General features: G+C 37.9%; 1 protein-coding gene across 1 annotated transcript; it reads right to left on the bottom strand.

Annotated features, from left to right (window-relative positions):
• Positions 1 to 25,690: 25,690 nt before the first annotated feature.
• On the bottom strand, positions 25,691 to 110,414 carry ADAMTS20 (ADAM metallopeptidase with thrombospondin type 1 motif 20; the record flags this gene model as incomplete). The annotated part of the gene is made up of 39 exons (XM_082279728.1): positions 25,691 to 25,780; positions 26,408 to 26,512; positions 29,334 to 29,425; positions 30,180 to 30,313; positions 30,721 to 30,815; positions 30,914 to 31,008; positions 31,163 to 31,292; positions 31,427 to 31,627; positions 32,309 to 32,479; positions 34,846 to 35,019; positions 36,253 to 36,420; positions 51,032 to 51,208; positions 52,667 to 52,828; positions 53,142 to 53,432; positions 53,644 to 53,808; positions 54,938 to 55,045; positions 55,935 to 56,057; positions 57,693 to 57,857; positions 58,586 to 58,750; positions 59,222 to 59,432; positions 60,122 to 60,248; positions 60,793 to 60,922; positions 61,032 to 61,198; positions 62,454 to 62,549; positions 66,138 to 66,255; positions 67,370 to 67,506; positions 67,603 to 67,784; positions 69,139 to 69,284; positions 77,006 to 77,110; positions 78,409 to 78,550; positions 79,205 to 79,351; positions 80,447 to 80,552; positions 80,874 to 80,914; positions 81,719 to 81,843; positions 82,557 to 82,640; positions 94,280 to 94,539; positions 97,668 to 97,830; positions 109,664 to 110,010; positions 110,324 to 110,414. The coding sequence occupies 39 exons, from the start codon at positions 110,412 to 110,414 to the stop codon at positions 25,691 to 25,693; spliced, it is 5,736 nt and encodes a 1,911-aa protein (XP_082135854.1).
• Between the last annotated feature and the right edge of the window lie 33,765 nt (positions 110,415 to 144,179).

The following is a 144,179-nucleotide window of genomic DNA, read 5'->3' as shown; positions in this document are numbered from 1 at the left end:
TCACTATGAAGTCTTAAAACTTCTGGTTTGGTCATGACCTTGTTCTCCCATAAAGTCTTCTGAAGCATTCTGCCCAAACCTTAAGAAGATGGTTTTTAATCTAGTAGGCTCCTGGATTGAGTGAATTTTCCCTGAATCCAGGAGCAAGTTCACTGTTAGAATGCTTGAAAAATTCATTCACAAATGCATTTCAAATGCTGGTTTTTTTGTAATAAATGATATTTCTGCTACTATTTACTCTGGTTTCAAGGCAATGGGAGTTTACAGCAATAAAAACAAAATTAGTACCCAACTGTTTGATAAAATGGCCGGAGAAATAGACTAATTGTTAATTAGGTGATGTGATAGAGCCTGTACGCTTCAACCCAGTTGTCTTCTACTGTAAAAATGCTGTATATTGCATAACACTTCTACCAGTTTATTGGGGGAAAAGGGTGAATTAAGGATAGAACAGTTTTCTTCTTAGCTTACTGCAAAGGCTATGCACCACCATCACAAGACTCTTGTTTTAAACACTGTTTATGGTTTCCTAAGTGATTCATGTGTTTAGTAACATCTTCGTTTTATGCAGGGTATGTAATCAGTCTCACACAGCAAATGTGTTATATGGAGAATACACATTGTATCTAGAACAGGAATAGGATCATGGGGCTTGAGATTCTTTATCCTTTTGGGCCACATTTGGGGTTTCTAATTCTCAGTAATATAATTTCAGCCTGAATTTTGTCCCCAAACAGGAGTCTACTTCTTTTTTTTAAAATGAATGCCCTAAGTGTCTCAGTGTTACTACAATGCTTTCATTTTCTCATTGGATTGCTCTCCCACTTTCACACTCCTGTGGAGTTTCCCCTAATAGTCACAGAAATTTGTAATAATCAATTTAGGAATGTATTTCTGAATCCATCCTGTTAAAATATTAAAATTACTAAGTCAAATTTACTAAATCAAGTCTGATATTTTTCCCCTTTCAAAAGGGAAAATGTGACCCTTGAGGATGTTAACACATTCATAGCACGGAAGATCTAGGGAAAAATCTGCAGTAGGACTTTATTTTCAGCATTAAAGGAATTTGATGAAAAATTCATTCACATATGACCAGTAGTTTAAAAAATTCAGAGCTATAATGCTATCACGTCTATTCCGTACAATATTTCCTTATCTAACCCGATTTCACCCTCAGTCAGCGATTTGATGCAGGTGTCTAAAGTGACCAGTGAAACTCACTTCCTTAGAAAATCCAAGTCTTGATTTTAAAGGGCAGTCTACAAAGTTGTAGCAGGGAACGGATGAGTTTCAGAAGTCACTTACAGTTCAGGTTTCCTTGTGAAGCAGGTACACAGGTATGCTTCAGAAACTGGTGTCCACAAGCACATACCTACCCCAGCCAATTACCTTATTTTGATTTCACCTACTTAGTTGTAGCATTAGAAGTTCTTCATTTTTACAGCAGAGTAAAAGTCTTGAAGAGCCTGGTGCAATGATCAGATCAATGGAAGAAGCCTACAAGATGTGAAAGAGACACAAGCATGGCTCATTTTACTGGTTCAAAATGAAGAGGTTGAAGAAAGCCTAATGGTGAGTGAAGGGCAGAGAAGGGGAGTTCACTGAGCAAGGCAGAGCTTTTGATTGACTGAAATTTCACTTAACTGACCAAATGAATGTAGTCTTTAATAAAAGAATTAGTTATGTTTGTGATAATACCACTTTCTGGTAATTTAGTTAAACTCTGTTAGTTAGAAGTTACTTCATATTTACTTGATTCCACTGTTTGCAGCAGGGATATGGTTCAGCTCCAGTCAGGTGCTGATGAAGTGATATGGGCAGCAAAAGGCACTGGCAGGGGCACAGCAAACACTGTGAGGTTTGTCCTTGCTGTGGTAACACACCTTCTGCTCCGTACAGCCTTTGGCAGCCAAGGTTGTTAGACTATATTTATAATGCATGGTAAACTTTATTTGTCTGTGTAGGTAGCTTTGGATTTTCTGCTGCTAAAAACAAAGGGGGACCATAGTTGCAGGACTAAGTTACTAACTGGATATTTATTCTCCCTCCATCTTGTTGTACTTTGCTATCAAAATATATTTTGTTTCTGCTAATCTAGAAAATTAAGATGTAGTAATCTAAGGCCATTTACCCTGAATGAAACCATTCACATGCAGCTTGAATATGCTATAACTTACATAAATTGACTTCGCACCTTTAGCTGATTGATTTATTTAACTTTTCCAAGTGACCCTGTGTAGGCAATCCAAAATGTTTAATTAGTAAAATGAGGACTGCCCTACAAGTTGTATCTCTTACAACTTCTCTCAGTCCCTATCCTGCACTTTTTCATTACTGTGGAAATGTAAATTCTTGTAAGGGGCCTGAGGCCAGCTTTAGCTCACTGCTTGGACTACACTTTGGACTCAGCCTTTTCCTCACTGCCATAGGATCTTCTCTTCCAGCCCTGTTCCTGGAGCACTCCATCCTCCCACCCAAGAAGATTTACAGGGTCAGGGCTCCTGGTGAGATGCACCAGGGTGTCCTCCTACGTTACCCACCCACCCCCAGTTTTCTTCTTTCCCTTTTTGACAAATTTTTCTGCTTCTTTATGGTGTTATGTTAATTTGGTATTTTTCCTGGAACCTTTTCCAACAAGGACTCTCTCAGATACCTTTCCTACCAACATAGCATAAAGGAAAGCCCTGATGTAGGAAATCTATGAGTGCCCCCTCTCGTCTGCTTTCCAGTAAAACAGCTCTGACATCTTTTCCACAGAGGAAGAGGAGAATACAGTAATTTGGCTTAATCAGTCCATTTGCATTTCTTTACAGACTGAAATGGAATGAAATAGAGATGTTCACCACATGATAAATGTAGATGTCTGCGCATACTTGCAGATTGAAAGGTTGAGCTGTCCTTTTTTGGTGGGAAGAGGATTCAAAAGTACAGGCACATGTAGTATTAGTTTTTCTGCCTACTCCACATTCCTCAGTTTTTTCTCTGCAGATGGAGAAATGCTTTTGGTATTGCTTTGATCAGAGAGATCATAGATGATAAAATATTCCCTTTTTTGTCAGCCCTTGGGATTCACTTTTCCTTGGAACAGAATCTTCAAAATGGTTACACCACGATATGAAGAAGTCTGATTTCCTAGCTAGTCAGACCCATAAATATTAACATTCTCACAGCCCCACTAGAATATTATAGGAAAAAAAAGTCTATCCTTTTGAAATATCCTAGGTGATGAGAGTGGAAGTGGCAAATGGAGGCCACACAAAGCGGGTGCTTGGATCCCCTGTGGTTACTATAGCTGGGCTGTCATCTCCAGAGCCAAGTCTGCAGAGCAGGGCTCTGTCAGGGCACTGTGCTGTGGGACGCTCTGGACAGAGAAGGCTGTGGGGTAGGATCCATTGGGAGGTGGATTCATGCAGTCTGTATGCTCGAGAACAGCCTCTGGCTGGGAAATCATCAGTTCCTTGCAGTTAGATGAATATGGAGGGCTTGAACACAAAAATCCTAATCTGTGGGTTTAAATATTTCCCCCCAAGCCCCCTGAAATGTTTTTATATCATAAATTGAAAGTCTGCAACACAGCCTGATTTTTGTTCTCTCTTTGCCTTGTTTTCATTCTCCTGCACAGCTTTTGGTTTGCTGGCTGGAAAGTGACCCCTGGAGACAAAGTTAATCTTACTTCAGGAACTGTGCCCACAAAACAGGGAGATGGCTGTTGAGCTCTGAATAATATTAAATTTTTAAAAAACTGCAATGCAGCACTGAAGTCTGTGTGAAGGCAGTGCTTGGGAGCAGGGCCATGCTGACAGTGACAGGGAATAGAGGCTCAGATTTACCCCGGTAACACGTAAGTCCAATGCTCTGTTTTCCTGCTAACACATCTAGATGTCAGGACTTTGTCTTTACCATCTGATCAATGTGGTGCTGTGCCTGGCCTAATTAGCTCCAGTTCTTTCATTAGGCCAGCCAGGATGCTCTGCTGATGTGGCCAGGCTGCTTTGGGACTTTCAGCAAGTGTCTCTGCATGTGTTTGCACTGCACAGACCTGTCAGCTTGACAGGATTGGAGAGGCCAGCCTGCACTGTGCGGGATGGGGACAGTGCACTCGTGGTGTTTGTTCGGTGCTCAGCCCTTGCTGAACCCCCAGTCTTGGTCTGACTGAGCAGCTTGTGTGCTTTGTTCGTGCAGGAGTTCTCTCCAGGGGAAGTCAATGATTCTGTAGCAATTGGCGGGACCGAAACATATTTCAGGGCATTGCCTTCGTAATCTCCAAATAATTGGCTTCTCAGTCACAGTTTCTGTCTCCTGGGTGGATTCTACTGAGGAGAGAGTTCATGTCTCACTCTTATTATAATTGAGTTAAAAATCAGTCATCTATGAAAGGCGAGTACACCAGAAATGGGGTTTGATGAGTTCCAGAGGCTTGAGAAAGGATGCCTCTCCCAGGCCCACAGGATGGGCTGACACCAGCCTCCTCCTCCTGCTTTCCCGGGTCACCCAGTGAGGTGATTTCACTTATCTCTGATCTAGTCCAGCTTTTTTCAAGTCCTTCAATGCTAAGTTATTATTTTTATTTTCTTTACAGCTTTGTGATATTTACCCTTTCCTAGGATACTCTTCCCAGATGAGACTGCACTGTATTGCCTCAGATCTCTGCCAAAAAGAATTACAGAGGTTTCAAAGGAAATGTGCAGAAACCATGTGGCTGAAACAGAATAAATTATGCTTAAAATCAAGGAAATGTCCTAATAAGTGAGAAATGCACCAGTTTCTCTGAGAGCATTATTCCCTGCCTCTACCACCTGTATTTATTTTGGGGTTTTTTTTAGTTTACTGTGTGGTACAGCAGATGGTTCTTTCACATGAAAAAGTCTGCAGTAAGGCCAAGGTTGAAGAGGATTTTTAGAATTTCTGAAATTTCCTAACTTCAGAGTACTTTACTAAAATTTGCAGATGTCTTTCTTTCTCTGTACACACAAAAAACATGGTTCTCAAGCAGCTGTTAGAATTACAAGCCCTCCCTGACAACTTGACTCAGTCATCAAGCAGAGCCCCAAGTGTTGGCAGAAGCATTCCCACCTTGAATCAGTGGAGGGAAATGAGTTCCTGAACTCACCTGGATGACACATCTCATTTTTTGTCTGCAACAGGTTGTGAGAGACTGAAACATTAAGGGTTAATGACTCAAATAATCGACCTCGAAAAACCAGGGGAGCTTTGCTGTCGATGTACAAGGTAACAGCCCCAGTGCAGAGGGTGTGAGCACCCACCATCTGAGGCTGCAAGCTGGAGTTTGAGCCTGATAAGGAAAGAAGCAGATCCTGCCTGGTGGGATAGTGCTTTGGTCATGCCAGTGTCCTCCCTTGCACCGCTGGCTCAGATGTGAAAACTCCCCTCTGGGGAAGTATCAGGACATTCCCATGTAGGCCTAGTCCCTTCTGATGGGGCATAACTGGCTCAACTGCCCTGATGTGAGAGGCAGCTGTCATGTCATGTCTCAAAGACCCCTGAGGTTCCCCGAGACCAATTTCTGAGGCCTTCCACCAGAGGACTGCACAGTGTTGCATCAGACAAAAACCTCTCACCCCTACCCATGGGAGGTACCTGGGCATTCCATAAATATGAACTTATATAAACCCATTGAATCCCTGTGTTTCGTGGGCTTCCCCCACTTCTGAAGGATCAAGACTGCGACCATCACTTCAACCAAGAGACTTTGAAATTGCAGCAATCTCATTGCTGTGTCCACAGGTGGTGATATCTTTGTACTCTTATCTCTTTTTTCTCTTCCTTTCTTTTCCTTATACATTTTATTGTTATTTGTTTATGCTTTTATATTGTTCTATTTCTACAGATAATAAGCAAAATGGCTAAATACCTCCTTTCCATTGCAACCAAATAATTCTGAAATAAACCTGCTGATGATCATTTAGTGTCATTTCTCTCTAATCTACCCCAAGGGATCTATTATTAACAAGAACCTCAGTTACCCCTGCTTCAGGGAGGGTTGTAGCACACGCTGTGTTCAGAGAGGAGCATTACTCATTTTTGGTCTCCCTGTAGCTGTATGCCAGGAGAAATTGCAAACTTGAGTGATGTCTCTTGTCTCCTTGCTTTCCAATGAGCTTTTCCTTTACGTAGCAATACCCATTGCCTGCACATATATGTACTCCAACAATGTAAAATACTTCTGGTCAGCTAATTTTAGACTTTTCCTTTTTTAACTCTACTTGAAAAGCCTAGCAAAAAGTCTCAGAAAACCTGGTTCAGCAGAACATGCCAGATTTTTATACCTTCCTTGCCAGACTACAGCTACTAATCAAATATCTGATGGGATCATCATGTACTCACCTGTTTTAACACATGTTCATTCCCTTCAAGTCATTCTGGAGAAAAGGCAATTCCACCCATTTCAGTCAGGAAAATACTTCTTAGATTAAAGTTTATCTGAAGAGGAGGAAGGTATTTTTCTACACATTTGTACTCTTTGCTGGATTTTCCTCTTCTGTGATTTCTTTAATTTATCGTATTCTCATACTATTGAAGCATGCCTGAAGCTCAGGTTCCATGAAGAGCCGTGAGAGTCACAGTAATAACATTCATGAGATGAGGTCATCTGTCCTGTTATGGAAGAAAGCTGTAATTCCACTGGAATTTCATTGTAATTTAGCATGCATTTGTGTCTGCTTACTTGAAAGTTTTTCTGGGTAATGAATTGTTTCCCTTAGGCATTCCATAATAGTTCTTATTTTAGTAATACTATATCTGCCGTGCATTTCTAATACCAAAAGAGTCCACGTCAAGCAAAATGATCAAAACTGAATGTAGTTTCCTCAGTGCAATTTAGCCCAAATTTGAATTCCTTTCTAGCTATGTATTTTAATTATGCAAACTAGGGACTCAAAGTCATTTTGCCATATTAACAGAAAGGACAACTGATTTTCCCAATGTCAAAAAATGCAAATCTCCTCAGCCTTTGCTTGATTCCCAGACTTACTATATTTTGATGCATCTTAGAACTCTGTTGTACCACATGCATAGAGTCACCTCTCAGGTTCTCACTGTCCTGAGTTTGGGTTGTAAATATGTCCTTTGTTTTCATCGTTCATGAGTAAGCTATAGGTTGCACATAGGTTTTTTGGTAACATGTGATCCCTGATTCCCCAGTCTGCGTTTGGGAAGAAGTTGAGCTTTTTCTCACAGCAGTGTTTGAAACCACTGAGTGGAAATTAATCCTGGGCCTGTTCCCCATGCTCCCCATCCACCCTGTAACACTAAACATTGTGCCCGGTTAGGGTTTTTATGCTGCTGGGATCTGCACATGCTATCCCATGTCACTTCACACACTGCAGCTATTGTCTGCCCATGTTCCCCTCAGCAGCCACAATCATGCCTTCCCTGGCTCTGCTATCACAGCCACATGGATTGTTTCCCTTCAGACTCCAATAATAAGTCAATTAGGGCAGGATTAGCCTCTGGGAAGTGAAACCAGTTACTCTCTCTCTCCTGGAATGAGGACCTTAAATGATCTTCTTGAACATTTTCATTCCCTTCCTTTTGCTTGTTTTCTGCAATCCATCGAATCCCTTCTCGTCTAATTAGCTTGCCAGTAGCCATCTATCAAGCATTTCTCTCATTAACTTACAGACAAAAGAGTCCTTTGCAGCATGTTGTCAGGTTACGGCCAAGTTTGGTGTCTGGTAGAGCTGGAAAACAAACAAAAACTCATCCCACCTCCAGAAATGCTCTGCCTGACTCTCTGCCAAGTTTTCACACAGGAACAAGCTCATTTTCATCCCTGACTGACACTCTCATTTCACTCCTCTAGCAGTTGGGAAGAATCATGGTGGAGTTCTTTTTATAAACGCGAGCATGCCAGTGTTTAGAGAAGGGGACTAACTTCTGGTCATGGTTTTCATTTCCTGGATTAAGACAGGCAGAAAAAATATGGTTAGCCAATATAAATGAGTTTTGGCCTTTTTCTGTGTTAAAAGGTAAGCAAATTCAAAGTATCAGCCAGTTTGCTGTGTCTAGAATTTAAAGGATCAGCACTGGCTCCTTGACATCTCATCCAAGCCTTGCTGTTAGGAAAATCCAATCCTCCTCCTGTTTGCCAGGCTGATTGTGAGGGCAGTTGTTCCAATGGATTGTCATTTGCTCTGGAAGACCCTTAGGGTTAAGAGTTTGCCCACTGCAGTTTCCCAGAGCCACTGCTTCCTCAGGAACAGCAGTTGAGACTGGGAGTGGCAACTACAAGAAAGGCATGGAAAGAGCCAGGGAGGCACTCCAGCTGTGAGTACAGCTGCGTGAGGTCTCACTGCATCCCCTGCTACTGCCCCAAGCCATGCAGGGGCTTCTCCATGGTGTTTGGAATTTTTGCACTCATGTTCCATACGACATGCAAGATGCAGGTTTTGCTGCAGGGCCTCAACCATCAGTAAGCAAGAAGAGGAGGCAGAGCATGACACCAAATCTGCTGGAAAATGACTTGTGAGGCACTACTAAGAAAAAAACCTGCAAAGGCCCTGAGGCCTGGCTGTGGACCCCTTTGAGATAATTTCTCTGAGCCATGGAAGATACGCATCTTGTTTCAAAACAAACCACTGTAACTGTAATCTACCTATAACATGGGCCTTGATTTATCAAAGAGCATGTCAGAAAAGTTTAAGTGAATGACAGCATGGATTTTTTCAAGCAAACCTTTTGAGAAAAGCTGGTTGTTTTCAAATCTATAAATGCAGCTTCTGCTTTCAACTCTTCTACCTGCTGGCTGCAAGGAGCCTGCAGATGTAGCTGGATGCTCTGGGTGCTGTGCTTGGGACTGTGTTCTGAATTGCACACTCATGAATCTTCATCTTCTGAACTGCAAAATGCAGCCTATATTTTAAAGGTAATAAAGGAAATGTCCGTTGACAAAGAATGAGAGGTTAATGCCAGGTGGAGCCAGTAAGAGAGACAAATGTAGAGGTGTGCATGCAGAACACACCCAGGAAGTCACCAAGCACCACTTAATCGATTCTGCTGATAGCTTTGCACAGATTTCAGCAGCACCAGTGCCTGCTGCAGCTCTCCGTGCCAAAGAGCTCCCAGGCATCCAGGCTGGACTGCCCATGCAACAGGCTCTTCTCAGCATCCTCCTCCTGGCACTGGAGCTGTGATTAACAGCCTAGCCAGGCTAGGCCAGGGGCCTCTTGATATATTTGGTATTTTAGAACAAAGCCATCATTCTCCAGAGCAGTTGAATGTGCCATAAAGAACTGAAATAAGGCAGAATGTAAAGACTGGGAGATACAGGCACTCTGCTGGAAAGCAGTCATTAAAAATAATGAGCAGTCTTTCACTTCCTTCTTTTTATTAACTTTCTGCAGAGGACAACCTGGCACTTTATTTTTAACACAGTCTCCACTTTACTAATATCTGTCAGACAGATGGCTAAATTTTTTTTCCACAACATGCTGCACAATATTCAGAAAAACCATGTAAAAAAAAAAAAAAGAAAGAAAAACTGAGCTCTCCCCTCCTGATTTCTTCTTCTCTGTATACCTCAGATGGCTTCTCTTTCAATAACCTCTCTGAATTCAGTGACTCCTGCTACACTTTGTGGTGATCATGTGAAAAGTGACGTTAAAAGATGCCATGCCCTGCAGAATTTGAAGCATGTGTATATTAACCATCAGTAACAATTAGTGAAAATTTGAATGAATAAAGTTTTGCAGCCTCTTCCTTGGGACAGAGGCATGTCCATAGCCACAGACAGAGCTTCCTGACTGGGGCTTGGTAAATCAGTTCTGCTCTGCAGAGCAGAGCTGAAACAGGTGACAGGATCCACCAAGCATTGTGTGTCTTGGGTTACTTTAGAGGTGGCTGCTCAGGCACAGCTCCACAGCCTTTAGAAAGGTCTGATCATTGGAAACCAGGCTGTTAATTGCTCTAGCAGCTTTCTCTTCTCCTATAACCGCAGAAACCTTCAGCCCTAGCTCAGAACCATAAGGTCAGATCCTGACCCCATTCCCTGGACCAACATCCGTGGGCTCCTCTGCCCATGCCAGCTTCCCAGGCTTGTAACGCAGAGATTTTTAGCCCTTTGTAGATACTGAAGTACCAAGTACAATGAAGGTTAAGCTTAGCTACAACAAGGGTAAAACATTCCATTGCTCTAATCAGACATGTGGCTCAAATAATTGCCCCTGATGTAAAGAGATGTTGAGTAGGATTTAGACTTCCAATTTACACTTGTAACTTGTCTTTGTTGCTGCTTTAAACTGGGGAGGGCGGGGCAGGTTGTTAATTTATCACTGCAATTCTGCCATCCCAGCCAAGGCCTCCCAGACTCTTAAAAACCAAAGGCTCTCCCCAGGCCCTCTTGGGTGAGATTTGTCCCTGCTGTCCCCTTAGACGGGTTCTTAATTTCTACACCCATGCACTTCTGGGCTTGGATCACAAGCAGCGAGGCCAGAAATGGATATTTCAGAAGGGTGTAAGATAACCTGAATGAAACATCAAAATGAATAAGCAACATATTTGCGTCAGGCTTGAGAAGGGGGTGGGTGGGAAGGGAGAGGGAGCTTGCTGGAGATAGACAGCAATGTCACACAGCCCTGAACTACCTGCTGGCTATGGCCTGAAGTGTTGGGAAAGCCTCAGAGGGAGAGAAAAAGGTGCCATGAGCAGCACTTTAGTGCTCTCCTGGTCTGCTCAAGCATGTACAACCTTATGTATAGCCTCCAACTGAATTTAGTTTCAGAAGATGATACCTTGCAGCCACAGAGACCCAAATCATCCCTTACAAACACCTTCACAAGCTGCTGAGTGGTGATTTGGAGTCTGTGGCATAAAGGTCTAACAAGTTTGTATAGGCATTTTCCTACATGACTGTAGCAAAGCTCTCTGTAGTTCACGTCAGCCACGTTAGTCAGGATTTACAGGGCTGTCATGATGACCTAGTGCTGATCCCCTGATAAGAGAACAAATATTTAAGTCTGGGTTGGTTGCAAATATTTGTGCTGGAGTTGTGCTTCCCAGCTGTAACTGATAAAATGAATGCTGCCGTTTCTGTCGAGGAAGGTCGGGTGACATTTCCACGATACCTTCCAGAGGGATATCTCTCTGAGTTTGCAATCCATACTCTGGCTAGTTTTACAGCCATTTCCAACAGCAGCAGAATGGACAAGCCCATGCACCAGCAGCAGGTCTGCATTTCATATTGGATGTTGAATTTTCCAAGTTAAATATTTTTAGAATTTCCTATTTGTGTCTGCATTTATACATACAGCTATGTGTAAAGATATGTCTGTCCTGGTTGGGACTGAGTCAAATTTCTAAAAATCTTAAACTTTTCATGAGCAGCATGAAACAGAAGAGCCTTTGTTTCAGTTAGTTCTCTACTGAAGGCCAGAGGAAATTCAGTTAAGGGAAAAATATTCCTTGTGCTTATGTATCATCATGTATTAGTTGTCTTCCTCCTGTTCCACAAACTGCTGTGGGCTATACTGGTATACAAGGTATACACCAGCTGAGGATTTGTTTTTGAAATCCCTTTTGGGTTTGCACTCCAGCAGGGCCTGTGCCAGAGACTATCTCTGACAGCTCAGAAGAGATATGAACTGTAATTGATTGTGCCCCTGAGAGCTTTTCCTCCTATTTGTCTGTGTGTGTGTGCATGAGACAGAGGGGGAGAGACTGCCTTTTATCTTTTGCCAAAAGGGGTTTTAATCCAGCACTGAGCTTTTCTTCTTCACTCATGTTCTGAAACATTATGCTCAACATTATGTGTTTTCAGGGTGGGATCAGAAAAAGGCAGCTTTCAGAGAACATCTTGCTCCAGAAATTTCAGAAAGAAGCCCTTTTTCTTTAGTTGAGAGGCAAGGGAGGTAGCAACAGTGATGACAGAGCTCAGTTTTGAAGACATGGAGGGAATGGCATTGCCACACCATGCCAGCTCCTCTGCCACGCTGAAGGACTCTGTCAGCAGAGCACTGCCAGATCCTGCCAGGGCAGCTAGAGGGGTCACAGCTTGTCCCCTCTCTGCCCCCTTACATCCCCCTCCCCTTCCCAAGTCCCCATCCTGGTACATGGGATGCTGTGGCATGGAGAGCTGTTTCACATCCAGCCTGCAGCCAGTGAGGAGGAGGCTGGTCTTTTCACCAGGCTCTGACAGAAAGTGGAAGGACGTGAACCACTTTCCCTGCTGCTGTGTCTCCCCATCTTAATGCCTGCAAATTAGAATCATAGATTCATAGGACATCCCAGGTTGGAAGGAACCTCAAAAGATCATTTGGTTCAATATTTTGTGGGAAAGGGAGATTATAGATGGTATTATATAGCACCCTGACTCATCACATAATGAAGTTCTCCAGTGGGGGGGGATTCTACCACATCCTGGAGAAGTTATTCCAGTAAATGATTGCTCTCACTAAAATAATTTCTTCCATATACCAAGCTGAAACATCTCCTAGTGCAACTTGTATCTGGTGTACCTTGTTTTCCCTATGTGGCTCCTTGTGAAGAGAGACCCTCCGTCCTCTTCGTAGCTGCCTTTTAAATATTGGAAGGTTATGGAGCTGTTCCTTCTGGAAGCCATTTCAAAGAACATAAAAGATGGGAAATATTTGGGAACAGCCTGAGTGGAGTGACTGATGAACAGCCTGGTAGTCCTGTGTACTGAGGTGACTGGGAATCAGACAGGGAGAGAGCAGGACATGCTGTGTTCTTTGACTATAGCAAGGCTTTCTGCAGTACCCTTGGAGCCAAACTGGAGAGACATGGGCAAGGCACTCCAAGTACAGGATACGTGGAAACTGATTAATTGGATGGTGACCAGCAAAGCTAAGCAGGGTTTGTTTGGTCCAGAGAAGGCATGTCCTTGGAGGGACCTTATTCCTGTCTGCAAAAATTTAATGGAGACATAGAGAAGAAGAAACCATACTCTGTTTGGAAGTGTGTAAGGCAGCAGATACAAATTGCAACACAGCAAATTCCAATTAGATAGCAAGATAGAATTTTTTTCCCCAATATGAGGGTAGTCAAACACTGCAGGAGGGTTCCCAAAGACGGTGGAATGTCCATTGTTGGAGATATTCAAAACTCAAATATCCAGTGAGATCCGGAGCAACCTGATCTACTTGGCCTTCTAGTTGGAAAGCCAACTAGGAACAGAGGGGTGGGGCTTTGCATTTTATGTGGTATTTTTCATTCACATCTTAATTGTTTTCCCCCCTCATTCTTGTATAGGGCCCAGAACCAGTCCCTGTGGGGCCCGATTAAAAAACCAGTCATCTGTGGATGTTTTCTCTTCTACAGTTACATTTTTGTTGCTTCTGCTAATGAAATATCCCACGATGATTGTGTTAAATTCCCTACAGAAGCCTAAATAAATTTATAATCTTAAAACCTTAATCAACCAACCTTATTTTGCTAAACCTTCTGTGTTAAAAAAGCTTGAAAAATGATTCTCAGTGAGTCTGATGAACTGTTTTTCATAAAGCCATATCAAGTGGCATGGCTGATAGCGCTGAGTTGCAAAGAGAACTCTTCATCAGTAACTCTGATATTTTGCCCAGGATTGATGGCAAGCCCAGAAGCCTGCTTTCAGATCTCTGTATTTATGCGTTTGAAATAATGGCACAAGTTAAGGGCTTTCTTACAGGCGTCTGGAAACATAAGCCAAAACTTTCCCAGTTGGATGCCAAAGACGGCACATTTAAATAATGTTTGCAAAGGTCATGAGAATGGCAGATGCTTAAAAAAGAGGGCATGTTTATTTATGTGTTGAACATGGGTTTAGGCATCTAGCTTCTTATATGAAAATTATACAAGTGTGAATAGCCCACTTCCAGACAAGTGTGGTTATGCTTGTGATCATCCACTTTGCTTATATGCAAAAACATGGTAAAAGTGGGTGTAGACAGCAGGAACTCACACAGCATGGCTGTGCCAGCAGGGGAGGGCAGGATTTCCTCCACCGTCAGGTTTCAAATGCAGCATCAAACAACAGCAGAGGTGTGGAACATACAACAAGAAGAGGCACCTGAGAGGGAATTTGCCATGGAGCAGGTATGGGACAGAGATTCGGTGGCATTTGAAGAAAGAGATACAGAGATGCAGGGAGAGGGGGAGAGAGAGAACAACTCTTAAAATTAGATTAAAAGTGGGAAAACGATAAGTCCTGCCAAGTCCTACTAAGCTGCTGAGGACAGGGCTGTCCCCAAGTTCAAACCATTGCACTTACTGTCACTTACACTGCCATCAAAGTGTGCTTTTCCAACTGGCTGCATTCCATCTCCCAGTCTAGGAGTTACATATTGCTACAAAATTCCAACTGAAACTCATATGTAGTGTTAAAAATCATAAGCATATCACAATCAGCCTGTGTTGGTTGTGGCCAAAATCCATAGGAAAGAAATTCACAGCAAATGTCTTTGCAGTGCAGAGGGTGGGAGGTGAGATTTTGGAGGCGATCTAAGTACATGCCTCAGCAGGGCTGATTTTCCTGCACGGGGTCACGTGGGTGCATCATGTCTGATAGTCAAACAAGCTTGTTTGGAACAAGCTGAGCGTCTCTGCACACCCCTGTTTTATCACAAAAGCTTTTGCTCCTGAATGCATAAATAATTTTTAAGTGGTACTTCTGGCCAGAAATGGAATATATTTAGAGACCAAGTTCATATTTAAATCACTGGGAATTAGATGACTGAATACCTTTGAAAATCTGGTCATGTGGCTTTCAAGTCACTGAAATGCATCTGTAAGTCTCAGCCAAAGGATTAATCTGATCTTGTCACCTATTGATAGAAACTCACAGGTAGAGCTGGGAATGTATTTTCTTCACAATCTTTTTCAGGTACCAGAAAGGCCAGAGCCATTTAGTCTATGAAAAATCAGCTCCCGCCTTGACCAAAATGAAGAGCTTGTATTCACAGGATATTCATTGTCCCTTGAGAATGTAATTTTTATTGTTTCTAAAACAATAGGACCCTGGGAAACAGCTGTTTCTAATACTGGACAATGCATATACTCTTCAAAGACCAGCACTTTATGATGTGGAATACTTTTTCCATCTCTAGTACCCAGTTTGAGGGCACAACTTGCAAGAGGCAAATTCTGTAGTTCAGGCCCCATTCAGGTTTCTCTGCTTGGTTGCCCCAAGAAGCAACTATCCCAAACTGATCATAGTTAAATATAAAAAGAAAGTCTAATAAACTATTTGGGGACTAAGGGTAAGGGAGGATGTTTCCAGCCCTCCCTAGAACATCACTTCTTCCCCACCATATTTGTTCCTGGTCTTCCCTCTGGAGAGGACTGCTCTGCAGTGGCTAACTTTCTTACGCCTAATGTACCATGCCACTTTTTCATGCTTAATTCAGAAAGGAAGAAATTTATGGGCCATAAGACCTCACCAAAAAAAAAAAAAAAAAAAAAAAAAATCACAGAGGAAAGGAGGTAGAAAAGGAGGGAGAGAGGGAGGGAGGGAGGGAGGGATGGAGGGAGGAGGGATGGAGGGAGGAATGGAGGGAGGGAGGCAGAGAAAGGAAGCAGTCTGACAAAGGGATGGATCAGAAGCAATAAAAGTGCTTTTCCTTCTCCGGCATCTAGGGAACTTGTGATTCCTAATGTGGGAGGACTGAAACTTGCTATGTAGTCCTGAAGTTAATTTAGAATACAATCAACAAAGTGCTTGAAAAGAATGAACGTCTGCCAAATGAGTAAGCCATTAAAATATGCCCCAAATATATTATATAAGCAAACTTTAATGCAACTGCATGGTAAGAAAATATTTGGACTAAGTCTGTACATAGCACAAATCAAAGTGTTGTGTTATTAGAATTATTTTGTCACCATCTTGTGGGACATTAGGGTAACATCTGGCTTGCTCCTGATTTCAGCTTGTGGGTACAATATGTGCTGAATAAAATGGTGAGAAAGTGACTGTTCTAATATTACACTGGTGTAATATTTGCACACCATACTGCCAAATTTCTGATCACTTCAAGTGCGTTTTAGGGCTCCTGCAGCTTTACTGTGCTGCTGAGCAAGCTCTCCAATTTTCAGGTCAAATATTTCTCTCAAAGGGTGTATGCAGATTCTTATAGAAGCTGGCAAAATAAAGAGGGAAGAGAAATTAAATTGCTAACATAAACAGCTATGCCTTCCCAGAGAATGTCTGTGTTTCAGCCATCTGATTTCAAATGGTTTTCTTAAGGCCTAATTTATTACTTCAAGTTCAGAAACCATGTCTAGTCTGAAGATACTTAAGAAATATGCTCCCTCTCTCCATTGGTCCAAGCAGTTGGTGTCTCATGCAAACTTTTCTGGGTAAATGTGAACCAGATGTTTCCCAATCCTAATTTGCAAACTTCTGTCCCAGGTTTCTATGCTGAGGCAGTGCAAGAGAGCCGCGCAGCAGCAAAGGGCTGTCTGGGTAAGTGAACTGCTCCAGACACCCTTCAATGTTGCAGCACTTTTCTTCTTGTGCTTGACCAGCAAAATACAAATCTCCCTTTTTCTAGGGCCACTGAACAGTACCCAGCACAGCAAAATATATTTGTTGTGAGCAAACTCACCGTACTGTGTGTTTCTAAGAGAGATGCCAAGCCTGTGCGGGCTCATGATGGCAACACGTGTGTGCCAGCTCTGCCCATGGACACCAACTCACAGCCAGCCTCCTGCTGCTGCTGTGATAGCCAAGGACATTGTATGTGAGAGGTCTGTGACAGAGAAATCTGGAGTCAGATTGTATTTCCCAATTATTAATAAAACTTGAAATAAAAGTAGAGGAGCTGGCTCCACTTTGTGTCATTCAAAACCAGAAATTCCCCCCCCCCAGCAATCTTCCAGAACTACAGACTCTTGTGCAACTTCTGAAAAATTCGAGATGTTTTTGTCAAGTGAGCACCCCCCCCTCCATTCCCCCCCCTCACCCTTCAAAATGAACCAGGGAAGTTCAGTGTTCCAATTTAGCATTGCTGTTTATGAGAAGAGGGAAGGGTGATACTGACCCAGCACAACACCATGCATCGGGAGTATATTAGCAAGAGTTTCATCACGGCATTTCCCACACCTTTTGCAGCAAAGGTCTCTAAGAATGATGCTCTGTGGCCAAGGTGAAGAGTGTAAGCTGTCTGTGAGATGTGAGGTGTGAGAGGAACAAGGAGAATCTTTGCTGTCAGCGTCAGGGCTGCTTCTGGACCAGCAAATGAAGCAGAGCTGGGACATGGGGTGACCTTTGCCTTGCTGGCTCTGGCATTAAATTATTGCCACATTTCTTGGTGCTATTATGGCCTCTATTGCTCTCCAGACAGTGTGTGGGCATATTTTGGAGCAGCATGTACCAGAAGCTCCCTGCAGCAAGCAGGGACCCTGTCTTGGAGTGGGGGTTTACACCTATAGACATATGGAGATGAGCTACGTTGGGTTGTGTTGTGCTACTACTCAGTAGGCCAGATGTGGCCATCCATGAAGGCAAGAGTTTAACTGATGCCTGGCAAGACCTGTTCAATATTTCTTGTCTGTATTGAGTCTCATTTTCTTGTTAAGAAGTACCTTTGGCACTAATGCAGGTAAGCAGAGAGCTGGATCATCAGATCATTTCCCACATTTTAACAGCATGTTATTTTATGTCTTTTATTGCTCAGTGTTTTACAGTCCCCCTGTCCTAAGGCCTCTGGTTATATGAAATAGATCACTGATGTCAGATGGAGCATCTTGTTATTATAGTAGTGAACTGGTGAAGTTTGTTACACATAATAAATATTACAAGCAATCAAGGATCCCAAACCACCCAAGAAGGAATCTTTCATGTTTGATGTGTCTTTCTCTTTCCAATGAGCTGAAAGACAGCTGACTCCTGACCTTCAGCAGGGCAAAAGGAGATCTGTCCTGGGCAGGACACAGCAAACACCCCAGAGCTGAGCCTTGGAGCTGCACACAGGACACCAGGGCTCCTTGACAGCACCTGCAGGAAGAACTATGAGATTGAGAGGTGGCCAGTGATTCTGGGGAACCACCTACCACACTGCCCCTTGGTGGTGTGGAGGCATGAGCTCTACGCTGACGGCTGAAGCCCAGGCTGAAGGAAGCAGCTCCTTCCCTCCCACCTCACAGCCAAGCCCTCATGATGACAAAGAATCAGCATATCACTGGAGAAAGGACAGGGTCAATGAGGTGAGTGAGTATCACTTCCCAGATGAACAAACAGGGATTTTATATATGCAGGACATACTCTGTAATTCAGCAAATGGGATCATGCTTTTTTTAGGAAGAAGATCTAGGTTTGAGACTATCATCTGCTAGTTGAAGCTATATAGGGATGACAGCCTGTCTCCTGCATGCCAAGAGATCATTTTATTGTCCTAATATTTATTATTCTGATATTTTTAGCACATACTTGGCATGGCACTGATGACATAATTTAGCTTTGGCTCATGTGATAAAGGCAGCATGAATTAGCAGCACAGTATACAGTTAGAACTTTTAAGCAGAATATGCCCTCAGATTTGCATGAAATTTCTGCTTTCAAAGCAAGTGATTCTTGTTTAGCCATGGGGAATTTAACTGGCAACCTTTCAAATAAGACAGAAGTTTAAAAAGCAACTCCTGATGAAAAAAATACCACAAGAGTAACTATGTTTCTGTGTATTTCTATCAGCAATAGCAAATTTTCAAAAACAACAATTTTGAAAAATAACCACATGCTTTGTCCTGAACAACATGCTAGAGGAAGGCACATGGCCAGGAATAAACATCAAAAAAACCCCTCCAAAGCCTGAGCTCTCAAGCATGGGGAACTGGATCCTCATACAAGATCTGTGCACCAGTGCAGAATTACATGGATATTATCAGGATTCACTGAAGGGCTAGAAATATGGTGAGTTGTGGAATCACAGCCAGAAGTCTTTTCTTATACTGAAGAGTGGTCACAGCAATTCACAGAATTTTTTTGTAATGTAGCACGTTACATAGAAACCCAAACAACTTTGCCAAGTTGGTTCTCATGCTTGTTCTGGCTTCTGCCTTTTGATATGGAAAATGCCACTGGCTTGATCAAGAATGTAAATGTGGGGGTGGGTAAAAATATTTAAATACTAAAATACCTGGTTGCTTGAATGTGTGTTTCTAGGGCAGTATCATTAAAATAAGAGACCTCACTTTTTTCAGTGACTAAATCAGAAAGAAAAAATTTTTAAGAACTAATGTCTCCAGAAGAATTATTTTTTGGTTAGAAGAGTCAAGCACACTCAAGAAGTATGACAAAATGTCTGCAGTGTACAGAACAAAACAGAGAAAAAGGTGCTGAGCAGTGCAAAATTGCCTGTAGATATATTTTTTTAATTAAAATTTGATTGTTCTTACAGCTTATATGTAATTTAATATGGCAGTAAAAACACAACACTGGTAACAATGGTGAGGGGGTTGCTTGTATATGGGCTAAGTAAGATTTTCAGGTAGCCAGAAGCACATTTCCTTATTAAAGAAGTCCTCTCTCTCCCTCTGCTTAAGCAGGGTGCAAGTTACAGCTGGAAACAGTGCTCCACAGTTCACTTCCTTTGCTGGTTGGGAAATACCCTGAACACTGAATTTCATATGAAGCAATGCTGTCGACAGCTGGTCAGACAAACTCATTGCAGCAGGCTGAGTTTCAGTCCAAAGAATATCTCCCTTTTTTATGCCTGCCTATCTGCATTCTCTAGAGACCCGTGTCAAAATAATCCCTCTCAGTAAATATTTGGCAGCATGACACCAAAAGTTCACTTGTTAACAAAAGAAAAAGCAGCAATGACTCTCTAATCCTGCCATGGAAGAGAGGCTTCTAGAAGCAAAATTATGTCATTCTTCACTGTGCTCTCTCTGGTCCTGCTTTTATGTCAGTACACAGGTTGTGTGGTTTCCCTTTGAGGTAGCAACTATGAATTTACTTCTTTTTCCTTCTTTCTCAGAAGTTAGAAGTGAAAATTTAGTTAAGGAACTGGAGACACTTACTTTTCTGGCAAAGGTAGTAATAAACCCAAGACAGAAAACAACAATTGAAGGGCAAAAGAATTCTAAGTTAAATACCTTGTAAACCCTGATGAAAGGGTGGCAGCCTTCTTAGCCCTGTCTGATTTGCAGAGCTTCCAGGAATACAAACACTAGCAGGGCTGCTGTTTTCTTTACTGAGGTGTTAAATAAATGTTTTTACAACAAGCTTTTCTGCAAGATGTTTTAAATACAAAACACTAAAAAGAAACTTTCTGCTCTCTGATTTTATAAGCACAAATTTCAATTTGTGTTCTGGGCAACCACATTTTTAATTATTCTATCTTACAAATGTAAATCAAAAAACTCATGGAGAATGATGAACTGACCATGAATGTCACTACCACGATCAATAAATGACTTCCAGAGACAGCTGAAGTGCAAAAAAGAATTTCATCCTACAAGGCTGCTGCTGCTATGAATCACTCTAGTCTTCTGCAAATAGAAAATTTGTGAGCTCTCCTTGAATGTTTCTTGCTTCTGTAAACCAGACTGCAAAATAAGACCATACAGTTATTTCAAAAAAAGTCTTTCAGTATTCATAAATGAGGGGTTTTGCTTTCCAAAACAAAACAGTAATGAAGAGCAAGACAGAAATAGCTTGTTTTATTTCAGCTCTTCAGAGAGAGTCATTCGCTACCATTTACAGCTCAGATTCTCCATGTTGCATGCTTTGTTTAATTATGCAAATAAGATTTGAAAAACATATGTGGACAAGAAAGTTTTGTTGTAGGAACAGAGATAAAACACACACACAGATTAAAGAGGGAAACATTTGTTTATTAAAAGGAAAAGGTTCTGGATGGCAGCACAGAGTCAAACATGAGACAGATGAATGCATGCACAGCTGTTCATGTTTAAGGGCAGAATATAGACATAAATACAGTTAGATCTTTGCTCTGCTCTGCTGCTACAGTATTTTTATACAGTCAGCTCAAAGGAATATCTATCATAACTGAACACAAGGAGAAATTTATCAGAAACAGAGCACAGATTGCTTCTTTAAAGCCAGGATAAACAAAGCCCAGAAAAGTCTCTCAAGCTATAGTATTGCAAAATAAACCTAATTGTACAAATGCAAACCACCTTTTGTGGATGGGAATATTAAATGTCAAATCCAACTCCAAGTCAGATAACCTGTACTTCTGTTTGAACAAAACGCAGGTAGTTAACCCCTACTATCATCACAACTCTTCTCTGCCTGAAGGAAAGCCAGTACTGTGAAGCAGTACCCTTTTAAGTACCCTTCAAAAGCAGTACCTTTTTTATCTACGATCTATATAGCCTATTTTCAGAGCACACCAGAGAGAGAGGGGAAGGCTGATGTTTTAATGATTAGGTACAGTGAAAAATCCCTGAAAAAATCCTGAAAAATCATGAATGCTCAGGAAATGATGGTGAAACACTACAGGAGAGCAAAACTGGCCATACAAGAGAGACCGTAAGGAGGTCCATAGGATACAAATACTTCCCCAGAGCTGCAACTTTTTAGTCTTTAGAGGACCTTCTCTCACATTGGTTCTGCCATGGTGACCTCCAGTCATACTTTACCTGTATCAAGTAAGATACCATGTAACTGCTCATGGCATTGAAGTGCAGCCTTCAGTATTTCATGGTTCAATTTCTACAAAAGTAGAAATATGGAAGTCTATCATATCATGAGAATTAATTCTTGAAAATTGCTTTGACAGGCTTCTTTGGTGTGCAGTAGGAAATTGTTTCAATTTATAAATAAGGCCAACATGGATTAACTGCCAACATGGATTAACTGCCAACATGGATTACTTTGAAATCTCGGCTGTGATGTTTATGTATGTATGATGCTCATTTTAATGTTCCTTGTTTAAATATTCCATTATCTTGCTTCAAAGCTATTTTTGTCAATAGTTTTCCTTTATATTTTTAAAGTTAAAATATTACAGCATATTTCTGATCCACTTATAATTCAAGTTCAGTTTTGATAGCCACAGAACATCAACTTTCATATATCTATTTGTTTCTTTATGGAACCTATAATAATCAATCCCACATATTCCTTCCTAATCTTATTTAAAGTCTTGAAAGATGTAGAAAGAACTTGCAAGACAGTAATATTTTATTCAGATTCTGAATTTCCCAGGAATCTCATATTTTACTGCAATAAAACTGCAAAGACACAAACCCCCTTCCCTGCTACATGTAACTTTATTTTCAAATTGCCAACAAAACAGAGAAGTTATGCTGAACATATTCCAGGTTACAGAAGTGGAAGAAAACCCCAAACCTTTCCTTCATCTTGTCAAGTATGTCTTGGATATTACAGCCTTTCAGTTAGAACAGAAAAATACTTGACCATCCATCAGAAACCTCCACAGACACGTACAAGTGCTGAAATCACACAGTCACAACTCTGCCCATGAACGTAGGATTGACTGATTGTACAACGCACAGGTTCCAGATCCAACACCTGGGCACATCCTGCTTCTCTGTAGAGGGACAGTGGCACAACAGACCATACCTGGATGAACTCTGCTAGAACAGAGACCTGTTAGTGTACCCAGAGCCAGAGTTTCCTCTGCTACCTCCCACATACAACCTTTGGGGAAATTAAGTAGAAGACATCTAGATGATGAATTCATCAAGAGAAGTCCCAGGTACTGTCACATGACACATCAAGTAACATTTTATTAGATAAATGTAAAAAACAATTTTTCACATCTAGTCCCTTTTTGGCACTTAATATACAGATAAGCATTAAATGTGTGTGTTCACACACACAGGCAAGTTAAGTGCAGTTGTGTCACCTAATATTTAATGCTGCCATTGATGGGATTGAAAAGATCCTAGAAGCCATCTAACGAAGCATTGTTACAATCCTCTTTAGCTATTACCATTTTTGTTTTCCTCTCTATGGAATAGTGAGGGGGCAGTTAAGCATTTCATTTCCTAAGCATGAACCCAAGCTGTAGAGCTGTGTGACTGTGACCAGCCATGGCCAGCTCAGCACGTGCAGACCCAGGAGGTAGAGCTCACAGCACTGTCATGGAACACCCTGCCACTCTGGCAGGCATCTCAGCTGGCCAGTGGAATGGAAATTCAAAGCAATTTCAATTAAAGGATATGGAAACATCTTACTTCAAGTACAACCCATGATTCTCTTTTTTTTTTTCTCTGCATGGGCTCCTAACATGTCAGCATCATCAAATCTCCAATTTCTTCAGAGCTGATCATCAGGCTTATGTTTTTCTTAAACTGCCCTCAGGATAAAAAGTTAGAAAGTTGAAATTGGGATGATTGATTAAGGCCTTTTTCCTCAACAAAATAAAAATTCTAACACAGGGAAGTCACAGAATGCCAGAACATATGATTACTTTTTCCCTACAGTACGGCTGAAACTCTAACTGAAGGGTATAAGAAAGAAAAGATGCAAAAAACTGTGATACAATACAGTGCTGTTCTATACAGAAGCTGGACCACATGATATGCTGTAAGTATAGAAAATACACTTTTACTCAAAAAAAATTTTTATTATCCAAGAAAAACGTCATATATTGAATATTGCATTAAAAATCACTTTGGTTGGTAGTAGATTTTCTGAGTGACTTTTTGGCAGCAGAGCTGAACACTTTGTAGCCTTTACATGACCAGAAAATAAAAAGGCCTCTTGCGGATAGAGGCGAACAGCAGTTCCCCTTCTGCCAAAGCAGCAGTCAAGGGACCATGCTATAAAGGAATTGGTTTGAGTTAGCAGAAAGAGAGGAAAATTATTTCAGATTTCTACATTATTTCAGTTAACAATTTACAGGGCAATCCCCAAGAAAGATGTAGCTAAATGTGAGAGGATGACTGGAAAGAGCAGAGCAGACAGACATGGAGTTCTTCCCTCTGAAGCAGGATTTGCTTCCATAGAAATTATTCCTATGACTGTAACCTCTTGTGTGGCAGTTATTCCAGTATAAGACAACATATACCCCTGTAAAGAAGTATTAAGAATGTAATTATTCTGTGCATAAAGATGTTGAAATGTTTTTGCAACATTTTATACTTAGAGTACAGTACCAAAAAGAACCCAAACAAAAGTACCCTGGTACCATTTACACAAGCATATTTATTATATAAATATTTTATAAATTACATTTTATAGTCTTATTAATGTTTACAACTGTTATAAGGCACATAGTGCAAAAATACATTTCTGATGCAGAGATCACAAAATAATTACCTACATGTGTTATCTTAAAAGAAGCTGCATACACTTCTGTGGTACAGTACTGTTTTTAATTAATACATATTGCTAATTCATGGCTAACTCTTTGTGGGTAAAAATATGATATAGCTGCCACTTGATCTACCAATAGTACTGGCATGCAAAATAAATATTTGGTTTACAGAATATGTATTGTCAGACAAAGCATGTATAGTTATCTGGTACATAATATACATTATTATGCAGGTAGAAAATTTTATTCTGAATACCTGAGAGTTGGCCCTAAAATGCGTTGTCTGTATATCCATATATTTCTACCATTCTGGACTGTAAAGTAACACAAACCAATAAATCAAAGAGCTATATAATTTTTAAAACTTTGTAACTCTTTCATACACTTACTTTTCTCAAAGAAGTAATTTTAAATGGCAGATGTTAGAAATGTATTTACAAACACTGAAAAATCAAACTGAGTCAAAGATGGACACCAAAACCACCTTGGGGCTTGATGCTGCCTCTGTCCAGATTTTTCACTAAGGTTATTGAAAATTATGCTGAATTGGACCATGAAGGATGCACTCTACAGCCTTTACTAAGTGCCTTTGGCCAGGCTAAAGGAGTAAGGTGGATGTGGAAAGTGTTTAAGCAAATACATATTTGTGCAATTACACACAAGATCCTATGGTAAACAGAATACACTGCTTTCACAGTATACTTGGACGAGAGGCAGGAATTTAAAATCAGTTTTCGAAGCAATTTGTTTCCTTATTTTCTTTTCCTGTAACCACAGCAAACCTAAGACCTGATGTTTAACATGTGCTACAGAGACTACAAAGGTTAAACCACACTTCTCAGTATTACTGCTAGGATTTGAGCACCACAGAGAATATAATGAAAGGGATGGGGAAAAATGCTTTCACTGACAGAGAAACACACAGATCTACAAAACTATCTCAAACATTTTGGTTATGTACTTTTCTGCTGTAAGTTATTGATAGATAATCCCTACAGGTTTGCACAACATTGGAAGTATTTGAAATTACTACCTGTCTTCTTTATATAACAATAAAGCTTTCCTTTCTATATTTTAGCACAATTGATCAAAAAGACCAATAGAGTATAAATTTTACTGAATACTATGTAAAGAATTACACTGATTAGTTGCAGGTAAAGAATTACATTTGTGGTAAAATTTAGAATGTTACCAATGGTAGTAATCTCAGTGCAATTTACTTGTTAATATATACTGTACTTCGAATAAATGCCTCTCCTTTAAAACCGGAAGGTTTCTGATTGTGATTTATGCACTTGCTAGCCCACAAACAAATAATACAACCTTGAGTGAATCCTGAAGAAAACAGGAGTTCTTATTAGTGAGCGTTACAGTAATGAGCACTACAGACATGAAAAAATTAAAAAATATATATACAGAGCACCTACAATTTGAACCTAAATGGCAAATATCCCTGCTTCAATGCTCTTAGTACATCAGAGCTCTCACTGTATTTGAAGCTGGAGACCAATAATTGTGTTAGGAACACATTTTCCACAAAATCCTCCACATCTTCCATATATTTTAATACCATCCTGGGAATTAGACAAAGAGAAGAGTCAATCAAGAAAAGCAATTGAAATCACAGTCACACAAAAGGCTTCTCGAGGTTTGCATACAACAGACCTTTTGACAAATTATACCTAGAAACACTAAATCAAGAGACAGCAGCATTAGCAAAAGAGGAACAGAGATCCTTTATCACTACCGCTCTACACCTTGTTCCCAGGCTTACCACCCAGTGTTGTTTTAAACTGTGAACACTTACTGCTCTTGTTTAACTGGTCTGTTGGTTTTCCACACTAATAAAGTTGGAGGTAAGAAATAAAAAGGATCATATGTAGTAGGACGATCTTGAACAAAATGTGGTGAGTTGGGTGTTGTGTTTATGTTTTTTTAAAAGCATCTTCAAAATTCCTAATGAACCTGATTAATATAACGATAGCCTCTTAAAATCAGTTAAGAGAAGGGTAGGCAGGCAGTTCTGGTTTGAATTAGATACTGGACAGTGTGATAAACATAGCTGAATAAGACTTAAATGGGTCAGAGACCTTGAATGCTATTTCTGATTCACAAAAATCACTGTAGCTTTCACTACAGTCAACGCTTGTGCTTCTTGTCCAAGCTGTAAGAGCAGGTAAAGGAAAACAGCATTGACTCACGTGGGATTTGTGTATGTCAGCAGTCGCATAGTTGCCCTGAGCAATCCATTTCACTGTACTGGATAATCTCAGACCTGTACCAGCCAAGTTAATGCTGAACTGTCCCTAGGGGAAAAAAAAAAGGAAAAATCCCCAAAAAATCCCCAAACAAAACCAAACCAAACCAACCAAACAAACAAAAAAAAAAACAAACAAAAAAAGAAACAGGGAAAAGGAAAAGAAGAAAAGGAAAATACGAGCTGATAAATGGAGTTTGAAACACTAAAAGACACTGGCATATTTGAACATATCGCTTAGGATATGTCTAAACATTAAGTACTCAAAGGTGTGTAAAAAATACGGGCTGGCTATTCTGCATTATGCCCTTCCTATGGACATTCACAACACAAACCCAAGTTATCCTGCAATAAGCACCACCTGTGCATCAGCTGATCCTGAGCATCTGAGCATCTGATTATGAAGACAAAACTAACATCACACAATTGAAATTATTTTTGCCCTTCTACATATGAAATTTTAATTTACAAAAAGTACGTTCTTGCTAAAGGCAAGAATGAAGCTGGTTTTCTAGAAAAACTTATTTTTTTTAAAGCTTCTGAATTTTTTGGAAATAATGAAAATATAGTGCTGTCTGTAAAGATAAATCACTTCTTAGACATCTAATTTTCAAATTTTTGCACACTGTCTAACCATCATGATCTTACCATCTTCCACTGCTTTTTCAGTATAACAAATATCATATTTGAACAAGAACATAAGTGGATGTTAAAATAAATAACTTTATTTTAAAGTGGAATGTTTTGCAATGCAAACTGTTCACAACAGATATAGAAGCCATAGATTCTAAAACATTTGTCTGCGCAAATACAGACTCTGAAAACTAGCTTCAGCCAGTTCCTATGAGAATAGGAAATATATTGAAAGTAACAAATTGCACTACCTGGGTAAACAAACTGGGATACAGAAAATTATTAAATTGCATTCACAGAGAAGTGCAATATGTTATGAAGAAGTACTGCCTCCACAAAGAACCTAATGATTAGTTGAGGCAGCACTACAATCAGAAAACTGCACACCTCTGCATTATTCACTGAAAGCCTGAATCTCTGTATTCAGACCTAGTAATTTTTTACTGCAAATGTTAGCTTCTATGTTTTATTGCTTAATAATGTCATACACTTATAAATATATATATAGCTTTTATTATGATGATTCACTTAAACTCCTTTGTAAGAATTCAGTTATATTGCATAGTATGGCAGATTTATTTTGAGAGCACTTCTATGTAAAGTTGCTGTACTTACAGCACTCATGTAACTCAGGATGAGCTAACAAACATTCATATGGATAGGGTAGGTTGTTCTTCAAGTATCCATAGAGTAGAAGACTTCCATTTAATGAAGGAGGAAATTCATAGAAATGGTGTGTAATGTTTTCTACAATTGACAGGCCCAGAGTAACTTCTTTCACAGTGATATCATTTTGCAAAAATAAATGAGAAGTGCTATTACAATTACAATGGCAGATCAAGAGCTGTCTGACATACCATGCAGCATGTGCAAGGCCAGGAACAGATTTCAAGGACTGAAAGTACAGGAATGGAAGCCTTTCGACTGTGTCAAAAGTGTTCGCTTCAGTCAGAACTTTTAGATGGAAATGTGTCAGTACCAAGCCATGTAAGCAGAATGACCTCCCAACAGAATCTACACATGGCAAACAGATTTGTATTGTACTGCACCCAAAGGGTTTGCAGGTTGAAGGCATCCAGTACTGTAATGAACTTCAACTGTTTTCTTGTCAGGGCTTTAAGTCTGCCAAACCTAGGCACTTCATTTGTACATAAATTGCACATAAATGGTCTCTAACTGCCCTTGGCTGTGTCCACCCACGTAGCTGGTCTTAAGTTTAGGCAACCAGAAGGGATGGACAACAGGGATTCACTTCCAAGCAAGCGTGAGCCAGTGGGTCTTAACTCCTTTATAATCAGTGAAAAGAAATTCACTTCCAGAGGACAGTTGACCTCATCCTAAATTGTCTAATACAGTAAGATAAGCTGAAGTGTTTTCTAAGGAATCCTATTTCTGCCAATGGGCTCCAAAGATTGACTAGTTCAGACTAGAGCTATGTCTGTATCATCAAGAAGGACACTGCAGTATAAGCAGACCTGTAGAATGAAAACTGGGTCAGAGAGCCCAATGTCTGTAGACAGTGCACAAATCAGGGATTTATTTTGGACTAACTCTCCCCTAGTCCCATGGACTGAATCCTCACTAGCATTAGAGTGTATTAAGATCCTCTGAAGCTCATTGTTGGATTTATCTTCATCCAGAAGGCATCCAGTTCGTATCTTTCAAAACTACCCTATGATGTGAACCAACAAACAGCGAACTGGGACAATATAGAGATGAATCTAAAAAGCACCACCCAATACAACTAAAACACTAATGTAGACACAAAAATGCATGTATAAATTTTAAAGCATACTGCTAAACAAGATTGATTTCCTCTGGTAGTCTTCAAAGACATGAAGCATCAGGAGAGAAACAGAGAAAAGATAAGGAAAATTATGAAGGATTATAGAAAAGTCACTAGAGGAGAACAAAGAATGTGAAGGCGTTAAGGGAAACAAAGGATACATCACATCCAGAGGGAGGCAGAGCAATACATGAAACACATAGATATGCACCAGATATGCATACATGGAGCCTACAGGGAAAGGGTGTAGCAGACAATTTGAGGGAAAAACTAAGAGGGGAGGACGATGGAACAGGAGAGAAGAGAGTAGGAAAAAATTACTTATAAATGTTGTACTCTCACCTCACAGAATAGGATATTGGTTTAGAACCTTAAAGATCTAAACAAGTCACATATTTTTTTTTCCCCCCGCTTACGTAAACATTTCAGGGAGGTAAGAAACCATAAATACCTGTGGACATCTGGCTGCACTGTAGCAATCTCCAGCTGTAGCAAATGGTACTGCTCTCCCAAAAATAGTCTGAGCAAAAAGAAAATCTGTGGCTAGAAAATAGAAAATTACTCAACACAAACTGTGGCATTTGAAGTTCAGGGGAAAACAGTGTGAAAAGTGTGAACATGGATGTTTTATTGCTTGCTTTGGATGGGGTTTTTTTGTTTGTTGCTTGTTTGGAAGGGGAGGTTGTTTGTTTTGATTTGAGAAACTATGGTTTGAATTTTGGTTATTGCACCACTACTCCAACCTACAAGCACAGATTTCTCTCTGAGACATGAGTGGGCTAGAAGGAAGATGGATGTGCACTTTGACACTGTGTCAAGTGAGCTGGTTGTAGGCCAACTTCCCAGCTTCAGGCAGGGGCCTGAAAGCACTGCAAGATTCCCTGTCCATTTATTTATTGTCTGCCAAGGTCTGAGAAGGGACTAAGCAGAGCATAGAAAGGAAGATTTCCACAAGAAAAGTAAGCCATGGACTAAAATAAAATTAAATATTGGGAACAAAACCTTGGAAAATGAAAGTAGTTCACATTTAAAATAAGAATCTGTGAGATTCGTGCCACTTGGCCACTTGGGACAAATTAACGAGGTAAGCAATGGTGGTATTTTTGGGGGGTTTTTTGTTTTGTTTTGTTTTTTTTTTTTTAATTACCACTGAATCCTTGAATTAAATAAGCAGGAATTTTTGCCCCAAGATGGCACAGCTGGATCTGTAAGTGGGTCAAAGTAGTAATTTGGTAATTGTGACCACACACAATTTCAATAGAATGCTCAAATTGGCTAAAGCAGACAAAATGCTTACTTTTGATTTGCATGGAAGATACATCAAATCTTATTTTGCTAAAAACTGTGAAGCCAGCTGCAAGGTAATCATTTCGACAGGCACAGTCTTGCCTTCTGCTTCCATTGAAAGGACATTCATATGGATTCTGCAATCTAAAGAATAGCAAAGATTTAGTTTTCCTTTTGAGATTTTCCTTAACATAATATCATAGTTAAAAATAAGCGTATTGCAATATGCCATATAAAAAATATTAAACAACTTTTACTGAACAAGAAGCACAGCTATTAATCTTCACTCAACTGAAACACTAATGTGGATCAAAGCCATTTCTACCAAAGTCAAGACAGAAAAAAAATTATAAACATTTAGAGCAACTAACATAATTTCAGCCTGGAAGTATCCACATTTCTGTATGTGTGCTCACATGCCTGGATAATTAAAACAGAAAATCAAGGGAAAAAAGCCCTACTCATCTTTCTCACAAAAAGTAAGTATTATTTTATTCTTTTATTTTGGAAGGAATAAATGCACTTCATAAAATTTAAATGCACTTCTGTACCTGAATCCATATACTTCAGAAAAGTTGTCGGCTTCACCTTTTACCAATGTCAGATATTCCTTGGGATTCTCTAAGTGCATGCCTGAGCAATAAATCTGGAAGAAAAAATGCAACCCTTTAGCAAAATCTTTATTAGAAAAGTGTTATTTCATAAAAATATGTACTCATAAAAACTCATAAATATTAACAGTACCTTTATCATCCTTCCCTTAATGTTCAGCAGGTATTCACCATCCTTTCTAATTCCTTTTTTAATCTGCATATCTTTGCAGGTGGTAAGAATTTCACCTTCAAAATGAATGATTAAATCATATTAATATTTCAGGAACAGAGCTTAGTTTTAAGACTCAATTTTGCATAATTGTGCTCCAAATATATTTATAGCTTTAATATAAGTAACCTGGGAAAACATTAACTGCGTAAAATCACAGCTGTCACTTACATTCTTTCTCGTGGCAGATCTTTCTGGCATCTGGTTTTAAATGTGGCAGGCACAAGTCACTGGGTAAGCCATTCTCAGTCATACACTCTACTGTTCTCTCCTTCATTCCCACTCCACAAGATGCTGAGCACTACACATAGACAGCCATTAAGAGTTAGTTTAGAAAGAAGCAAATAATTACCATTGTTATGTCAGCAAATTATCCTTGGCATTTTTTTATGTTAGAGGCAGCTATAAAAAATGAGCTTGCACATCTGTACTCACTTTGGTCCACTTCCCTACTGTCCATGTGGCTGCTTGTGAACATCCTTTGACATTACATTTATAAATGTACAAGGATGGCTCTACTGGGCATTCTCGGTACGCTACAGTCCGAAGGCCGTGGATGTGCCGACTTTGAACAGAATGGATTCCAACACAGTACGTGATGCTCTGCTGGTAACCAAATCCACAGCTTGCTGAGCACTAAAATAAAATCCCCAAGCATAGACATTATTTCTGTGAAAATTTCTGTGAAATTTCTACAGAATTGCATTACAGGTAAGTCAGCTCTGATCCTTGCACTGGCAAAAGCCTGTCATTGGAGGCGTGCCACCTTGGGCTGGAACATCAGTGCATGGAAGTGAAGGTCTGCAATAGTTACGCGTGCAAAGAGCCACAAAGCCCTTCCATGGTTCCCTTTCCTCAGAGGTTCCAGAGTCGTTCCCTTTCCTCAGAGGTTCCAGAGTCATTCCCTCTCAGCTGTGATACATGCATAGATATGCACACACAGGTAGTGCAGATGTGCAAGGGAAACAAAGCACTGATCAATCACTTCACTGAAATCAAGGAAAAGCTATTTGATTACTTCAGCTAGGTCAGCTCACAAGAGAGTTTCCTGGGAACCAGCAAAGGAATCCTGTGGAAGGGTCAGCTCCCCTCTAGCTGGTGATCATAGGTCTTGGGGGGTTAACAGAGGACTGATAACAGCCTCTACAATAAATCATGGCTGACTTGGAGGGTCAATGCTGAGAAAGTTTAGACAGCCATGTTCAAAAGCAAATACATTTTTTTTTTCTCCACATACATAAAGTACATTTTACAGCAATATAACATTCTTAAATGTAAAATCATATAAAAGATGGCTGAGCAGTATAATTAGTGTACCTGTGACAGCTCTCCTGTGAGCACAACATATTTAGAGGGAGATAGCCTGCAGGTTTTGGATGATGGAGGCTTTGTGGCAGGATCACAGAAGCTTTCATCCACTTGGAGCTGGTTTTCATTCACACATTTAACTTTCCGGTATATTTCCTTTCTTCTAGATGATGCTGAGCACTAAAAGTGAGAAAATAATCCCAGTTTAACTAGCCATTTACAGAACAAAGTTACCTACTGATTGCCACACACCAGTAAAACCCAGACAGCAATACCTTTTGACATCTGCTATCAATGTCAGACTAAATTATTCATTGAATCAGAGTCCTTTACTTTGTTTTCAAAGTTCAGGTACCTCTAATCAGCTGAAAAAAATAACGGCATATAATAACATGACAATGTAACTCTTGGGTGACACAGAGGAGAAAATGAAAGTGTCAAGCCAAGATGATAGGTTGAGTGGAAAAGCCCTTCTATACAAAAAGGGAAGAGATAGAAAAGGATTTCAGTGAAATATGAAAGGAATAAGTTGGTCTTGAAAACAAAACAAAACAAGAGGGAGGGAGAGAGAGAGGAAGAGGGGGAGGGAAAGGGAGAGGGAAAGGTGGGAGAGGGAGAGAAAACTGCCTATTAATAAAGCCAGTGCCAGTGCCAGCTTTGAGCAGCCACAGCTGTTGAGCCCGTGCCTTTGCCCTGAGGGCTCTCAGACCTCTCCCCAGGGCAAGCTGGTGGAATGGCGAGCCATCACAGCTCTGCCAGGATAAAATAAGAACCTTGCTGCCACCAGAATCCAGAAAAGTGGTGGTACAGGCTTAGTAATATACATCAACAGCACGTCTCCAGCTGTGGGTACCTGAACTAAGCTAACTTTCTGCGGCATGGAGCAGCTCAGAATATTAGGCATATAAAGAATAATCCAGTCACAAGGTAATGGGGACAGGCAGAAGAATTTTTTCAGGATGCTTTATACCTTAGCCTTGTAGGCATTCTTCTCCCTAGGATAAAAAATTATTCACCCCGTCTACTGGCTGCAGATCGGTGAAATGTTAGATCTGGACATATTTCTGCTGTGTTGTGACTGGTGAGGTGAGGAAATCACACAGTCACCCAGAGATAAGACAGACTGGCAAAACATTATGAGTTTGGTGGAGGACATCCTGCACTGGGAGTGGAATGCAGATGGATAAGCACTTGAACTATTAATACTACATGTACAGTGCTGTGTATGAATGTGGTGAGAGAAGGGAACAGAACACAGGAATTTCAAGAAAACATCAATATACATGCAGAAGTTATGAAATAGCTGGAGAATGTAATGAAACACAATGCGTTTGTAGTGGAGAGCTCCAAATACCCAGCTGGAATACACAAATGTTTGCTGGCAAAGGAAAATTCACCCTCATTCTTTGGAAGTGTATATTTGTGCTAAAAGCACATTCTGAGCCAATTCCACTAATTCCTGATTTTGGCAGCTACATGCGAGAACACTTGAAAGCAACATATATTTGTCAGCAGAGGAATATGTATATCTGAACTGCATTAATATAATCCGGGTTCTGCAGAGCACCAGCCAACGTTTTACATATTAACAGCTGCCACTTCTGTAGCACTGAGTCCCTGAGACTTTAGAGTCTTCATAGTCAAGGGGGGTTGCTCTAGGAAATTTAGCATGGCCGATTATTAATATGACACAAATGCACAAAATGGGTTTTTGTTTAGAGACAGGCTCTTGTGCACACCATTTTGGGTATTATACATAAGTTTTGGGTTTTTCTCTCTTCCTCATCTTTATATGTTTGCATGTTTGCACAAATAACAAAAGTTATTAAATTTTTAGCATGTAGAAAATAGTAATCACACCTTTAGAAATGACAGCTCTCTGCTGAAGGTATTTGCACATTTTCTTAAATATGAAAAAGCATATTTGGTAAGAGAATGCTGAGTTTTATTTTCTTATCTTGCTTCCTGTTTGGTAGAAGAATAATGAGATTTATTTTGCTTCTTATCTTTTCTTTAACAAGAAAAGAAGCATCAATTTTTTAAGATACTTTAAATCTTCCATACAGAACTTCTTATAAACACTGTTGTCCAAAGATTTTACCTCGAAGATATTTACTTCCACATGAAGTTTCTTTTGCATTTCTGTTCTTAAAAAGCTGCTTTTAAAAATGATATTTCAAAATCAGTATTTATTAAACATCTTATGCATTATGTAGAGAAGTATGTAGAGACAGTCCTATCAGTAGGTACCTGCTCAGAGCTCCACCAGGCCTACAATAGACAAGCAAATCCCGTAGAGATTATAAATAAAGAGTATAAATAAAGTCTTCGACATTTTTTGTCACTTTTTAAGTTTTGCAAGCTTGACCTTCAAATTTTCCAGCATGGTCACTTTTTATTTTGCAGCGCAACAGCTACTAGAAATGCATTCAGATGGGGGGAGGGCAGGGGGGGGTGGGACGGGGAATGAAAATAAAAAAAGAACAGAAAACCCCAAATTTATTATGCATCTCAATTAAGTGATAGAAGTTGAAAACCTTACTTACATTTTCCCACTCACGTGCCAGCCACTGGTACGGGAGGCAGGCGGGCAGCTGGCAGTGCTGTGTGCTAGTGGGGCGCAGGTGACGGCTGCACATCATGTCACTCACTCGCCCCAGGCCTGCCACCTGACAGGAGATGTCCCTTTGCTGAATCCCCACTCCACAGGATACAGAACACTAAAATTGATCAAAATTAGTTGTGTCGGTGTGAAAGGAGACAGTCCCCAGAAGGAGTACAGCTGTCATTAGAAGATCTTAGGATATTATTTAAAATACACTTCACAGCCCTTGTAATACGAGTACAATACCTGAAGAAATTTATGTTGAAAATGCAAAACTATTAAAACATTTTAAAAATACAGAAAATGACTGCATCTGAGGTACCTAACTGAGCTCTCTGCTTACCTTAATTCACAGTAGGGACAATCACTATAGGCATATGCAAAGAAAAGTTTACATTTTTGCAAGATCAACAGTTACAGCTCTGAGTTTGCATCTTGTCTTTATTAGAGACTGTCTTTATTATAGAGTCTTGTTTGTTGTTTTAAAATGCAGATACTACAATCAAGGAGAAAAAAATCTCAGTGTTTCAGGTTAGAAAATCTTGCAAAAGGTGTAACATTCTGAGGACACTATCTTTTGCAGGTAGTACTAAGGATTTTGAACCCTGAAGAGCTTAAATGCTAAATGCCTCTTTTCCTTCTTCCTGGTCAAAGGAATTTCACTATACCACTAATGCTTGTCTGAGATAAACAGCCCCCTTTTACACTAGGCAGAAGCACGATTATGTCCCAAAGCCTACCTAAAAGCCCAAACTCAATCATAAAGTTCATATTATTCTATCAAGTGTGGCCAAAATGTGGAGAGTGGTACCGTCTCTTTACCAGCATGGGGAATGGTATATTGAAAGAGCGAGTGAAATGCAAAATATTGCAATGTGCTCAGTTACACACAATTTTACAACAAGGTGAGAGATGTTTTAGAAGACCAAACCTGGGAAAAGGCCAGTATTTGTGCCCACAAGCCCTTTTTCCTGTCCTTTTCCCACAAACCTGGCTTCATTCTACTATTTAGACTAAGATAGCAAATACAGTGATACTACTGAAATCACTGCAGAAGGTAAGAAGTAAACTTTAAAAATTTACTGTTAATTTACAAGGTAAGATGAGGAAAGTCCTAAGTACCTATTCAGTACAAAATTCAGATTAGCAAATGCTTTTAGTTTTCATAGACATTTATTATTCATTACTCTTAAAACAAAGAAAAAGAAAACGCAATGAAGTACCTGCTAATTTGTAGATTTCATTGCGATGTGTGTACTGACAATTATTTCCACTGAAGCAGTGTGTCATGAATGTGATCTTGTCTTGTATTCTCATGGAGAACATTATTATGGCAGCTTTTACATACCTCTTTCCATCTGCTGGCCTTCCAAGAAGGACATCTTCCAGCTCTACATATTTTGTATGTTCGTGGTTTTTTCAAATGTTTGCAGTTAACTTCTTCTATTTTTGCTTGGAAGCTGTTAATACAATGCACATCACGAAACTTCAAACCTTTTCCACAGGAAACAGAACACTGAAAAGAGAAGTGTTATTTCACTACTGTGCTAAAAATCTCAGAGTAATAAGAAAACCAGAAGCTGTGGCCTCACCCAAAATGGACTTGATAATTGTAGGAGTTTCTGTCTTATGACAATATCTGCTGTACATCTCTGAAATTTCTCTGTAAGCTCTCTTGTACTGAGCATTACTGATGAGGTGCCAAATATCTCTCATATATTGTTCATTCACTGATGTCATCATTGAGAAATACCTGAGCTCAGCCATCCATATCCAGGCAGAAGACAGGCTGATACTCTGCTCTCACAAGAACATGCTCTAGCAGCTGCCTGTTTCCAGCATACACTGCTACTTTCATGTAAGCATGATGCTTATCACAAGCACCAAAAAAGGAAAATGCAAAATCATGGCTATGTGTGCTTCTAGCTATTAGGCTACAAAGTCACATTTGCTTGGAAACTCCCCTCCATGAGCTTTGGGTATCTTGTGGTATGTGGCAAAGAGGCAAGAGAAGAGGTATGAATTAGACACCACCAGTTAAGGTGCAGTCCTTGGAGGCATTGACTTACCCTGCCACCCTAGTATCCCATTTTCTCCAGAAATCTGCTACAATATACACAACTGGCTCTAGGACCTGCCTTCTTTCCTCCAATGTAAAGCTGATGGGGCTGCAGGTTTGTTCTGTGAAACCCACCCTGGCAGTGTACCCTAGCCGAGACTACAGCGTGCCTGATGGATCAGGCTCTTCTGGAGAAACAGCCAATCCTCTGCTAAACTGCTGGACTGCTGTCAGACTTCAGTGAGGTTTGATTTTAATTCTTCACATCAGGGCTGTCCTATACACCTAGAGTAGGGCTACAGGACCTACGGAGCTTTCAGTCAAACAAGGAAGTCAAACATCCGAACTACTTCCAAATTAGGTGGCTACTCAGCTGATTTCTCTTGAACCATGAACAATGTGAATATAAGTAGTTTAGTATTTTCTTTTTAAATCTTGTAATGAATCCTATTTTACATTATCCTATTAAAAAAGTTTAGATCAATGGAGACAATTTTTTCTGTCTGGAAAGAAAGCATACTTAATTTGTTCTAGGATTTACATGCTTTATTTTACACTTGAAAAAACATTTCCTACAGGAAGATAATTAATTCAGGTAGAAAAATAACAGTCCAGTAAAAATTGAATTTTTTAGTGGATACGAAAAAAAATATTTAGATATAGACTCCTTAAAAGCAATGAAGATATTTCTCTTCCCTTTCTGTTACATCATCATCATCTACATCATTAGCATCACATGCTGACTTAACAAAGCGTTTTTGAATACCTATGTCTTCTATTTTCAGGAAATTAAGTTCAGGTCATTCAGCTTTCAATACTCAAAAAGTTCTAACAGTCTAATTCTACCTGCATGCACAATCTTTTTAACAGATTGGCCGGCTCAGTGTTTTGCATACCCATAAGGACAATTAACATCCTGAAAACAGATTCTCCTCTATTTCAATAACAAATTTAAGAAAGCAATTGCTCTAAGTGTACACTGAGTGCACAGCAGGTGAGTGAAGCACATGGCAAAACACAGTGATAGATGATATTTAGCACAACTGAAGAAAAAGAAATGTTCCTAATTTTATTTTTTTAGCACATAAAAAAGCTAATACACTCGCTATGAATGTAGAAGATCCAGGATCATCAGTGGAAAGTTCAAGAGGGTATATTACTCTGTATGTACAGTATCCTCCTGAAGTTTGGTAGTTTCTGGCTTCACTCCTTAGATAATATATAAAAAAAGTTCTTAAAACGATTGCTTCCTCCCAAAGTGCTTTGGCATCAGATGCAGGCAGGCTCAGCTGCGTTCTTTACTGCATAGTGACCCACCTTCAGCAAGAGGAGACTATTTCAGTCCACTACACTTCTCATGGGAGACTCCTGACAAGTAGCAAAGTGTTGCCTGTCCTCCATTACAGAGAGTAAACAGCAAACACAGAACATCATATCACTCCAATGCTGAATAGAAACCTTTCATCAATATGAAATGGGGAATGACTTTACATTTCTGTAAGGACAGAGTATAGCTCCTGCTCTGTTCCTTTAACGAAAATACAGATTCCATAGAAGATCTGAGTGGGATTTCAAAGTGCCTAAAGGCTTCTACATGCAGCTTACAGGGAGATGTAAGCTCCTGTCCTCTTAGTGCATTGAGTCCACAGCGCATTTCTTACAAGGCTGAACTTTGCCCTCCATGAGCCTGTGCTCCTTCTTGAAACTCCTAACATGTTATTACATGCTCTCTGTGGAATACAGTGCTCTCACTGCTTGGTGCCCATCCTGCTGTGGTGGTGATCTTCCCAAGGCTTAACCCTCCTGGCTGGGGAAAGTACAACTGCAGTAATTCTGGCTGCTTGACCTCCCTCCACTCAAACTTGAGCATGGTCCTTGACTACTTGAGCATGGTCCCCACTGCTCAATTTGTCTATAACGTGGTTTCATTTGTATGACATTCCACACAATTGGAGGTATATGGAGAGAGAGCACAATTTTCCATATATTTTCTGCAGATTAACCATGCAGGAAGAAAAAATCTATTAGAATGTTAAATCTTACAAGAAATATGAACATTCCTCCAAAAAAAGCAAATTGAAAAACCCCATCCTGTAACCATTTTACATAGAAATTCTAGCACTTCTCTCAACATTGGATAAAGTAATAATTCCCATATGTCATGTTCTTTTAAAAACATAAATCTGCAGTAAAAAGCTGGATTTCATTGCTATTGTTCAAAGTCATTCCATAACACTGGTAACTAGGATTCATCTGTTTATGGTTTTTTTATAGCAATAAAGTTCTGTAGGGATCAGTCTGACAAAACTCCTGGTGCTTTCTGTGGCACAGATGGACTCTCAGACAGGCATGCCATCATCAATTCCTACCAAATGAGAGCTCTTTCTGCAGCAGACATGCAACTTCACTAAAAGCTTTTTGATTCTTTTGCTATTATCATTTCATTGAGAAGTTGAAGACCTAGTATTATTTGGTGGATTCTGTACCAAATTTCCTTAACCTTTTCTTTAAAAGAAGTGTTTTGTGTAGTTTAGCTGGTAGCCTAGTGGGCTTCTGGATACTGCAAAACAGACCAGTAAATGGAAAGCATGTAATAGTGACTTTTTGTATTCATATTAGATATACAGAGACTTAAAATAGAAATGACTGACTAGAAGAGGGTAGAAGTAATTTTCTTCATAGTATCTAGTGCAAGATTTTGGATTTGTGACCAAAATAGTGTGGAAAACACATGGATACTTTAGTTATTGCTGAACAGTGTCACACAGCATCGAGGCCAGTGAGGAGGCTGGAGGTGCAAAAGTGGTGTTGAGGGGACACAGTCCAGACCAAGTGATGTAGTGGTCAGCAGTAAAAGCTGTGGGGAAGAAGGAGGAAGGAGAAGCATGTGAAGTGATGGCATTTTTCTTCCCAAGAATTGATCACGCATAATGTAGCCCGGCTTTTCTGGGGATAGCTGAACACCTGCCTGTCCATGGGAAGTGGTGAATGAATTCCTTGTTTTGCTCTGCTTGTTGGCACAGCTTTTGCTTTACCTATGAAAATTAATTTTCTTAACCCATAAGTTTCCCCACTTCTATCCTTGCAATTTTCTCCTCCATCCCGCTATGGGGGAGGGAGGGAGTGGCTGTGTGGGGTTCAATGCCTACTGGGGTTAAGCCGCAACACCAGCACTGAAAAAGGTTAAAACATATTACAAATCTTAAAGGGTATTTTCTTCCTTTTTCTGCCCTTTTTTTGGTCAGGAACTTCTGTGACTGGTCAGAAAGTTCAGTTTACAACGGGATTAAACATGGTAGTTGCTTGAGTTGTCTGGCAAACAGCATTTTGATCTCTAGCTGGCCCAAAAGCCTGTTTGGACTCTTTTAATATTCTAGAAGTAGACTGGGATCACAACTGCACAAGACTTTAATAAAACAATACTTTGAGCATTGCTTAGTTGAGCAACTTTCAACTTCTCATTTGTCATATTAGAACTGGATCTTCTTGTGTCTGCCTTCTCTGCTTGCTGCATCTCCCCACGGCTTTTTGTGATGCTTGAGCACAATGTGCATTTGTCAGCTAAAAGCATTCAAAGAGTTGTTCATTCCTTTAAGTATGTTGACAACTGTTAAGAAGCAACACAGACTCTATAATTAGGTCCTACTGAATTCTTTGATTCAGAGTCAGTAATTCTTCACTAAAACAAGTACAAACACTTGTGCCATTAGCTCATGCATACAGAAAGGACCAAGGATTAAACATTCCATTACTCCTAAGAAAGACTGGATTGAACTCCAAGAAGTGTGTGTATGATTTACCATTACATCTAAGTTATACCTATGTCAACTACAAAAGTTACACTGAAGATATTTTTAAGGTATCTCTTTGAGTACGGCTTGATTTCAAAAGTTCAGTGTTATATCACATTCCTCTGATGTTCAGAAAATATCTTGATTTGATTAAATCCTCCTTCCATTTGCAGTCTGTTAAGTCTGCTTTGCCACTTTTCTGAATGTGCTTTTGCAGCTATAGAAACGGAAGGGAAGAAGGCTAGGCTAAGAAGGACTTACAGACATCTTCCAATCCATGATGCTGCTCAGTTTGAATCAGCTATACACGGACCATTCCTGACATCAGTTTGTCAGTCTTGTTTTCAATGACAGGGATGCTACAGCCTCACTTGCATGAGGTTCATCTTTTGTTCTTTCCCAGGCTTCAAGCAGAGAGAGGTCAAAAATGTGGATATTCTTCTGGTTCAAGCTCTACTTGACTTGTACTGTAAGACTTCACAGTACAAGTGACCAGTTCCTGATAGTCCTTTCTGAATCCTTGCTAAACCTGGATTATTGCTAAATCCTTGCTAAATCTTGCCTCACCTAAATTATTAAGAAAAATTTTTACAGACTCCGAAATTCAGTTTTAACCCTGGATCCTTATCCATCCAATATAAGCAACATATTGCTGTGAGCTGTCAGGATATTTTTACTAGGAAACATGCAAGGCTTAAGAATCCCAGAACCACTTTATTCTAACATATGAAGAAAGGCATCCTCCTTCCTCTGTGACCTGAGTTATTTATAACTATATTCTGAGATTACAATCATGTCTTTCTAGTTAATGTTGGGCTAAACTCCATCCAGAAAGTATCATTTGATATTATTTTTGCATCAGAATTGCAGTACTTACGACAACACCTCTTCCGTATTCAGGTAACTTTGAAGTAAGAGTACTGCTCTGAGTTAAAACTTATAGTGTTACTCCAAAATCTTACGTTTGAAGATCACTTTTTCCTCCCCAACAATTTCACCTCAGTTGCTTGTAATTAATTTAAAAACTCACAAGTGTGGTGTAGAATACCTGATTTTTGTAATGAAAAGTACTGTTTTTATGAGGGAAATTTTAAAGTTTACTTTTCAGAAGCTATTCTCTTCAGCACAGCAGCTCAGGAAGGACAGCCCCCATGCAAAAGACCTGCCATTACCTACTGCCCTCAGTGGAATGGACCAGAGGACAATCTGCAACAAGTATCACCATCTAATATTGGAATTTTTTAACTCAGAAACAAAAGAAGGCAGTAATCCTTTTCTCTAGTCAGCCCAACAGGGACTGTTACTTTTTTCCCACCCTTTCAGTCTAGCTACATATTCTGGCTGTGTAACAAGCTGAGAAGCAGGCACACTCCAAGTTTCTACCATCCACATTATTTTCCAGGGCTTCCAGATGCATACTGTGGATGTTAACACCAGCGCTCTCCAGACAATCCCAGTGTGTGTAGGAGACTCTGAAGTGCCCTGCAGTACAACCTAACAGCTACTCTGCAGGTGGCAGCTGAGCACACAGACTGCCATGACTCTGAGGTCATCTAACCTGGCCACTGTCCCCAGCCATACCTTTTCTGTCAGGACTGAGCACTGTATGCTTGTAGTGGTTTGGTTCGAAATATCCATTACTTACTTATTTTCCTTCTGTGAGATAAGGAGAAATAATAAGCAAAGCAAGTATTAAGTCATAAAGTTAAGCAGAATGATAGTGGGAAATTTATACTGTAATTGTAGTGAAATGTCTAGGGGTGGAATTTGGTGTAGGGAATTTTCTGCTTCGTTTAGTAGTTTTATTGTTCTAAGTAGAGGTTGTATGGTGAATGTAATTTTGATAATAATTCTTAAATGTGTATTCACTGAGGCGAGGGGTAGAGAATGTCATGGTTTAGTATGGTTTGGGTTTTTAGTTAAAGAGGGCTCCCTCAGCCATGGAAGTGATTCTCTTGAAAAGAGGTGCAGAAAAAAGCAGCTTCTGTTAGACTCCTTTCAAGATAATTTTGTTCTGAAGGGTAACGAAAACCTCCTGAATAACCATTTTCCAAGCATGCTGAAGCATATCTATTTAACAGATGGACATAAATGAGAAGCTACATACATCTACATACAAACTCAGAAAAAGTAGGAATGATGGAGGAATAAAGAGGATTAAAGACAGATGTTAGGACTGATGTGGATAACAGGAAGGAAAAACTGCTATGAGAGGATATATCTGGCATCTACTAGGAATGTGCTATTCCTCTTAAAGACACCCTGATTAAAACAAAGTCAGAACCATCAGCACATACATTGAAGGTAAAAGGATTTCACATCTGAAGAAGCCACACTCTGGTGATGATGCTGAGAAACTTTAGATGATATTTTTTTAAGTTGACACCACATGGTCTGAATTCTTTTGTCCAGTGCAGCTGGCAGTATCCTTAATGCCAGAAAATGGCAACCTGCCTGGATGTCAGATGAACAACCATACTCTTTGCAGCTGTTGGAAAAATCAAAACCAGAACCCTTGAGATTCCACTTAATGATCATCTACAAAATGTCTTTTATTCATTCCAGTTAGATTTGTGAGTAAGTCTTAATTTGGCCTACCTTTGTGACATCTCAAATACTATCCATTTCCTCAAGTTCAGAACAAACAAAACAGATGACCGGGTCCTTCTTTGAAAGCCCTTGGGATGAACACCACTATTCTGCCCATCAGTGCCTAAAGCCTGACATCCTTCTTGATGCCAACTACAGAGCATTTGAAAACCAGACCATGCTCGTGGGCAGACCAACGCCCCCTGAGTTACCATGCTCAGCTCCCCACCTACTGTGATATTCAGAAAGGCTTCATTCACTGTGCCATGTATTCCTACTCTCTACATGTATCTCATAAATGAGACTGAGCTTTTTCAGTCAGCTACCTTCTCTTTGTTTTACCTACATGCCTCATGTAACACAATTAGAGTTTCAAACAAGCTTTTAGCTTTTACAGTAACAAAAGAACAATGGATTATGAAGATGTTAGTGTGGGTGTAAATTTAAAAATAATAATCATATTTTAATGAGTTCTCATTCAACAGTGATGACATATCGTATTTGCTATCATTTACTTCTTCCTTCATATCTTCCAATTCATCTCTCAATTACAGTAAAAACTGAATTGTATGGTTATTCTTCCTGCCTTACATGCTCTTGATTTTAGTCCACTTTGTCCGGTTACCACCTGAGAATCAGGAAACCAAGAGGTATTTCTGGCCCCTTTCAGCAGCCATTTGGCAGGCTCAGCTATCTCATGTGCAGTCTTAAGTTTTTCACTGAAGGTTCTGCATGTATCTCTGCTAGGAACTTCACCAGCAGCCCTCATTCAAGCAACATTAATGCTTTCATTCATGCCAGTATATATTAAAACAATGAAAAGTATGATCAGCTTACTAAGTGCTGGGAGTAAGAGAACAGATAAACTACAGTCTTCAGCCAGCATTCTTACAGCAACTTATCTGGTATGTGTATCTAACTTTTATCACCTTTCAGTTGAATGATATATACAACAGAGAGATGGCTGAGAGAAATCATAACTAAAAATACAGAAACATCAGTAAGTTAAAAAACAAAACCAAAAAACCAACATCCCAAACAAACAGTTCTGCCTTACCTTTCCTTCTGAAATCAGTGGCAATCAGGAACAGAGATAGACTCTAGCTAGGTCTTTTTGAAAATCTAATCTACAAGTAGAAATTTGTGTCAAATTTACAAAATTGCAGTCCTGCTCTCTGCCTTTGATATTGTCTGCAAGAGCTTCATATGGGCACTTTCACCATTTACAGCATCGCAGACGTCAAACTGCTGACTTCAGCAATCTCATCTTTCTCTACCCCACAGTCGTGTAGCACTACTAACATTTTTAAGCAGCACTGGAATGAAGGCAGCAGCACTGGAAACAGTGAGTAAGGTGCAAGCATCAAAAAAGAAGGGTGGCAGAAATGGGGACAGGAGACCTTAAGGAAACCCACCGTGAAAAAAGAAATGCAGGGATTTTCTCTCTGTTTCAAATAAATGGATAAAATTCCTGACACATTTTCCAAATAGAGAACAACAGATGTGTATCTGTGTCCATCCAGCAGCTGTGTTCACAAACCTCCGTGAAAACCAAAGAGCAACACAAAATGAATCCATTTATTGCTTCCAAAAACTAGACACAGTTTAACAGACTGTATCACAGGTAGGTTAGCCCCAAGCCTCCTGTGAAGCTGGGGAAAACTGAACAAATGCACAGGAATGACATAATCTGCACTCTCACTGAAAAATAACTTTGTCCCCTTGAGAGGGACATTTTGTTCACAGGTCCTCACAACGAAAGCTGGAACACATTTTTAATATGATAGAGGATCTCTGTTACGGAAGCTATATCTGCACAAAGGGGTTGCACAGTTAAAAAGCATTTCCTTGTAATATTTTAACTATTTAAAACTTCATTTTATTATCTTAAGAGACAGGGTCTTTTCAATTAACCAATTACAAAAGTAAATAGACATAAGACAGTCTTACAACATTAGGTTAATTAGTTTCAGCTGAGTTTGCAAAAATCTAAATACGAGCAAAAGAACATCTTGATCCCAGCAAGTGCAAGCTCTGATTTATCATTTTTAGTTATGTTAGCAACAGCAAAACAGTAGCTCAGATATTAAAGGAATGACAAATACATGAGCTCTGTGTGCCTTTCTGCCCTGTAAAAAGTATTACTTCACATCATGTCAATTTTTTCATTTGATTAAAATCTAAGATTTTGTATTTGAACTTCAAAAAATTGGAAATACAAAGCAATATATGCTGGAACAATACAGTATGGTCAGAAATTTTTTTAACTTTTCAGAAGCATACAAAATATCACTTTTTCTATGGCACTTAACTAAATATCACCTAAACAATTACTCCCCCTCCCAATTTATATTAAATATTAATTTAGCATGAAAATATGAGTATATTTTAGATGGTAAATGCAAAATTTTACCTACCTTCACATGTTGAAATCCAGTTTCCTTTAAACCTAAGCCACTTTTCTGTATATTTTCAATTTACTTACAATCAATATTTCCAAAATTACATTTCCTGTATGTAAATATGAACAGGCATGGAAGCTTCTGAAGGACTGATTCAGCAGGAAATCTAAGTGTTTAATCCTGCTGTCACTGAAGTGAAAGGGCCATAGATAGATGGCTGCTAGAACATAATCTGATCAATAGAGCAGCCTGTCTTAGGGGAGTAACCAGTCTCCCAAAATTACTGGTTTTCAAAGACAGGATTAGGAACTCCTGCAATACAGAGCTACAGAACATACTGTTTGTTTCCTAACCCATGCCAGGTAATAAAAATATTCATGTATTGAACCTCACAAATGTTTGGAAATGCTAATACTTTAATATATGTTTAATAACTTGTAAATCTGGGTCCCAAAACCACTTTGAACCAACACTTACAAGTTCTGACTGGGGTTTTCAAAGCTGCCACATACATACAGAGCAGCTCAGAACGATTTTCACAAGGATCTGACCACCTATAACCCTTCAGCTTTTCTGAAAGTTCTAATAAATACACCAGTATCTTCACATTCCTTTCATTCTCATTAAATGGCTGTATGTATTTAGACATGGTATTAAGCATCACCTGCTTCTTTTCCCCTTTCATTATATTCTGGTTGTTAGGGTTTTGTGTTTGGGTTGGGTTTTTTGTGTGTGTGATTTTATTATTATTATTTATTGTTTTTATTTTGGCTATTTCCCACTCTTACTTGTCCTCTTTCTAAATGGAGGGTCTGAAAGCTCTGCAAACCTCTTTCTGCAAAAGTGTTTTAGGAATGTAAAAATCCATGTTATGTCTTTGAGATTAGGAGTTAAGCATTATGTTACGATCCTCATTCTTCTCTGTGTTTTATCTAAGTGTTTATCTGTGTTTTGACTAAGTGGGAGCAGGACTGGGCCATAAAATTACAGCTCCAGCAAAAGATTCAGGAGATAGGATCTTTTAGCTTTACCATCAAAGACCATGGGCCAACTATCTGTGTCAGTCCAGTTGATCAATGGCATCAACTGCTGCTTTCATCAGTAACAATATTTTTTTTTCTGTTCAATATAAGAGCTTTCCCCATGAAAACAATGTCACTAAAATATCATATGAAGTTAATTTCAACACAAAGGTTAAAGAAAACCCTCACTTTCAGCAAAAGTGGTTAGTACCTGTCCCACCCTTTATTTTTTAAGGACTTTAAACATTGACATTCCTTAATAAAGAGCACAATAAATATAAACACAAAGCCACACAACATGCATGAAAAAGAAGCGTTAAAATGCAACTGTATTTCACAGACATGAGTCACAGTCATTAAATTAAATTATTATGCATACATTATAACTTATTTATTATTTCAAGCTATACAGGCAACATAGCACCAAACAGGAGAAATTTCCTCTAAACTCGATGAACATTACACAAATATTTTGGTTTTGAAATTTGGAAACGAGTGTTTTCTTTCATTTTTATCAGAACGACCCTAAATGAAATTCACTATCCCAACTCTGTTTTATGACATTATTTGGGCAGTGACATCTGTTATCAGTTATCTCTGATAAGGCCCCCCTCCCATTTCCAAAGTTTAAAAAAATGAATAGCAGATGCTAACATCAAGATTTCAGGCAGTGGGATATAATTTAATGTGTTGTATTGGCAATGAGGTATTTTGAAGTTCAACATTAGGCCTCAGGAGAAGGAGAGGTAAAATCTGAAGGTGGTTTTGAAAACCATGTTCACTGATTCTGAATTCCCTTTTAATATAAAAGATTACTTTTAAAGATATAAATACTTTTTACACATTAGAAAAAGTGAATGAAGGCACTTATCATACACAGCAAGAATTTTTGCATTAAAACGAAAACAAATAAATATTTTACTTATGCAAGTTTGGCCTGCTTCTGTTCCTGGAGAGGTCAATGGGATGCCTGGCAATAACAACACTGGAAGGGAACCGGGACTGTTTTTTAAAAATAGATTCATATTCATTAAAAGTAATAGCAGATTTCTTCCACTACTGCAAAGACAGAATTACATCTAAATTATTCTGGAGCAAGTAAGTAGAAAACTGAAGCACTGGAAAGACAGCCACTTTAAAGAATATTACATTATGTGTCTGAAGGGGAGTAAGTAACAGCAGTAACACATTTCTAAGACTTCAGGGCAACCTTGAAAATAATCCATTATTTTTATGCCTATTTCCTCTGAAAACACAAGTAATACTTATGAATTACATACAAATCCTAACAGTGAGGAAAAGAAAGAGAAGTAAAATCTTTATTTTATAAACATTTCAGACAAACAAAATATAATTATCTTCTGTAAGGAGCTATGTATTCTTTCTAAAGAAACAAGAAAGGATGAGAACCAAACACATTTCAAGTTAAGACATATCTGGTTAAAATTTTCAGGATAAAATTTAGGTAGCTACCCACACTTATACAAGAATGAATGCCCAAATAAAATATAAAGTTTCCAAGGCAACATCAACTGCTACCACCAACTGCCTAAGCAGAAACCTTGCTGCTTGGTGCCTGGAGGTTCAAGGGTTTTTGCAGTCACTGAAAAAGTACAGGGGGCCAAAAATAAGGTCAAACTCCTAAATGTATCAAAATTCTTGTTGTCCAAAAATGTGAACAAACTTTCATCACTATGCAAAGCCTGAAGGTATTGTCTTCCCACATACGAACAGCTTATTCTATTCCTCCAGTGTAATTCCTGCACAAGCTTCCTAAAATCTTCAGAAAAGTTATAAAAATTAAATTTACAAAACTTTAGAACTTGAAATTTACTTGTCTCACATCCATTTGGACAACTGCAGAAACCAGGAACAGAGGAGTACACAGCCTTTAAGCTTTGTGAGGGTCAGCTACAGTAGCCACTGACAGACACAATAAAGTGTAACAGCCAACAGCTGCTAAACTGCAGAAAGCATCAACCAAAATTCTGGCTTCAAATCATGAACAGAGCCTTCCTTGCAAGGGCCCTTTTGTGCATTTACAAGATACAATTTATTTTAATTATGTTGTGCAAAATTAATAACTGAAAGAAATGTACTTAGAAGGCATAGTTCTAAAAGTCTTCCGCTCTCAAATATATAGTGAATCGCTTGTGGAAGAAGTTAGAATCACAGAATCATTAAAGTTGGAAAAGACTTCTAAGACCATCTAGTCTCACAACTCAGTTTTTGCTTAGGTTCTAACACTAGAATCTCACTAGTAGACACAAAAGCTCGATGCATTGCTGTCCTGGCATAGAAATATTACTCAATAATTTTATGAAAAAAATAAAAAGTTATTTGTCTGGTTCTTGTGATCTTCTGGAGGTAAGTGTTGATGTCACAGGCTCGAGGACTTCAGCAGCCAGACAGCATTCAGCCAGACAGTTCCCTATATTAGAGCGTATTTTATGCCAGAAATGTGTAAGATAGGCAGGACATGATCTATTGCCAAACTAGCAAATTACTAGTCAACCAGGGCTAAACAAAGCTGTTTGTGCTAGGCTACAACAGCGCTCCTGTGACTAAAGCTTCTACTGCTCCTTCCTAATAGTCATCCTTACTGAATAAATTTTGCTCTGCTTAAACAGCAAAAAAACCCAACTAAGTCTCTGTGTTAGCAGCATCCACACTAGCTAAACTATTAAAATGTGACAGCATATTTAATATGTGAGCCTGCTTTTATTTCCTGAATCTGCTACGTTTGTTTTTGCAGCATGAGATAGTGCGATGAAATTAAATCTCTTATGGCTTAACCACAGAGCTTGCCATCATATATCAAAGAGGCCTCTCTCTCTGATAAATAGAATCCATTCTAAAAAATGGCTTTTTATGTCACTTGAGATATAAACCAACATGAAAATCTTTATAAAACTAAGCCATGTGAAACATTCACATGAACACTAGAACTTATAGGTAATCTATTAATGTAGGGCAAACAGCATTACCCAGGGAACGTACAGGTTGTGAATAATTCTTGATCTAAAAGGATAACAAACATTGAGTTCAAAGGCAACTGTGTGCTGAACCCTGCTTGTCTTCTCAGCACCTGAAGTATAATAGGTAGCGAGTCACTGCCAATTATTTGGCTAATGGCTAAATAAGATAATCTGGTGTCTGCTAAACACAAACTCAAATTCTGCTTTGCACAGTGGAAGAAAGAGATAACTGTGGTAAATCATTAATTCAAACTTACATTTTACAGTCTCTTTGCAATAAATTAGAATAGATTATATAAACATTATCAGTTGTTATAGTTGAAATTGGATAATATTTTTTAAATGCTGCCATATTAATTCAAAGAGACAAATTACATATTTATTAATAAAAAAACCCTAAACAACTGTTGTCCCAGACCATCTCCCAGGGATGTCAATAACAGGATTTTTGCTGATTTTGATGGAACCAGAACTGGATCCAACCTCCTTTGATTGCCTTTATTCTCCTTAGAATTTAGCATAATAATGAATATTGTTGTCAAATTCACAGCTTGAGAAATATAATGTGCTCCATACTGCAGAGCTTGCTATGATTACTTCAGTATGTTCATAATCTGCTAGTGGCAATTGTAAAGATTAATGCTGATTACAGTAGGCATTTTTACACATTAATAGACAGTGACATGCAGACAATAACATAGTTACATACATAATTATACATAGATAACTTTAATTAGTCCCTGTTTTAAAACCACTAATATAAACTTTTATACACAAATGTACAGGTAATATGGAGTAAAATGTTTGATGACAGAGTATAATATACATGGGTGTGAGTTATTTTATACTTAAATATACTACAGGAAAAAAGTTATGCACTAAAACGTTTGGGGTGTTTTTGCAAATATAAATATGTAGATAATACTACAGCATAACTTACAGCATAAACTTTAAATTTAAATACATATCAAATTGTAACCCTTCAAAATGGAACACCTATTAAGTACTGTTATCAGCTGTGATGATCTCTGGTAATTTTCAAAATATTCCCTATGATGTTTTACAGAGCATGACACTGTTCCCACTTGAAAGACATGGCTGCTTCTCATTTAATGCTATGACTGTAGGAACAATTTCTTTATAAAACTACATAGACTATATTCTACATGCATTATTATTTCACTGTTATGAAATAAAATAATGATATGAAATCTTTTAAAAGACAAGGGGAAATAGAGTGACAGAAAGAACAAGAAAGCAAAAAATATTAGTGAATGCTATCGTACCGATTTCCACGGTCCCCGATGCCAAGAAACATCACCAGGGCAAGAGTGCACATTACATTGTGCCGTGTTAGGTGGCTTGTCTAGAATTTCACAGCTTTGATCACCCAACATTTGGCCAGTGGGAAGCTGACAAATCACCAGTCTTGTCTTTATTCCATCTCCACAAGTCTGAGTGCACTGAAACACAGAATTTTATACGCAATAATTTTAATAACAGAGTCATCACATACCATGAAACCAAAAGATATAGCAATAATCAGAACATCATACTATTTACTGTGTCTACTTCCATATTCCCTGGACACTAGTCAAGAATGAGGACTTAAATCTAATCTCATGTAATTCTCTCACCAAAACATTTACCAAACCACATTTTTATGGTTTATCAAGTGATTTTCTGCAGAAGGTCTCAGTTACAGACACTCTGTTAAGGACAAGTAATTGTGAGAATAAATGTGCATGTGTCTCTTTCTTTAGTAAGAGGAAAAGATGGAAATTTGCCTTAAAACTAGTTTTCCGTGCCAGACAGTGGGCAGAAAAACTCAGAAAACTCAGACTGGGAACATTTTTACACAGTCTAGTTTATACAGACTAAGTGAAAAATACTTACAGGATGTGTTTTCTGGGTTTCAGTTTGCCTGTAATTCTTCAATACCAGTTCTCATTCCTAATGAGCTCTTAAAACCAATCTACAATAGTTCAAAGCTTTTTACTGTATTCTCAAGGATTCTAAATTAGAAAAAAACTGCAGCCATCTGTATGAACTGTATTCCAAGTCTATGGCTATGGACAGAAAAAATATGACATTTAGACTGACCTTGAGAACTGAATGGCTAAATCTGGCCAAAACAAGGGGAAAAAAAGGTAAAATAAAAAAGTCACTCAACCCATTTTTCTTATTTTTTCAATTCCAGTCATTGATTTTCAAGAATAAGAAAAGTGGGCAAGAATCACAAGAGGTTAGATTAGAACAAATGCAAAAATAATCAGCTTTAATTCTTTTTATAGTGTTTGAGCAAGAATATGTGGTCAAGATATGACATCACACAGCATGAAGAAACTGTTCTTTGTCCAATAAAATGTTTCATCAAAATGTTCTAACCCAGGCACAACTTTTAGATGCATGATCCTATCTCCATACTTCTAGTTTCTAACTACCACCCAGCAACTACTACTGCTTGCAGCTACTACTGTTAGGACCTATGACAGGACATGGAATAAAGTTTCTCTACAGCTTCTTATACCCATTTTTTTTTCTTAGACTAGCTATTACACTGCAGTTTATCTGCATACAATCCAGCTTTTTGTAATAGATTATAATTTGTTATGTCTCAAGATACATGTTTTACAACAACTACATGATTTGCTGATGTTGTATATCCTTAGCCCCACACAATACTTACTTCTTCTGGATTTACATCACTCATATTTACACTACAGTTCTGGATTTGATCAAAGAATAAAGTTTAGCTAAACAGCTTGAAATTAATTCTTTTTAAATTTTTAAATTTTAAACTCTATTAAGTAAGTAAAAACAAGGTGTTCAGTTCCACTCACAGTCACGTAATAATTAAGATCCTACTTCTAAACTTATATGGTAAACAATGTTCCCCTTTGTAAGTGAAATGCTCTTACTTCTCCCCAGTTCCCGAAGTTCCACCGTGGGCAGGGTCCAGAATCACAGTGTCTCGACTCTGAAGGTTTTGTTGCCTCATCACAATTACTGGCACTTCTTCCTTCCTCATCTTGACATACTACAACTCGGCGGTGAAATCCACCTGCACAAGTACTAGAACACTACCAAAACAGGTAAACATATATTTTGCCATTGCATGATCAGAAAAATGTAAAATATGTTGGTAAAAGAGGTTGGTTTTAAACCTTAACATTCAAAATTGAAATTTTCAAATAAAAATGACTACTATGTAGAAGTACTTTAAATTTGAAATCACAGAAAAATTACACTTAGAATTTAATATATTCTGAACAACAATAATTTTTTAAATTAATGTGCTTCTCTTTTGATCAAATCTGTACTGCAATAATATTCCTAGAAATGTTAACACAGATGTAACAGAAAAAATTAATATATTCTAAAGAAATTTCTTACTGCTCCCCAGGGTCCAGTTCTCCACTGATATCCTCCCACAGAAGGACGGTTCCACTGGTTTAAATTGTCTTGTGGAGGGTGCACGGGGAGGTAACCTATTTCTGGAAAATGGCTTGGATGGTCATGTATTTTTGGAACATGATGATAAACCGGTGGACATGGTGGCATGTTACATTCTTGCTCCTTAGGAGGTCGGCCTTCAGGATCACAGTAATTCTCATTGATTTGCTGATGATAGTTGACACAGATGACTTCTCTTGTCACTATTCCACTATCACATGTAACTGTGCACTGACCAAAAGATTAACATAGTGTTCGTCACAGAACATTGATAACTAATAAACAAATACATTTATATTTACTTTTGACAAGAACAAACATATACTTTGTTCTTTCAAGGGATGCAATTTCAATCATGCTTGCACAAAATACATACTAAACAGAGATTTGGCCAATAATCTAAATACACACATTAAAAAAAAAAGTTACACTTAATACTTACAGGGGACCAATTTCCAACTTTCCACTCTCCACATGGGCTAAAGCAGCTTGAAATTTCAGCTGGTCGTGGTAAATAAGCACACAAAGATTCATCTGCTATTTCTCCATGAGCATCTCTACAACTCACATAGCGAGCACGATTGCCCTTCCCACAGGATGCAGAGCACTGTCAGAGAACAATTCAAGGCCATCACACTTTAAGAGACTAAAACAAGATTACGCAAGCATCTAAAATACTAACATAGCTTAGTATCAGCTTGACTTTAGAATTAAATCAGATTTCCATTTCACACTAATAGAGCCATGCATTCAGAAAGGAAAGTGAAATACTGCTGAAAGATTTAGGCCTTAAGAACTTCTGCTAGTGTGGAACTGAGTTGCATGGCCTTAATTCTCAAGAAGAATTTCAGCATATATAAACAGACAGCACTTAAACTATAACATGGAATAATTATACAGTTTCAAGCAACAACAGAAACATCAGTAACTTCCAGAACATTTTAGTTATTACACAGTGATGCAATATTTACATCAACTGTTAAAATAAAAACCAATATTAACAATCCATTTGCCATTATGGTTTGTATTAGCAGACGCCACTGAGCCCCTTCTGATGCCTTTATAGCTGAGAAGTTCAAGGTGGATTTAATGAAGAACTGATGAGTAGCCTCAGTTTATGCACCCTTTACTGCTATTTAGTTAAAATGGTTGTACAAAAATATAACTGCATTATATGCTTTGTTAAATATCTCAAGGGATTAACAGACACACCTATATTTTATAGATAATTTTAAATTTTCACATTTCTATCAAGTAAAACTAATTTTCAACGTTATCAAAATAAAAAGCTTCCGTTGAAGAAAATTTATGTAGGAACCATTTTAATAATGCTTATTTTACAAAAAAGTCAAAATAGACCTTGAAAGACTCTAACTGTTTAGTATTACTATTCACATCAAAGATTTAAATCATATTTTAAAATCAAAGATGATCTCCATACTCAGAAACTGATCAATTACATTTAAAAAACCACTTCCTAGCACACTGTCAATCATATGAGAACTATCTCACTCAGAACCCCAGCTCCTAGAATTCTGCTTTTTTCCTACTATTTTTTCTGGTTGGACTGGAAGCACAGTTTCCTGGGAGTGTCTATCTGCTCCTTAAGAAACAGTTTCTTTTCTTAAGAAAATATTAGAATTCCTTTTTAATCTATATATTAATGAGAGCTTTATGGAAAAATCGGTGAATGAGTGGAGGACAGCTCTGCAAGGTGTGACTGCTGCATTACATACTGGAGTCCATGATCCATATCTCCATTGGGTCACCTTCCCCACATGAACTAGAGGAAGTGAAGTAGTCCATAATTTTGTATTTTCTGGACAAGAGGGCAATTCACATTCCTGTGGGGGTGAGGAAAAAAGAAGCTTTTGAAATATACATTTTGGAAGAGCCAAATGAAAAGCAAATGGTTAGATCCTACCATTACAATAAACCAGCATTAATTAACACATAAATACCGTCTTTTACATTTTCCCTGGAATTATTCAAAGACCTTTTATTGAATTGTTTTGTTTTGTTTTAAATTGAGTGTCAAAGAAAATTTACTTGATCTTAAAACTGCATTAGTAATAATTAATAATATTGGCACTTTGAGAAAGAACAGTTTTGGCAACTTGTTGGAGACAAGGAGCATAGACATTACAATGTCCTGCTTCAGAGCCACAGGCAGCACACAAGGACCAAGCAAAGAAGGTGGCTGTGCTGCCCTGTCCTTTATACCTTCAGCTACTGAGAACATAAATTTGCCCAGTTTCAGTCAGTAGCCAAACAGGTATCACAATTAAAAATGTAAAGGATACTCAAACCCAGTGTTTTCACATCTAAGTGGAAATAAATTATATCAATTAACTGGCTTTTATATTTAGAAGCTTATAAAGAAGCCAGTTGGGTACTATTATTTATTAAGCAGGATGGCAAGCAGTGTCCTTATAATGTTCTACATGTTGGAGCTTCCCCCACTGCCAAATAATCACAGGCTTTTGGATTCCTTGAAATAATATACTCTAACTCTTCAACCACGTACCACCTTCAAACATCGAGTCTTGAAATTACCCTTCTTTTCCTTAATTCCCTGGGCAAAATTTGATGTTTGTGAAGAAAAGCATAGAGTTTCAGTATTTTTTTCTCATTTTAGAAGTGATTTCCTCCAAGTTCCCTCACAGAGTCAGTAGACAACAGTTGTATTTAGACAGTTTTAACAGGTAAGTAGAGAGGTACTTTTTGACTTACTTGACTGTCTCTAGGACGAGTGGCAGCATCGCACTCCCTGTCGTCGTTCAGAATAACACGGTACATCCCAGTGACGCATTTGACTGCGCGCACCTGGTATCCGCGTCCGCATGTTACAGCACACTGTTGAAGGCAGGAATGTAATACACTTGAAATAGCGCTATTTATAATCAAATTTCATTTTTAATTACATTTTCTACTTTAAAACTCTTTCCAGAATGAATAGAAATGACTACTGAGATGGTGCTAACTTCCTTTGTGGCAGACCATCAGGTACTTAACCAGTGTCCACAGCACACGAATGAACATTATTTGTGCAGGATGCACGCTTTCTCTCTTTTCCCCTTTCTACCCCCTGCAGTGAGTAGGCTGGAGGTGGGCAGGAGGCTGGGAAGGAACACTGCCAGAACAGCAGACCTGACCTGATCAAAGGGACAAATCCATGCTCTATAATGCCATGCTCAGCAATAAAAACTGGTGTAGAGAAAGTAGAGGAAATGGGAAGAGTAAGAGTAGCTTCAAATGAATCACTAGCTGCAGCTGTTAAATGTCTTTCCCTTCTCTATAGAGTTTGACTAGATTGCACTCAAAGAAGCCCCACAAAACATTAAATGGCTGAAAATATTATGACACAAATCCTATAAATGTTGTGGTTCAAGCACAAGTACTTGTAAAAACCTGGTTATGAATGGCTATGGTGGTACAGTGGAAAAACTGCAATGAAAAGCTCTGCTCTAGTGACACAGACTGGTAAATTGCTTGTACAAGCTATTTCAGAAGACTATTTTTTATTAATAAGAATTCTATCATGTGACTGAATTAATTTTTTATTTACTTTTTGCATTTAGCTTGTAGGAATGGAAAGTCATCACCCTGTGATCAAAAGATTACATAAAAGGAATTCTACATTATGTTAGACAACAGTGCGTTTATCTCTAAGGTAAAAAATAGAAGAAATGTCTAAGTTAAAAATATACTTCATTTCCAAAGGTATATTTATTCTGTATTTTAGTAACAGGTTGTATGTAATAAAACAAAGATCAGCTGCTCTTCAGTTATGATTTCCCACCAACATCCAAGAAACACTGAATAATCTTCTGTTGGTTTGAGTAACCTGATCTTATAAAAGCCACATGAAACTGAGTACCTTATTTTTTAAAATTAATTCTCATCTATATGGTGGCAAAAGTTTCCTTCACAAATTAATTCACTTTTTTCTAGAGTTTTAAATCCACTCTGGTTTACATTAGATGAGCATCACACAGGAACACATTTTTCAACAGTACTTTCACATGAAGAGACAGCAGATCTTTTATCACTGAAGGTAAAAATGAAATGTAACAATAAAATACTAAGTCTTTTTCCCTGCTATAATTAGCATATACATTTCTATGATCGTAATTGATGCTACCACTTGAATATGCCCATTCACCTATAAATATTTGGTCTTTTACCCGTGTCACTCATGTGAACAGTTTGCTACCCTTATTTTCATTATTCTGGTGATGTAAAACACTCATGTGCAAAAGGATCTTTGATATTAAGGCTCAGGATCAATTACTATTTTAGGCATTTAACTTATATTTGGGTGTTCCTAAATTACAAGTTAGATAGCCAGTACAATCCTGGAAACAAACGTGAATCAATTCAAGTAAAACAACTGCTAAAGACTCAACTATAATGTTTTAAAAGTATTGTTTTGTGATTGCTCATAGCCTGAACCATAAAACAAGAAACCAGGAATCCTTATGTACTCACTGATCCCCAAGGCCCTACTTGCCAAGATGCACATTCATGAAGTTCACACGGTGTTACTGATTCTGGTCTGTCATTTGGGTTACAGAAATCATCTCTCAGTTGCTCATCGTTAAGTTGGCACCAGACTTGACGATGCTTCATTCCTTTGCCACATGTCACAGGACACTGTAAAATTATTAGAACCATCAGTTTGCGGAGAACCTGATTAATGAATCTGCATTAATGGCTTCAATTTCTTTTAGTAACTTGTTGGATTTTAAAAATCACATAAATAACAAAAATATTCCATGAATGTAAGTAGTCAAAAACCCCTATTTTTTAATGAACTCTCCATTTCCTGTTGGCTTCAACTCAAATGCTAATACAAAAAAATCACTATTAAGATTCAAAAGCTACAAATTATAAAAACTATATAAAACTATATATAACTATATAAAACGATCATTTATTTCCAATAGAGTAAAGAATACTTGTTTAAAATAATAGCGCATATATCATAGCTTTCACTGGAAAAATGTTTAAACTGTCCGATTCTTTTATATCCACCTAATCTATAATAAAATTAATATAATTCTATTAAACAGAACTATACATTGGCTGTATAGTTCTCATTGCTTCATAAAAAAGGAAATACAAATACATTTACTTTACGTATCTTCACTACCTCATTTTAATGTAACAAAATTAAGGAAAAAATGAATTCTAGGAGTGTTTTACAGAAGTTCTCATGCCATTCATAGATCTGTGATGTGCATCAGACAAATCATAGGACTTCAGAACTTTTATAACTGTGTGGCCCAAAATAAAATAAAAACCCTAAACACTTAATGCAGCTTATTTTAATATCCATGACTAGGACCAAATGTACCTTAAGTTTTCCATGGTTTCATTACCTCGCTCCAGTCAGTAACCGACCAGCTTGGACATAAGAATTCATTGCAAGTCTGTGTAACAACTCTTGGAAGTTCCTGGCATTCTCTGTCAGGAAGATGACGACCCAAGTTGTTCATACAAAAAGCTTCTCTGGTTCTGACACCTCTTGCACAGCTCCTGGAACACTGTGGTGTATAGTTATGAAACAGGAAACAGAATACAATAAAACCAGGCCAAAATACATTATCAGTCTTAAAGATGTTAATGATTGCGCCAGACCAAAGTGTCCTCCATTTAATCCACAGGCTGCTAATATGTTCATTTGAGATAAAATCAGCACTTTGTATAATAGTTAAAAGAAAAAACTTAAATGAAGAATAAAACCAAAATTGTACAGAACTAAATTAATATACACCTTTAATTACCAGATCTTTGCTGCTGACTTCCAAAACCAACCTGCAAGCAAGCTACCACTTCTTACAAAAATATAAGGAAGTTGCTTAAATATAAAGGTTGGTATTAGCTGATCCCACAAATCTGTATTTTTCAAACATCGCTTCCTTTTAGTTATTAAGCTAAAAAAAATATAGAGAAATAAAAATTTGGTATGCATGCCAGAACTATAATGGTACAATAAAGAAGTTTTAAATCTGTACCTCTGACCATTCTGTGTAGTGCCAACTTCTTAACATACAGTCACCATAGCAGGGCTCTCTGGCTGGTGGTTTCTGCTGATCAGCACAGTACTTATCATCCACTGGAGCACTGAGTCCTCTTGCAATGGAGTACTTCATGCAGTGGATCTCAATAGACCGATGTCCTGGGCCACACTTTGATGTACAGTCACTTTTCCCAACACTGTGCCACCTACAATGACACAATTTTCTGTTGCAGAAAGCTAACTATGTTTAAAAAAATATGACCATGGCAATTAAAGCACTCAGAGAACTCAGAGAATTATAATGTAAATATAGATATGCATTTTAGGGAACAGATGAAACTGTAAACTCTATCTCATGACCAGGATTTTTAAAGCAATATAAAAGAATTTGACTCAGGCTTAAAAGAACTTTTTAAATTTAAAGGATCTTTTGTCTTCATCTCCAAGTGACTTTGAAAAATGTAAGCTATAATTCTAACTCTTCATCCTCTGAACACTTCAGTGTGGGCTATCTTGGAGTGCAAAAACACAACATCTGTTTCAAATTAGTTCCAGTTGTGGGTACAGTTCTGGTGGAAAATGTATTTCAAGCAGCAATACAAGTTTTTGTGCCAGAATATATAGAATAGATTCACAATTCTAGCAAGAGATTTTGTACTTTACAATAAAAATTAGAAAAGTACCTAGTTCTACGTGGAGTCAGAGGTGTAAATATAATGTATAAAGCCATTACACCAACAGATTTGAGGAAAACAAGGAGAGATGGGAAGGATGAGGGAGGTAGAGAGGGATGGAGAGACAGAGGATAAAGCAGTCTGAATTACTTTGTTTCAATATCAATCAATAAAAACATATAAGACCACATATAACTCCATCAGTTAGGAACCTTTTTTACCTTAATTCACACTCTGTATTACACTCCTCAAAGACACTTGGTACAGTAGGTATGAATTCACATCTTTGATCAGACACTACCACATGATCACTTTCACGTATACATGTCACTCTTCTTCTTCGAATACCTTGAAAAAGCACCAGAAGAAGTAAATAAAGGGCTAAATTAAGAGTGCCTTATGGATTCCATTCATCATTTGGGAATTTAACTGAGATACCCCATTAACACAAATTGCTGTATACAGCAGATTCTGCACAAACAGGCTGCTTTGTGCAGCTCACTACATTCCAGGTGGAGAACAACCTTTTCCCAATCACCTGTTCCACCTCCCAGCTGTCGTACAGTGGTCTCACAGGGTATCAACTTTAGTAGACATACAATACCACCTTAATAGGACATATCAGATTTGATTCAACCTTTTTTTTTAATAAACTGCTTCTATGTTTCCAAATGTAGGTTTGAATATAGAATTGTACTGCATAAGTACAAAAAATAGCAAAAACAAAAATCAGAAGCTATACTGTCCTTAAAGGCTCTGTGCACTTAAAGTTTACTGAGGGTAACAAGTTTCTTCTTCACAAGTAAGGGTGAAAAGTAAGAGAACTTAAGACAACTCCCTTCCTAAATGCCATCAGATCTTTGGTTCTGGTGAAAAAAATACTTCACAGTACCTTGGCACATCCTGCTACAGTCTTGCCAGGGTCCATAAGGATCCCATGTAAACACATCACTTCCATCTTCTATCGGGACATTGAACGAATAACGCACATCAGGGTTGTATAAATTCCCTACACACAAAACCTTGATTGAGATAAAATGATAGCTGTTTTTCAGTGAATTTGAACATAAAATTAAGAACATAATGATCATGTAGGAAATTTTCAGGCTTATGAAAAAAGTAAACATGCACCTGTAAGGTTAGTTCTTCTTCAACTCTATCAGTGCTGTTAATTCGTTCTATTGTATTGTTTGAACCACTGTACTCAAAAATGGCTCCTTGTATATTGATTTCTCTTTTTGACATGCTAACAACAAAATTTCCATTCAAGATAAAATTTCCATGGGTATCTGATAAAGCTGTAAGTGAAATAAAATATTGGAGATCTATTTAGTTAAAAGGTTCTATCAATAAAATCTCATCAACATGTAGTTAATGTAAAAAGTTGTATCAAACAGTTTCAAATTAATGAATTCGTTCCTAATCATCAGTAACTTTCACCTGAGCAGTTGTCATGATATTCTCAGCCATGGATTTTCTCTACATTATAGTAATTTAATAATATTTGTTCTGCTGAAGGGCTGACTGAAGTAATGACTTTTAAATTTGGCTAGGTTCTGTTACTGTAGAAGGAAACAATAATTATTGGTATTTCTGCCCTATTCTACAGCCCACACCCTTGTATTTGCTACAGCTACTTCTACTGAACTAGGTTTTAAAACTAAACTTGAAAATAAAAATAAATTATGAGGCATTTATGATAGTAATTTAAGACAATGACCATTTTGCAATAATAAAGATGAAAAACAAGTTAAACATTTTTAAAATAAGGTAAAATTTGTAGTACAAGATGCTATTCAGGCATTGCTACATTTGAAATGGAAGCTAATGCCAGGGAGCGAGGGTTGTTTCTGTGTCCTGCGAGCTGCATGTGTAACAACTGGGCAACAGGTGACAAGGAAAACATTTTGAGAATTCTGAAGTTTGCTGGCTAGGATGACAACGGAAGAAGAGACAGAAGGTAAATATGCTTCAATATTTTTTCAGGCACTTCAGATACAATGTAACTACTATGAAATAGAACAACCAAGATTTTTGGTAGGATGTACTCATGAATTCTTTGTTACCTACGCACACTTGCAAATCTATCAGCATGTGATGGCCTTTATACTCTTTATGTCCCAGACATAATAGAAAAAGAGAAATATGAGACAACTGATAAATTTGCTGATGGTCAGACTGCTTTGTTCATAAATGAAGTGTATGCTTCCAAGATTTAAAACAACAAATACCTACATTATTCCTGAGTTCACTTGTGGTGTTTCAATTAACATTGTGACAACAAAGTAAAAAATTGACAAAACGATGCAAGGCGCTGTAATTCTTATTCTCTGATGAATGAACACACTCATCTGAGAATTAGAAACCTTAACAACATATCACTGATGTTTTTGGAAAACTAGTATCTATAGAGAGACACAGGCAAATGAAGATAAAAATAATTAGATATTTTCTCCAAAGTCTTTATCAGACTTCTCATAGTATACTCAATAATATATTCCCTGTCAAGAGCACAAAACCTATCCATCAATGTTGTACACAGGAGGCTTTTACCAAGGTAGTTGTCATCTTCTGGTTTCCCTGAGTAGCTGTGCTGTCGAATATCAATATTTGTTGCTCCTTTGGGAATATTTACTACAACATTGTAACCTGCAAATTAATTATATACAAAGATGGTCAAGTATTAGTAAACATGAAAATATATTTTAACTTCATTCGCAAAACCCTACAGTGCACCAGAGACAACCAACGATGAATGCCTTCACGTGTTACGAAGTGTTATGTTCTGTGTTCAGAAATGTGAATTCAATTCTTTACCACTGAGTTCAGTCGACTCAGAAAAATCCCTAGAGAGCAGAACTACTCTAGAAAGCAGTCAAGTATATCAAGAGGGACTCCGAAAACACTGTGACTGCTCAAAATTTAAACTTTTACAGAAATCTGGGGAAGTCACTTAACATGAAATATCTCCATTCCCTGTTTACACAATTGAGGTAGCTTTTCTCTTCACAAGAGTATTTCAAGACAGCATGCTAAAGAATGAGTCTAAATACCAAAATATTGCAGCGTTGCAGGTCATATGCATAGGTAGATATAGCTGTTAAACTAGCCATGCCTGATCCACCTTCTCCTGCTTAAAATATTGAGTGCACACCCTTCAAAATACAAATGCTTCACAAATGAGTCATCACTTCTTGTAATATCTCATAGTACTATTATGGTAGCCTTGCCACCAGGTAACAAAATAAGGTGCATCAAGATCTATTTTTTTAAAAAGTTACTCTGCACATAAACCTAGGTTAAAAAGTCCAAACCTGTTTCTCACAGAAGCTAATCATGAACTCAAAACGATACCTGCAGCTAAGAAAAACTTAGTATGGCAAACATTGGAAACATAATAAATACAAACTTGTAATCTGAGCTAATAATAAAAATTCTGATAATTTTTCCACCTATTTCACTGTGTTTAACAATATTACTGTGATTTTAGTTGATGCACCTCTGGGGGTAAAAATTTCAATGCCAATACCCTTTTCATTTTGTACTGTGTTGACCGGGATAGAGTTAATTTTCTTCACAGCAGCTGGCATAGGGCTGTGTTTTGGATTTGTGCTGGAAAATGCTGATAATTCAGGGATGTTCTAGTTATTGCCAAGCAGAGCTTACACAGAGTCCAGTCCTTTTCTGCCTCTCACCCCACTCCACCAGCAAGGAGGCTGGAGGTGCACAAGGAGTTGTGAGGGGATACAGACAGACCTCAGCTGACCACAGGGATATCCCAGACCATATGGCATCATGCCGGGCACAAAAACTGGGGAAAAAAGGAAGAGGGGGTGTTCAGAGTAATGGCGTTTGTCTTCCCAATTCACTGTTTAGCATGACAGAGCCCTGCTTTCCTGGCTGGACACCTGCCTGCCCATGGGAAGGGGAGAATCAATTCTTGCTTTGCTTTGTGTGTGGTGCTTTTGCTTTACCTATTAAACTGTTCTTTATCTGAAACCATGAGTTTTCTCACTTTTATTGTTCCAGTTCTCTCTCCCCATCCGGGAGGCAGTGAGTGAGTGACTGGCTGTCTGGCTCCAGATGGGGTTAAGCCATGACAATTTCATAATTCATTAACTTCCAAGTGCTTTTAATCTATTAAAACTATGCCATACATTTAAATGAAGATTTAATCTAATTACAGGTCCATCACATTTACCAGCTGGGGGCAGCATTGCAATTGCAAATTGACAAGCTGCATGCTCTGGATAAATACACGGTTTGGTCAATCTTTCAACATACTGGGAAGAAAACCAAAATACAGTTAAAAAAGCCCCTCATCTCACACACTGAAGACTTTCTGGTAAAAGAATGAAAGAAGAAAAAATATGGGAGGAAACTATAAACAAAGCTGCATGTTGTCAAGGATACAAGAAGAGAATAAATCACATACTAGGCCACTGAGAATGACCATCATCCAGGAAATCCTCAGATACTCTAAATTGATGCAATAGTAATAGCCAACACAGTAATAATGTGCACATGATTAGATTACTATCTCTTAAAATGAAAGCCAAGTAAATTAGTATTTTGCTGTAATGAATTTTTGATTATTGCTTTACTACTGTTTACACAGTTACTGACAACATCATAACTGCATGAATATAAGCACACACCACAGGCTGCTACTGTCAATTCCAAATTCTGCCTTAGTAAAATGACTCATTTCGGTTTGAAAGGGAAACAAATTAAGTCAAAAGAAAAAGATCAAGTGCACATCAGCATACTTAGCTCATGATCCTAATTCAGAATTTTTTTGGAAAATAGTATTTCCTCAGACAATGCCTTCAGTCATTAGCCTAGGGATGTCTTAGACCTTCCATGGACACTGGAGTTTCAGTGTTCAGATAAGTACAATTTCTTGTTTGCATGGCTGTATTCCTACTTGAGCACACCTGAGTGATAATCCCACATGTTCAGCATACTGTTCCTTGGTATAACTCAGTATTATCTTTTATATGCTATAATTTCAAGAATTTGAACATAATTTAAAGCATTCAAGTAACTATAAAACCAAATAATAACTCAAGGTTTTCCTCATCCCAAAACATGGGGGCTTTTTTCCCCTCCATCTTCAATACGAAGCAAGTAAGTCTGTGACAATAGAAAGCTGTTAAATAGCAGAGAGTGACAGTTTTGACCATATTTGCAAAATGGCAGTTTCACGTAATTGTCACTGGACTCGTAACAAATACGTGTACAACAAAATTCATGTGCTATTTATAAGCACCTTCTTAGGATAGACACAAGAAAAAATACATGTATTTGTATGGGAAGGGTGGCTGTATAATTTAAGATTTTTGATAATTTTTGATGAGTCCACTGCCAGGGAAGAAGAAAATCCAATAGGGTACTTGGCATACTTTCCTCTTCAGCAGCAAACCCTTTATTCTATGAGGATCCTATTTGGCAGCTCTCCAGGTATTATTTTCACTTTGCCTGGGGTCTCTTTCAACCAGTGAAGCAGCACGAAGGAGCCTCTAGGCTGATATTAACCTGGAGACTTCTGTCCTTATGTTCTATGTTCTAACTACTTAACTGCACTGCTATGCACATACAAGAGTCTCTCCATACTTCACAGAAAAGACTACTTATAGAAGAACTATCAGTAGCTGTATTAGAGAAACTAAATCAAATAAATAGGAAATACCAGGGTTATCCAGAAGTTTCTCATTCACTACCTGTCAATGAGGAGGAAAAAACATAAATATTGTTACCCCTGTTCTCTGGAAGAAGGAGGCTCACATTTCACAGGCTGTAATTTTCACTCTAGGAGGAAAGGAACCCCATCAGCTGCTCACAACACGAACTTCTTGCTATCTCTTTACACAGCCAAAATGAGACATTGGAATGTGTCCTTCAGCTGCTAAGTTTCAGACCAGAGAACGCAAAGTAAAAAGCAGGAAGCATTCATCCTTTTAAAGTACTTTTACCCTCATCATTTCTTTTATCCATGTCTTTGGCTTTGACCTTTCAGCAGATTGATTTTTTTTTTTTCACTTGAATGGGTTAGTATGTCATAGCGTTTGCCTCTGCATCCTTGAGAGGGAATATGACTGAAAATCAAAGGTATTTTTTGTTGATAGAGGCCCTAAAGAACATACACTGAAATCCTGCTTCCTTAAATGTAAAGAATAATTTCTAAGCCATATTGAAGTGTGCATTAAGATTAAAAAAAAGGCAAAACAAACATACCATAATGAGCACTGTTGAAAGTACCTGCAAGTGTTTTACATGAAGAATTATCACCACCACAGATTCCACATTTGTCTCTCCTTGCCTTTGAATTCAAAACATGATCACAGCCTGCTTGCTAAAAAAATAAAAATAATAAAAATAATAAAACCCTTTATCACTCAGCCCAATAGAAAACAATGAAAATAAGTAATGTAAGCTTCCCACTACCCCAAAATATTGTTGTTCACTGTATATATCTAGTCTTCCTTGGCAATTCATTAAATGCCTTTAATGGTTTTGGATTTTGCAATGTAAGGGCAAAACATAATGGTGCAGTTCAAATACACTTAATATGTCAAGAACTGTATAAGAATACATAACGGTACATAGAGATTTTGTATAAAAAAATCAACATAGTGTATAAATTTAAATTCATGTTTACATTAAAAGTCTTGGAATCCTAAAAGCAGTATGTATATGGCCATCAATTAATTTAAAGTCTGTCATTACTGAAAAGAAGCAAATGAATATATATATAGACTATGCTGGTTAAACTAACATAAGAACAATTTTTGTTTATGTATCTTTACTTAAACTTCCGGGGTTTTTTTGAACTATGATAAACAGGATTAATCTCTGTCATTTCCTTTTTATTCAACAATATAAAAATAAGCTATATTTTCTCCTCATCCTGAATTTACTCAGTTTCACTGCAATCAGCAAAACCTCAACAAAGCTTGATAAGAAAGTCCTGAATTGTTAAAATATAGTTCCTTGCTTCTCCCAACAAAATCTTGTGACAATGCCACAGCTGCTATTAAGCAAAGAGTGCCGAATTGACTCAAGGGTCAGTTCCTCCTGATTTTACAGTAAAATAGTAATTACATAATCTATCTACCCTTGGATTTTCTACTATTTCCTTCTTTGGTAGCAGAAATACAATGTTAGTAATCACACAGCACGCTTCTTTCCTCCCCTTATGCTAATTTTGGATCAGTTTCTCACTGCTCACTTGGACAATATTAACTTTCACCTATGAGGCTTAATGAGGCAAGACTGTGGGTCTTCACATTCAACTACATGTTCCTCACTTAATTGCTTCCATTTCCAGATCTTTAATTTTATAGGAAATAAAATTAGCTTAAGTGAACTCACAACACCGTATTTTCAGTAATGTTTATTGGTATTAATATCTACTTTATCACCTGTTGAAATTGATTTTAATAATTAATAAGTTTAGATTTAAATACCCTGCATAAGCCTTGAACACAAAGGTCATTGGTTTCTGCTCCACAGGGAGTACCATCAGCAACTCTGTCCTTCAGCTGATAGTAGGAAGTTGTTCCAGAAACTCGGCAAAAAAGTTTACAGCGATCTTTCATAGAAACTGGAAAGAAAATCCAAGAGGTTTCTTGTCTGTTTTAGAACTTTATTTAAAGTAACGTTTTCATTGCATTAATTGAAAAGATGCGTAATTACTTACTACCACTGTATTTTGGAAGCCAGCGAACAGCAGAGGTAAGACCATTGATATTAAAGTGTTTGCCATCAAATTCAGAGCACTGCTGCTCCCGAAAATCTTTTTTGCCTTTTGGACATGAATCAGTATTGCATGACCGAAATTTCATCCTGCGGCCAACACAGTACTTTCCTCCATTTCTTGGCCTAAAATAAAGGTAAATGTAAAACACACTCATTTTCTAAAATTCCTGTTTTCCATGAAAAGTGGCCCAAGCCACTGATCTAAAAAGGAAAACCTCACACAGCATTCTGTCAGCTGTTACTGACTTAAACACACACTCAATTTCCACTGTGCATTCATTTATACCCAAAATAAACCCAATCCTTGTAAGATACTATTGCTGAGGTAGGTGGTAATCTTGCTACTGATGTTTATTAATGCATTATTATTTTTACTTCTCTTACAGCTATAACTATTTTGCCTGGGAAAAAGCATTATTAATTTTAATGCTTTTATCAATTTAGCTGAGATTACAGTCCTATTTTTACACAAGCAGCACCCCCCTCAGTAATTTGAAATTATTATTTTACAGAGTGACAAAGAAAGAAGACAATTACGAGCTGGTACAGTCTTTTCTGTAGTCCTAATACTGGTTTCACTTTGTTTGGATCAAAAGAATAAAAAGGGAAAATTGTGGAAAATACCTCATTTACTGTAAAGTCTAAAATACATTTTAACAGTTATAAACCCTGACACAAAGTAATTCAGTATTAGTATGTTTTGGGGGAAGAAAAAAAGAATAAATCAACAGCATATTGATACTATCAATTACTACAGACTGAAAGAGGCATTATCTAATGGCAATCTAGTCTACTGCCCCTTACATCAGAGAAAATAAAATAACCTGGGGCCATTTGATTGAAGTTTATTTATCCTACTGATAATATCAAGCTGACATGACTTCCTAGAAAAACTCTGAAATTACTCAGGCACCAGCCATGGTTCTGCTTCTGGACAAATTAAGGGTAAAGTTCTCCTTGACTTTTACTACAGAGAACAAAACCCACATGGAATTATTCATTCAATGTAATTTTCTAGTTACAAAGGTAAGTTTTAAATGACTCTGTAATAACCAGTGCTCCTTGTGGGACGTTACTGGTGGTGATGTTGTGGAAAAGCCTTAAATCAAAGCAAATCAAGTGTTTCACTGAAGAGATTAGTAGGAAAGACACATATTTATTTTTGCAGTTCTTACTTCAAAGAAAGCATCTAATGTTTCAAGAAGCCTCAACAGTTAGAGTAAACCTAGAAAAAAAGACCCTGCCAAAAGAAGTTTTTAGAAACATCTATAAGAATGGATCATATTGTTGAAAGACATGAGTAATCTGAAAGTCTTCTGCATATTAGAGTCTGTAGATTAATCTCTTTCCAAACATGGCTGAAACAAGCTTCACACTGATTTGCACAGCCCACAATACCTCCATTTTGTTTTGAGCCAATCCATAATTTCTTAATATCTTCATTATGCACTAATTTAAAACACAATAAAAAACATACTCTGGTCGATTACACAGCCTGGTGGTGCTCTTGATTCCACCTCCACAAGTTCTTGAACATGAGCTATAAGGTCCCCATGGGCCCCACTCTCCATCTACAGGACGCAGCTCCATTTCTCTGCTCACACAAATTCCATGGCGGCAGTGCTGCACAGTTGACAAACAAAATAAAATCTATAATTCAAGTAAAAGGTTACTGTATATTTTAGGCATAAAAATAACAAGATTTAAGAGCTCACTATTCTTATCTGGATCTGGATATTTTCTAAAATGTTCAATTTCCTTTAAGGTAACTTACCCAGTAGTCATGTTTTTAAAAATGCTGTCTAGAGTTCTTTGATCACTAGGAAATCTATGCTGAATATATGGATGCTGAATATATATTTATCTTGTCACCTTATTCAAATATCTCTAAAATATCTTGAATTCCTGATAACATTTTCATGCATAAAGTTCAAAACTAGATTTACAACTGTCCTTTATGTACAAGATTTTTGGTTTAATTTGGAATTCATGCTGATACAAAAAGTGAAAAGTTATAACAAACCACCAAGAAAATCAGGGTGTTTTGAACATCTCAAAAGCTAACTATTTAGTGGGATTGTTTGGGCAAAGCAGACAAGCATTTAAGACCTTGATTATGTAAAGCAAGATGATGCTATAGATTCATTCTTGAACTCAGACTTTTACACCTATAACAAAAGGTGTAAAATATTTTATTTATATTTTACAAATTTTTATTTACAACTTACTTAACAAAGCTACTACGATTAAAATGGAATGAACAGTTAAATTTTAAAAACTAACAGGTAAAGAAATAATAATTCTTAGAGCAAGATACTACATTGCAATGTCTTTTCTATTACTTTAGAGCTTATTCTTGGTGACGAACTACCTATTTCCAGTGGAAATTTACATAAAGGAGGAATTTTCATTTCATCTGCTGGGATTTACATTATTAAGAAGACAAAGATTGCAAGACTGTTTTGTTGTGGCCATGTCCACTATGAGACTTCACCACACTAGAACAGTAAACTATTATTATTTATAGAAAGCTATTCTCTTTTTTTCCCCAGAAGCATCCATCTCTTGCTTCTAAGTATTTACTATCCCTGTTCCTGACTGCAAATATGTATCCACTTTAGTGGTTATTCAAGAAGTACATGACTAAGAAGTCTAAATGAGAATCTTATGATTGGTGTATGTGTGACTGTTCCCAAAAAAATCCGCAGGAATTGCCAGCACTAATCCTACTGATGACTTATGGCAGTTGGAATTCTAATTCACTTATATCCTTTAGAAAATCCCAAGCAGTGTATTTGATCACAACACAGTGGAACAGTTTACATACTAAAATAGAATATTTAAAAGATACTATAATTTCAAAACTATATATCTTGCTGACTTCTATGTGGATAACCTGTCAACTTTGTCCTTGACTTCAAACACCTTCTGAGGCATCAAAGACTGCCCTCATCTGGAGACAAGACAGTGGCCAGGTCTGAAAACATGGGGTCAGTGCTCACACATAATAGAGAGAATTCTTCATTTGAGATGCCTATTTGCAGACTCAGGATTAGACTGTCCATGAATTAGGTTTGTTGTCAGGAGGGATTCTCCTAGTCATATTGACAGGGAGTGGCTAGTTCCATCTTTACCTGTAGTAAATACAGTATATGGATCAGTCACTAGAGCAGGTAATACCAATTCAACAGTTTATTTATCAAAATCCTTCTAGACATTAAGGTAATTTGAGCCTGTTTTGTCTTGCGGAGAGGCAAAGCCTAAGCTTCAGAAATAACAAAGTCTCTGGCACATAATACAATTTAAGAACCTCTGATACACAAAAGATAAAATAATTCAAATATTACACCCCTTTTTTTTACAATGAATTTAAATGTTACATAGAATTTCTGAAAAGTTATTACAAATTCATTGTAGGAACTATAAAGTAACATAAATTTTGCTGAGCACACAAAAATTGTGTACAGTCTTTCTGAGTATAGCTGACTGGCACAAAACTCAAATCTTGTTCAGTGGTTTTATCACTGCCTAAAACAACTCCTATATGCAATTTTTTCCTAATTAGTATATGCTTTTGTTACATTGATACTTATGTTCACATGATATCAACCATTTTGTTCTCAAAATAGGAATTTGTCACAGAATCAGATTATCTTCTCAGGCTTCTGCCTGAGTTCCTAATCCAACTTGATGATAAAATTGCCTTCCTGCATAATTCCTTGCCACACCAACTCTTGCATATAGGCAAGATTGCATATCTTTTAAGCTCTGAATGCCTGAATATGATAATTCCAGGCAATTCTCAAACCCAAACCAAACACAGAACAAAAACTAGATCTTGGCACATAACTGTGTAAGTGATTCAACCAATTGGTGAGATCATCACTTACTTGACACCAAGACTAATGCTTTAACTTAAAATCAAAAAGCCACCATTATCTCACTTCATACGAATTCTCACTGGAGTGCTTACTGTTAGTTTGTATTACTTTTTTTCAAGATGGCCTTAGGGTACCTTTACATCCAAACCTTCTAGTACCTAACATCAAATCTCTAGCAAACAAAGGCAGGCTTTCTACATAGTCCAGCCATAAGCTAAATGAGGAATATTAAGAACTTGCCTTTCCAAGACAGTCCTTAGCATCTTAGGAAATAATTTTTTACACTATAGGCTGAAGAGTCTAAATCCCCCTCCACAAAATGAATACTGAATTCTAATATAGGACAGTGACCTAGCATTCAGGTTCTTCTTTCATCCAGAAAAACATTTACAATAACTTGATGGGAGATTTCAAGAAAAGAGTTGTAAAATGAAATTTTATACCCACAACAGTATTATTTTGATCCATAAAAATGCAAAGCATATGCTCACATCTGGGATTTTAATAGCTTATTCAACAAACTTGTCTCAGCTATTATTCTGCTGCATTCCTACAGAAGCAACATGATGAAGTCACGGTAGAAAACTCCAGCACCAGACATGTTCCAGATGTTTCTCTGAGTTTGCTTGAATCATTGCTTCACTGAGAATACTATGATATACAGAGCTTTCACAAACTTAAATATAATTGCTTACAATTTTTTCCTATATTTTTAATGGTAAATATAGTGTATACATCATGTAAAGTGGGTATCACACATAATTCCAAACACAGATTGCAGCAAGTGGCAAGGCTGCTCTAGTCAAGATCAACAGTTGGTTTCTGTCAAAAAACCTAGAAATTCTGACCCAAATCCACATCAAATTACTATATCTTCAGAGATGAGAGGGAGAGTTAATGGTTCAAATTTGGAATCAATAAACCTATGGGTACCCAAATTTGTTTTTATTAATAATCTCCTTATAATGAGCACTTTGAGTCTTACCTATGGATTAACCTATGACTTGCTGAATTAATTTTGAGTGCTTCCAACTTATCTCTTACTGAACTTGCTAAATTTCCAGGAAAGCAACCTTGAAATAAATTATTAAAGCATTACTTGCCAGGCTATGCTTGATTTTGACTGAATCAAGGAGAGTGGTAGATGCATGCAGAACAGGACTAGAGCTCCTCTGAAATCAAGCACATCCCAGACAGCCTGGAAAAGGACTCCAAATTCACTCTTATTGCCTATATGATCCAGAGATACACATGGCTTTTGAAGACCTTGAGTCAAAGACTGACACACTGATGCTCAGTGTCTGAGGACATAATTTCATGCATTGGACCCCCATGTAGCCCTGCAGAAAAAGAGATGAACAGCTTTTCCTGAGCCTGTTTCCAGACACCAACATGTTTTCACAGATATTACTGGTAGCTGCTGGTGCTTCTAAAAGGAAACAAGATGACTGAACACTTCAGTATGAGGAGAAAATGAGAAGGGCAAAGTGTTGCAAAAGTGGACATGATGGTCTGTATTTTGCTTGTCAAATATCAATTTTATTGTTCTGAACTTTTTTTGCATTATAAAATAAAATCCAAACAGAGCTCTAAGAATGACTGTGAATAGCACAAGAAAAGAAATTTCTAGTGGATTGACTGCAGAAAAGGAAAATAGGTGTAGCTGGAATCACAAAACATAAAAACACTAAAAAGTGCTGCAGCACAAGATTCACTGTAACACATCTGGCCTGTAGCTTAAGGATGAGCATGAACAGTCTCAAAGCAGATTCCAATCATGGAGAACTGGGAAAGGAATATGAATCTTAGAAGTTACACAGATTCAGCACATGACCCCAATGAGCAGGGAGCAAAGATAAGAACACCCAGTCCGATGAATGTCAAATCCCTGTCCTTGCTGGCTGTAGCTATGTCTACAGAGTTCCCATTCATTCCCTTGAAAGAATGTACTGCTGCAGGCCTCTCTTCTGTCTACTCCAAATGGAGGCAAGGAAACCTTCTGCTGTACATCAAACTATATGTGCTCCCTGACTTCCTCCTATAAAATACATAATCCAGAAAGTGCATTTCTTGAGGAACCAAGATGAGAAGTGGGAACCTAAGGCATATAAAAGGAGCAAAACCAGAGCAGTTAATAAAACGAGCATACAAGGTAAAAGAAATGGATCTTGGAAAGACATCTAACTGAAGGTGTCACCATAGCATCTCAGGTCTTTATCCCTGTAGCATGGATTCTCAGATGAGTCTACATTTATTACTCAAATGACATTACCTACAAAACACACACTATTTGAATTTTTTCAATGTTTCAACTTTTTCTTGCAAAAAGTCTGCATACTTTAACTCTCCCTTGAACCTTCTAATTTTTCTGAAATTATAGCTCATAGAAAAATATTTCACAGAAATTCCAGTTTACAGAAAAAAAATATGGTTTGAGCCCATACTTTACACTGTTCTTACAGTTCAAAAGATCTGCTTCTGCTTTCCAGATGGTGAACATATTCCCTTATCACCCAACTGATAAAATCCACCTGATTTTTTTACACTTACTTTACACATATACACCTTAAATGATTTATTCTTTCAGATTCAGCATCTTCATGTATTACATTCATGAGGTAGTCAAGCTTTGCAATAATAGTTATCAATAAATGGGTAGTTACATACAACTGAAGAATAGCAAACATACTTCAGAATTAGACAGGCACTTCTTTTACTGTCCAAAGCAATTCTTTGCTGATCTGCATCCCCATTCTCAGTGGTCCCCGTAACCCTGTCTTTTATGCCAAAAGGACTAGGATGAAATCTTAATTTACTTGATAGCTATTCTAGAGATTTTTAGATGCTAGCTCAATATACTTTACATATCTACAGTGAATAGAATTGATTAACATGTCTCTAAAACACAAACAGATACATGCTTTCCAATCCAACTGTTACTTTTATCATGTGAATTCCTTCTTGCTGTTAGAGAGATTTTTCCAAACTACTGTGACATTTGGTTTTTTCAATGTTTAAGTAGCAAACTGCCATCATGCAGAACACTGGGATATCCCCAGGACATGGAAAAGTTTGGGTCAGAATCATACAGCTACCTCCTACCTCTCCATTCCAATGCTCAAGAAATCCACAGAATACAGGCATATTTCTATATTCCTCAAGAATCCAGGAAGGCTCAGAGTCCAACCCTTTGAAGTGCCTCAAAAAATAATTATAAACCACTCACACTTTATTGTGTATGTTTGCTGTTATTTTCATAGCAATAAAGACTTGTTCTGAGGATGCCGCTCCTAGCAGATAGGTGGTGTCAAAAACTTTTCTTCTTTGGAGGTGGGTTTTTTTTGACTCAGATGTGCTTCACTAACTCCAACTGTCAGAGCAGTCCATAGAGCAAGATCCACTAATTGACATTTGAAATCTGAGCTTAAAAAATTGATACTAAAATAACAAATGCTTTAAATGGATGTTTTCTGTATCCATCACAGCAATAATGTCGCAAGTGCCAAATAACATTGATTTAGCTTGCTGGCAAATATTAATTACAAGTAATAGCCACCATGTCTTATGCCCATTAACATCAGCACCAACTTGCAGTCTGAGCTTGAGAAAAGCTGCCCCTTAGTCAGGAACAGATGACAATTTGTCAGATTAATTAATTGCTCTTCTTCCTTACATCTTTCAGAGGTAATGACTGTAATTAGCTCTTTATTTCCTAGAGAAAAATGCTTCCACTGCACTAATTACATAAAATAGGTTTTTTGTATTCTTCTATAAAAGAAATCCTCTGATGTTGGCAAATTAGAGTCAATTTAACTGAATATTACACATGATGTTTGCATAAAAGATGAACTTCCTTTCTGATGAGTGACTGACTGAAAAATGGGTTAAACATTTCAACACCAACGGCATGCATAGGCTATAATCAAGCAAAACTTCCACTGCAGCCTTCAAGTCACTTTTTCTAATCTTGCAAGACAGAAAGAAGCTATTTGAGGCAGTTTACCCCCTACATTTGTTATCCATTAAGACACTATTTCAAATTCCTCACTAATATTGTCTTACTAAACACAGAATCTGTTAAGATTAAACGTTATTGGGGGAAATTTAGAAATAACTGAGTAAAACATAGCAGCCTATTATACAAAGAAATTAGAGTTTTTAATCATCTTTGAACATATAAAATTATAAAAAAAATTAACATGTCTCCCACAGCCCCTGAAGCTGCCAAAGCACACTACTATATAAAAGCAGCTCAATATAATAAACAACCCATACTTAAGATAATCACTGTCATACCTGAGCATGTAAGAAATCTCAAATATTTATTCTCACAATACCCTGACAAGAAGAAAACACTTCTGTTTGCTGGTAGTGCAGTAAGACATGAAGAAGCCAAATACTAGACCAGTAAAGAACTTACACACCTAATTTCTGGTCACTGTCCAAACTACATACAAATCTAAAACTAAAAGCCTCAAATCTTCACTGGAAACTCGATACAACTAGCCTGCACCACTACATCTGTTTCTATCAAGGTTCTGTAAGTGCCTTGACTATACCTACTAATTAGATATTCATGACCCTTATGGACAGCCCAAGAAAAGTTATATTGTCCAAGTTTAAAGATTAGGATCTGCATTCAAAGACTTGCAAATGAGGAAGCAGTGAGTGGCACCCTCATCACCCAAACAGTCTTTACTAAATAAACCAATGAGCAACACAACTTCCACTTCTTTTTTTTTAATCTGTCAAAGCATTCAATCCATACTTCAAGCAGCCAGGTAGTCTTACACATTAGGGTATAAGTGAGAAGAGAGCTCCTGTTTTTAGCACTGAACAGATCCAAGTACCCTGAATTATGTTACAATAGGCAAGAGAGAAAATGAACACAAGTTATGTGCAGTTAAGGCACTTCCTGGAGTGAGTGAAGAGGTACTGACACACATAGTCTTGTTTTCTCTGAAACAGATACAATGCAGATACAAATAACTACTGAGACCAGATGCTAATCCAAAAACTCTCTCTTTCCAAAAAAGCACACACCTGTACCTAAGTGACTCATACTTAATCTGTTCTGGTTCAATAAGCAGCCTCAACAAGACAAACTGGCAGAAACACACTTTAGAGATGTCATATTTCAGATAATCCAACTTTGGACACTACCAATCAGGAAAAAAACAACTTATTACACATGATCTGAACGTTTCAAACAGAAGGAAAGATGTCAACTTTCCCCTGACTCCTTTCACCTATTTTCAACCAGTGCGGTATCTGTAAACTTTAATAATTACTCTGAACAGACAAACTGTGGGTTTTTATGTCACAAGATTACAGAACTAAGAGAAACTGCAGGTCAAGTCACACAATCAGTATTCTACAGGCACAGTATTGCCACACAGCAAGCATTGATCTTTCGTACCTACATCCAAAACTGCAAGTACTGAGAAACAGAACAAGGCTTACCATTCCTACACCACAAACTGTTCCATCAGCCAAAGGCATGTGCTGAGTACGACAGCCCTTGTGAACACCTTCTGTACTTGTGCACCATAAGCGTTTGCACTGTTTCTAAAAAGAAAACCAGATTACTTTTGTTGCATCTGCAATATCATTTTAGACATTAGTTGTGATATTTGTATTTTCCCACACTGTGCAGGGCTTAGTGTTTGCTATTGTACTACTATTTTTCATAGATAAAACCCACAAAACCAAAGTAGATTTTGCTTAAGGCCAAGCAGGAATGTGGACTATCTGAAACTGATCCCATCAGATTAAAAGATAACTTCATTTTCTATTTCAGTAGAAAATTTAATATAAAAATATGTAAGAGGTTACATTAATACTATGCAGCACAGTTTCCATATAATCCCTCAGAAAAATACTCTTAAGTGAATTTAACAAGAATTAAATGCACTGACTAGAAAATTAAGCAGAAAACCTCATTTTCAAATTGCTAAAAGACTCTTAACAGACAACCCTTACGGATTACAAAATTTACAAAGCAGTCTTCAGTAACACCATCTTCAGGTCTTTGAAGCCCCCTTTATTTTTCCTTTAATGTTCTCATAAAGCCTGACTCCTCCAAAACAACATTTTACCTCACCAAAAAGCTCCACTTAATTCAGTCTGAATCTGAGCTTAAATGCTCTTCCTTAAACAGGTCCAAAAAGACATACAATACCCGTGGAGGAATTTCACAAGTTGGTCCAAAATCTAACTCTACATGACATCCTGACAGCAACAAATAAAGTCATAATGTTGTATTTGTGTTTATATTGCAATGGCCACATTAAGTTTTCAAAACACAACTTAAGTTTCAATATTAATCTAGTCAAGCTTTCTTTCCGTATCTCAGTTTTGTAGACAAAATATACACTCTGTCAGTCATGAAAATATTTTTTGACTCTGACAAAGTAGAGGGAATCTACATATTGGAACAAACATTCAGCAAAAATGTTTGAGATAGTTTATTTATTTTTAAATTATAAGTTACTAAAAAGTATTTAAAAAAGCAGAGAAGCAAGACCTGCTAATGTGAGACTGCTAATGACCTATAATGCGAAAACATTTGCAAGAAGTGTTGAAATAAATCCCTTTCAGTTGTTGCAGCAAACCTTAACTTATGCAGCTTTAGGTATTTTAAAGGAATTATCACTTTCAGAGATACAGAAATCAAAATGAATGCATCCTACTTTTTATTGCTATACATTTCTCACATGTGACATTGCAATGCTGTCTACTGAACTCTTCCCCTTCAAAACAATATAACCTGAAATTTTACTTATTTCAGGATAAAATTATTCCCAAACCAGTATTTTTCAGTTATTTTTTAGTATAGGTTAAGCACAACTTTGGTTTTAACTCACCAGGTAAGGGCATACTTGTGACCCAATACCAAACGTAAGCTCACACTGCTTGTTGACATCATACACTGACCCAGGCAGCTGAGAGGAAAGATCGTACGTTCCTCCACTAGGTTTGTCTAGGAGGCATTCACCATAACCAGTACTGTTGTAAAACAGGAACAAAATGTGAATAAATCACTCTTCATTGGGAACCTTCTCACTACTCACACAACATTCACAAGCATATCCCACTGGAGTTACGGGTTTGCATGACTACTTGCCTAAATAATGACTTTAATTGAAATTAATGAATAATGAAATGAACCAGGTCACTTGATTTTCCTTTTTTTTAATTTTGCATTTAGATCCACAAAACAAAGTTAAGTGGGGTTTTCTCTTATTTTTTAAAAAAATGAAAAAAAAAAAGGTACTGCCTGAATTATACCCATCACTTATTTTTTACACAAAAACATTAGAAAATAAACGGTGCGTATTCTAACTTACTAAAATAATCCTAAATGTATTTTCAGTAAACAATAAACACTACATTTTAAAAAAAATAAAAATCTTCTAAGCTTTGCATGTTCAGTGCAACTTTAATGAAGTCATAAATCACCGAAGAAGTTAAATACATGTATTTTTGGGGAGGACTGAGGCCCTGCAAGTACGTGCTTAAACCAAAGAACAACACAAAAACTATATAAAAAGCAATACCTTTAAAATACTTCTCAGAAATAAATGAAATTGGGAAGGAAAAAACAAAACAAACAAACCAAAAAACCCCCACTCTGAACCATAGCATTATATTGACACTCACTCAAGAAATTCAGTGATATATTTTTGACTGCATTTTGACCAGGTCCATGGACTTGTATGATAATTTAAAGTTGGAGCCATCACATGATATTGGTGTTTAATTCCAGATTCCTTACACTTAAAACTATCATCATGAGGCACATTAAACCTAAAAAGCAAAACAGATAAACTCCAAAACAAATTCAGCAATAATTAACTGAAACTCTCTTTGCTGTAGCAGCAAATGCTTGAGTTTTGAGTTTGAAAATGCCTTAAAATGTAATGGGACTCACTTAATACATCTATCTGACATTATGGCAATAGGTATCTTTAAAATGCCTTACATAATTATCTCCTTATCCAAATGCTCCTAGTTATATGGTGGTGGGTATAGGAAGAATTTTACAATTAATATAATTCTTCAGCTTACCAGAAAAATTCCAGTGTTTTAGGAGTATGCCACTTTAAAGGAACAACCCATCTCCTCAACTGAATATACAGGCCATGGCTGGTCTGTCCACAACATGCAACCCCAATAATCACATCATAACTCTTACTATTCAGTAACAAACACTACAGAGCACATCAATATCATACTTAATGCAACTAACACATCATCTTATTTTTATTATCTCAGTTCAAGTACCAAGACAATCAGCATGTGTCTAAGTGAACTTGCAGGCACATGAAAATGAACAAGCTAACTACTGAGCTCTGTAACGTCGTCGTTACCTACACTGTGGCATGCTCATGGAGCTAGAGTATAGCACCTTTCTGCCATCACTGATGAGGTATGCTTCATAAAATAAAATGCTGTCATCTCCTCTTATTTTTCAGTGTAATGTATTTCTCTTTGTGTTACTCTACTGTATTCTGAAAGGATCAAACACAAGGAAGAATATTTCTGTGTTATATTAACAATTGTCTTTTCTTAAAGGTAAATTCCTAACAGGGCTAGAATACAGCTGGAGTTAACAGGACTATGTTGCACTACCTAGGGTATGTCCCAGTGTCCCAACCAGTTCATATGGCAAAAGCACAGAATTAATCTCTTTGGACATTTTTCCTAAAATTCAGGATACCAACCAAGTTATAAAATTCACAATTTCTTTATCTGGCTCACTTCAAGGGGCAAAAATGATAATTCTTCTAAAAGAACATATCAGACTCCACCCTCTTACAAATGCAAAGCCCACTGCTGAAAATTGGTCATATTTAAAAGGAAGTTTAAAAAAAAATTACCTGCCAGGAAATAGGTACTTACACATGTCCAAGCTCATGTGCTATAGTAAAAGCAGCACTCAATCCATTTTCTTCACTTACAGAACAGCTGCGTAGTGGGTCACACATTGTACCTAGCTCTGCTAAACCTGCAAAATTGAATCCTTATATAAAAGCTTAAGAGAATGAATTTTCATGTATTGCCATGTATTAAAGTAAATACTATGGCACTCATGTTGAAAGTTGTGCCTCAAGTATGCAGCAAATTAACACAAAATGAACAACCACCTGGCACCAACATACATGCCAGGAGAGAACATCAGTAAGAAATGAGAAACCATTGTTTTTGTCTGTGGGGCTTGAATTTTCTATATATTTTCTGACTTTTGCTAACAGATTTTTCTCCCTACACTGATATTCTCATACATTTTCTGTTATAAAATCATACTGATGAAAAATGAATAACTCACCAAGAGTATCGCACTTCTCTCTAGCTCTGCAGATATCTTCCCTTGAAAGAAAAGATTGATTTCAAATCATTACAGCATATAAAAGAATGTTTTTAGAGTATTTCACTGTTGCTATACTAATTACAGCATTTGCAAATCTGATTCTCAATCTTTAATTGTACAATTTGTATTCTAGTGGAAGAAGTAATTTTAATTCACCAGACTAAGCACACAGTACTGCCTTTTATCCAGCATGCAAAGAACAAAAATTTATTATTTCTTTCTCTACCATGCAGAAGGTAGATCAAGTATGAAATGGTGCTGAAAAACATGCAGATTGCAGCATACTTGAAACTTGAACACTGGGTGGAAAACTTAGTGAAAAAGAAGAGTGAAAGAGAGACTATTCCAATGAATGAACATCAGAATACTCACTGAGGTGATTTGTGTACAGGAAGAAAACATACTAATATTTATATGCTTTTCATTTTAAGCTTTTGATAGTTCTAATTATATCAGGGCTGTCAGGAGCTGTCTGTCATCCTTCAGCTGACTCCATTACATATAATACTCTTCCCCCATCACACACATGTACTATAGACAAAGACTTAATTTCCTTGCAACAATTTCAGATCTAATTAATTTCTATAATCTTTAATGCAAGGATCAACAGATGCTTATCTATCAACATAGTAATGTCAGAGTTATTGCTCACATATTGATAATCAGTGGTTTGTGAAGGGCAAGATAGATTCCCTTACCTATGAACAGTGTCAGTGGAATGGTTAAAAGATGATATTGTAAAAACGAAACTGAAGCATTTGTCTCACCTAGCTAAGTAATTGTGGCTATATTAGATACTGTACCTAGTGATGAGAACAGCAGTATCATGATGAGAAGGGTGAGTATCATCCAAAATGTTTTGTGCTTGCTGCCATAAGCAAAAATTACGAAGAGTGGTAGCTGCATTAAAAGTGATAGCTGGTCCTTCCTAAGCAAGAAATGGCCAAAAAAATCAAATAAGGGCTTTAATACTCATGCACTTGCACTTACTGCATTGTCATTTGTGCTGCTAATTTGCAAAGTAATGACTTGTGTAGGGAAAGAAAGTCAGCAGGACTCCACATAAGAATTTCCTCAGCAGATTTGTTTGAAGGGTCAGATCTGAACTTAGCTACAAGTCATCAGTCATAAGAACCTGTTATTCTAAACAATGTATGTGAGCATTTATCATGTGTTAAATATTAGAAAAATACAGTGACAAGAAGTTTATGATAAATAAATATAAAACCCATGTCTTTGAAAAGCATGTACTTCTACAATCTTAAAATATTACAGCTGTTAGGGCTGAAAGCCTGCCATTGAAACGCTCTATAAAAATGGTCATTTTCCTGCCATGTTTCCATGAGCATAACCACACTTCTGCTAGTTCTGCCATAAGCTTTCATATACTGTCTGATTTATGTCAATATAGGTCAACTGGACATGCAAATAGAGAGACGGGAAAATAGAGTCATTAAGTACAGGTTCTGAAGTTAACATTGCATTTGACATTTTGTTTCCTATTTTAAAACAAAACTACATAGTTAAAGAAAATATTTTATATTTAAACTAGAAATAATTAAACTCTGTAATTGCAATGCAAATTAATGCATTTTGTTTCTTATGTAAGAATCAAATCTTTTAAATTTTTCTTTTTCTTACCTGTTCATTGTGAATTACAATTAATTTGACAATAATTATATTTATAAGATTTCCAATAGTTGAATCTTTATAGATTGCTGCAACCTAAAGAGAAAAAAAGAATATTAGAGCATTAAACTCACCTGGTAAACCATATCTCCTGTAATGAAACAAACAAACTACCAAAGAAAACTAAGCACTACACAGTAGGTATCTCATGCATCCAATTGTGCCTTCTACCCAAGGACATGGTGACAAAAAAAAGTTTCTCAGTTTTTAACACCTGAATAGCTTCAATTTTATATTCATTTCCAAACGACACTATGTTGAAATGCTAAGGTAAAAAGTACCCTTATTATACAGTTTACTGATAAAATAGTAAAAAAAAAAAAAAAAAAGTAATGTTACTGTGACTTGAGGTATAAGCTGGTTTATGTGAATGATTTGTAGAATCAATACCTGAATTATTAGAGAGTTGTAAAAAGCAGCTTTGAACAAGTAAGTTTTTACCTTGCTTTTAATGGAAGCTGGACTGAGGTGTAAAACTGTATTGAAAATACACGACACATACAAAGGTATCTTTCCTCCCTCATAAAATTTGCATTTATATACCCAACAGGCATTTTTAGACAAAGTCTTGCAGACAGATAGTAAAAATCATGAGTCAATTCTTTACACCAAAGTGAACTACTTTGAAAGCTATTCTTCATAAAAGCAATAAAAAAGTTTATACATTCTCAGTAACAGCTTCATATCTCATCCATATGAATTCTGGCTTAAAGCAGAAGTCAAATGACAGCCTTACATAAACAAGAGCTGCCACCAAACACAGAAGTACTGGCTTTCCTTCCTTCAAGCTTGTGCTAAGGCTGCAGGCTACAAAAGTGATCAAGGAACTGATCCAGATGCAAATTTTTTTTTTTTTAATCATGTTATACTGCTCAATATGATCTCATTTCTGGTACAGTCTCCAACATAAGTGCTGACAGAGGGAAAGGGGAAGAAGAACAGACTTCTTTCAAAAGTCTTTTGAGCCACTTGAACTAGCTCAAATTGCTTGTGAAACCACAGCCTTGCAGTATATAAATTCTATTTACCTGAGATCAAGTAATCCTGCTAAAACTTGGAACTGACAGAGCACTGGCTCCCAGCTCATGCCCTACCTTCCTCTAAACCGGAGAGAACACAATGTGCAGCACTGTCCCTCATTCTTTTGTTGACAAACAAGCTGGAAATAGAGGATTCAATAAGGGTAGGGAAGAAGACAGTTTCAGAACCCATGTGCAGAACACATTTCAGAGCAGTACAGCTATTTGCTTATTTCCACATGGACTCCTGTCTTGGTTACTAACCAGCACGTATCCAATTATTCTTCTGTGGGAATAAGGAACATCTCTCTCAAATACACACTGAAGAGCTGAATCCAGTGGGCATGGACAAAATCAAAATCCTTTATAAAAGAAAAGGTATCCAAAATACTCAAGCACAATTTAGGCAGACCTTGAGTGGAATAAACCACCATTTTTCTAATATCAAAATTACTTTACTACAATCAAGCTCATAACATGTTTTTATACTTTGAGATCCACTTAGATAAACTTAGAAAGGATATTTCTGGATATTTATCCTCCCCACAGTCAAAGTATGTTCCTGTAGGAACCACTGTCTTACAATAACATAGTTATCACATCCATCTCAGCTCATGTAACTAACAGTGAGCAATTTCCTTCAATGGTCAGCTGAGAAGGAGAAGGGATGAACTGTTCTGTAGACATGACTATCTAGAGATATGTATTTAAACATATTTTCATACAAGACAGTAAGAGCAGCTATTTCATTTCTTCATCCCTTTACTATGGAAGGAGACAAGATGTCTAATTTTCAGATGTATGAGGTTAAGGTAGATTAATTCCAGCCCAGCTCTTTCAAGTTTTATTTCTTTTTAGCAAAGAAGAAACAGCATATGGCATTCCAAACTCACGTCAGAGAGGAATCTGAAATGAGATCTGTGAGGATTTTTGGCATATTCCAAGGATTGGAAGACACTCGTTCCAAGGATTGATTCTCATACCATTTAAGCTGATATTAAGAGGCACTTACAACTGAGAATTTGTTACAGCATAAATCTGTACAAGAAGATGACATGTATAGAATGAACATAAACATCTTTCACTGGACATGGTTGTTGCTCTTGGCCTTGTAGACCATCATGAGATTCACACAGGCCCACTCCTCAATCCTGTCAAGGTCAGTCTGGATGGCATCCCTTCCCTCAAGCAACTCAACTGAATCACTGAGCTTGGTGTCATCTGCAAACTTGCTCAGGGTGCACACAATTCAGCGTCATTGACGAAGATATTAAAAAGTATTGGTTCCAATATGGACCCTTGAGGAACACCATTCATTACTGATTTCTGTTTGGACACTGAGCCATTGATAACTCTTTGGACTGGCCATCCATTCAATTCCTTATCCATCTAACAGTCCATGCATCAAACCCATATCTTTCCAATTTACTGGCCAGATTGTAGAGGGAGGCTGTATCAAAGGCTTTACAGATGACCAGGCAGAGCTCTTTCCTTGTCCCTGATGCAGTTACTCCATCACAGAATGCCACTAGATAAGTCAGGAACATCTCTTCATTAACTTGTAAATCAGTCTAGTTAATGTCTGGTTTTGTAACAGAAGCTCTGAAACTCAGGAAGCAGATGCATTTCACTGGCTGCAAGTAAAGAGCATGCAGGTCATCTGAGGTAGTGACACAGTGAATAAAAACCAATACAAGATTTGTCCAGTACTGTAAGGCTATATATCAGGTAGAATAGACAAAGGGATTAAGAATTGAATGGGAGACTTAACTAGGTTCAGCTAACACCAAGTACTACCTGAGTGCCTAAACTGTGACTTTCAACCTTCAGTGCAAAATTAGCCTCCCTCTACTATAGTAGAAAGAATTTCTGGGTGATTAGAATAATCCAGGCAAGGAGTTGAGGCTGGAGCCTTCTTGTAATTAAAACTTAGCAGTTCTTGTACATGGCAGTACTTCTACAATCAGGAACAAGAACTATTTATACTGTAATTGATGGGTGTTCCCTCATATACATTAATAGTTCCTTCAAAAAAGTCTTTTACTGCTGTGCAAGTGCTTTCTGTTGAGGTTATGCTGCTAACAAAATCTGGAAACATAGAGAAGGCAAAAAAACCAACACAAAACATAGAGCCAAGAGTCTTCCTTCCTGCCTGTTGACACAATGTCCACTTAAAAGACTGGAGCAAAAGTGTATCTTCAAAACCCAAAACCAGTTACTCATACCTCAGAGGAAATTCATTAGACTGAGTAAGTATATGAGAGAAGAATATCACATTGCATGCTGGAAAAGAATCTGTGGCAGGACTTTCAACACCGTATCTATGCTCCATCTGAATTATCTACTGGTTATCTCTCTGGAGAATAGCTGAGGATTGAAATGATGTCATGTAGATGCCAGAGGTCAGCAGCTCCTGCCAAAATCTGAAACATACCTGTTTCCACTGTGAGAAGAAGCAAGCTCATGCTAAATGTAAAATAACACTGCTTTCATTAACCCTATGTGTGAGTCAAAGTACGGATCCTTTGCCTCATGAGCACTTTCATGACCTCCAAACACTTAGTTATCACCACTACTTTCAAAAGATCAAACAGCAAGACTCTATGCTGATAACAAGATGCCCTTAGCAGCAAAGTTCAGTATATTCTCAGCCTGGTTTAACACATGAAGAGAAAAATCCTGAGAGCAGATAACCACAAAACAAACTTGAAGATTAACATAAGGAACTGGGCAGATTAAAATAATCCACTGAGACTTGAAATGACAAAATGACACATGGAACTATCAAAGATCTGGAATATAAGATTCTTATTTTTCGTGAAAAAAAATTAAGAGCTAAGTATTCCCTGGTCCTGTATTCTAAGGATACCTCTCTCAATCATCTCTTATTGGAAGCATTCATGAAAAAGGATGATGAAATGGGATAGGAATTTAATAGAATACACCATTTCTTTACAATTTCCAGATCTACTTGCTTTACAGTCATGTAAATATAGGCTTCAGAGGAGTAGGAGGTAATAGCCAAAGCAAAGTGAAATTAGTTTCAAGAGATTTTTCAAACTCTTAAACCCAGCCTCCACACTAGAGTACAGCAACAAAGAATGGGAAAAAAAATATAAATGAAACTAGTGACACTTCAGTGGAAGGATAGCAGCTTTTATTTTCATGCAATTTTCAAAGATTAAGTCAGACCTTGTTATCTCCACAACTGTGGCTGCCAGTTGACTGGAATCAACTTGGTCACAAAGAGTTTCTCCTGACATGCCTGTTGCAACTGTCCATTAAAGTGTGACTGTGAATGGTGGCAAAACGCTCTGTTTAGAAAAGGTGCTAATACACAAGCAAGTACACCTACAGGCTGGAAGGTAAGTAAATGATATATCCAAATCCAATTGGATGTATCTTGTTCAGCTCCTTTTTTCCCTTCCTTTTTTCCCCCTAAAGATTGTATCACAAGACCTCTTTTTCTTTCCTCTTGTCTGTTACACACAACCATGGTACCAAGAAAATGCATTCATATCCCCTGAAAGAAACATGGTATCACTTCATAGCTTGTATGTCTTTTGCAGGCTCCAAAATCTCTGAGGTATCACTGTAGTGCTGTAAGCATGTGAGACATCCAGGGATCTGGGAGATTTCTCCTTCACCTTTTCCAGTGTCATACCAATACTATCATATATTTCCTAAGATCCAAAAATTGTCTGAAGTCATGAGATATATGAGCAGTTACTTCTTCAGTGAAAGAGAAAGAGCTATGTTATTTCTGTTGGTTCTATTCCTACTCTGTTGCATGCATATTTCTGTACAAAAATGGCTTCCATGAGTGGATCCTAGTGGCAGCAGACACTTCTCATGCAAACTTGCACAAGTATATCTATGACTCAGACTTACCATTTTTTTCCCTTGTAAGTTTTAGGTCATCTGCTGTCCCCTCACCCAAGTCCTCTTCAATCTATTATCCCCTGAGTTAACCAAGCAGAGGTTCCACATGACACCTAGAGGAGTGCTTTAGTGGAGGCAAAAGGAAAGAATACATCCCTTTTAAAGGCTGAGTTGCCTTTTGTGTTTGTTTTGGCTGGGGTAGAACTGGTATGGGGCTGTACTTTAGATATGTGCTGAACACAGGGTTGATAATACAGAGATGTTTTTGTTATTGCTGAGCACAGCTTACACAGAGCCAAGGCCTTTTCTGCTTCTCCTATTAGCACTCTGGCGAGGAGACTGGGGGTGCCTAAGAGGAGACAGGGCCTGGACAGGTGACCCAAACTGACCAAAGGGAGATTCCAGACAATGTGATATCATGCTCAGTATAAACAGTGGAGGGAAGGAGGAGGAAGAGGGGGACATTTGGAGTGATGGCATTTGTCTTCCCCAGTAACCACTACATGTAATGGGGCCCTGCTCTCCCAGAGATGGCTGAACACCTGCCTGACCATAGGAAGCAGTGAATTAATTCCTTGCTTTCCCTATTAAACTGTCTTTATCTCAACCCATGAGTTTCTAGCTTTTACCCTTCCAATTCTCTCCCTGATCCTGGTGGTGGGGGAATGAACAAGTGGTTGTGTGGGGCTTAGTTGCCAGTTGGGGTGAAACCATGACACCCTATCAGGAATGCCTGTGTTCTCTCTTATCTCTAACTTGCGACTGAGATGGATGTAAAGATATCCCTTTAAGTATTCCAATAACTCAGGGTATGGTAACAGTCATGATCACCATCATCTACAACTGTTCAATGAAAATACATACCACAGTTATAATCAGATCATATCAAATGCCATCATGTACAGCACAATGTCAATGCATCCTTCCTTTCAGAATCTAAAAGAAACTACCTTAAAAGATCATTTCACAAGACACAGCCATAGACAGCCTTCTCAAGCCATTAGAAGCTACTCAAAGACATGTTGCTTGGCAATGCATCTCCTTATTCCTATTCTTGTTATGCGAGATGGGTCCCAGGTAGCTTAAAGCAAGGCCTTTGTCATAATTAAACAGTACCAAGACTTCACCTTAGGAACAGCCCTTGAACCATGTACTACTGAAGAGAAAGTCACAGAGACGAGCGGTTATCTAATCATCAAATATCTAACCAACAACCACCACATAGACAAAAATAGCAGCAAATAGTACTAACAGCAGTGAAGTATAAAGTCAAGTATGTGCCTGCCTACATACTGCAAAACAGAATCTTAGGTACAAAAAGACCGTTAAAATCATTGAGTTCAACCAAACACTGCCAAGTCCACTACAACACCCTATCCCTAAGCACCACATCTGCACATCTTTTACTTACCTCCAGGGATGGTGACTCCTCTGCTTCCCAGGGCAGCCTGTTACTTCACAACCTAATGCTTCACAACCCTCTCCATGATGTAATTTTTTCTAAACCTTCCTGTGCAGCTTGAGACCATTTTCTCTGGTCCTTCACTTGTTACTTGGGAGACAAAACTGATCCCCCAGCTCACTACAGTCTCCTCACAGGTAGCTGTACACAGTGATAAGGTTCCTCCGAGCCTCTTTTTTTCCAGGCTAAACACCCCCAGCTCCCTCAGCCATTTGTCATATGACTTGTGCTCCAGACCCTTCATCAGCCTTGTTGCCCTTCTCTGGCCATGCTCCAGCATCTCAATGCCTTGGAGTGAAGGGCCCAGAACTGGACACAGCCCTCACCAGTGCTGAGTACAAGGTAACAATCACTGCCCTGGTCTGGCTGGCCACACTATTTCTAATACAAGACAGGATGCCATTGGCCTTCTTGGCTACCTGGGCACACTAATACCTCTGTGTAAGTTGGTGGACCTCAAGATGCAGCGAGGTATCATTATGACATTTAATATACAGGCACCATACAAGGACAGTCACAATTAAAAGAATAGTAGGCTTTTATACCCCTACAGATACCCATACGTCAAGATAAGTAAGAAGGCTAGCTCAGAGAATTTATATGAATGATACTTTGAAAACAATTGTTTCCAGCTATATAGTCATTGGTGCATAAACACATACCTACTTTTATTTTAACCACATCAGATGCACAACATCATGGGGTTTTATATACACAGAAGAAACATAATAAGGTATATTCTTGGCTTATGCCAAGAAAAATATGCCTTGTGCTGGTGTTCTAGTTTTTACTGGATGAGAGATAAAAAGCACTGAACATTCCTGTAGCATTAGTACTAATACACTGATCTGAATGAAAAAGGGATAAAACAGACTACTGAGGTTCTAAGGAACAGATATAAGGAACCATATATTCATCTCCAAATTTTGAATGTAACTATATTCATTGCCTTTCAGATGGTAGCCATACAAATCATATTATTAACCTACAAAATATTTAGGTCTACTGCCTATTTTTAAATGATGACTATAGGCAGAATCAGTAAAATATTCTTAAAGCCCAGGATGCATCTATGTTTTCCCAGCGTGTACTGGAAAGACAAACTGCTAACTATTTGTCTTGGGGTGACTTTACGATACTATGCTATACTATTGCATAGTATGAACTGCAAAGAAAGTATAAAAGAATTCTTTAAATTCACCCTATATATATTAGGATAAAATAATTTGTCTGGTTTTATTGATGGGGCATATTGCTGCACAAAATCTTTCCATAGAGAAAATACTTCATAAGCAATGCTGATGATGAGCCATTACAATTGAAAAATAAAAAAGTATAAATAAGACTATACCTAGAAAAACTTTTTCATGTTAAGACCTACTACTCATTACCTTCCATTTCATATGTCAGTAAAAGATGGTAGCCACAAAACTTTACTAAAGTGACAGTAACTCTTTCAAGGCACTTAGATGGCAGCTTGATTTGCACAGATCTGAAAGACTACAGAATGAACAAAACAACAGAGTCAAAGCCATTTATGAGCAGTCCAAGCCAGGAACCTGTCTTGATGAAAATCAAAAGCACCAGCTTTTAACACCATATCATAATAGCACTGTTTTACCATGACACAACACCACTTTATGGTTTCACAGTCTCACTGCAAGTTAAATGATCTAAATTGATGTTGCCTCAATCCTCTCCTCGAATGCATGGCTGCTCCACTCCCATGCTCCAACTTTAGCACTCAGATGACTAGGCAGCCAGCCAAGTTCACAATCTGAGCTGGCCATCATAGCCCTGCCACAGGTGGTTTTGCATGTCATGATTTCTTTTCAGAAAGACAAGACTACAAGTTTTTTGCTAGCAGAGGAAGGACAGACCAAGTAGGTTTTTTAGTACCAAACTAAATACATAAGTAGTACAGTACTTAAAGGATGTCAATAATCAGGTTCTTTTTTCAGCAAATGAGGATAGTACCTCAAAATGTTTCATGGAACCAAATTTCAGGTGGGTATGAATTTTATAGCAAACTCCAGTGTCCTAATGAATTATTTCAGTTGCTAAGATCAAGCCTTCATGTTTGGGGCTTTAAACTTTCAGAACATAGGCTAAGATGAAGTCCTCCAGTTACTAAACCTATTGGCAGTGCCTACTGCCTGCTCCGTGTTATAATGCTTAGAGGAACAAGAAGGAATAGTGCAAGTTAAGCAATCACAGTATTCTTTATTGTTTTATTTATTGTTTCACATTAAATAATGCCACTCTTTGTGCTGAAATACAATAAAGTTTTTCATAAAATCCTATGGCAAACGTATTTCTTCTATCTTGAAGTACGTATTTCAATCGGAATGAGTAAGTATTTCCAAGACAATGTAAATAATGTGAATACTCTTACTGCCAACATTTATGCAGTTTTAAATAAATGAGAAAATGCATTCCAGTTCCAGTTCAATGGGATTACTTGCATGCTGAGAGCTAAGCCTTTTCAGGTTGAATTGGATGAGTGACAAGACACTTAAAACCCTAAAAATATTTAGCAGTATATTTCAGTTCTTATTTTCCACTCATAAAACAGCATCAAGTTTACTTTGGTGGCTTTTTGTTGATGCTAAAAAGAGCCCCAAAGAAAATAAAAGAAAAATGGGCCAGGATTTCAAAGGTTCTTCTGGGAGCTAGATGCCTAAGTTTCATTAAAATTTAATGTGATTTATATGCTTGAAGATTTTAGGTTTCTTTAAAGTCCAAGCCAGAACTGAATAACTTTAAAAGTTTCAGAATTATTACAAGAGTAAAGTATAATGCTTGATTCACTTAAAACGACAGCAACCTGACAATTTCCCATAACAGAAGTTGCTTGACCAGACATAAGTACCAGTTAAATCTAATAATCAAAGCTATCTGTATAATGGCAGAAAGGATAAAATTTTAAAGGGTCATTTATTTCCTTTATGGGCAATCAAATAAGACTAATGATGGTTCTATTTCAAACTCTAAGAGGCTGTGGGTCAAGAAATGACCCACCAGTATACTGATAAATTCTAATACAGATTACATAGGAAAGAATGGTAGCCATTTGTTTTCCTGCCCTTCACATTTTTTTTAGTAGTTTACTGAAAAATAACTGTTATGGAGAGGAAGAGACTGAAGGCTGTATATTCATATGCATTATTTGTTTGACAAATCATATGTATGTCAGGAGAGGGTTGGATCAGATGACTTCCAATTGTTCTGGGATTCTGAGACATTGCTGAAATGCTTCAAGACAGGATACAAGCTGGGATATGTATTCTTTGGGGGAAATGGAGGTGAGGGTGGGAGAGTGCATGGAATTAACTGAACTGTAAAGAAAATCGTTTAAAACTAAGATTTGAATTTATATTCTTTACATCTGCATTTATAAAAGCTCAACATTGCTAGAAATAGCATCCTAAGAAACTTTTGTTTCGAGATTACCTTCTGCACATATATATGTGGAGTAAGAGCTGCCAAAAGATGCAAGCAATACATCTTACCACCTACAGTGGTATTCAGAGATATTAAACTCACACTAAAGATGTAGTGGCTTACTGGATGCTATTACCTCAAAGCCACCAGTAAGTGTAAAACCCTGGTTTTACAGTACAGATAGGAAAGCACAAGAAAGAAATAACAAGTTTTTTAGAAAAGAACCAGTATTCTTTCATTCATAGAGTATATGTCAAATTTTTAAAACAGTTCATATATAGGTTCTCTTTAATAGCAACTACACAATGCTTATCTATTTACCTAGAAGTCCAATTGTGTAAGTAAAAAGACAAACATTGCACTGTAAGGAATAGTAGCTGAATGTAAAACATCTACAGATGCGGGAATAATGTTTTCGTCTTAAAAAAAAATAAAATCAGGAATTACATTACCTATAATCACAACAATTCCTCATGAAAATGATATAATAAATGTTCTATTTCATCTTATTGTAAAGTACTTTAAAATAGAAGCTGTTTTTTACAGAAATGTATTTACCACTTATTTTGTTTCTTAGTAAAGCTCTTTAAGGAAGAAATTATAATAAAATGGCATCTTTGAGATAATTGTTTCTAAAGGAATTCCAAACTAAGTCTGTACTATAAGAGAAAAAACAACTTTTGGTACTAACTGTTTTTTGTTTGTAATACATGAACTTTCAGATCTTCACACCACTAAAAGTAGAAAAATTCAGAGGACTTATATTAATATATGCTAATCTCCCTAAAACCATTATTTTTCTTATAAACCAGTTAAAGGAAATTCCATGTTCTAAATTTAGGTGCCTACGTCATCTGTATAATAGATGGCAGCACCTCTGGTGTCATCAGCTGGAGATGTGGATATTAGAGTGAGCAGAATTCAGTTCAGTTGTCTGTGTATTATCCAGCATCCCTTCACACACTATAGGTTATCAAAAACCTATGCTCCACTGGCAGATGCAACACATGATTTACAGGAGACTTGCACACCTTTGTGAAGCAGCAGCTGAAGCCAAGTCAGACGTCCTACAGCATCTTAAATGGCATGGGGCACTTCTATGAAGCAAATTAATTGATCCTAGTGAAAACTACAGAGCTATTCTGTCCATCCAGAAGTAGATGTCTGTAACTGCTCAAGTTAATAGCCGTCTAAAAAGCAGATGTCTCTACAGATACGTGTAGGGTAGGTGCTTTAATTTGCTAGGCCCCAAGCTAGATGCAGTTTCATATAAATTAAGCTTCTTGAATAGATATAAAGATGGAAATCTAGAAATAATTACAATACAGACTATGTTGGCATGCCTTCTCCTAACAAACAGTTCAACAGATATCAGGGTAAAACTTTTGATTTTAGAGCTTACTGTACTATATTCTGAATCAATACAAGTAGTGACCTTTGGTTCAAGAAAGAATTTACCACATAAAGACTGCAAATAAATGATGCCAATTCAAGGTCGGACCCATATTAACCTTGAATTTCTTGAAAAACTGAAAAACTAGGATTACTGTAACTAAGCATTTCTTTTTTCCACAATGCCATTTAACATCTGTCTGCTGTAATTAATCTGCATGTTTCACTCACTGAAGCTTAAGAGTCCTTCTAAAGCAACAGAAAATCAGGAAATGGGTCCCATCATTTCACCTACACACCTTACACTGCATTAATCTGAGAAGATCCATAATCTGAAATTTGGACCCGACTAGTTTATGTTTATGTAATCTCTTTTTTATACAGAATTTGATCAAACCAGAAGACAGGAAAGTTGCAGAAAAGAAAACAACACAACAGAAATAATTAAAATTCCTAATACTTAAGAACTTACTTACTATTGACATCAATGTTAGTACATAGTGCTGTAAATTCTGCCCATGGTGATGAACCATTTTGGTGTCAGCTGTGACCATCACTTCTACATATCTTGGATAGGAAAGAAAACGTTTTTTCCTGGAATGTGGATTGCCACGATCCTCTATAGAGAGGTTATTTAAAGCATACTCTAAACCAAGAGACTTCTGTAAAACACTGCTCTCTTCCTTTAAACTGCTGAAGGCTGGATGTAATAAAGTGCTCTTCTTCAACTCTTTCTCTATAAAGTAAAAAAAAAAGATTTACTGTTGAATGCAGTTGCTAAATGGAAAAAGGCAAAAGGCTGCCCAAAATAGACAAACATATATTTATGATCTTATTTCCAAGAGAAACAGTGCAAGAACTAAAAAAAAAACCAAAACAAAAAAAGCCCCCAAAATATGAAACACAGAAGACTGTAACAGGAACATCAAATGAGATGTCTTGTATATTATTACATAGTTCTATTACAAATGGCTTCTCTGTTACAAATTAGTTAAGAGACAGCAATATTACATAGTTCCTAGAATGCAATATAATCCAAACAGGAAGGCTGGAAGGAGATAAGCACTACAGCTTAATCAGTACAACAAAGGAAGCAAGTTAGTTAAACAAAACACATTTTTACATGCAAACTTTTGGCACCAGCAGAACAAATAAAAACAAACTAAGTCCAGCTCCTGAATTCAAGTCCCTACTGACTTTCAAACTTACATGACATTGTACTTAAATAAATATGGAGTTTAACTTCATAAGCAAGTACACATCAAAAACCTCAAGTGACTTCCTTCACAGTTTTGTTAATATTTATTATACAGGATCAGGCTCGAAAGGAGATACACAATATGCTCAGATATCTCCACACTAAGTACTGTTATACCTCCAATTATGCTGTATGGTCCAGCCCCCAGAGGCTTCTGATCCCTGATACATAAAAACCAATGCCTTTATCAGAGTCACCTTAGCGACAGCTCACATAAAAAGTACTTAATGGAGAAGCATATATGAATTCTCACTACTCTCTAGAACTTAAGCAGCTAACTGGACACTCCAGCCCCTTCAGAAGAAACCTCCACTGTCTCTGAAAACTAGATTTCCCTTGTAAAAAGTAGCGGCCAAAGGACATGCCTGCTAATCATTTTATTCTAATGACTTAGTGACTACAGCACTGACCCAAGAACTCAGAGATCACAATTCTGTTGCCCTCACCTTGTGGGGATTTAAATTCATGCATTCCATTATTCAAAGGAAGAGCCCTCATGCGTAAACTTTAAGCTACTTTTCAGAGATCCATAGTCTGTCTTCCTTAAAGTTAGGGCACAATACAGCCAGAAAGAAAAACAGTAGAGACAACAGCAAGCACTTTACTGAGTAATTGTTTAAAAGCCAATCACAAAATAAAGCTATACTAATTGCGAAACCATTAGCACTAACAATAATGAGGGAAGAAAGAAGGGACTGGCTTTGAAAAGGAACTAGTTTGAGTATCCACATATACTCTGTGTTCAGACTGACTGAGTTGGATGCACTGAAAAGAACTGGCTGAAGCAATTTCATATACACAATCTTTACTCACAGAAGGTGTCCGAGATGCCAGAGTACTAGCAAAATGGGAAATAACATTTATATTTAAAGGGAGAGTTTAAAGATTATCAAAATTTATGGACCAGTCAAGAACAAATCAATTTTGTTTACAAACACCAGAAATCAACAAGTGGATAAGTAACAGCTATCAGATTTATCCAAAACATATTCTGACAAACTCTGATGAACTTCCACATATTAGGGAAACAGAACTTATGGACTGAGGAAATGCATTAAATATCCTATCCTGACTTGAGTATGGCATATATCAGGGTTTCAACACTATTTTTCATCAGCAAGTTAGTTTTAGAAGAAAACAGCACAAAGCGAAGAAAAGATTGGGTAGACAATTTCAGAATTATCATGGTCCAATTTCAAACTAGAAATATGTGTTGAATGCTATGTTCCTCCATTTCCTCTGTCAAGGTTCCCTTAGTAGAAAAACTCTCATGATTCCAAATACTGATATAATTTGTTCCTCTGTGAATAAAGAATATGAATAACCAAGCAAGACTAGCATTAAAGGAGACACATCTCTTCTTTAGAAGGACAGAAACATAAAAATACAAAGCTTTTCTTCATAAACATTTCTGCAACTTCACTCCCTCCCAAAATGACAGTAATCCCTGACTCACAGTCTTTTGTAATTGATCCCAAAAATTAAAAGGGAGAAAAGTACTATGTTTTTAGTGTTTGGAGCCTTTTTCTCACACTAACTTGTTTAGATTTAAGGAAAAAACACAAAACAAACTGAAAGACCTCTAATTTGGTTCAGTACATATTACTTATCATTGAAAACAAAAATGGCACAGGAATAAGAACATTTGCTTGATGCAATGGTTAGTTTCTGGCCTTAGTATGTACAGAAAAGCAGAATTCTCAAAATAATGTTTCAGAGTATATAAAATATGTTTAATGAATTTTCCAAAATTAATAACACTAGTCACCCAAGCTACACCTTTCTTTTAATCTTTATATTTTTAACCACCTGGATAGATACTCCTCAAGAAGAGTTCCAGCAAAAAGTTCCCTATTCAGCCCAGAAACTGATCAGGGAGCTGGTGCTCCCTGCTGGCTCATCTTTCAGCACACAGCAATGGCCTACTACTGTACCTCTAAAATGTCTTTCTTAAATTATGTCCAGTCTTCCTGGACCCCTTTGTTATTAAGGACTGTTTCCCAAGGGACACTTTGAACCAGTGCCCTGAACAGGCCAAAGTCCTCCCTCTGAAAGTCCAAGGCAGAGGTTCTGTTAACCCCCTTCCTTTAACCTTAAATAAAATTAAATATTATTAATATGTAGCATGAATAAATTATTAAAATACTCCCAAGGAAAAGTATCTCCATTACCGGGTAAGGTTAGATAATAATAAATTAATGGGTAATATTAGATCCTTCCATTATTAAGGAAGACCGATGTCATGTATTATCTGTTAGACTTGCAGTAAGTTCATTATCTTTTGTGAATATAAGCAACAGCTCCTGTGGATCTACTCTTTCAGTGTTTACATATGGGACAAGGTAGGTGTAAAAGCAAACCCACACCTAAATTCTTGCAACATCACAGGTTTTGGTTTTTTTATATGCACAATTTGTCCTACTTTTGAATTTACCACTGTCACTAAACAAAAGGAACAGCTGACAAGCCTGTGTGAAAGAAATGTGTAGGTTCTAATGGCACACTGTGGAGAAAAATTATTTATGAAATTAAATCTTGTTTTTTTTTTTTCTTTAGAGCATCTGACATTTGAAAAAGTCACAATGAAATTTAAAGTATGACTATACCTGAAACTTCACAAGGTTTATAGGATTTCTGATACTTTTTTTTAAGTTCATCATGTCTATATATAAGATGCGGTTTGTTATGTTCATCTTCATGTTCACCTCCATCCGCTTTCATCAGAGGTTCTAAAATGTATTCACCATCATGTGCCTTGAAGGTGCCCATCTGAAAGTAAAAGAAGTAATTGAATTATTTTCCACTGAAAATACTGATATAAAAATAATTTTCATTGAAATAAAAGCTATTTATGATAATATTTTGAAGTTAATGATCATACATATGCACGTGAGATGGGGGAAAGTTCAGTGAAACCTGGAAGGTAAGGAAAGAGAAGTTTGTTTTCAGAGACTTGCCCCACCAGAATAACTCAGATTACCTTGCATAGTAACAATGTATCAAAGGTAATTACTATGAGAGCTACAAAACAAAGGAGACTACAAAAATAAAGAGAAACTAGGTATAAACAAGCAGGACCAGTCGGAAACTCAGCAAAGGAGAGCAGAAGCCATCAAGAACTTCAGAATTTGACTGCTGTCCAAATTCTGGACTGATTTGTTGCATTCTGTCCTTAACATAACTTATATAATATTCTTCTTCTAAAATTGCATTTTCCCTATAGATTAGAAACAGTCTTAACATGATATTCTTTTTAAAGATTTTTGAATGGAGTACCAGAAATTCAAAGTTGACAACATTGATGTGTTTTTCTCCTTGATTCCCCCAACACACCCCCCATCCCCAGCCATCACAGACACACATGGGTAACTACATAATGGGAACCACAGTAACCTGATTACTAACAAAAGCACTGGCACATATCCAAAGAACAAAAATTAAGCTCCTTTCCCCCAGCCCCCTGCCCCATAATCCTTTCAATTATGAAACCCTAAGGCAGACTCTCTTCTTTCTCACCATACTTCTAAATAAATTCATAATTTACTATGGCTTAAGTACTTCATCCTAGGAGACTGTGAAGAGGAAAAATCATGTAACAATTTCATCAAATTATTTTCAAACTTTTTATCAACTTCCTCACTTCAGCCAATTAAACACATCAAGTGAATAGGTACCCTGCATCCTGATAGATGTTTTTCCCATAAGGCATAAAACTGACCAATAAGATAATAGTGATAATCTACATTATATGGTTGAAGAGATTAAGTGCACATGTCAACCTTGAAACTCAGGGTTATAGAGAGAGTGGCAGAGCAGGATGAATGAGAACAGAAGCAAGAAGAGGGCTTTTTCAAACAACCTACCTAAGACCTTTCAAAGACTGCTGCAGACTACCTTAGTATCCAGGGTATTGCACTGGAATTATAACATCCCCTTGAATTTGGGATCCTTCTAAGCAGTTATCAGTTGCCAATGTTTAAAAGCCTGTTAAGTCTGACACATGCCTGAAGCCTGTATGCAATCTTGCCTGATAGATAAAATTATTAGAGCTATGGTCAACACATTGGGGATGAATCCTCTGTACCAACTTTGTCACAGAATGAAAAAGACACAGCTAAATAGTATTTTCATTTCAAGACTGTTTAAATCTAACTCACAGAAGCACTTTCCCCCCTCAGTTTAATTTAAATTCCTTGCAAGTAGTCTTCATACTGGATCCTTTATACATTCAGTTTAGCCTTCTCACATCCAGTGTTTCCAGGGCATGTAATTTGTAGAGGACAGCAGATAGAGTGTACCAAGAACAATCTGGAAAGGGCTTCAGGAAAACAGACATGCCACACCTTGTCAGTTAGTCTTAAAGTATAACCTTTTGGGTAAATGACAGGGACAGACAAGAGCCTGTCACTCAGGGACAAAGCATCAATTCTTCTTGTTAAGACTGATGTTTTATTACATATATTATTAAATTCCCAGTTAACAAAACATCATAAATCTGACCCCATACTATTTGTCAACACTAACATGCTAATTAATTATTTTCTCCTGGTATACCAAAAACCGTATTTCTAAATAATATATATTTAAGTTCTTCTAGATTTAAGCAAAACTTTATTGTTCCTGCTTTATTTCCCACATACATTTTACTTCCCTCCAGTTCTTTCAAACAGGTGGAGCAGGTAATCTGAGTTTGTTTCTTCAAGGGCTTTTTCAACAAACAGACTTTCCTTTTACAAAGCAATGGTTTCAGTTACAACACACAGATTATGAGAACAATACCCCAGAACTAATAAGGAAAGAATTCATACTACATTTTAAACTAAACTCCAGAATATCAGACTTCCACTGGAAGAGACTAACTGCAAGAATAAGGGTATATTATTTTTCTACGATTTCATTCTTAAAAAAAAAACCAAACCAAACAAACAAACAAACAAAAAAACCCAAACACTAAGACATATGTTTTTGACTGAGTCTCCTAACTTCAAAAACTCACAATAACAGACCACAAACTTACAGGCCAAAAAGTTAGGACAGACAGCTTGAAGGATCCTCTATTATGATTCATGGCCTCAGAATTATTCTTTGCTTTTTGTTTTAAATCAAAAGATTAACACAAGTCGGTACAATCATGTCCTTAAGACTCAAGAGTTTACCTTTACAGATACTTGGGGCAACCATTTTAGAAAAATGGAGTCAAGCTTCCTCTTGCTCACTCTTTGGCCCACTGATTCTCCCACAGTATCCCAGGATCAATAGCCTGCTTAGATATGTAAGAAACAGCTGAGCAAAAATTTATAATGCAACAAGCTTTCATTCTTTCTTCAACTAATTCTCTCCTCTACAACAATGTATGGGTAAAGAAGCAATTACTACCACTGAGTAGTTATGAAGGCCTCCTACTAGTAGTCTATGACAAATTTTTGCACATCTATCTCAATTAAAAGAACTCACTATATTGTATGGGAGAAAAAGCAAAATTTAAGAGATGCAAACAGTGCTCTATCTTAAGAAAGGTATTTGATATTTGTCACTCAAAGCCCAAGAAGACATTCAACTTGTAGCCACCCATTCCAATCCTTTAAATCCACTCTGAAAACATATAGTTAGCTCCTCTTCTTCCTAATGCATGCATTTACAAAAACTGAGTCACCAGTTACACTGCCTGTTTACAGTCCTCCAGTCAGGAAAGTGATACTTCATGTGGTGACAGCTTCTGCTGATACCAATGGAGCTATTGCTGCATCTTGGACACATAAGGAAAAGAGCTGTGAGATCCAAATGAAAAATACTTTTGGTAAAATGAAATACAGAAAAGTCACTTAGATGTTCAGAGGCAGGTTGCTAAAACAGGAGCCCAAGCATTTGCAGGAAATTAAATCAGAAATGCACTGGATTTACTTATCATCTACAGATGCCTCTCAAATCATCTAACAAGAAATCTGCCTGAAACATTGTACTTCTGTTATTTAGATAGAGAGATAAAAGTACACTTAAAAGATCTCTCCTGTAGAAGTGGAGTACAAAATTGAAAACAGTCTCTTGCACATCATAAATAAGTGGTCCAAAGAAGGAGTGCTACCCAGAAATATGCATCTGCATAGATTTGAGAAAATTTATGAGAAAACCACATGAGAATGATAATTTTTTTAAAAATTTAAAATATGGATTATCTAGACACTTTATATTAAATCAAAGTTCAGGGGATCAACACAGCTACTCACTATATGGTATGACTTAGTGGTTTAAAGTGGCTTAAAACTGTATAGTCTTAACCAATATTAACTCTATTGCAAGAGTTACAGAAATAAATATTTCAAAATTATGGTTGAGGAATGCACTATGCCCATATACAAATTACATCTTTGCCTATAAAGTTTGCAGAACACATGGAAAACATAAGGGATATATAGCAGATTTCAGAAATGAGGAATTAATATGTCCAACCATTCCAATAAGCAAAATTGGAACAGTTTCATAAAAACTCTAAAAGAACAACTGAAGCTCCGGAAACTAGACTCTAAGCTGGCAGACTCCCTCCCAGGTAACTCCTGTGCTCAAGTACTCCTCATGTCCTTCAAGCATGGCTTCTTAACTCACTTAAAAAACTGCAAGTAGTTTACAGCAAGAGCACTTTAACAGCCAAAGTAAATTACAAAATCCCGTCCTTTTATATTATTCTTTTCTTCTCTCCTATCCCTCCCCTTTTGTTTATTCAAAGCTCTTGAATCATGTAAGAAGCCCTTCACTTTTTTCTTCCTGCTTCACTATTACAATATTTTATAATGAAAGACTTAAGCATTGCTTAATTAAAGAAAAAAGTATTAAGAGTGATCATAATACACTGCCAACATCTGGAAAAAGTATTTCTACTAGAAGATAATTCAGCTAGAAACACAGTAAGAAATAGCGGTTCAAGCTAATGTGTTAAGATCAGACCTAATATAATAGAGATAAGAAAATAGTAATAAAATCATAAATAATAACACCAGCAAAGCAGCAGGGAAGAAATATGAATGAATAAATAGCAATGAATGCTTTCTGGTAGAATATGTTTTTAGAAGTGATTGAAAGCAACATTACTTTTGAAGTTCTTAGAGAATAAAATGCTAAAAGTTTGTTATAGGCATCTAATTATATCTTACAAATTCTGTGATGTTAAGATTGCATGAGCTGACAGTAATCACACAATTAAAGGAATTGATGGGGTATGGATACAAATATTGCTGCTAGCAAGAATTTCTCTTGCTTCCTTCCAGTCCCGTGAGATATTTTTCTCTCTCACAGAAGATATTAGCAGAGTTCTACAAAAACTATGAACACCTGCGACCTTGCAGAGCTTTGTTTATGGTACAGTAGAAAAATATTTTGACAATGTATGTTTTAGGATTTTAGCCAATCACCTCAAGGGGTGGCTGATCCTTTAACCAATCAGACTATGAAGAAAAAAGTCTATAAAAGAGTTGCAAAATAATTAAATAAGGGAATCTTGCTGCACAATGCCTGGCTGCTGGATCTCTCTTCTCCTCCCTACCACTGCAGGATACCATGACAATGGGGCATTCACCTATGCTTGGAAGTGCCGTGTCCTGCAAAGACACCTAACCATTGGTTAGATAAAATTTCTTAATTCCAGATTGAAATTTAAGTTCTATGTAAATGCATAAAGGGATTTTACCTATTCGTATGTTTAGATCACACTTTACCGACAACCATACGATAACTATAGCACTGGATCCAGTGTCCTTACTGCCAAGCTACTTTCACTCAGGAACAAGGAACATCTAGGGGAAAGATTATTCTTGTAGAAAGTATAAAACCCAGCACTAGGTACCCTAAGGATTCCTTTGTGAAGCTATTCTAGGCAAGAAAGTCTGGCTGAAGCCTGGTGAAAACTGTATTCCAGGAGTTTCTAAATAAAATTTGTAGCAAAAACAGAGGGGCTAAATAGCAGACAACTTGTGAGAATGTTAAAAAAAACAATCTCAAAGCCACCTGGAAAGAGTAGAGGTTCATGGAAATTAACAAGATTCATTGGAGTGGAAGGAAGAGAGAGGGGTCATTTATTTATTTTTACCTTTATATACAGTTCACAATGAACAAGCTAGACAATCAACTAAAAATAAGCATAACAACTTCTTTAAAATAGATATATACATGGAGATTCCATTACAGAAAAACAGTTATCTTGCAATACCGGCTGAAATTGGCAAAACAAAATGTATATATACATAAACGGATTTTCTTGTTTGTTTGGGGGTTACTTTCAGAAGGAGTGGATTTTTGGCTTTTAAGTTTTAGGGGACTTGGCTTCAAGACCTAAACTATCATCAAGCTAAGTATTCTGACAGAATGCAGACCTAGGGGATCTGTACACTTTATCTTGGAGGAAACTCAATCATCATCTTGTCTGCCTCAGAAAATGTCAAGCAAATTTACATTTGCAGCTTATCTCTGTTTAAAGAGAACTTCCTAGTTTTGATGTATTTAAGCAGATGCAGAACTACCTTCTTCTCTCACTAGGAGATGAATAGCTCCATACAGTCCTTTTGACCTCATAAGCACCATCACAGGCAGTTATCGCTCAAAAGCACACAAGCTATGGCTAGATTTTCACCTTAGTCAGCCACACAGTAAGCTACCTTGAGTACTTCTGTCAATATGTGCATTCCCAGAAGGTATTAACTGTTCTCAGTGTCTGGCTTCACCACCCTAATCTCCCCATTTTCTACATGAGGATATGTCTGAAACAGAATGAGAACTGAGACTATTGCAGATACACACTATCACATGTGGGAAGCCTACCTATTCCCCAAGAGTACAAAGTTTCCTGAGATCCACAACAGCTGTTGACTGCCGCCTGGGACTGGAAGCATTAAGTTCAGACAAAAAACTGCCCCCCCACACAAAAAACCACAGTAGTCGCACACCAGTAATTTAGCTTACCTAGTGACAGCAAAGGGCCATATGTTGTGTACTCTGCCCTCCCCTGACACTCCTATCACTCACACTCATGCACAGAAACTTCTGTGTACTTCCTCGAAGTTTAATGAACATGTGTGTGTATATATAGAGAAATAAAACAAAGCTCCTTTGGCTGCCCAGAGCATTTCAGCAAATTTGCCTGTGTCACATAGATCCAAACAATAAAGGCAGCAGTTAAGAACAAGCTGCGGTCATCAAAACAATTTATTTGGCAAACAGAATGTGCCCAAGTAGCCACCAAGGAGGAAGGCCACTAGACACAGATGTGGGCAGAAGGCAGGGCAGCCTTCAGTGACAGACCTTCAGCTGCACAATCTGCAACTTCATGTATCTTCTCAGTTTAAAACTGCAATTACCACCTGTATTTGCTGATCTGTGCTGGCCCATGTGTGAAGGTATTGCATCTCTAGAAATATTTTCAGGAAAGGCAGAGATGTAAACAGCCTGAGGAAAACATACTGGAGAAGTTTCAGGGGTTTTAGAACAGCTGTAGGGGGGACCTAAATTGTCTTACCATTTTATAACAAGCCAAAAAGAAAGAACATTTCATCTTGAACTTGCAAAGTGAAACCTTTTACTTAAAACCACTTTGTGCTGATCAGAGACAGAGAAAATGCACAGGGCTATAATGGAAGCACTGAAGCTTTTCCTGTTTCGCAGATCCAGAGCTGGAGTCTCAGCTTATATATGTGTATGACACGAGAAACCAGAACTACTAAGTGGAAGTCTTCACATCACTCAGCCAGTAGCAATAAGACTGTTTGCTCAAGCAAGAATCAATTGCCTTGAGTTGAAATGTTAATAGGATTTTTTTTCTAGCTTATGACGGAATCAATACACTAAGACAAAAAACTATGAAACCCAGTATGTGCCTTATGGATGCTCTTAGCGTTATAAATGTAACCTGAATGCTGAAACTATCCTGCCTTCCAGATTTAGAAAGTAACTTTTTTGAAGTGACAGCTTATGAGTTAAAGCATTAAATTACATCAAGGTAAGCATATTTTCCAGTTACAAGTGTTAAAGGTTCTTAGAAAAAAAAAAAGTCGTTTCACTCATTGAAGTTGTTAGTACTAAGGAGCACAAAACCAGGGAGCAAATATTTGGAGTCTGTTACCTGCACTACATCTCCACTAGAAACTAGATGCTGGCTATGCTAGCAGTAGCTTCTAGCAAGTTTTTGGGCTTTGTATTGTGGGGGTTTTTTAACCAAACAATTAAAAATCCATTTTTTTAAGACAAATTTCAGGATTGCCTGCTTTTTCTTAAAAGAAGCCACTCTACCCATCCATAGCAGCAGACAGAGCTCTTTTCAAAACCTCTCAGAAAGGTGATTCACTGACTTGTATTAATAAAAAATAAACACAGCCTCCTGTACTGAGGATTGTGAAGATCCACACTTAGGTTCATGCTCTTGCCATTCTCCAGACAAAAGTAAGTCTGATGTGCAGTAAGGGTGTGTTACCCAAGGGCTTCCTTGAGCTGCCAAAGAAGAAACTTGTCACACTCCAAAGCTACATTGGAACAAAGCGGTCCTGCCTTCCTGGGCTGCAGGAAGCTGACAGCTGGCAAATCCATGCAAGAAGAGATTCATGTGTACTTTCCTATTCCTAACTTCTCCCAGTCAGTGAGCATGTAAAATTGCTCTACACACCACACCATACACCCAAAAAGATGTATGTTTTCCTTCTTATCTTTCTCACAGCAGTCACATAAAACACCTTTGGCACTTAAGCACTCTTCTAGCTCACAAAAACTGATTTTAACTATCCTCAGCATCAGTCAACACCCTCCTAACCCCTGAGAAAAAGTACCAGGCTTCTCAAAAGACTAGACAAACTGTTTCTATAGCATTCATTCAGGATAATGAAAAAAACAAAAACAAACAAAAAAACCACCAAAAAAACCAACAACAAAACAAAACAAAAAGCATCTTTCTTTAGATGGGGTCCTGCTAGGAACTGAAGATGCATTCTAGTTAAAATAAGTGAGCTATCATCATTTATAAGACACTTCATTCATGGGTATTTGCTTGCATTTGTCATTAAACTAGTAAGTCAATATGTTCTCAAAAGTTAAATGATTTTTAACTATTTGGGGTTTTACCTCTTTGATTTTGCTGCCTGGATAACATTTGAAAGGTCTCTTTAGTCTACAAGCATCCAGGGACATCCTCAGAAGATCCCATTTCCCATGTTTGTAGGAAGCTAAAACTGACTAATGTAGTAAAAGTAAAAAAGATAGAACTTAAGAAAATTAAGTGAAATAAAGCATGAAATCTCAAAAATTACACTAAAGATGCAAGAAATATGCCTGTATGTGATCACATGTTCAGCCAGGCCATCACTCCAAATGACCTTCTGCCTTTGATAGATCCCAAGGTTCCCTAATTATACACTCCCTCCTCTCAATTACTACAGACTCCCTGCTGACCTTCTAACCTCCCTGTGTCATTTGCGCCCCTGAACCCAGGGCATGCTCTGAAATGTAACACAACAAAACTGCATACAGGGTGTCAGGAGCCATTAAGCAGTGCTCCACAGGTACTCTGGGTTGTACATGCTCTTAGCACATGCAGGAAAAGGCTTAACTGAGGGTGAAATGGCAAAGCAGAGTGGAAGGGGAGAACACATGCAAATTGAGAATGCAAAAAAAAGAAAAGCAGGAACCTGAGAAGGAAGAATGAAGCTGTGAATGAATGCAGACAGACCATGGGGATAGATGCCTGCAGGATAAAGCGAACACAGGTACCTGGTTTCACTTCACATGACTCAGGCATATATCCAGAGCAATTTTTAAAATTCCACTGTTACACTTCCTGTACCTTTACAACTAAGTACAAGTCATTTTTTCCTCCCTAGCTTTTACAGCATTGGTGAAAGCAATTCCCTTATATATGCAAAGCTGGAACATATAACTATACCTAATAGTTGAAAGCAGTACCTTAACTTCCATACTCCAAACTCAAGTTCAGCAATCCTACAAAGAGAAGGGATTTTACTTAAAATAAATATAGTAACACAAGGCCACTGAGTGACTAGTCTGGTTTCTACTGTCTCGCTTACAATAAATAGTATCTTACCTCAGCAGCAGTCAGACTTTAAATGTCTGGATGTACTTACAATGCATGGCACCGTTCATTAAAAGAGCAATAACTGACTAATGTATTTTTGCAGGTATATTTGTTGAATGCACCAACCCATGAAATTTTAAAAACTTTGAGAATAAAAACATCTTTTTACTCATTTTTGAGGGTAGTCCCATCTAGGAACGGGGAATGCATTCAGGGAGGACAAGATCTCACGAGACAATTCCACTTGGTCTGTAGTTCCCTCTTTTCACATCCATTCTTCTCTAAACACCAAAATAGTTTTCTCCTTTGGCAGTCACACAAGGCAGACTCCATGAAGATGAGGAAGAACATTAGCTTGAAGGTTCTGAGTCAGGTTGGAGGACACTCTGTGTAGTTACATGCAAGCAGCTGGCTATGACGACCATACAATCCCTCCCTGGCAAACTATAGGCATATCCCACAGAAGTGCAAGAGCATCCATGGAGGCTCTGCTTCCTCTTCTGAAAACCTCCACCACTGAGGGGAAAGCAGACACAACACTGGCTATACTACCTTCCAAGGCTGTGTCTGCCTGGGCAGAAGGTGAAATGAGAGGTGAGAGAAGGTCCGAGGTGAAAGAGCACCGAAACAGAAAGGTCTTTGCTGGTGGCTCAGACTGGGCATTCCATCAGCCAGGCAATGACTGAGGACACAAAGTACAGCTGGAAGCTGCAGTGAAAGTTCACAAGGCTCATCTAGAAGAGGCGGAGGCCTAATTTAAAGGCACTCAGGGATCTCTGACCATACACATACATGAAGATACTGTAATGTATCAGCAAGGAGGAGTGGGGAGAGAAACAAAAAGTGACACATTCATCTTGGTTTAGGGAAGAAGATGGTCTTGTGCTGAAGAATTTGAGAACTGATAAATAAGGTGGTTGAGACAACTTTTAACAGCAGTAAGTACATATCTTGCAGAAAAGTTATTTTCAATGCATGAGGTCCCTTCAAGTAATGCAAAGCAAGAGTTTACAGGAGTAGAATTCCAACAGGCAGCAAAGGTTATGAAAGTAGAAGTCTTTAAAACTTCTCTTGTTTATTCCATATAAAGTATGCCACTACTCTCAATGACACAGTATTTGAGTATCTATTAAAATATGAAACATGGAAGAAATAAAAAAAAGCCAACCCTATTTGTGATTCCTCATCTTTCCTACTCCCTCTTAGTAGAGCTAGTAAACGTATCAAGGTATTTGATATAGTTTTGAATTGGGTTTTGGATAATGTAGTCAAGAACCAATGACAGTTGTTTGTAAAGCAAGATATATAAACAAAACTTAGGATGAATACAGAGTTGCTGTTTTCAAATGTTTGCTTCTCCAGTAATTTCCAAGGACTATCCAAAGTCTACACACCTCAACCCAAAACCAAGATGGTACATATCCAAATATCCAAGACGTACAAGAAAGAGACGTCTCTCTCAAATACCATGATTCTCTCTGATTCTCTCTTCTGTCCTGTGTATCGCCTTCTTTTAATACACTTTAAACAGTCCTAAATGCATCCAACCAATTGCATTCTATTTTCTGTATGCTACTAGAAAGAGCCTAGTATATGAAGTTGGATTTTCTTGAGTCCCAAAAATAAGAGTCTTGGACCTTTACTTTCCTGACTGACTGCAAAAAAAATGGAACTTAAATTTAAAAAATGGATCTTAAATTCACAGTAATATTTACAATGCTGTATTTCTACAGTGGGCATGTCACACAACTAGTCCTTGGCATTTCAATAAGCAGAGATGTGGTAAAGCACAAGGTATCAGTCTTCATGTTTCTAGGCACGAAACTATAAAAATCAGCAACACAGCACAACTGTTTTCATAGACAGTTGTGCAGTACTATTTCTCCATTATCACTTTGGAAGACACAACAAATGCTATGAAGGGATAAGTACAGAATGTATATCGTTGGAGTTTTGATTTGTTTACTCAACTTAGTTCTTAAGAAGTGTTTCAAAGACACACTTCCACTTAAGTTAGAGAATTTCCTATTCCCTTTTAGCAGAAATGTGTTTAGAGAGCACCGGTGCACACTTACAAGGATATAACATACCTCTCCAGTATTGCTGAAAGCTGAGGAAGAAACTGATCAACACCAGCTCCTCTCATCATCTCAACTACCATTACTACTCATTCACAACCACAATATCTGTTAAGCTACGAACACATAACCAATGCCAACTGACAGCATCATTTTATCGAATCAATAGCTTACTGTGTTTCTAAGCCATGCTTTTTCCTACATTATAATGCTCTTGGTGTCAGGAGTTACATCAACCAACCATATTACTGGCCAGCAAGAGATCCTTTGAAAGCAGCATTTGTATATCCCACCAGAAAAGTATCATCATGACGGCACAAGGCTGATGCCAAGACATTTCGTGACCAACTACTTGGAATGACGCCCAAGAATTTCCAGCTTAGCTCTCCAGCAAAGGCATCCCACTACATTTCTTTCAGGGAGGAGAATATGAATGGAGACAGGAAGCAGTGACCAACATGCTTACCAAACCACCACAGATGCTGAAGACAGCCATGTGCGTCTCTTGGGAATTGACATGCCCGCGGTAGAAACAGTGGCGCAAGTCAGGGGAGGACTGCTTCTGCGGGGCCCCGACGTGCACCACCGTGTACTGAGAGGCAACGAAGCCTGCATCAGCACTCAAGTTGAGCTGGAAGACCTGCCCGTATGCACTGAGCTGGTAATGTGTTCGGAAAGCAGCGGGCTCCAGCGGTGCGTCCAAGCTCCTTTTCCTCCTTTTGAAGTGATGCGTGTGCGGGAAAACTTCTCCAAACTCATTCACTCGGACAGGTGTGATGATTTCATAAGAGGAGAGCTGCTTCACTAAGGTCTCTGCAACGGAAGGCAGGAGGCTCAGCCTGACACAGCAGCACAGCAGCAACCCCTCGCTGGCATCCGCACGGCTCCTGGCACGGCCCTCGTAGCCGCAGCCCGGGGTCCGGTGACAGGCGGGGGGCGGGGGCCTGCCGCCAGCACTCCCGGCGAGACCCCGCGGCGGCCGCCCGGCCCCGCCACCCGCCGCCCCCGGGAGGGAGCGCTCCCTCCTCCCGCCCGCCGGCGAGCGGCGGCTGCCCCGGAGGGCACGGCGCTCGCCGTGGGGCCAGGACCCCCGGGCCGGTCGCCGCCTTTGTTGCCGCTCGCTTACCTTGTCCGGGGTGGAAGCGGACTCCCCACGACGCGGTGACGAGCAGGGAGAGGGGGCACAGCAGACCCGCCAGCCGCCTCGCCCCCCGCATGGCTCGCTCCGCGGCGGCCGTGCCCGCAGCGCCCCCGGGCCGCCGCTGCCTCAGCGCCCGCCGGCCGCCCGGGCCGACCCCGCACCGCGCCGCTCCTCCATGCGCCCCGCGCCCCTCCTCGTGTCCCGCCGCCTGCGCGCTCCCGCACACGCCCGCGGGAAGCCGCCCCGCGCTCCCTCTCCTCCCGCCCCTCGCCTTCGCTCCCCCAGCTCGCTCTCCGCCGCCGGGGTGGGCGAGGGCGGCCCTGCCCTTCCCTTCCCGTCCCGTCCCTGCCTCCGCCTCCCGTGCCGCTGCCCCCGCGGGCGGCGGGGCGGCGCGGAGATGCCCGCTGCCCTCAGGCGGGGCCATCTCCGCAGTTCACAGCGGGCGCGGGCCCGGCCCGCCCCCGGGGCACGAGCCGCCCAATGGCGGAGGGCAGCCCCCCCTCCCCGGCCGCCCCCGGCGTGGGCAGAGCCGGCCCGGGACTCTCGGCCCCATCCCGCCGCCCCCCGCCCCGGGTGCGGGCGGCGTTACCGCACGGGAGAGGTGTCTCTCTAGCAAAAATACGGGCTTCTGAAAAGCCTGGCAACGCCGCATTCCCACCGGGAACGGCAGAGGCCGTGCCGTGAAATCCAGCGGTGTGAGTGTCCCACAGGTTCAGTGTCACCGACACGCAGCCCCCGCCGATCACCGTGCCCTTCCCCTCAGCTCTGGAGGGGAGCCGTTTCCCCACGCAACTTCGAATGAAGGGGATGTCCAGGCAGAGCCTGACACCACGGTGTCGACAGACAGGACTTGTTCTAGCTCCAGCTCCTTTGCTTAGGTTGTTCTGTCTGGGGAAAGACTTCGTAAAGCTGCTTGTCCCACCATTCGGGGAGCCCGGCATCCCTCGCATGGAGCGTGTGGATTATCTGTTTTACTTGAAAGCATGTTAGAAAATACTTTTCTCCTGAAATGCGGGAATAAGGCCTTGAGGGAAGCTGTGTAGTACTGAAACAGTCTTCACTGATAGAATAAAATCATACATCCCCTGTCAAGAATCCAGGGTTGTAGAAGGAATATCTGGATTGTTCCAGTGTATATTGGTATCCAGCATAATCTTGAGAAGATTGAGTCTTGTTGGGAATACTGAATTTCTTCTTGACTACTCAGAAGATGGAACCACTCAGATGCATATTAAACTGTTTTCTCTATGTGGGATCACTGATAAGCACAGTCATATGAAAAGAAAAAAAATATTTTAAATCTGAAGAGTTCTGCAAAGTGAAAGCAAACAGAAAGCTTATGTCTCCAAATACCATGAATATCAAAGAAATCCAAGAAAAAACCAAGAATTTCAAACTACTTCTTTTAAACTGCATACACCAGAGCACACTGATCATGATAGGTAAACAGAACTCCTGTTCTGAGAATTGGGTGTGAGAAAGAATAGGAGGTGGGAGGAGAGAGGTCCATTCTGCACACGCCAGAAGCATGAAGATACAAGACTCATTCCAGCATCCCGAGGTGTCCCGTTGTAGAACACACATGGGCAAAGTAGAGTAGAGCAAAAGTAGAGCAAAGTTTAGTGCTTTGATTTTACTGGCATAAAATGTACAAAGAATAGAAAGACATTAAATCGAGAGGGGCAATTGTTGTACATGTCTCAGATTTCTCCAGCAAATTAGAATTTTCCCATTTCTTGGATCTTACTCATTGAAACAGTTTTCAGAGTGCAGCAAGTTATCTCCTTCCCAGTCAACTTAAATGGCTGTCAGTGATGAAGCAAATGGGCACTACTTCGTTAAATGTAAGCAAATACCCACTGATTCAGATGTGATGTCTCACTTGTTTATGATTTGCAAAGTTACTTGTTGTAAAAATAAACAGAAGCACTAAGCATCAGGAAAGTCAAAGGTTCAGTGCTCCCAATTCAAGCACAAAGCTTTGTTGTAGATCACTTCAAAGAAAATATCAGAAGATTACTCCATTTTTTAACAATGTATGTATTTTCAGTATTTTAGGAAAGACATTTACTTCAAATGCAAATATTTTTAAAGCAATAAAATTACTTTTCTTAAATCTCATTTTAATGTGTTTGGCTTTCCCTGTATTCTTTGTGAGAATGGAATCCCAGGTCTTCTATGGTAAGTATTGAAGGTATATCTCTCCTTGAAGCTGACTGTTTAGAACAATTTAATCTAAATTAAATTGCCAACCTTCATTTAGACTGACAGATGTTCCAGTAGTTCCTGTCAATGCCATGGACAAAAACGAGATAAGCCACTTTTTTTTCCAAATTTTCAACTGAAACAAAAAGTAAATTTCCAAACATGAATCTGGTGATTCAGGCAATGTGAGGCCTGACAGTTGAACACCTTTTTATACTTAGCAGCCACTATTCCTTCAAAAACCACTGAAGTTCTACAGGTATTAGGCACACGTCTGATTTTCAAATGCAAGATGGGTTAGCTGTGCAGGAGCAAAGGACAATAAGGCAGGGGGTTAAGGCAGATCTGGTAGTGTTCATGTTACCTGAATGTCTTTGGGCAATAAGCTGCGGTCATTCATTTGACCTGTACCCATATGGCATCAGTTTGAATCTTGTGAGGGGCAAATACAACCCTGCATATCAAAGCAAGAGGTATATTTCTATTACAAAGAAAAATAAATACATCAGAAAATATAGAAACCATGGAAATAGTATGTTTGCTATAACTTTTAGAGGTAGAAGGGTAGAGACAGGCATAAGGATGAAATGAAGATGAAGAATTATGGAAGCTATTCAAAGAAGCAGAACTGCAAAAAAACCATAATGAAATATTAAAAACTAAATTTAAAAAAAAGGGGGGAGTTAAGTACTGAAACAAGAAGACAGAGAGAGGTTGTGCAGTCTCCATCCTTGTACATACTCAAAACTCATCTGGTCAGGAAGCCCTGAGAAACCTGAATTTACTTTGAAATTAGTCCTGCTTTGAGCAGGAGGTTGGCGTAGGTGACTTCCAGAGCTTCTTTCCAGCCCAGAGTATTCTATGATTCTATGGAACAAAAATTTAACAAAAGGTTATTGGAGAAAGCTGAAAAGACTGAAGTGGAGAAGAAAATGGAAAGGAAAAGACCTATTAAAAGAACAGAGATATAGGGGAAAAATCAGGAGAAAATAGTCTTTGACTACAAAGAAACAGAAGAAGAAAGGATGCACAACTGAGAATATTCAATAAGATTTTTCAAGGCTAGAAGTTATAGACTGGTAAAGCTCCAGCTAAGGCAGTGGAACTGTGCTGGTTTGCATCTGCAAGTGCAGTCCTCAGAGATGTAATGTATTCTGACTTCATTAAATCCTCATTGACATTAGAGCCTGCTATTGAATAGTTGTCTTTAAAATGCCTCCTACGTTAGTGAAATAAATGCATCTATTTACCGTATTTGTTCTTTTCACTTATCTCTTTCAGTTGTTATGTTTGGAATGAAGTATGTTTCACCAGTTACTTTGCAAGTCAATGAAATAGACAGATAGTCTGTGCTTGCTGAAATCACTTGTCCTCCTTGGGGTTTCACTAGGATTTCATGGACAAAATGAATTGCAATTAGGTCATGATTACTCAAATATTTGTATTGTGCACTTAAAATGCTGCAGTAGATAAGGCTTACCAGATACAAGAATAGGATTTTTGAAAATGCACAACAAAAAATTAAAAAATTCCTTCCTTAGGACCACAGATTGGCTATTAAATCTTTTCACTTGTTTTTTGACTCCATTTTTTTGATTTAAGTGTCCTTTTGTAAGTGGTTTTGGCTGAAAATCACAAAGTGGCAAATAGAGTTATAAAAGTCACTCATTCAGAAAAGGCAAAGACAGTATTTCACAAGTAAGCAAAGTTGTTATAAAAAGTAAGACTTATGAACAAATTTTATTTTAAAAAGGAGACTTTATGGAATATATTTTTTTACTTCTTTATTATTATATCTTGGCATTTTTCTGTCTTGTGGAATGCAATTTAAATCAGGCCTTCAGGCTCTTATTTACTGCTCTTGACAGGACACTAAGCACATTGCACAAATCGATTCATCCACTTATCCTGAGATATTAGTACTATATACATATATATATATATATATATATATATATATATACACACCATGGAGCCATCTGAGCTCCAGCACAGGGACAAGAGTGGCCCGAGTCCCTGTTGCTCAAGGCTACTGTTGTCAGGAGCAGGCTGGCCTTGTCCAGACGCTGAGCCTTGCAGTGAGCCTGGCTCGCTGCCTATCCCATAGCCCTTCCCTTCTGTGCCCCACCGTGCCTCCTGCACAACTCCATCTGCAGGGAGCCGCGGGAGCTGGCCTTGGAGGGAGGTGTCTCGGGGGGTCAATCAGTGTTCTCTGTGTGTTGGCAGCTGAGCTGTTCCTGCATGACTAGCCCTGTGATTTTGATACATACTGCTGCGGAAAAAAAAGGAGTTGCCCCCCCCCCCCCCCCCCCCTCCAGTATGTATACATTTCTGCTACTATCTGCATTCACACTATAGAAGTTTTTCAACAGTGGTGACTTACTCTAAGGTTAATGTCTGTAAATTACTTGTTCCTTAATCAAAAGTAACAGCAGGTTCATAATTTTTATATTATTTGACATGAAGTTGTTTGTCAAGTTTTGTCCTGTGAAATATAGGTTTACATAGAGAGTGAAAGGTACTGAATACCATACAATGTAATCTAAACTTGCTTCACTTAGTTTTATTGAGATCCTGAATGATTTTTATATGAATAATTTTGTAGCTTTGTCTATTAAATACTAACTTACTGGTAAAAAGTATTATTTGCAAACAGATATATACCAGGCAATCACACCTACTAATTTAAGAAGCTTATGATTGATTAATGTTATTTCTTTGTGTAACAAGTGAAGACAAGGACTTTGAAATCATCACAAATTCCCCAGAAGGGACAGCCAAGAGGAATATGCCAGCTACAAGGTATTACACCCATCCTGGTGCAGGCAAGTACCATGGGTGTACTGGGGCTCAGTGACACAGGACAGAAGCAGACTGATTTGTGCCTTCTGCTAAGCCTGAGTCAGGAATCCTGCTCTGAACTTCACCCTGTCTTTGTGCTCCATCAGCACAGAGCACCTGTTGTATTGGATGGGAGAATTTCAAGGAGAGGCAAATGTAGGTTGCCACATAGAGAAGCATGCACAAGAAAAAACCTCTAACCTGAGATGTAAAGTGATTCTGTACAAATAATCCAGAAAAATAAGAATTACTGTAATGTGAAGACAAAGGCATGTACACTCACTGCCAAAAAGCATGCTTTATTTTTTTTTTTTAAAGTCACAAGCACACTGCAGCTGTTTCTCTGTCTGGAGAAAAAGTAAAGAGACATAGTGCCCAATTCATCTCTCATATCAACACTGTTAGTTATGCCAAGGATAGTTTGGCTCACATAGCACTCTCCTAGCTACCAGCCTTTTTCAGAGTTCCACTCTGTGTAGTACCTAAAATTAGTCTACAAGAGAATATAAATTTAACATTCCAAGACACTAACAGCAGTCATAAAATCGGGCATCTAATTATTAATAGCAAGTGAAATGGTCCCTAATTGTGCTAACTCAAATCTGTGTTTGCCCAGTGGTACACTGTGCCATTTAGAAATGCTGGCTTCAGCAGGAATTTGACTCCTCAAACCCAGAGATTTGCATTAAAGTATGTGTCCATGTGGTGAACTGCACACAGACTAGGAGGAGCCAGAGGCATCTGAACTCAAATCACTCTGCTAGGTGTGGTTCTATAGCACGGTGAAAAAGATTACTTAGAGCACAACACTAGCATCATGAGACATCCTCATATCCCAGTGCTGTGTTTCAAAAGGAGATGTGAGCTTGTTTAGCATTAATTTCACTGTTCTGACAGTATGGTCATAGTTGTATCACACAAATGCTGGAACATCACAAATTCATGGATCATTGCAATATCTTACTGGACCAAATATTGTTACTCATTGTTAGAATACTATTCATGTTTTAGAATTCATAACTCTGACTATGAAATTGCTGAAGACAAAAGGAGAGGCAAATCATGTGTAGTATTAACAGGCTTTCCTGGAGAGAGTATATGCTTCATGTCTTGCAAGAAACTTCTAGGAAAAGAGTTGTCAGTCCTCTGCCAGCTGATAGTCACTGAATTAGCAAACCAGAAACTTCATTGTGGTCTTTTCTCAGATATGGAGTATTTTTATTTTCCTTCAGACACTATTTTTCCCAGCTATGAGACTCACAAGAAAAATACCAAATTGATCACCAAGACAGTGGATGGATGAGGGCTTCCATAGCAAAGCAATACAAAGCTGCATGTAAAGACCTCTGCTGTCTCTCCATCTTTAGTAATTCCGAAAGATAATCTCCTGATAGCCAAATTAAAAATGCTGACTTTGCAGAAGGTAGTGATGCCCTAACTACGCAAGGAGATTACAGAGAAATTGTTACTTTGATAAATATATATAAGTTCAGGAGATTATTTCATCTGAATTTAGTTTTAGATTTACAAAACGAATTAAGGAGAATTGTTTTATCCCATCCAGCACTTACAGAATTCATTCAGGAGAAAATCCATGTTTAATTCTATTTCTTCCAAAGGAAATTTGATCTTGTGTTTCCATTAACTGTTCAATAGAGTAAACTGGGCATATTTGTTACTCATTTTCTTGATGATGTTCCTCCATACACTACAAACTCACCATTTCCCTATCAGAAAATTTGTATAACAGATACATACTGTATAGCAGTTAGATCAGCTTTCTGTTGCATGGTTTCATAGCTCACTAAGACTCCAAAAGGAAATGAATGCAAGAATCATTCTTCTTGAGATCTCTAAGTCAGAGTTATTGGGCAAGCTTGAAAGAAATGGCATCAAACTGAAAGCTTTTCTGATTTTTTTACATCCTCTAGTAAAAAATTTTGAGGAAAAAATAATTTTTGATTAGGTTTGAATGAAGGAGCTAAAATAAAAAATTGGTTCAGCCACTGAACAAAAAGGTAATAACTTTATATGGTACCAAGCAGGACCTAAAACACGTCTTAAATTCTTACTGTACTGAACAGATTTGAAGTTCAGACTGCTCAATGGACAGGTCACCAAGGCATTTATTAGTTGTGGGAATTTGATATAGCAGTACAAGAATACTTTCCTCAGTGCTTCAAAAACTGATTTAATAAGAGTTTGCAATATTTTCCTGAGATGCCACTGTTTCACTTCATGTAAGATCCATAAAGCAACTTCCAGCCAGTGAGAGGTACAAAACTGAGGCATTTGTCTAAAACCAGTATTGAGAGAGCATGTGTATGCTTTCTGTACCCTAGGACACAAACTCTAATGTTACTAGCAAAATTCAAATAACTATTATTAACAATCCTAAGACTTTCCTGCCAAGCAAAGGGTGTTGTGTTGTAGACCCTGTTTGCTAAATACTGAAGCAAAATCATCTGGTCATTTGATTTCAGACCTTGGAGAGTCACAAGATGGACAATATTTAAGTAACAGTAGTATAAACAAAAGTACTTTGAATTTGAGTCAACAAGACAGATTCATTTCCTCTTTTATCTTTCTAAGACTAAGTCCCTCTTCTTTTAAGCATTTTAATTTCTAAAACCAGAGAAGTATTAAACTTCTGTACTCAATAATGCATTTACTACTAAAGAATGCGAAATCCTTAGTTCCACTGTCATTTTAACATGTCTCCCACACATGCATAAAGATAAACTCTCTCATTACATTTTGAGGCAATAATGAGCACTTTTATTTGGTACTTAATAAAACTGTAAGACTGTTCCCTAGTCACTGAATAACCTAGAGGCCTCAAAGGAAATTAAGTGGCAGTCTGACCTCTTAGGGGAATGTGTGTACTTTGCTCACATGCACATTACCTCCTGAGAAGTGCTGCTATAAAGCAAGAAACTGTACATAAGCGTATATAGTGAGTTACCTAGAACATTCTTTAAAATGCAACATCTAATCAGGGCTCACAGGGAGAAATTACACATGACTTTGTCATGTTTGCATTCCTGTGAAACTGTTCAGGCAAAAATAATACTTATGGTAATTTCTGAATGGCTGCCTCTTTCTGTTTCTAGAAGATATGGACAATCTACATCCTAATTTATATATAATGAGATGTTATTAGAGATACTATGCCATCCTCTGTGGCTTGGCATCTCATTGGTAATTAACCCTATACAAAACAAGTACAAATTGAGTAAAAAAAGTAAAAGATCTAAAGTAAATTTAGTATTTGGATGTGGTATGGGATCAAACTGAATTATGAGTAAGAAAAGCATAATTCTTAAAACCAGAGTACCAGATCCAAATTTTTAAAATTCATAATGGCAGCATTTTGAACTAATTAAAATTAGCAGAATATTCCAGGGGAAATGCCTAGATTAAAACACAGGCTACAGAAACAGTTAAAATCTTGTCACCAGAATGTCAAAACATCAGCTGGATTCCATCTCTATTCCATACAGCAGGTGGTAGAAGGAAATCATCTGATACAATGATCCCAAGTTAGCAGGTGGTGGCATCAGTCAGGCTTTTCATAAAAAGCGAGTTGTCCTCATCAGAAAGTTTAACTGAGAAAAATACTATTCCACTTTAGCTTGTGTTTTAGTAAGTAACTTCAAAAATAATTTAACTAGCTATGGTGGCTCAAAAATATACAAGTGAGGGAGCAATCTTAATTCATAAAGTTGTCACTATACATATCAGTGTTGTTTACCTACTTTCCTTTTGGTTTTTTTCTAATATTCAAACTATAATTTGCTCTTTAAAATTAGTATAAAAAGTGCCTAATGACCATTGCCCCGTGATCGTTCTCTCATTAGTCTTAGTGGATTTGTGCGTACACACTGTCTGTGCCTGCAAATTTCCCTGCTCTCAGATTGCCATGAAGGACCATGCTGGTAACTCTTCTTCCTACATGCATCACAACAAGATAATTTTACTTTAAATTATCCAATCATATTTCATCAACGAAGTAATGTCAACTGCTCTGTAATTCCCTTTTTCTAAACAAACTTTTTACTTATACTATTTTATGGTTTATATTATATTTATTTAGAATTTTTTCTCCTTTCTTGCAGTTCATGTACTTACATATTCAGTAAATATACAAATAAACAGATTTAAAAAATGCAATAGGTATACCTCTATGAGTTCTTTTATATGATACATTTTCCAAAAAATGTAACAAAAGGATTTTGCTGATAAATGTACTCTTATTGGTTTTTTTAGCAAGCACACACACATTGTTCTAATAGCTGACTCAACTCTGTACACTATGCTTAGTATTTGATTTTCTTTTACTCAAAAATCATGGCTATTAGCTACAGTCATTCTGATTTTTGAAACATTTTGCATCCAATTTTCTCAAAAGCCTAATATGGAGAATTATGTTCTTTAGTTGCTAAAAGATAATTTTTGATAATATATGGAAACACTTGCTAGAGATTTTAGCACTCTGCTTGGACACAGATAGCTTGCATTAGTGAATGCCCTAACAATATGCTCTTGTTTTCACTCAATAATGAATTATATAATATTTCAGTTATCATAAAAGACTCACTCAGGAATATGGCAAGCACATTATCTATCTTGAAGTAGAAACTAAACAGTGTTGCTTGCATAATACTACTATTATTACTGTATCTTATTCCTATTTGGAAAATAATTATCTCCTTCCATATTTAGAGAACATCGAGGACTAAACTTTTCTGTGAATTGCACCATTCCTGCCCCGTGAGCTAGCAACCTTTGTCTGATATAATTTTCACTTACAGACAGGTATCTGATACCTTGCAGAGGAACACTTAAATATAATTATCTGTAACCTTATTACAGTGTCTTAGAGGTGGAATCTATTAGCTGCCAAGACTGACTGTGACGGACAGTTAGACAATCAGAAATCTACCTCACTTGGGTCATTCCTTCTTGTAAGCAATAAAATAGCTAGAATGTGAACTCTGTAACCATTGGAAAAAGCCTACAGGGCAGCAGATACATCCTTGAACTACTAAATCTGTATATATTGGGAAGATCTCTTATGGTATAGTAATTATCAATAAGAACTCCTCATCATACATATAGCAGTATAGTACTATGGATCATGTTGCTTCAGCTTGGCTCAGCTTATTCCCTGTAGTTTTCCATTTCCTGTTATAAAATCTTTTGAAAGTGCCTCTGCCTATACGCTGGCAAGTTGCAATCACCACTTTTTTGTGTATCCATTTATGTATCCATGTATATATCCATGTATATCCATTTTTAATATCTTCATGTTTTTAGACTTGCGTAATACATCAAAATATAAAATAAAACAAAAAACTTTATGAAAAACAAATTGTGTGGAATTTCTTTTTAAACAAGAGTATTTGCTAGGCAGCATTATTGTATTAAATACTCTGGACTTCAGCAAATGTACTTGTTATCTTTTACGAGCAGTCTAAAAGTAAAAGTAGACCAAATGTCATGCATCCAAAATGGGTTCTTGCCAGCAAAATAGCCTGGCAGGAGATTAGAGGGATCAGCAGTTACCCCAGTGACCTGACAGAAGGCTGGTAAGGTGGATTGGCATCAGGGTGGAGGTGAAAATCAGGCACAGAGACACTGGCCATCCATGTCAGACAAGAGGGCAGGAGGCCAGGCAGGATGACAGCATACTGTTCTTGCCCTTATTAGAAAGCAGAGCAGGCTGAATGCAGTGAATATTTCTTTCCAGATTCTCAGATACTTGAAATCAATATGTGCACTTTTTTCGCATTTGGAACTTCCTTGATTTACTGCTGGGAAATATGCAGAAAGGTAAGTCTCTTGTAGTGAAATCCTTCATGCAAAGTGAAGGAGCAATGAGCACACATCAAAGAAAATACTCAGAGCTAATTTTGCCCTGAAAAACTCCTGCTGGCAATTTGAAAGTTCTCTCTTTAGATATCAAGATAGAGGAGTGACATGCAACTATCTCTACTGGGAGCAGTTAATTCCAACAGTGATGCCAGAGTGAAGGACTTTGTGCTTGTCTCAAACTTCCTCCTGTATGCACAAAAATGGAGGGGAAAAACACTCATGGTGGGGCATCTCCAGTCTGGTGCCACCAAAAAGAGCAGCAGCCAGAAGGACTGCAGTATGGCATGCTCCTCTCAGTGCACAGAAAGGCGTGTGTCTTGGGGTGACTTTATGATGTGTATCCTGTATCGCTGCCCTATGCCCAGAAATTAATTCTTGTGCCTTTCTATGCCTCTAAACTGAGCCTGAGAGGGGGAAGGAAAAACTGAGCAAAACTTTTTCAAAGCAGTTTGCAGCTTGTTCACGATCACACAGAGATAGCGACTTTTTTTCCCAGCTGCAGCAGGGGAGCGAGGAAGCACCCGGCTGGCTGCTCCCGGGTCAGTTCCTCGCCAGTTGTTCAGTTTCCTCTTCTCCAGAGAGAGGCTGAGAGTTGAACTTTTTTTTCCTTCCCTGGGATTTCAGATTTTCTCCCTTTTCTACTGGACTGCTTCAGTATCAGAGCACATTGGGAGGACTTTCCACCGGGCACAGAGGGCCTGGCCCTGGGCCAAGCCCCAGCTCCGAGGAGACCAAAGGGAGGACTCTAACACTTTCCCAGGTTTTGTTCTCCACAGTGAGAGATTTTATTATTTAGCATTATTTTCCTTTTCCCGTGTGCTTGTTAAAGAAATAGCTTTTATCTCTTTCACTTTCCTTTGAGGAAAATTTATTTTTCCCCAAATCTGGTGGGGGAGGGGTGGTGACTTGCCTTCTGTCAGAGGATATATTTCTAAATTTGGCCAAACCGGCACAGCGTGACAGACAGTAAGCTGTAGTGCCAACTAGAAGCTGTGACAGTGAGCAACAGCCCTGAGATCCCACCAGAAGGGGATATGTTGTTTAATCAAATCAGTTTTAGGTTGGTGCATAGCGTCAGAACTCACAGCACGGCTAAAGAACATGCTTACAGTTCCCTCAGATTCACTACAGGACTTGTTGAGCAATGACAGCAGACTTGTCTCAGCATCTAGGAAGAAATATTGATGAGATGATGTTCATCTAGGGTGAATAAGCACATTTTCCTACATCACTGCTAGGTTTTTTAAATGATAGACTTTCAATCACTCAAGAGAGCTATACCATATAAAATAGATATTAAACAGCTGCTTTATTAATATCTATTTTTACCTAGCCTTTTTAGTGCAGGGAGAGGGATTATCTTAGTTGTTGTACCTTTGGTAGTGGCTCCTCTGTATCAAAATATGACCTGCAAGTCAAGACAGCTCCTTGTGGGATGTGCCAAAAAAAACTTTAATATGAGGAGATGAAAGATGAAACTTGTAAATTAAACATTTTATCAAAACCTGCCATCCACTAACCAATTCAAAAGATAGACTGATTAAATGTGAAACATCAAGTGACAGCGGGCCGTGGGGGTGGACTGCAAGGAGTTCCCACCTTATTGCAGGGAGACTCAAGCACTGTGTCCCTCTCTCAGTAGCCCAGGCAATGCTCACTTTTTGTCTCCTCTAAAGGATACAGCCACCAAATAGGACAGATGAATCCCATTTCACTCTCTGCTTGCTCTCTCACAGAGCAAGCAGGAGCTATAAATAGGTATTACTGTAAGCCTCACCCCTTGCTCTGTGCTTTGGGTAGTGAGACAGATCCACACAAGAAACCACACAAAAAGAAATTTTATGGGCTCAAGTGCTGCTCCTGGCACAGGAGCAGCAGTTCTACAACTACCATCATGGACTATGGGATTGAATTAATTGGGAAAGAATCCTAAAAACACTCACATGTTTTTCAGAGTGATAATGTGTTTTGCTTGAACAGAATTAGTATCGAATTTACCAGTTGACATAAGTAGGTATAGTTTCACTGAAGCAATAAATTTTGGCCATTGTTTAAGAATTAACTCTATTCTTACTGACTACCCTGAGCTTACTTCTGCTGTAAGTTTCCAAAACAGAGTTGTTTCAGGCTCTTACAAAGATGTTAATTTGGTTATCAGGTTGTAAATGTAATGATCAAAATTGTACATCAAGAACTCTTTAAAATCATACTACTGGTTTAAATATTAAATATACAGGAATAGCTTTATTACTTCAGGGTTTTTTTTAAGGAATGGAATTTTATATGAATCTCTAAAAATTGATATTTTTAATATTTTTTTAAATAATACATTTTAACAAATTTTAAACTACTTTGAAATAGATATATGGCTTCTTTGAATGTCATTAAACTGACAACAAAGTTAAAAATATTACTGATGAATGTGTTTAATTTTGTCTTATTTAGTTATCTGTGTTGAATGAAAAGTAAATTACCTTGTATACATAACAATATATAGAGTTTACAATACATTTCATCTGTGATGATGTGTATGACATTCTTAGGAAGAGAGTTTAGGATTTTTTAATGAAAGATACCTCCAGAGGAGGAGTATCCATGACATAGAGAACTTTGTGGTAGTGGAGAATATGTGTTTGGGAACAAGGTCCTAGACAATGATGTTTTTCTATTGTCTTGATCTTGAATATCATTGAAATACCAGCTAAGTATGTGAGCACAAAATTCACCAAATGCACCAGAGTGCATGAGGGGTTTACCACTTAGACTTGAAGGTTCCCAGATACTCCCAGTTCAACTGACCACATCTTCTGAGATGCTGCTTACCTTGAAACCTATCAATCTCAGCAGGATTTGGCAATGCAACATTTTTCTGCAAAAGCTGTAGCACCTCACAATTAAAGTTGGGAGTGTTTGTGATGGTGCTCATACATGTTAAAGTCGTGTAAGAGCTTAAACTGCCTTTCAGATCTAATTAAACTTTTTGGGAGCAAGAGCCACCACTGTAGCTATTTGTTAAAACAGAGTACAGATGTTGCATAGGGCATGTACAAACCTGTGCCTATGAACAAATGAAAAGCTTTTAAGATCACAGAGGTGTGTTTGAAGTTAAAAATTAGCCATGATTATGTACACAATAACCTGTCACTTCTTTTACGCTTCTGTAAAATAAAACACCATCAAGAAGAAACAAAGTGTCCTGAAGAAATGCCAGAACATAACTTTACACTTGCTTAAAATGTACTTCTAAAGCTGCTAAAACTTGATTATTGAAGCATATCTCTTATTTTAAAAGATCAGTTTGTTGTCATTTTGATTGACACAAAAAAGCATGTGTAAGTCACAAAATTACTTGGAGCACTGTAGAAAATATGAAATTATACAACCTATTATTTTTTTAATTTTTAGAGGTTTCTTAGTTGCCAAAATCTGGGAGAATGCAAAGGAAAATCCACTATGATACATCAAATTTCTTTGCTCCAAGAAACTTTCTTTTAGGTGAGCAGCATTTTTTCAGCAGGTGCAAAACAACTTATTGTTTGCATAATCAAATTATCAGAGATGGATACAATGTTTTATTTGATTTTTTTCAAATATAATCAGCCCAAAGTCTGGTAAAGGTAAGAACAATGACAACAGGATCCTGAAAATGTTGCCTTGTACAGTCTCAATACTAAGTAATCATAGAAGGTCTACCTACCACAGCTATGTACATTACTAGAAAGTAAAGTATTTGATACTTTGGAAATTCAGACCGACAGAAAAAGGCAAAAAAAAGGAGATGTGGCTGTCTGTATTTTTTTCTTAAACTTGTTCTAGCTGGTTCTTTTCTGCTTCTTATGAAAGGACATAAAAGTCTGACCTGTCTCTTTTTTTATCTTCACAAACCAAAAGACTGATTTGATCTGTCAAGAACAAGAAAATGAAAAGCTTCATATATCGGTCTGACTGCTGGGAGTGACTAAAGCCTCACCAAAACAACAGAATAGATGTAGGATATATGAAAAAAAGACCATGCTGGTGAGCAAACTTACATTGTTATAGCTTGTGATGGGGAAACAACTTTTGAATACAATCCAAAAAAACCCAAACAACTCTTTTCTTTTCTTTTTCCTTTCCTTAATTATCTTTTTTTTTCTTTTTTTTGTCTTTGTCTTTTTCTTTGTCTTTTCCTTTTTCTTTTCTTTCCTTTGTTTCTATTGTTTGTTTATTTTTATGGTAAAAATACCCTTATTTGAAAATATCCATCCCTCTTGGGCAGCTGAGTTGTCACTGTCTGCAAAGGCATCATTTAAGGATGCCAAAGCACAGACTTGCTCTAACCCTGCTTCCTTCCATTTTAGAAATTTGGAGCAAAAACAGTATAATGCCAAGACATCCATATACTGAGAGATACTCACACTCTAAGGAAAATCTTAAGGGAAGCAGCCAGATGATAAAGATTTAGAACTTCTCACTCTCACTATGTCTGTAGTTTGAAATCCACTGTATAAAAGATTTTTACTGGATTTTCTTCACTGTTACCTCTGAGCTTTTAATATCTTTCTGTAGCAGGTGCTCATGTATTGTTAGTTATTCAAATACATATGTACATTACATCTTCTGTCTCCTTAGGTAAGGAGAATATACTTCTTTATGAAAAAGATAAGTGAATTTGGATCTTAAACTATCTTTAACAAAGCAGCAGTTCATGGTGGCAATTCCTGCACATGCATACTAGAAGCCAAGTGCCAAATACTCCTGCTCAATTTCTCTAACAGCTGAAAGAATTAAAAAAAAAAATAAATTCTGATACCAGCTGAATGGCATTCTTTCAAACTTCCTTGTTAAGGTAGATAGGGTTTGCAGTCCAACATAATCAGGAAAAGCCACTGCAAACAAAGACATAAGGTATAAAGTAGCATCTAAACAGGGTAAATAAATTACCCAGTTACAACAGTAATCACACTGCATATTTATGTATCAAGTTCCACCCAGAGATTCCAAAATGCTTCACTGAAATATTAATCATCACAACCTTCCTGATGAACAGGTGTCACTATCCTTATTTCAGAGATCAAAACACTGTAACACTTCATGATTTAAATGACTTGTTTATCTTCACTCAAGAAACCCGTAGCAGAGCCATGAAATGTGTCTAGATATGAGGACTTCACATTTTAATCTGTCAGTCTAAAATCTTACACTTTAAATGCAACATGCTTTTGCATTTGATCTTTGTCCAGAACTTCAAACTTAATTTAAACTCCCAGTTTGAAGCCTTACCATTTGTATGCTATGTGGCCTGCAAGAAAACACTGTTCACATAGTTGGAGACTTTGTTTGAACATAAAATGAACATACCTTTCCCACAAATGTCTTTAGCTAAATCATCAACACCTTGTTATTATATCACTTACCACAGTGTGCATGGATCTCAGAAATGGTGTTAAAGTGAAGAGGGAGTGAAGTATGTGGCTTTACATTCTTTAAAGAGATATATTAGTTTGTACTTCCAGCCTGAGCGAGACCACTCTCACATCCCTCTTTGAATGCACTGCAGGTTATGTGAGGCATGCAGAATGGCGAGGAATGTTATTCAGTGAGATCCAAACCCCTGATTTTTATGGTTGTAATTCTGTGTTCCAGTATGACGGGTACAAATGTTTTCCAAATGTGGAAGATAAAAACTGTTGCAAGACAGTTCTTTTAATTCTGAAGTGTTTCTGTTAAAAAATACCCAAGACTAGTCAAATTGTCATGCTCTCTAGACACACAGAGGGATCATAGTGTGCTGCTTTCTTTTTCTTTCCTGAATGATAATGTGTTTCAGTTTGCCTAGAAATAGGCATATGTAAAAAAAGTATTCCTCAGTTATCAGACCCTGGGATGTTGTGCTTTATTTAGTATCTTTTGGAGCAAATATGAGTTTCCTGTCCTGAAGTATCATTGTCTGAATTCTGTTATCATAAAATCATAGAATGGCTTGGTTTGGAAGGGCCCTTCAAGGAACACCTTTCAGTGGACCAGGTTGCTCAGAGCTCCATCCAGCCTGGCCTTGAACCCTTCTAGGGTTGTCCACAACGTCTCTGTGCAATCTGTGCCTCGTCACCCTCACAGTAAAGAATTCTCCCCTAATATCTAATCTAAACCTACTCTCTTTCAGTTTAAAGCCATTGGCCCCTTCTCCTGTCACAAGTTGCTCTTGTCTCTCTCCCTCTTTCTTGTAGGCTCCCTTCAGGTACTGGAAGGCTGCAAGTAGGTCACCCCAAAGCCTTCTCTTCTCTGAGTATCTGTAACTTTATCTAGTACCTGCTTCCATTAGGAAAGGGAAAACCTTAAGAGACTCTGAAAAGCTGAGGACTGAAATGCTGGAGACTAAAACATTGGGAAATTAGTTGGAACTCTGGTACAATTTCCACGTTTATCTAACAGCAGTAGTATAACCAGACTTGCCTAAGTCTGGTAAGGAAAAGTACCTTTTTGCACCTTTTCTACACCATTATTTTAAGTAACTGACAAGGAGACACTGCCATATGCTCATTTTTCCCCTCCTTGTCATGAGGCATCCATATATGCCTCATGATGCTGCCCACATTGTGAAAGCAAAAATATAAAATGGAATAGCCAAAGAATACTATATTGAATGGAAGGTAATGATCCCACTCCAACAGCACTTAAGAGATACCTTGTCCTGGCAATGTTTGCAGCAGGAACCAGTAACAGCAAGTAAACTCAGGAAGTTGCCATACTGAAGACATTTGTATGCATTTAATTTGCTCTCAATTTTTATGAAAAAAAAAGTAATTCTGGAATTCTTGGGTCAGAAGCTGATATTTATAGATTTGTACATCATTGAGTAAACAGACAAAACGAAATTTTTCCTACGTGCAGACACTGACAACTGATGAACCAATCTTCACAGGTGACTATAGAGAACCTGCCTACTATATCCCATTAAAAATAACCCAACTGGAAAAAGTTTCATGCATGACTACATACATACATACATCACAGGTGAAACCAGACCAGGCCTAAAGAAGATAGAGACAATAACCTTCTTCCATGGGGCCTTCTTAACAAGATTATGGAATATGGCTGTTGGGATTACACAGTAACCTAAACAGGTATGTAAAAATGAGCAACAGAGAGTTTAATCAATTTACATGTGTTTCTCCCTATTCTGATTTGGGTTTCTTCTAAAAGGCAAGCTATCCCAAAGTCAACTGACAGAAGAAGTGAAGGGTTGCCTAGCTGTAATTCTTAGTAGAAGACAGGTTTAGCTCTGCATACAATTTGCACCAATTTTGAGATTTCTCTGAGGTGTGCTCTTTGGAAGAATTTAAACTCTCCAGTAAATTCTCCTGGGTAGAAAGTGCTTCAATACCAACACTGAGCAAGATCCCAAACTGTCTCTTGGATCCCTACACTGCGCAGTGCGGTGGATGGCTGATGCCATTGGACAATTACTCACTGGCAGTAACTGATGCATCACCCCTTCCTTTGGGAACAGAGGTTTGCTGTTAGAGATTTATAACATAGAAATATAAGATGCCTGCCTGCTACAGCTCTCTCTTCAAGCTTAGCAGGATCTCCAAGAAGCCTTTGACACTGCCTCTTGCAGGTATCTCTGAAGAAGCTGCACATCACTACACATCACTAGAAACATCACTGTTTCTAGGCTCAACACAGGGTCTCCTTGCCTAAGATGATAACATTTGACAGTCACTGAACTTCCTTCTTCCCCATTAAATGCAAGGAAGGGAAAATCCCAACATCCTGCAACTGAAAGAAAATAGCTAACTAATTCCAATATGCTCATGAGCACCAAAAGGCTCCTTGTCTGCCTGCCCCACAGTTCTTGTTATCCCCCTTTATAAGATGAAACTATGGGCCCTCTGTGGGCCCTACTATTTTGAATGAAATTTGTCTACAAGCATAACGCTTTATTGTTATGCACAAAAAATTTCACCATGGCCATACATAACAAGAACCCGTAACACTGCGTGCCCTTTCTGGCTGGCAGTTGCTGGCAGAAGAAAACTATTTGCAATCTTTTCCACAGCTGCAAAGTAGCCTTTGTGTATTCATTTCTCCAGGATGTAATGCTACTCAAAATGCAGAATTCATTTTTAGTTTAAATGATTGGTCTTTTGGACCATTAATTTGACTGTTGAAATATCCCATCAGTTACCTAAGCAGGCATATCCACCATTTCAGGGGCCAATTTTCAGATTGTTTCAATTTATTCTGTACATGTGCTGCTGTAGAAAGCATGCATGACATTTAAGTGATTTCAAGTGGCATTAAATTTTTTGGCCATAACCTATGGAGCTGTGTGCAAGCCAGAAAGGTTGTGATTTATTGGGAGAAAAATTGGGGCCAGAAATATTTCTTGAAGACTGGAACATTTCAGTTGAGACTAAGACTCCCTGCCTTCCTATTATCCCAGAACTGCAACATTGGGGAATTCAAAGTGCCTGACGTAATATTCAACACAATGTGGCTTACAAATATCTCAAGTGAAGCAATTCCCCTAACATCAGCCTCTTTACTGCCATCCAGAGGCATTAATTAATTACCCAACATTAATATTAATATCAATTACTTGTAAACATCACTTTAGAGACAGAAAAAGTTTGGAGAAAAAAGTCAGCCAAGACTTTTCAGCCAATCAGAAAGCAAATAGAAATTATGGAATGTGTTGGACATACAGAATTTTCATTCCAACTGAAAATGGCTAAAAAGGCAATGATAAGATTAAGGTGGCTTGACATTAAGATTTTACCAGCTCACATAACTGAAGTAAAAAGAGCCTATGAAAGGTATTTCAATCATGTGCCAATAAGAGCTTCAGGTCATACATACCACACGTATCTTTTTATTCCTTTACGTTTAGTATTGCCTTCAGTAACAGCTGCATATTACCCTACAAATAATGTGTGCTGCTGAAGCTTTGGCTTAGGGAGAGGGACTCATTGAGTTGAATTCCTGCCAAAACAGAAGAAAGTTTTATAAAGTAGTAAGAAAGAGAAAATACAGCTTTGCCTTAGACAGGTACTGGAATCCCATGCATTCTCAAGGGACTCAGCTACCATGGCTTGATACAGTTCCATGTAAGCTCACCAACAACAATACACTGTGGGAACTTTCTTGGACCATAGCAGACAAAATGGTGATTTTATCTGCTTCTTCACATTGTATTTTTAAACATCTATTTTGAAAAAAACAGAATTTCAAAACTTTACAGAATTCTCCATACTTACTGTCTCTTCTCACTCAGACTGGAAGTTTGTTTGCACTTTCTGATCAACCAAAAGGACAGCAACAGAGAGCTTGTAATATTTTTATCTTTCTACTTGTGAAACAAAAGTCAGCTTTTCCTATTTAGTAATGTATTTACAGAAACTGCTTCTTCACCCTCACAATGCACCCCTGGCCTCTGCTTGTGCGGTCCAGTCAGCTGTAACAATTGCTTTTAAAATCTTTTCACTCTAAAAGACTGTCCAGCAATTTCTCTGATCTTCCAGAAGCAGGCCCCACACAGATATAAAGGGGCTGAAAAGACAAAGTTAGCCTTCCACAGGCTTTTTCTACTGGCTCAATTTAGCAAGTATTGATTTCACTGACCTTTTCAAGAATTTCATAAACTTTACTTCTCCTTCCTAACCTACAATATAATGTGGCATTAAAGCAGCTTTCCTTGAAGAAGTATTTCAAATGCACTAAACTGACAATAAAACAAAAAGCAATGATATCATAAACATGGGTTGGGATTAAAGCTAAAACATTGTACAGGTGTTCAAGCAAATAACTGCTGCTCTTATCAGGGTGGTAATCCTTTTTATATGATACTTCTAAATTAAGGGTTAATAGTTTGGGCAAAAAATATATCTTAAAGTAGAAATTATACTCCATTTTGGTACTGATATTTGGCCTACTCCCAGAAGTGCAAAACACAATTCCAGCAGTCTAGGGTCATCTAAAGCTCAGTTTAAGAGTTTCAGCTCAAATGGGGAGTCATCCACCTTGTGGGCATGAACCAGGGGCTTGAGGGTGCCAGGGGATGGGCAGATGTGGGGGCCTTTACTCTTGCCATCGACACTCAACAGGTTCAGCAGAGATGCTGATGTCAAGGTAGCACTGCAGAGTTGAGAACTGGGCTGACAGCCTGTGCTGAAGGAAGCTGAGGACCTTGTAAACAAGACAAACACAGAAAGAATATAACCAAATCCCCTTGGGAAATCCACAATGACAGAGGTGTTGTGCAGTGCCAGGCTCAAGTTTTGGCTACCAAGATCAATCTCAGCTGAAGCTGAACTGCTCACAGCACCCAGGACCACACATTTAAAACTATCCTGGTTCTGTCTAAAGATGTCTCTCCTGCGAGTGCAGTGTGGAGGATTTTAGTCCATGATAGTATCTCACTTTTAAAGATTCTGGCTTAAGGCACAAGAGTCAGTTGTAAAATAGTTTGCAAATAAATGGGTAACAAAAAGCATATGTACAAAATAAATATGTAAGAACCTGTTCTGCAAAGCTTCTATGAGCATTTTTTCTAATATGTTGAAGAAAATATTATGGGCAAATTGAGAGTTCAGAATTTAAATTGTTAACATATAGTGTCCAATACATATAGTAAAACTTTATTTTAAACTACTGATGGTAAAAGTGTGAGGGGAAAAGTACTTTTGTTTCACCAGTTTGCCTTTTCCATAGTCCTTGTAATAACAACATACAGCTATAGGAAATGCACACAGCTATGATAATGACATGGTGCAAACCTCTGAAAACAAAGAAACTAACATTAATGAAAAACTCTTTCAGCACACTCTGTGGAGCCTTAATAATGGCAGCAAAGACTCCTAAACAAGGGTGATTTTTCTTGTCTCATTACTACAATGCTTAGTTATAAGGAGATGAGTTAAGGGGTCTTTTTTCGTGTTAAGCCTTCATAATATCTATCTCTCCAAGGTTGAGTAAAACCTTGCAGATTTTCCAAAGACAGTTTTGATGCCTTAATTGCTATCTTTTTTTTTTTTTTTTCCTGGGCTAATTAACATCTGTTTGTAAAAATCTCCTGCAAGACATTGTAAAACATCACTTGTTAAAGAGATTGTGGGGCTTGCTCTTGACAAATGTTAAGTGACATTCTGCCTGTGTCTTTTGTAAGATCATATAAAAGAGGTGGTTCATCTACCAGAAAAAGAGAAAAATCTCACCAGGAAGCAGTGAAAAAGACAATAGTCATCATACAGAGTAAATGGTTCACACGTCTTGCTCACATGAGATGAAAGGGAATGAATCTAAATTCATTTTACATTTGATCACAGACAAGGAATTCTCCAGATCAAAGTGTGCCATAATAATGAAGACTAGCTAAATGCAACTAGATCCAAAAACATCTGTCAGGGGCTTGATGTCTAAAAATAGAAATCCTTACATTAATGCATTATTACATAACCACATGAGAACTGAAAGACTCATGAAGCCTTATTTTGGTTTTGTGTATTATGAGTTGAGAAAATTCAGCTAACATAACCCCCCCAAATAAGTCTAACACATTGAGAGAAAAGAGAGTTAGATATAATGATGAGTTTTCAACCTCCATTATCTTTGTGTCTGATGAGGCACTACTTTTAAAAAGGCTAACAGCAGAAATGCTGATGACCTAAATAAAATATATCAGCAGCATAGGAAATGAGTTTGAAGGTTGTAATCCAATTTTCAGTGGAGAAGGGTGCACATCGCACATCACACATCACAAAAACCTTCTCCACAATTAGCACTAATTGGCAACCTTTTTGGCAGTCTCTTTACAGAAGCCAAAAACTGAATTAACATGGAGATTAAACTGTCCTTTTGTTCCTAAAAGTACTCTATTTGAACAGCAGCTGAAATTTATTGGTACAGCAACGTGGAAAAAAAATGTGGCATTTCTGACTGTGACGCAGCTATTCTGGAGATGACCAAAATTCATTCTTCAGGTCTGTCAAAGCAACTTATATGGGCTAATTAAGTTACAGCAGAAAAGTAACAACATTTTTTAACACTTTAGGTGAAAATGCTTAAAACGTATAATACTTAAAGTTGTAGTGAATAAAGTGTGGAAATAAAGCTGTGCAGAAGTGAATAAAAATGGGTTTGTCTCTTTTGGTATGAGAGGCATGTGTGTGCAGAAGGAAGTGTAATTTCCTTCCATCTCACCTCCAGGTTCACTCATTCACTAATGCAATACTTTAGTGAAGTAGGGCTGTCTGGACGCTCAGAAAAATTGATGCCCTTTCCAAACTTTATTTAACTTATTGAATTGCAGTCTGAGCTTGATCACACAGCTGGACACATACTGTTCCACAGAGACGAAAACATGTTTTGCTGCAGCCAGCCTTGCTCCTGAAAAGCTTTTGGAAGTTGTCAGGCTTCAGAACAGCTCTTGGCTCTGCAGTAGTTGGGACTTGTACTGGCATAGGAGCGCCCTTCATGTTTCTGGTTGAGTGAAGCTCCAGTGCAACAGAAACTTTGATCCATTACACTGCAATCCAGCTTGCAGAGGAAATGAGGGGACAGAGCAGAGTCCCTTTTCTGATAGGTTACCAAATCTACTGACTCTCAGCTGTAGCTGCCTTTACTGCTGTCATTTCCAAGAAATTGTCCTTCTTATCCCCAGCTTTCACTAATCTCTGCAGTTTCTAAGAAACGCAGGCAACTCTGCTTCTGGTGACATCAGTTTCAGTTCTGCTAGTATTATTTTGATTTATTCTAGAGTCTCTTTTTATTGCTGACCTAAAGGAACTTAGATTGGTATGTTGGTGTAGTCTAATAGTACTAATTTCTGGAAATAGCATTTAGTAGTCCCTGAGAAGAGTTTATTTTTGTGGTGCTTACTGAACTTCACAGCTGTCACATCATTCAGTTTTGACAGCTCAGTCTTTCATTCCTCTGACAGATTTAGATTATCTTCTGTTCTTGTCTGAAATTATTCAGCTCTAACAGCATATGCAAACAAGGTGACAAACACTATTTATGCTTCTACTGCAAGACTTTATTGTCATCAAAAGATACAGAAAAGATGAGCCAAGAAGATATCACCAGAATTCCTGTTTCTTGCTCTCAGTGTTACCACTGCAAATTAGTGGAAGAAGCAACACTTCTGAGACAGATTTTAAAGCATGGGAGGGGATGGTATGGCAGAAGAAATTGATTGTCTCTTTCAAGTCAGACGTACAGCTCTTCTTCAGGTATTCACTTGTCTCAGTAGTTTGATATTCACTTACATACTGCAGATATGTAAATATCATTATAGGCCAGAGTCAATGAGATAGCAAGATAGTAAGTGCTATTGATAGCAGGAGGTTATGTATTATCAATGCTTGCCTGTGTCTGAAGAGTTTGGTTATGAACCAAAACCTGTGTGAGGGATAGGATAACAGCAGGCTGTAACTTGAAAGACGGCAGTTCTCACCGAACAGGACACAGATCTTTTACATGAAGCAAAATGCAACGTTTGATCTACCCTGACAACTTTCCTTTTCACTCTGTTATGTTCTCAGGTGTCTTTTAATTATTCTGTTTCAAGGCCTTATTTTTTTAATCAGAGATAGTCTATTTGTATTTTTTACCAAGTCTTTCAAAGAAAAGTGAAAAAGGATGTACAGCTGATGACAATGAAATGGCAAAATATGCTGCACGCAGTAATAAAAGTTTTCACACTTTTCACCCTAGTCAGTTTTCAAATCCCATTCTGCTCAAAGCTGTTCACATTCATCATCCCCTTGCTTAATGTTTAGTATAGGTAGTGTAAATCAGGGCAAATCAGTTCTTCACCCTGAGCAGATCTACAGTGAAACAAACTTAGCAAAGAATGGAATTGCAGATAAAGACACCTGGAACAATTTCCAAACTTTAAACTCCAAGTATGACTGAAATGCAAGTTTTTGAAAGTGGATGATTGTATTTCTTAGTGACTGAGTGAGCAAGTTTTATATATACACATTGTTTCAATTTAGCACAAATTATTAACTACATTCTTTATTGTTCCATGGATGAGTATTACATATACTAAAACTCCAGGCAAGTATGAAAGAATATCTTCATGAACACAACTTTGCATGCTAACAACAGTTTCCAGACTTCTGAAGGTTTGGGTCATTCCATTTGACAGACTTTGCAGCGTATTTTAGTGTCTTCAGATGTCAAATTACCCCATTTATGATTAAAAAATGAGATGAGCTATTATTTAAAACAGATTATTTTCATAAATCAAAATGATCTGGCTTATTAAATTGTCAGATTGGTTAAAAATGTAAGGGGAAAAGAAGGAATAATTCCTTTCCCTTTCTTTTAATAATTTTAACTCGAATCCCATTAAGACCTGCTCTGAATTCTATGGCAGTTAATTAATTCTCCTTATATAATGCACCCTTAAGAGAACACAAGATTGAAAAATTCTGTTTTCATTCATTCACCAGGGTTTTTGTCTTTTTAGCAAGGCCAGGATTTGACCTAAAATATTTATTGGTACACAGATTATTATGTTTTCTGGGGGGGAGGTTACACTGAGGAATTACATGGCTTTGCATATGTTGTGCTCTATTTGGTCACCACACTCCACAAGCTCCCCACTCCTAGGAGGGCAATCTGGGCCAGCTGTGAAGAGGAGGGTGAGTGGACCCAAGGATGCAGCTCTGACAAGATCACAAAACAAAATAGTCTCCTTTTGGATATCTCTGTGCCCACCAATGCCTGAGGAAACAAATCCAAAGCAATTGCAGTTTTCACTGTGTCTTCAAAACGTGAAGGCAGAAGTGTCCTGGTGAATTGAAAGGGATCAGACTGGATTTTGACACAAAATGAACAAGAAAGATCCATCCTGAGGATCACTCTGGAACACACCTGTGACTTATAGCCACCTTCCAGATCACCAGTTTGAGGGAGATTTTGTTTGGTTGGAAACCTCCCATGTCTACCTCTTGGTGATCTTCAGGAGGGGCTTTATTGGGACCATCTTGTTGAAGGGCTTACTGAAGAACAATGCCGAGATTCCCAGTCATTTCCTACTATTCCAACTATCTTCCTTCCAGCTTTGCTCTGAGAAATTCCATCTCCAGTCCTTCTCTCTCCTTCATCTCCTATATTTCATCCTCAACTACTGCTTCTGTCTGACACAGTTTGTTCCCAAACTCCCTTATTCCAGCACACAAGACTCTAGAACCTTCTTTCTACCATTCAGGTCCAGAAAATCCCTATTTCCAATTAATTCTCTGTTAATGTTTCTATAAATAGGTGATTAGTGGAACTTTTGCCTCCACATTGCTGTTATTTGGCATTTACAAACAGTAACCTCGTGAATGAGATGCCAGAATACACAATACCAGTGAGCATCCTTGGAAAATTTGGTGGTTATTGCCAGCAAACCACAACATTAATTCCCTATCTGTAGTATTGCTGAGGTATGCCCTTTCCAAAGACATAAAAATAGTGACTATTTCAAATACCAAAACAACGTGACATCAGGAAATAATTAGGAAGGGCATTATCAGTGTCACATCTCTCACTAATATTCAATTTACATTTTCTGCAATAGCAAGCATGCAATTAACCTTTCAAATAAGTAATACGAACAGTAACAATAATAGAGTTCAAATAAATCAAGGAAATTATATAGATGTATTGAACTTGATTTTAATTCTGGCCTCCAGGCTTCTAGATAGCTCCTATGCTTGTTCAATTCACGCAGTTTTTACCTTCAATACATTTCACATTACCATCTAAGCTTGCACTGAAAGTAAAAAATGATAACTAATTCATAGTGAGCTCAAAGAGACACCACACAATATAAACACCAGAATCTACTTTTGTTCTGGCTGAACTTCTGTAGAGTCAGATGGCAAGTCAGATACAAGGGAATTTCAATTTCCGGAAATTGTTTAGGCTGGTTCTTTGTTATGGGGTCTTTGAAGGGCTTTCATAGATATTCAGACAGATGTTCCCCTATTTATCTGTTACAGTGCACTTCACAGAGGAAACAATTCCATCATTTTGTGATCTTTTTCTTGACTTTCATAATGCAGTTCTCTATGTTTAACTTTACTTTTAAGGCGAACTGGCATCTGTTAGTGGCCAAAAATATAAATTGTGCTGTTCTGTTGGTGACTTTGGCCAAAGTAAGAAACATTTTGGGTCATGCAGTCATAGTTCTTACTGGTCTCCTTAAACCTCCATTGTATTTTAATTAATTTTTCTATTTTTTTTACAGCATGATCCATAATTGTTAAATGCATCATACTGGTTTTTGACCACCCTTCCATCCTGGACCTGTGTCCAAGTTAACCACAAGACTGGGAGTTTCAGAGTGACATGAAGGGAGGGGATGTAGCAGCCTGGAGTTTTCAGCTCTTTCTTTTCCTAAAGCGGCAGAAAAATAAAAGATGATCACTTTGAAAAGTGCCTCCAGATCTCCTTCAGCATTTTTATGGCATTCTTATGGTTCAGTATTCTGCAGGTGATACCCTGGTGTTCTTCAGCTTTTCTGTGAATAGCAATCTGCATTTGTTTCATCAGCTTGGAAGCTACTCTACAAACCTGTCTAGGAAGAGGAAGAAAGAAATCCACTTTCACTTATATTTCCACCACAAACATAAGGTGCTTCTAGGTGTGAGGAGAAGAAGGGTCACATCATCCATTCAATCTCTATTATGGTAACTGAGGAGAATGAAGGAAAGCCCACAGAGTTTTGCTTCTTGGGTAGGATCCTCTCCCACTGTGTGAAAATAAGCGTTTCAGGTCCAGCATCTTCAGGCACACTTCTAGTCAGACTCTAGACCCCCATTATCTCATATTACAGGAGGAAACACTGGGGCACAGTTTGGCTTTATCTTGACTTCTCTCTACCCCATGGGCTTTTCTAGACCTTTCTTAAATCTTTTTAATCCTAGCAACTACTTTTTTTCTTGTCCTTTTGCCTTTTATTGCCAGTGTTGACAACTTCCCTCTAGCCAAGCAGCTCCCACCATGAGAGGCAGTGTTTTCCTTAGTCTGCAGGTCAGACTCTGATCTCAGTCCTGACTCTGTAAAGGACAATACTAGTTTAATGAAGGTTAAAGTCCACCCCGTCATATTCTCAGACTGTCCTTCCAGAGCTTACATTGAGCTATTCTGGTTCCACTCCTTCAATGTGACGCTTCCCTCAACTTCAGGGAGAGTTGAAGGCTACCAGCACATTGGAGGCACGGCCTCTTAAATTCACTTTTATTTAAAGGGAAAAAGAGAAACATTTACTTATAAAATTTGACCATATTTTAGCTGTGACAGAATTTTAAAGTAAATATTTTGTAATAGTTTGTAAGGCAGTAAGTTCTGTGTATCCTCAGCATAAACAAGATTCAGAAAAAATCAGGTAGGATTAAGTCTGTTCAGTATTTACCTATCCAGGTATTTCCTTTATAGAACATTTTTAGGGGTACAATTGAGTTCTATGACATGAGCACCTCAAAAGTAGATCTGACATAATAACTCCTGTTGCAGAAATATTTGTAAATGTCAAATGCTTCTTGTGACACTGAAAATTTTGCTGAGTCAAGTTGATTCAATCACTGGGAGTGTTCAGAAATAATTTTTAACTTCCCATTATTAATTTTTATTATAGAAATTATGGCATTGTATTTTAATTTATAATTTTCCCCTTAAAATCTGACTTCATACACCTTCAGCCTGTATTCAAGTTTGCAGTCTGCCTTTAGTTGCTGTTTCTTCCAGACAGAAAGAAACTCATAGAACAGAATTGCTGCACTACAGCCAACTCATTAATAGATTTCATGCCTATGGGAAACTGAATTTACTCAGGTACAATGAGAAATAGACTGAAGAGATGTAAGGACATGGTAAGGACAAGAAACTCTTTAATTTAGGTAAAAATCACTTTTCTAAAAGTCCTCTTTCAGTACAACAAAGCTGCAAACATTTATTTTTCATCTTAAGAAAGATTAAATTCATAATAACTGTAGAGATGAAAATAGAGGATTCCAGTCATACATGAAATTAATTCTGACACAAAATATCTTGTTCTCTAGATGATAATAGAATAAATAAGAATCTATCCATGCCCACAGTTGGATTTGTCTACTAACCTCATTTAAAGTATAAATACATTGTCTTTCAGAGAAGGATTCATACACCCTTCTGCCCTCAGTTTTTTAAGTACTTCTATTACTAAATACAAGAATAGGTTTTTATCATTTTCCTAATGGTCTCCTTTATTGGTTTCCTTTTTTTTTTTTAATAGATATATTGTATGATGGAAGATCCCTCACTTGAATATCTTATAGCTAATGGATGTGATTTGTCACTTTGCTGCAGTCAGATCATCCCTCCAAGCAGGGTCTGGAGAACAGCTGATTTCATCTTCACTTACAGTAATAGAATTGGACATATACTGAACAGAACCATTAACAGTCACATCAGAGGTATTTCAGGTGCTTGCCATTGGCAAAATATTAAAGCCCATTGGTAAGTGAAATCTGCAACCCCACTGGAAAACTCCACTTTTGATAAATGGAATCAAAAAGCCTGCTATGCTTGTTGCCTTTTTTTGATTCCTTTCTCTTTAAAATCTTGCCTCGTTGCCCAGTGAAGTTGCTCTGAGGGCTGGCCTTCAAGCTGATGGTGCTCTTTACAGCTCCAGCTGCAGTTGTGTGGCAATGTTTCAGCATTGTATGGGATAAAAAGAGTCCTCTGATTGAAGCATGTGGAAAGGACATACACAATGTAAACCCACAACGTATCTACTGCACACCAAAGGGGGTTGCCACATGATAGCAGCAGTCTGCCAAATCCTCTGAACTTTTGGCATCTAATAATAAGGACACCGCAATAAAAGAAAACCAAGGAAGGAAATTATTAGGGAGCTGGGAAAAGTGACTTATGACACTTTTTTTGGGGCAATCTCTTTATCCCAGTTCATTAATGCAATGATGATTGGATTGGTAGAGGCTTAGCTCAGAGTACATCTGTTGGACAATAGCTGCTCTTATTTATCTCTGTTCTGTGTATCAAAGAGTATAAAGAGAAGTTTACACTCTTTCTACACTCCAGCCTCTCACCCCAGTCATCCCAGAGCCTGGAATTTTCTTTCCCACTGTTTTGTTTCAATTAGAAAGGATATGCTCAAGTATTGCCTTTGTTCACACTTCAGAGGGATCGTCTCTAGGATCTGCAGCAACCTCCAGCAAGAAAAGACAAATTGAGCACAGTAACCCTCAGGGCACTATTGATCCCAAAAGAAAAACATGGGAAAAGCACACATGAAAATCTTTTATGAGTAGTATTTTTAAAAATGTGAAGGAAAAAGTGGCATATATCTTCAAATATGAGTGCATATAACTAGCTGGCTAAGAATTGATTCATAAATGTTTCCTACTAAGTGCATATTAGATTGTTTGACTAACATAATGAAAATAAATTGTCGGACTTGGCTCTATTTTTTGTATTTTTAAATTTAAAAAAAAAATATACCTCTTAGGATGATGAAAGTAACACCACAAAGTAAGGTTTGAACAAATCTCATGTCTTCATGACACTAATCTGAAAATAGCACAGAAAATTATTATTATTGGCACTGAAAACTTACTTTGCTGAATTCTGCTTTTAGTTTATATGGCTGCATATCCCATAAGTTCCAGGGGATTCCAGGGGAGTCATCTGACCTTTCTGACTTTTTATAATTTGAAAATTGTTGCATGGAAAGCTAGTGATGTTGATGGAATCAGCTCAGACTTACTTAAGTGTTGGCAGAGTGTGCTGTTATAAATAAAAGGTTTTCATCATGTTGCATGAAATTGATCTCTAAATACCTCAGAACACATGGTTCAATCTCCTTTATTCATTTGTATTTTTATTTTCCATGTTTTCCATCTGAAAAAGCCTTTCAAAACATTTACACAATAATTTTTATGTCCTGTTTTCCCTTTAGCTCATTCTCTTTGTTCCTTTCTTTTCTATGTTGCTGCACTCCTGAATGTTGGTGTTAATTTTTTTCTCTATCTTCTCTTTCTCCAGTTCTGTCTCACAGTTTTGTTTTTTGCTTTTTAAAAAATCTTCTTCCATCTTACCAGGTGAAATTCTTTTCCCAGAGCTCTTCTTTTGTCAAAATGTCTGTTTCTGCATCGGCTGCAACATCATGAGTAAGAATTTCCTGCTGGACCAGAATTACCATTCCACAGCATTTTATTTTTTGAGAGTGAAGTTTTAGGAAAGAAAGGACAATGTCTGTTGTTGAAAGGAAGGCACATTATCTATCAAACCACACTAACCAACCTCCCTGCATGTTCTCATGTACTAGTTTTACCAGGACTGGCCTGGACCAGTTAAGCTCAATTCTATAAGGGAGGCAAACAGCTGAAGCATTTGAACTTCAGTAACTTCACTCTATTAATTGTCTAGAAATATTTTGAGTTATGCCTTATGCTGTCTCTTAGATGAGAGAGAGTCAGATGGAATCGATTTATAAGATTTATCTATTTATGAATAGTGTCAAAGAAAACTCATTAACTGTAGTATTCTGCTGGTTCTCCATAAGGAAAAATATAGATAGCAAGAGGCATATCACCAGGCAGTTGTGAAATATTTATAAACCAACAGAGGCAATAGAAAATAAAACTATTTTGACAAGTACTTGTGAAAAATTAAATTCATTCCAACACTGGAGATTGGAAACAAGACTTACTCAGGATAATGGAAAAAATTATCAACTAATGGCTGTACAAAACCACCAGAAAGGGATTCAATATGTGTCATCTTATGGCACTTGAACAAGACCTTAGAAAAGCAAAGTAGATATTTGTAAACGTTTTGCCATAAACAAAGCTCTGCCAAAAGGAAAATAATTACTGAATGACTTTGGTTACCCATCAGAGGTGGTAGTGCATTTTCAGCGAGCTGGACATTGATTACCTATGGCAAGATGTAAGCTCATTTTAGCCAAGTAATTCTCCTGCATTTCCAGTAATTCCTTGTGGAAATCAAAAATTTAATTTCAGCAACCACTCTCCAGTGATGTATTTGGTGTTACGTCAACTTTCTGACTGCAGAAAACCAAAGGGAGACAGATTTTACTGATGAACTTTTATGGTTCCCAAGGGTTCAGTATGTAAAATTCTCAGTGACAAGGATTGTTTTCTGGAGCATTGAGATCTTTCCTGGTACCCCTTAACAATACTACAAATGTCTTTGTGGTGCATCATATTCGAAAATATTATTTCCATTAAAGTCTGTGGCCATGGCTTATTATTTGGTTTTTTTAAGAAGTAAGAACTTTGCCTGAATCTGTGTTTCCCCTCCACCCTCCCGCCATTCACATGATAAAACATTCATTTTTTGCCAATACTGTCCTATTTGAAAAGAAAAAGCAAACAAAGAATAGAAAGGTACTATCATAATTTTTACAGATAGCACCAGGGAGATTTTAAGTAGAGTCTTCACCATAAGGTTTATCTTTAAGAGGCCAATGCTAAGTAGGAGCCTGTCCCCTTGGAGTCCCTCCATGGGGAATATAGGCTGTAGATAAATAAGTACTGTCACAAGGCAACTCATCTGATCTATTCTAACTCTCTGTGTAATGAGAAAATGAATCTGTGCCTATAAAGAGCGTCCAGTTCAGATCAGCATCCTGACAGTGACTCACTCAGATTTAAAAGTCAATCTTTTGATCTCTCTTAGGACCGATTACTCTTGTCGCTGGTCACTTGACAAGGCTCTACAACACATCTAAATCAGAGCCACAAACTGAAAACAAATTTCTGATGTGTCATGCCCAAGGCTCAACTGTGAGGGCAAACTCTGAATGGCAATTTCTAAAGATAAATTAAATTCCCTGGGCTAGAAAAAGTGAATATCTAAACAGGCAAGGATAAGGAATTGCTTCCTGACTTATATCTTTCTGTTTGAGAAAGCTCTTTTCCTTTTGTCAGGCTGGCATGTGCATTTCTTCTTTTGTGCCAAGCAAGAATTTTCAGAGTTCAGAACATAAATGAAAGGTCACAGAAGTATAGTTTGCTTGCACTAAATCTTCAAAGGAAAGAGGGTGCTAATCACCGCAGATGAAGTCTAGCATAGCAGAAAAGCTTGAAACAGCTTCTTCAGAGAATGTTTTAACAATCAGACCCTTTTGGGGAGGCGGGAGGAAAGTAAGCACACAATTGCAACCTTTATCTAATAATTACTACCAGCAGCTGCAATACCACCTTTCCTCAGAGGCATGATGTATATCAAGAGTTAAAGGCAGTATCAGAGGGAAAGAACATTAGCATTACTCAAAATCTGTCCTTTGATTTCCAGTATTTTTCATTTGTTGAAATAAAAAAGTTGCAATTTTTTATCCTTTCTTTTAAGACAGAGGTTCTTTGGGGGTTTTCTGGTTGGTTTTTTGGTTGTTTGGTGTATTTTTGTTTGTTTGTTTTGTTTTGGTGATGTTTCATATCTGGAACATTTACAAAAAAAAAAAAAAGAGTTAAACATGGAGATAGTTCAAAAGGCTTTAAGGGCAGCCAGCCTCCCACTCCTTATCCTTTGCTAAGCGGGATGCAAGACATACATCAAAGCTTCTGTGGATGAATGTGGTAAGTGTTACCCTGCACTCTACATGCTATGAGAGAGCTAGATCCAAAAAGGAACCTGAGCACTGAACTGTGTGAAAACTTCTCAGCTGCTAACTTTGCCATCACTGGGTTTCAGCATCTGTTTCCCAGAGTGTAATTCAGGGTGGTGAGTTGGGCCCTTGGTTTTCTCAGAGGCAATGCAGAGCAACATCAAAACCTGCAGAGTGGTGCCCCCATCCCACTACTGCCTGTCTTCCTGGCCCTTAGCCCCAGCTGCATGATGGACACTCCAGAGACACCACTCTGGTGCTTCTTATACTTAAAGTAGGGAAGGGGAGCTAGCAATTTTTTAA

Source organism: Coloeus monedula, assembly GCF_965178545.1.
Source record: "Coloeus monedula genome assembly, chromosome: 4".
Lineage (NCBI taxonomy): Eukaryota > Metazoa > Chordata > Aves > Passeriformes > Corvidae > Coloeus > Coloeus monedula.
This window is presented reverse-complemented; position numbering and strand designations above follow the sequence as displayed.